Source organism: Sander lucioperca, chromosome 6, assembly GCF_008315115.2.
Source record: "Sander lucioperca isolate FBNREF2018 chromosome 6, SLUC_FBN_1.2, whole genome shotgun sequence".
Taxonomy (NCBI): domain Eukaryota; kingdom Metazoa; phylum Chordata; class Actinopteri; order Perciformes; family Percidae; genus Sander; species Sander lucioperca.
The window spans coordinates 3810880-3926931 of record NC_050178.1 but is presented as its reverse complement, the minus strand read 5'-3'; the positions used below and the strand labels follow the sequence as shown (position 1 = coordinate 3926931).

At 38.7% G+C, this 116052-nt stretch overlaps 7 protein-coding genes and 1 long non-coding RNA gene across 19 annotated transcripts in view; 2 read left to right on the top strand and 6 right to left on the bottom strand.

Moving 5' to 3' along the window:
- Window positions 1–10467, top strand: part of LOC116041646 (myosin heavy chain, fast skeletal muscle) — a 12226-nt gene extending 1759 nt beyond the window's left edge. The window contains exons 6-41 of the mRNA XM_031287641.2: window positions 67–94; window positions 320–428; window positions 557–649; window positions 725–788; window positions 881–979; window positions 1073–1176; window positions 1274–1412; window positions 1514–1632; window positions 1756–1905; window positions 1999–2169; window positions 2260–2566; window positions 2670–2740; window positions 2827–2914; window positions 3059–3176; window positions 3276–3399; window positions 3502–3638; window positions 3737–3992; window positions 4098–4340; window positions 4423–4599; window positions 5557–5702; window positions 5808–5898; window positions 5981–6370; window positions 6454–6580; window positions 6922–7040; window positions 7136–7332; window positions 7430–7613; window positions 7701–7866; window positions 8009–8133; window positions 8305–8613; window positions 8712–8915; window positions 9005–9130; window positions 9299–9469; window positions 9558–9662; window positions 9753–9848; window positions 10030–10161; window positions 10338–10467. Of these exons, the coding sequence (XP_031143501.1) occupies window positions 67–94; window positions 320–428; window positions 557–649; window positions 725–788; window positions 881–979; window positions 1073–1176; window positions 1274–1412; window positions 1514–1632; window positions 1756–1905; window positions 1999–2169; window positions 2260–2566; window positions 2670–2740; window positions 2827–2914; window positions 3059–3176; window positions 3276–3399; window positions 3502–3638; window positions 3737–3992; window positions 4098–4340; window positions 4423–4599; window positions 5557–5702; window positions 5808–5898; window positions 5981–6370; window positions 6454–6580; window positions 6922–7040; window positions 7136–7332; window positions 7430–7613; window positions 7701–7866; window positions 8009–8133; window positions 8305–8613; window positions 8712–8915; window positions 9005–9130; window positions 9299–9469; window positions 9558–9662; window positions 9753–9848; window positions 10030–10161; window positions 10338–10358 (5306 nt within the window). The 3' untranslated portion in view covers window positions 10359–10467. The remainder of the gene's footprint in view (window positions 1–66; window positions 95–319; window positions 429–556; window positions 650–724; window positions 789–880; window positions 980–1072; window positions 1177–1273; window positions 1413–1513; window positions 1633–1755; window positions 1906–1998; window positions 2170–2259; window positions 2567–2669; window positions 2741–2826; window positions 2915–3058; window positions 3177–3275; window positions 3400–3501; window positions 3639–3736; window positions 3993–4097; window positions 4341–4422; window positions 4600–5556; window positions 5703–5807; window positions 5899–5980; window positions 6371–6453; window positions 6581–6921; window positions 7041–7135; window positions 7333–7429; window positions 7614–7700; window positions 7867–8008; window positions 8134–8304; window positions 8614–8711; window positions 8916–9004; window positions 9131–9298; window positions 9470–9557; window positions 9663–9752; window positions 9849–10029; window positions 10162–10337) is intronic.
- Window positions 10468–15387: 4920 nt separating this feature from the next.
- On the bottom strand, window positions 15388–59858 carry LOC116041548 (voltage-dependent calcium channel subunit alpha-2/delta-2-like). The gene is made up of 38 exons (XM_031287485.2): window positions 59464–59858; window positions 46708–46789; window positions 42349–42465; window positions 41133–41192; window positions 38028–38072; window positions 37680–37815; window positions 37417–37548; window positions 37216–37273; window positions 37064–37114; window positions 34789–34888; window positions 34493–34654; window positions 34247–34357; window positions 34043–34121; window positions 31243–31292; window positions 30968–31057; window positions 30768–30833; window positions 30059–30133; window positions 29868–29942; window positions 29591–29662; window positions 29291–29362; window positions 27657–27718; window positions 27401–27477; window positions 27234–27294; window positions 27050–27147; window positions 26867–26957; window positions 26667–26729; window positions 26465–26568; window positions 25515–25613; window positions 25274–25365; window positions 25125–25172; window positions 24106–24177; window positions 23505–23657; window positions 23351–23403; window positions 23099–23154; window positions 22557–22680; window positions 22344–22453; window positions 22145–22227; window positions 15388–21096 (listed from the first exon to the last, which is right to left on the bottom strand). The coding sequence occupies exons 1-38, from the start codon at window positions 59577–59579 to the stop codon at window positions 21001–21003; spliced, it is 3291 nt and encodes a 1096-aa protein (XP_031143345.1). The 5' UTR covers window positions 59580–59858; the 3' UTR covers window positions 15388–21000.
- A 5692-nt stretch (window positions 59859–65550) lies between these two features.
- LOC116041589 (aminoacylase-1) lies at window positions 65551–81218 on the bottom strand. Of its 7 annotated transcripts, none has more exons than XM_031287554.2 (16): window positions 81177–81197; window positions 81109–81115; window positions 80192–80338; window positions 72874–72938; window positions 72642–72746; window positions 72454–72548; window positions 72185–72261; window positions 71515–71604; window positions 69867–69923; window positions 69681–69754; window positions 69517–69566; window positions 67535–67679; window positions 67371–67439; window positions 67206–67285; window positions 66282–66342; window positions 65551–66162 (listed from the first exon to the last, which is right to left on the bottom strand). In XM_031287554.2, the coding sequence occupies exons 3-16, from the start codon at window positions 80316–80318 to the stop codon at window positions 65998–66000; spliced, it is 1260 nt and encodes a 419-aa protein (XP_031143414.1). In that variant the 5' UTR covers window positions 80319–80338; window positions 81109–81115; window positions 81177–81197; the 3' UTR covers window positions 65551–65997. The 7 variants fall into 7 exon arrangements, 5 of the variants coding, with proteins under 5 accessions (XP_031143414.1, XP_035858151.1, XP_035858150.1 ...); XR_004102987.2 differs by adding an exon at window positions 66631–66712 and having other exon boundaries at window positions 66082–66162; window positions 81109–81218; XM_036002258.1 differs by lacking the exon at window positions 81109–81115 and having other exon boundaries at window positions 80192–80339; window positions 81175–81192.
- Window positions 81219–83441: 2223 nt separating this feature from the next.
- LOC116041656 lies at window positions 83442–84041 on the top strand. Its single transcript, XR_004103000.1, has 2 exons — window positions 83442–83582; window positions 83732–84041. It is a non-coding gene; the product is annotated as an uncharacterized LOC116041656 (long non-coding RNA).
- A 238-nt stretch (window positions 84042–84279) lies between these two features.
- abhd14a (abhydrolase domain containing 14A) lies at window positions 84280–89250 on the bottom strand. Of its 2 annotated transcripts, none has more exons than XM_036002350.1 (5): window positions 88885–89250; window positions 87787–88064; window positions 87327–87442; window positions 86399–86634; window positions 84280–85228 (listed from the first exon to the last, which is right to left on the bottom strand). In XM_036002350.1, exons 2-5 carry the CDS (start codon window positions 88047–88049, stop codon window positions 85046–85048), a joined length of 798 nt encoding a protein of 265 aa, XP_035858243.1. In that variant the 5' UTR covers window positions 88050–88064; window positions 88885–89250; the 3' UTR covers window positions 84280–85045. The 2 variants fall into 2 exon arrangements, with proteins under 2 accessions (XP_035858243.1, XP_031143455.1); XM_031287595.2 differs by having other exon boundaries at window positions 87787–88067; window positions 88884–89249.
- Window positions 89251–90672: 1422 nt separating this feature from the next.
- hyal2b (hyaluronidase 2b) lies at window positions 90673–97878 on the bottom strand. Of its 4 annotated transcripts, XR_004897656.1 has the most exons (5): window positions 96208–96546; window positions 94582–95561; window positions 93537–93626; window positions 92915–93444; window positions 90673–92114 (listed from the first exon to the last, which is right to left on the bottom strand). XR_004897656.1 is itself a non-coding variant. In XM_036002338.1 (4 exons), the coding sequence occupies exons 2-4, from the start codon at window positions 95530–95532 to the stop codon at window positions 93055–93057; spliced, it is 1431 nt and encodes a 476-aa protein (XP_035858231.1). In that variant the 5' UTR covers window positions 95533–95559; window positions 97721–97878; the 3' UTR covers window positions 90673–93054. The 4 variants fall into 4 exon arrangements, 3 of the variants coding, with proteins under 3 accessions (XP_035858231.1, XP_031143402.1, XP_035858232.1); XM_036002338.1 differs by lacking the exon at window positions 96208–96546 and adding an exon at window positions 97721–97878 and having other exon boundaries at window positions 90673–93444; window positions 94582–95559; XM_031287542.2 differs by having other exon boundaries at window positions 90673–93444; window positions 94582–95559; window positions 96208–96552.
- Window positions 97879–99118: 1240 nt separating this feature from the next.
- Window positions 99119–104601, bottom strand: tusc2b (tumor suppressor 2, mitochondrial calcium regulator b). 2 transcript variants are annotated; one of them, XM_031287638.2, is made up of 4 exons: window positions 104426–104601; window positions 103326–103571; window positions 101033–101153; window positions 99119–100930 (listed from the first exon to the last, which is right to left on the bottom strand). In XM_031287638.2, the coding sequence occupies exons 2-4, from the start codon at window positions 103472–103474 to the stop codon at window positions 100865–100867; spliced, it is 336 nt and encodes a 111-aa protein (XP_031143498.1). In that variant the 5' UTR covers window positions 103475–103571; window positions 104426–104601; the 3' UTR covers window positions 99119–100864. The 2 variants fall into 2 exon arrangements, with proteins under 2 accessions (XP_031143498.1, XP_035858204.1); XM_036002311.1 differs by having other exon boundaries at window positions 103326–103511; window positions 104426–104589.
- Window positions 104602–107294: 2693 nt separating this feature from the next.
- Window positions 107295–115794, bottom strand: rassf1 (Ras association domain family member 1). Its single transcript, XM_031287571.2, has 7 exons — window positions 115636–115794; window positions 113657–114195; window positions 110868–110989; window positions 109290–109394; window positions 108198–108486; window positions 107997–108112; window positions 107295–107873 (listed from the first exon to the last, which is right to left on the bottom strand). The coding sequence occupies exons 2-7, from the start codon at window positions 113946–113948 to the stop codon at window positions 107724–107726; spliced, it is 1074 nt and encodes a 357-aa protein (XP_031143431.1). The 5' UTR covers window positions 113949–114195; window positions 115636–115794; the 3' UTR covers window positions 107295–107723.
- Between the last annotated feature and the right edge of the window lie 258 nt (window positions 115795–116052).

The following is a 116052-nucleotide window of genomic DNA, read 5'->3' as shown; positions in this document are numbered from 1 at the left end:
CAAAACAGATTTGAAACTTTCCAATTATGTAAATAATCTGAAAATATGTTGTTGTTTTTTTAACAGACCGTGAGAATCAGTCTATCCTTATCACGTAAGTTTGCTAATTTTATAAATCATTGATCTGACAAACAGTGATCCTGAGATCAGACAAATCTCATTACATTATATTTTATAAAATTAACAACATACAGTAATATTGACTGGACAGTATGCTCTACACACCACATGTCTGAACAAAAGTTTGTTTAATGATGGTTCAGCTTACCTAAAAAAAAATATGTTTCTGGTGCTAAGTGACCTGTTTTTATTCTCAAAGTGGAGAATCCGGTGCAGGAAAGACTGTCAACACCAAACGTGTCATCCAGTACTTTGCGACAATCGCAGTATCTGGACCAAAGAAACAGGAGCAGACTGGAAAAATTCAGGTAAATGAACACATCTGTTTTCAGGGAAAAGTGTTATCAAAGCTGACATAGACATATTGAATGTGATCTTGGACCATCAGGTATGAAGCATGAATTTTTGTGTTCCCCTGACTCATTTCTGAATGAAGGGGTCGCTGGAAGATCAAATCATTGCAGCCAATCCCCTGCTGGAGGCTTATGGTAATGCCAAAACTGTGAGGAATGACAACTCATCCCGCTTTGTAAGTGTTTGTCTTTTTAAACAATATCAGAATGCAAGAAGTACCTATTCTAATTTACAGTCCTCTTTTGAATAGGGTAAATTCATCAGAATCCATTTTGGTACAACTGGGAAGCTGGCCTCAGCAGACATTGAAACATGTAAGGCAAAAATAATAAAGCAGATAGCTCAGTTTGTTTTTGTTCAGATCATTGAACAGAATTGACTGGTTTTCTAATTGTGTGATGGACAGATCTGCTGGAGAAGTCTCGAGTGACGTTCCAGCTGTCTGCTGAGAGGAGCTACCACATCTTCTATCAGCTCATGACAGGCCACAAACCTGAGGTGATAGGTGAGAGATTTTATTTTTATTTTTAAAGGCCATTCATTATCTGCTGTATAGTGTATATGCTTACATTTAACCACAAGTGCTTTATTTCTTCAGAGGCTCTCCTCATCACCACCAATCCGTACGACTATCCCATGATCAGTCAGGGTGAAATCACTGTCAAGAGTATCGATGATGTTGAGGAGTTCATAGCCACTGATGTAAGATAATTATTATATCCAGCTACACCCCCAAAAAAGCTGTATGCATTTAGAATTGTAAATGCAGAACTTATTACCTTTCTTTGAATGCTTACAGACTGCCATCGACATCCTGGGCTTCACTGCTGAAGAGAAGGCGAGCATTTACAAGCTGACTGGAGCTGTGATGCATCATGGAGCAATGAAGTTCAAGCAGAAGCAGCGTGAAGAGCAGGCTGAGCCCGATGGCAATGAGGGTCAGTTGCACTTTTGAAAACGAGTGAAAAATTATGAGTTAAAATCTTTTGTATTCTCTGTAAAAATGGCATCTTATCTCTCAGTTTTCTCTTCTTTTTAGTCGCAGATAAAATTGCCTACCTCATGGGCCTGAACTCAGCTGATGTACTGAAGGCACTGTGCTACCCGAGGGTGAAAGTTGGAAATGAGTTTGTGACTAAGGGCCAGACTGTGCCTCAGGTGAAATGTTCATATAAAGTCCTGCAATAGCCTCTTTAAGCCCTGAAAACTTTTAATAGTTTTATTGTTCATTCTTGCAACATCCTTATTTATGGTTTATCATTGTTGTATCTGTAAAATCAGGTCAACAATTCCGTCTCGGCTCTCTGCAAGTCTGTCTATGAGAAAATGTTCTTGTGGATGGTCGTCAGAATTAATGAGATGCTGGATACCAAGCAGGCAAGACAGTTCTTCATCGGTGTCCTGGATATTGCTGGATTTGAAATTTTTGATGTAAGTTTGGTGACGCAATTTCTTCTTTCTTTTTTTTGATGATGATGATTTTGTTGCACGGGAAGTAATTTTGGCTTGTTACAAATTAATCAGTTTAACAGCTTGGAGCAGCTGTGCATCAACTTCACCAACGAAAAACTGCAACAGTTTTTCAACCACCACATGTTTGTCCTGGAGCAAGAAGAGTACAAGAAAGAGGGAATTGAATGGGAGTTCATAGATTTTGGTATGGACCTGGCTGCCTGCATTGAGCTGATTGAGAAGGTGAGCGACATGCGGTATATTCATAAAAACAGAAAACTATCCGATGATGTTAAAAGCTTTTGTCTTAAAAAAATCTTTTCATCATGACAGCCAATGGGCATCTTCTCCATCCTTGAAGAGGAATGCATGTTCCCCAAGGCATCAGACATCACCTTCAAGAACAAACTGTATGACCAGCATCTTGGTAAAACCAAGGCTTTTGAAAAGCCAAAGCCTACCAAAGGGAAAGCTGAGGCTCACTTTGCTCTGGTGCACTATGCCGGCACTGTTGATTATAACATCAACGGGTGGCTCGACAAAAACAAAGACCCCCTGAACGACTCAGTGGTTCAGCTCTACCAGAAGTCTGCAGTCAAACTGTTGGCTCACCTCTATGCATCACATGCCTCAACAGAAGGTACATGCTGTTACCTGTCTCTACATTATGAGATATCAACAAATGCAAATGTTTTACTTGTGTTGAATTTAATCATTTAATGTAATTGTTCTTCTACTAACAGCTGAAGGTGCCTCAAAGAAAGGTGGCAAGAAGAAGGGTGGTTCCTTCCAGACTGTGTCTGCATTGTTCAGGGTAAGATATGAAAGAATGACTTACTATGTACTTCATGGCACTAATTAAGTGCATTTTGCCAATGTAATGTCCTTTTAATTCTTCAGGAGAATTTGGGCAAGCTGATGACAAATTTGAGGAGCACACATCCTCATTTTGTGCGCTGCCTGATTCCCAATGAATCAAAGACACCAGGTATGTGCTCTTTTGATTTAAGTCATAAAGTTAATAGGTTATAGGAATTTAAGAAAAAAGCAAGTCAAAGAAATTGTATCATGTGATTTGACCATTTATTGTACAGTAACTAATTAATAACAAATACTAAATGATATATCATAGGTCTCATGCAGAACTTCCTGGTCATCCACCAGCTGAGGTGTAACGGTGTGCTGGAAGGTATCAGGATCTGCAGGAAAGGTTTCCCCAGCAGAATCCTCTACGGTGACTTCAAGCAGAGGTAGCAGAAATATAACCTTAACAGTTATTGGAAAAGTGCTTATTATGGTTTATTATCTTCAAGCTAGTGTGTCTAACCGAATGAAATCTTTACTTTTAGATATAAAGTATTGAATGCCAGTGTCATCCCAGAAGGCCAATTCATTGACAACAAGAAGGCCTCAGAGAAACTGCTGGGATCCATCGACGTGGACCAGACTCAGTACAAGTTTGGCCACACCAAGGTAAAGTTTAAATGCTTCCCTGGACATGGCTGTTTAGAGGTATAAGATTAACTATCATCAATATTTAATTACTTAAAAATAATTATAATCATTGACTCTTAGGTGTTCTTCAAAGCCGGTCTGCTGGGAGTTCTGGAGGAGATGAGAGATGATAAACTTGCTACACTGGTCACAATGACTCAGGCTCTCTGCAGAGGTTTCCTCATGAGGACAGAGTTCGTCAAGATGATGGAGAGGAGGTAATGTGTCTGCCTGTTATTAATGTTGTTTAAATTTTAAAGCATGTTTTTAAAGTCTGCAACTTTTTCTAACTACATTCTTTCTTTGTCATTGTCAGAGAGGCCATTTACTCCATTCAGTACAACATCCGCTCATTCATGAATGTCAAAACCTGGCCATGGATGAAGCTGTACTTCAAGATTAAGCCTCTGCTGAAGAGTGCAGAGACTGAAAAAGAGATGGCCCAAATGAAAGAGGACTTTGGAAAGATGAAAGAAGATCTGACAAAGGCTCTGGCTAAGAAGAAAGAACTGGAGGAGAAGATGGTTTCTCTGCTGCAGGAGAAGAATGACCTGTTGTTGCAAGTGCAGTCTGTAAGTTGGATATCACATCGCATATGCATGTATGCCTATACTAAATATCCTACGTCAAATTACTGATTTGGCAATGACATGAACCTGTTTGCATTGACTTTTAAGGAAGGTGAAAACCTCAGTGATGCGGAGGAAAGGTGTGAGGGGCTAATTAAAGCAAAAATCCAGCTTGAGGCCAAACTCAAAGAGACGTCTGAGAGACTGGAGGATGAGGAGGAAATGAATGCTGAGCTGACTGCAAAGAAGAGGAAGCTGGAGGACGAGTGCTCTGAGTTGAAGAAAGACATTGATGACTTGGAGCTCACCCTGGCCAAAGTGGAAAAGGAGAAACATGCTACTGAGAACAAGGTCACAAGGAGACTTTTCAATCAAACATTTTAATGTAGATTAAAAACTTGTTGTTAATGAAAATTCATGTCAACTTTTACAGGTCAAAAACCTTACAGAGGAAATGTCATCTCAAGATGAGATCATTGCTAAGTTGACCAAAGAGAAGAAAGCCCTCCAAGAGGCCCATCAGCAGACCCTTGATGATCTGCAGGCAGAGGAAGACAAAGTCAACACTCTGACCAAGGCTAAAGTCAAGCTGGAGCAGCAAGTGGATGATGTGAGTAACATCTACATTTAAAAGCAAAAGCTGAACTTGCTTATAAAGCAGCAAAGATCTCTATTTTAAATTTGGTAATCCTATGATTTCAGTCCTGGTTAATTTGGTGACACCCGTGGTTACTGTGGTCATAGTCTCGCATTGCCAGACCCTCCTCCACAGCACTGTTGATGAGGGTCTGGCTAGTCCATACAGCATTCCAGGATGGGAGAGAAACGTGCTGTGGTTTATTGCCATTTCTTTAAACCAATCACAATCGTCATGGGCGGCGCTAAGCTCTGCACGGATCCGCTGCAAATTAGCCTCGGGAAGGAACTTGTTTTGGTGGAACGTGTACGTTCAAAAGTTGTTTTAGTCATGCTAGAGAAAACTCAGATTGGACAGATAGTCTAGCTACCTTTCTCAATTTAGCAGTTAACCATAGTCGTCATAAATCAACCTTTTGTTTATTCCAACACAAAGAAAGGGGAAGGAAACGGACATCGGCGAAAAGACATGCATCTGGCAGAATTTCCTGCAGCACCGGAGCAATCCCGGAAGTGGAACGTCGTGGATATAGACTACCGTGGTCATAGCACTGAAAAATTGATCGTCTTGAATTGTAGACACATTTTGATAATCGATCACAGTTAATGCTAACAGTTTTGACACTGTGTTAAAATAATGAATAGTAAACACTGAAGCTAGTTATCAACTAGATATAATTCTGCTGGATTACATGCACGCTCGCTTCCTGTGAATCCCTTGTGTGCATGAAGTCAACTTAAATCCAATGCGGGAATGGCCAACTCTGCCACTAACAATAAAAACAACTATGTAGAGGGTTAATTACTGGATGTAAATGGAATAAATGGCTATTGAAAAAACAACAGCATAAATATACCCAAAAATGGAGTTTGGTTTTCTGAAAATCTTAGGGATTATAACTTTAATTTTTTTTATAAAACATCTATTTAGCTTGAAGGTTCTTTGGAGCAAGAAAAGAAGCTCCGTATGGATCTTGAGCGAGCGAAAAGGAAGCTTGAAGGAGATTTGAAACTGGCTCAGGAATCCATAATGGATCTAGAGAATGACAAGCAGCAGTCGGATGAGAAAATAAAGAAGTAAGAATAAACAAAGGCCATCCGTCTACCTAGTTGCAATAAATGATTTCATGAGGCACTACTAGCATGTAACTCTAATATGCCTATTTCTACTGTCCCTTGCAGGAAGGACTTTGAGATAAGCCAGCTCCTGGGTAAGATTGAGGATGAGCAGTCTCTTGGAACCCAGCTACAGAAAAAGATAAAGGAACTGCAGGTACAATTTGAAGTACAAGTAAAGGATAATATGAACATACACATATCTTGAAGGATTTTAAGTTAAACCTTGTGTGTTTCAGGCTCGTATTGAGGAGCTGGAGGAAGAGATCGAGGCTGAGCGAGCTGCTCGGGCTAAGGTGGAGAAGCAGAGGTCTGATCTCTCCAGGGAACTTGAGGAGATTAGCGAGAGGCTCGAAGAAGCTGGCGGAGCAACGTCTGCTCAGATCGAGATGAACAAGAAGCGCGAGGCCGAGTTTCAGAAGCTGCGCCGTGACCTGGAAGAGTCCACCCTTCAGCATGAGGCCACCGCTGCAGCTCTGCGCAAGAAGCAGGCTGACAGTGTGGCAGAGCTGGGAGAACAGATTGACAACCTCCAGAGAGTCAAACAGAAGCTGGAGAAAGAGAAAAGCGAATACAAAATGGAGATCGATGACCTCAGCAGCAATATGGAGTCTGTTGCCAAATCAAAGGTGAGAGAGCTACATTTTCTTACAGGGAGCAAAAAAAAAACAATGGTAATATTTTTATACTAACACATGTTTACTTTTACTAGACAAACCTTGAGAAGCTGTGCAGGACATTAGAAGATCAATTGAGTGAGCTCAAATCCAAGAATGATGAAAATGTTCGTCAACTAAATGACCAGAGTGCACAGAAAGCAAGACTTCAAACTGAAAATGGTATGGATATCATGGTTTGGGGTGTTCAAAAACTGGGCTTCTGTTATATAAATTCTGTATATTAAATCATTGTCTTGTCAAAAACCTAAATCAAACTTTACCTCTTATGTTTCTCCGCTATTTTTTACAACCCGATTCCACCTTCATTCTCTTCTACCTGATTTAAGATTTAAGCAGTGACATACACTGTAGCTGTAAACTTGCAAAATGTATCTCTGTTCAACATGATGGCCCAAGAGGAAAACTTTCTTGCATGATAATGTACACACCGTATATACATTATTACGTTAGCTGTTGCAATGTTGTTTTGATGTACATTAACAACTAACATCTTTGATTAGGTGAATATACACGTCAGCTGGAAGAGAAAGAAGCTCTTGTTTCTCAACTGACAAGAGCCAAGCAGGCTTACACCCAGCAGATTGAGGAGCTGAAGAGGCACATAGAGGAGGAAGTTAAGGTAACAGATCTATGAAATCAGCAGGAAAATTACAGAGGAAAAGGCCAGCAGACGATTGGTATCAAATATTAATCAGTTGTTCATTTGGTTCATAGGCCAAGAACGCCCTGGCTCATGCTGTTCAGTCAGCTCGTCATGACTGCGACCTGCTCAGAGAGCAGTATGAGGAGGAGCTGGAGGCCAAATCTGAGCTGCAGCGTGCAATGTCCAAGGCCAACAGTGAGGTGGCTCAGTGGAGAGCCAAATACGAGACTGATGCCATTCAGCGCACTGAGGAGCTGGAGGAGGCTAAGTAATGAACAGTCCTGAAATCACATGTTTGCACATGCATTGATTCTGTAAATCAACATAAATCCTGTTAACTGTATGTTGTTGTTGTGTTTTTTTAGGAAAAAGCTTGCCCAGCGTCTTCAGGATGCAGAGGAATCTATTGAGGCTGTGAATGCAAAATGTGCCTCTCTGGAAAAGACAAAACAGAGACTGCAGGGTGAAGTGGAAGACCTGATGATCGATGTGGAGAGAGCTAATGCTCTGGCTGCTAACCTCGACAAGAAGCAAAGGAACTTTGACAAGGTTAGGTTTTTTTGTATTAACACACGTCTTAGACTGGTTAATGTAAGGTGACAAAAAACACTCAATTGTTTTTTTCTACATGTTCAGGTTCTTGCAGAGTGGAAACAGAAGTATGAGGAAAGCCAGGCAGAGCTTGAAGGAGCTCAGAAGGAGACTCGGTCATTAAGCACTGAGATGTTTAAAATGAAAAACTCCTATGAAGAAGCCCTGGACCACCTGGAGACCCTGAAGAGAGAGAACAAGAACCTGCAGCGTAAGACAATTTATTCTGTTGTCCCTAACAGATATGCACTCTAAACACCAAGTCAGTTTATCCAAAGTATCTTTGTTACCTCATTTATTTCTTATGGTGCTTAATATTCTAAAATGTATACTTTATACATCTGTTCCAACAGAGGAGATCTCAGACTTGAGTGAACAACTTGGTGACACCGGTAAGGCGATTCATGAGCTTGAGAAGGGAAAGAAGGCAGTGGAAAGTGAGAAGTCAGAGATCCAGACTGCTCTGGAGGAGGCAGAGGTAAATATTAGCAGAGCTTTAGAGCACACCTGTGTGAACCTCATCTTGTACAGGTGTGGGACTTGACACCTCTGTGCTATTTTTCTTCACTGTGACTCAGCCTCAGTTTCTTTATTTAAAATGAAGGAACTGTTCTGTGCTCTAGTTGATAAAGGTCACACTTGTTCACAGGCTACCCTGGAGCATGAGGAATCCAAGATTATGCGTGTTCAGCTCGAGCTCACCCAAGTAAAGAGTGAAATTGACAGAAAACTTGCAGAGAAGGACGAGGAGATCGAGCAGATCAAGAGGAACAGCCAGAGAGTGATTGAGACCATGCAGAGCACTTTGGATGCTGAGGTCAGGAGCAGGAATGATGCCCTGAGAATCAAGAAGAAGATGGAGGGAGACCTGAATGAGATGGAGATTCAGCTGAGCCACGCCAACCGCCAGTCAGCCGAAGCCCAGAAACAGCTGAGAAACGTGCAGGGACAGCTTAAGGTAAATCCACTGAAAGATTTGTGGCAGAGCATGAGAGCTTGCTTCAAATAAAAGCCGAAAGTGTTTGCTGATATATCTATCAATGTTTTACAATTTAGGATGCTCAACTTCATCTTGATGAAGCCATTAGAGGCCAGGAAGACATGAAGGAGCAGGTTGCCATGGTGGAGCGCAGGAACAACCTGATGCTGGCTGAGATCGAGGAGCTGAGATCTGCACTGGAGCAGACGGAGAGAGGCCGCAAAGTGGCTGAACAGGAGCTAGTAGATGCCAGCGAGCGTGTGGGACTGCTGCACTCTCAGGTATGCTCAAAGGTTGACAAACAGGAATGTTCACTTTGTTCTTCTATAGTTCAATACATGAACATTCATTGTTGCCTCTTTAATAATAGAATACCAGCCTCATCAACACCAAGAAGAAGTTGGAGACTGACCTTGTCCAGATCCAGGGTGAAGTGGAAGATGCTGTCCAGGAAGCGAGAAATGCTGAAGAAAAGGCCAAGAAGGCCATCACTGATGTGAGTCATCCTTATACATTTCTATGTAGTATAGCATGTAAGTATAGTACATCACATGTTAGTGCCTAATATTGTATGTTCGGCAATTTCTCTACCTTATCATAGCATATGAAACATTAGATTGCAATAGGCTTATATTCAATAATATAACATTTAACAACATTTCAGGCAGCCATGATGGCAGAAGAGCTGAAGAAGGAGCAGGACACCAGTGCTCATTTGGAGAGGATGAAGAAGAACCTGGAGGTGACAGTGAAGGACCTGCAGCACCGCCTGGATGAAGCTGAGAATCTGGCCATGAAGGGCGGCAAGAAGCAGCTTCAGAAACTGGAGGCTCGGGTAAAGACAAATTTGATCTGATATCAACTTTTGTTTTAACATTAAAATCTTGCCCTCCAAGTAACAGCATACCTCGTTCATATTTCAGGTGCGTGAGCTCGAGGCTGAAGTTGAAGCCGAACAGAGACGAGGAGGAGATGCTATCAAAGGTGTTCGTAAATATGAAAGAAGAGTGAAGGAGCTCAGCTATCAGGTAGGCAATTTTTTTCCCTATTGATTGGTACAGTCATCTGACAAAGGTGCAAATTAATACATTTTAATAATCAATTCATGTTAACTGCAGACGGAGGAGGACAAGAAGAATATCACCAGACTTCAGGATCTGGTGGACAAGCTGCAGCTGAAAGTGAAGGCCTACAAGAGACAGTCTGAGGAGGCTGTGAGTCAGAAACCTGTTACTGTATTGTCTCATCTAAAGTTGTACACTCAGACCTAGAGACAGAAAAATACAACCACACTCTTCTTTTGTGTAAAATGTAAAACCGTTATTACCAGAATCAGTAAATATATGTGTCCTCAGTCTTGATGGATGTTGAGTCCGGTGTTGAATTTCCTCATAGGAGGAGCAGGCCAACACTCACCTGTCCAGGTACAGGAAGGTGCAGCACGAGATGGAGGAAGCTCAGGAGAGAGCTGACATCGCCGAGTCTCAGGTCAACAAGCTGAGGGCAAAGAGTCGGGAAATTGGAAAAGTAAGTAATTCATAAAAACTAATTGGTTTCATCAGCCAATGTTGTTTTGCAGTTATATTATTATTATATAAAAAAAATAGTTACAATAATTGTCTGTATCAGTCCTGCAAAGGTTTCCTTATATGAGCCAATTGCCATTCATTATTTCTTCTTTCCATTTTCTATATCCATTTTAGGCAAAGGATGCTGAAGAATAACCTGCAACCTCTGTGAGAGACACAAATGAAAATCATAAAATATGCTTTATCATTGAACTGCTCTCACAAAATATTGTAGATCTATATTAAATAAATGATGTTGCCAGTATACTGTCTTTAAACCTTTCTTTGCACAACACAAACATATTTACTACCACACAAAAAGTGCAGCTTAAGATAAGATATACTTTATTGTCCTCAAAGGGAAATTTTGCTTGGGCAATACTGCTACACACAGCTGCAAACAGTGTGCCGGACATCATCATGTATGGGCTTTAAATAATAAAGATTTATTTTAAAGTATATCAGCGACATTAACGGTGCCCATAGCAACCAAATTGTGACAATTGGCAACCTAATCATCACCCCTGGTTGATGTGATTTGAGTGGTGAGTGGCTTTCCATCTCTGTCTGCACTATTTTCCCCCCTAAAAGGACACAGTGAATAGGTTGGTCAACAGAACTTCAAACCATACTGGACTAATAGAACTCTTACCTGATGTCATCTCTGGTCTCATCTCTACCTGATGTCATCACTGGTCTCATCTCTACGTGATGCCATCGCCGACCTCATGTCTGTCTCATTCACTCCTTGCCTGTGTTCTTCTCCACTAAGACATATTGTCAAACAAACATTATGTAATAGATTTTTCATTAGTTTTTCCATATTAATGATATTAAGAAATTAATCTGTTGGTATCAAGTGGCTCCCCCTACATTTCCACCTAATGTTAGACCTACCTGTTGCCTTCCCCTGTCTTTCCTGATCCACCATCCTCACACCTGAATGAAATGAACTCACTGTTAAATATAGCAGCCTAAATTCAATGCTTAAATCAGCCTAGTGATGGCATCAGATAAGACAATAAGTATGCAGTAAGGTTGTGCTGCTGTTGAAATTACATTCACATTTTGTATTTTAAAAAGTACAAATATGGAGAGCCACTTAGCACAGACCTTTAAAGAGATGTGACCCTGTAATTACAGCTTCCAACACCCAACTAGGCTATAGCCTGTATATATCTGACAGCACAGCTAACGTGAACAGCTAATGGTAAAAGAAAACCTATTAATGATTCCATGGTAAACCAGAGTTATTGCATAAGTTATGTTTTCCAGCTTCTTGTCATTTATTGTGTATGCTACCTTATATTTACCAGTTGTTATTTTTTTATTTTTAAAATTGACATATGTCATGCATGGGATTGGTACCATAGGGTTTAACCAAAATCTAAATGTAGCTATCAGCAACATTGGTTTGCATTAAGTTAGCAAACACGAGCCAGTCTGTTAACATGAATATTTGCAAGCCTCCAAGTTTGGTAGCAAATCTATCCACGATTCCATGGTAAACCAGAGTTATTGCATTAGTTATGTTTTCCAGATTGTTGCCCTTTATTGTACATGCTACCTTATATATACCAGTTTTCAGCTCAGCAACCTCGGTTTTGCATATTCTAAGCTAGCTGTAAACCCCCCCTTTGGCTGCTACATTCCCAGTGTTAGCAAACGCTAGCTAGTCTGTTAACATGAATATTTGCGAGCCTCCAAGCACAGACGTCAAACTTTAAATCCTACCTGTTGCCTTTCACCATCCACTTATTTAACTGCTGTCGTATCCCTTGACATGCCATCTCCTTTTCACTCTTTCTTTTTCTATTTTTAGCCCCTGACAGCTGTTTTGCTTTATCCATCTTTTTCCATTGACGACAACTCACTAGAGTTTAGATTCTCGGCCCGAGCCCGAGCCCGACCCGAGCCAGACCGGACCTCGGGTCGGGCTCGGGCCGTTATTTTCCGCCACATCCTCGGGCCGGGCCGGGCCTGGGCCGGACCCTTGATCAAGCAATTTTTTTATTTTTTTTATCCATTACCTTATTATCCTATTTGGGTGGGGAGAAAGCTATGCCATAATCAGAAATATTATAAATATATATATATATATATATATATATATATATATATATATATATATATATATATATATATATATATATATATATATATAGGCTATATAAAAGTAACAAATGTGCGCGGAGTCTACTCCTCTCGCACGCATCACACCGGGAGCTTGAAGATGTAAAGAAAAAAAGAAAAACAGGAGAATTAACTTTGAGCAAGTACAGCGCAGTTTACATGCTTCGTCCTTGTTGTATTATTCTAAACAGATTTCTGCAGTTCAAACAACTCTGAATTGTAGTTGAGAACGTCAGTTATAACGGCCCACGTATTCCTCTAAAATGTTATATAACGTTGAGGAAATGCAGAAATGATTTAGATGGTAGAACATTCCCTACAAACAAAACATCGCTTTGGCGCCCCATGGTGCTGCGCCCCTATGCGCCGCATATGCATACCCACTTTTGCACCACTGAGTAGAAGTTAAAAGTAATATGGAAATACTCAAGTATAAGTACCTCCAAATTGTAGTTAAGACCTACAGTAGGCCTACTTGAGTACAAGATTCCATCACCGTTAATACATTTAACTGTTTTTCCAACTTTATTCAATAAATGTTTAATGACAGCAAATACTTCTAATTACTATCAACTTCTTATATTTTTAACAGCACAATTAAGAATGAATCTGGAGTAGTGTACTTTAAATGTATAAGGTGCCAGAGTGCATACAAATGCATTAAAATAGAGCTTGTTCATAAAAATAAAATCCCGGGGATGGTCTCCCCAGACCTCCTAGGTCAGGGCTAAGCCCCCAATGTCAAATCCTAGAAACGCCCCTGGGTGTAGCCAGAACATACTCCATTGCTGACACAGTGCTGTGGAGCTAGGTCTGGCAATGTGAGACTATCTGTCTGTCTATCTATACTGTAACATAGCGAGTCATTAGATAGAACATTTTAAAGACAAACATGTATCCAAATTGTGACTCCAGTAGGAGTAAAGATGGAGTGTGCTTTACTTGTTGCATCAAGACTCTTCCTGACAGCAGAAAAGAAGAAAAATCAGGCAAATTTCAAACCTCTTTTGGGAGTAAAACAAACATACAGTACTGTGTGCTTCCTCTTTGGGAAGCCATTCATTAACATTGTGACAAATGACAGCTGCCTTTCTCCCACCACTAATCTTACTGCACCTGTTTGCTCCTGAATCTGTGGCACCAGACTCGACTTTGAACTAGCCTACTCTATTGTTACCAGAATTATCTCACTGTACAGGGGACATTTTATACATCTTGTATTTTGGTATGTTTTAGTTCCTATGCATAAATATCAACGCACAGCTAAGTATGGCATATTACAGTAGCATCTGTTTTTTTGAAAAAAATTTGAATAAAGGTTAATTTCTGCTTAGAGCCCTTTCAAATAACTGTCTCCATATTAGACAAGTATGAAATTCACAAAAAGAAACCTGCTTTAGTCCCGCTACGTAGCCACCATTTTACATCACTGTGCCTCAAATTGTTTTAAATCATAAAATTATCCTCATAAAAAGGTCCCAAGCTATTGATTGCCTCAAGTATTTTAGCAGTTAACTTGTAGTGAAACTCACTATCAATAAAGAAATATGCTTTCTCACATATAATGCAAAAACACTTATTATCTATATTATTATATCATTATTTATATATTTATAAGCTGCTCGACTATACACTTAACAATACAAATTAAAACATTTGGATACAACATCTAATGCTAAAACAGATCTCCTCTTTAATAAATTGTAATTAAAAACTGTTTTACCCAGAAGGAAGCCATGTTGTGCAGCAGACCTCATCTCTCCTGAAAGCGAACAGAACAGATCGGTGTCTCTGATGTTCAGCTTATGAGAGACAAGCCTCCAGTGCTGGTTATACACCATACAGTAGGCTATGATGCATTAAAATGATAAGATTCAAACTGCTTTGCCAAAACACTGATGGTCTGATATCATGGCTAAATCAGACAGTGTATTTTAAGCCACATAACAAGGCACAATGCCTGCTGGATAGGTATCACTAATCTAAACAATATCACTAAGAGCCGCTGGCACGCAGGACTGTTTATGGAACCAGAGGAGCCAAAACATCCCGCAACTCCCATCCAGAGCTTTTTGTGTCTATAGGCCTACAGTAGGAACAGCCAGCGACATATTGTCTTTCCCATGAAGACATCAGCTTAGCATTTGATATCTTTACTGACTGACATTATGAACAAATGCAAATGATAACCATAACAGCTGATTGACTCTAAGATTTATTTTCTGGTCCAAGTCGAGCCAACTAAAACTCATGTTTTAATCCCTGACAGCTGACACATAAAACACAGCCTCTCTCCATTACGTAGATAATAAGGAAGGGCAGTTCACTGCATTGTAAACCTATTGTTTAGTGCCAGGATAACTTTTCTTACTTGTCTGTCTTGTGGCCCAGGACTAAATACTACTATTCAATTTATAGCCTACAATTATGAGTTTTTTCTAATGACGTTTTAATGACTTTTCTAATGACATACTATACTATGACTTTTTTATGGTGTACTAAACTATTACTTTTTTACACATTTTTTAATGACATACTACTATAACTTATGATTTTTTATGACAAACTATACCATGATATTTTATGACATACTATACTATGAACCAAGGGTTCTCAAAGTTTTGATGACTGAGTGCCAATTCAGGGAGTCACCACATGATTGAGGGCTGCACAGGAAAAGTTCATAGGCCTAAATAAAACAAAACATCATTTCAGGGGGCAGTTTGACGCAGCAGCCGAGTAATGTATTAAATAAGCTATTAAAAGTGAAGGTATTGAAATACACGCTCGATGGTGTTTTAAGCGTCCAACGTATGTCGCCTTCCAGGCAGCTATCCCTAACCTTAACTCTAAACATAACCATTGCCGCGCTGCCTGGAAGGCGACGTTGGGGGCTTAAAACACCAAACACCGAAATACATCCCAGATGATTAAAATATAATGCATGCGTTTCATGTCACATTCAGGGGCCAAACAAAATGTTTCTGAGGGCCGCCATACTACAAACTAATAATGGGAAAACAATTGATCAAATAAGGAATGAGAGCTGAAGTGAAAAATATCAACAGCATTTAATCACCAAAGATATAAACATTTAAATATCCATTTTTGTAATGTGACTGACAAAATCTTTACAAAGTTAGCCTTCATCTTCTGCTGACTGCTTCACATCGACTGTACAAAAATGAGGTGGCATTGGAGACTGTCCCAGGTAAACATTGTCAGCAAAATGAAAAGCAAAGTTACAGCAAAAAACATTAACATTCTCATGTGTTGATACTCAGTAAATAAAAGTACATGGACATACAGTATATATATATTTTTTGTCTGTTTTGCAATTTTCTTTTAAACTGCTTAGTGTGCCCACTCAAGCTTCAAACACATTCAATTCCTTTCTGTCCAATACAAATATTATTCACAATACCCAAATAAATAAATAGACAAAATAATAATTAAATAAATTAAAAAAAGCAACACTTAAATCTATTTCATAAACAAAGTTCATTTATAAAGGAGTGTCCCCACACATGCCACTACCTTATTTGTTCGTTATACAGCCTTTAAATGCATAAAACATCTCCAGCGTTGTTTGTGTCACTTTTTTCCTAAATAAACGACAAAAGTTTAATCAGGCAGTATGTTGCTCATACCTCTAAACTTCTCTGTGCTTTAACTTGCTGCAAAATACCTAAATTAAACACTGACAGTTATTGTAGGCTTCACTGAAGTCAAACTTTCCACTTTGTTCGGTTACACACAGCAAAGAGCTCTGAGGCCTCCACATCACCCCAAATATCCACAGAGGGCGCCCTCACTTCTCCCCACAGTACTGGAGAGCCGGAAGTGGACAGGAATGTAAAATATTCATCAGACTATGTACACAAATCTGTAAACTGTTCAAAATATCATGCAAATAAATACTGAAACACTGACCTCAACAGTAATATATTGTAGGCTATAAAGAGTTCCACAAAATGTCTTTCCCTCAATGTACAACAGTGTTGTTGAGTAATGCAATACGACCTAAAGTTACTACTGCAGGTCTCAGAGTAAAAGCTTTTTTTGTTTTGTTTCTTTTTTTAAAGCAGTGTTTTTGGTGAGGTCTCCAAAACGTGATGAGCTTTAATCTGCTTCTCTGCGTCCCCACCATGCTCGGGTACAGCAGAGATGCACAACAGTAGGTATTACTGTACATAAACATTCACTCGTTTCAGTCAGTCCTAATGGAAAAGTACTTGTTTTCAACAGGCTTCAATATAGAATATCCAGTGTGCAGATGGGACAAAGTAAATCTATGTCAATGGACAGTGTCTGTGCTTTGATTCGAGGCTTAACCACAGTGTAGAGATAAACAACACGTAGCAGAAGGGCAGCAAGTTTGTTCTCGTCGCTTTGACAAACATCTGTTCACGAGAAGGCAGGAGGGGAGGCCAGCTGCTCGACACACTTCTGTTGAGCTCTTTCAAAACTGTGCTGTGCTCCTTTAAAATGCTTCATAAGTTCATGAAGAGCATCTTTTTTTTTTTTATTACCTGACCGAGAGATGTCCATTTTAAGCTAGACCATAGCAACCCTTGAAATTCAAGTGTGTCGTTCGCATGGCCCTGCAGGATGAACGTCCTCATCGCTAAGAGCCAAAAGTTCCTGCCATCCAAAATGAGTGCAACAAGGCACTGCTGGGTGGAACACCAGGCAGACAGAGAGAAACAGCATTTTACAAATATTTTGTCAAAAAAGCTTTTTAAAAATATCCCCCCATTAACTCTTTAACCAGATCAAATGATCAAAAACACAATAAAGACCTCAGGGGCTGACGAATCACTGTGGGAAAATGTTTTCAGGATTTTATCATGCAACTCCTCACGAATAAGACAGTGATACACTGTTACAAAGGCTCTCACTGTTCAGTCTTCTTCACTAGAATTCATTTTAATAATTGAAATTCCCCTGTCAACTCAAAAATGTGTTTAGCTTATTGTTACTTCACTTGGATGCTTCAGCTTCGCTTTGCAGAATGATGCATGTGCCAAGTGTTCATATTCATCTGCTGAAAGGGGGAAACATTTTCTCTGTGCTTCAATCTGAGTTTAACATGTATTTAACTGTATGTACAAGCAGGCTTTGTGACAGCACAAATAATAAATTCTGGTCCAATATGCAGTAGGAGACATCTTGTGTCCAACAGTTAAACCTTTTGTAGATGTAATTTTAAGCATTTTTAACAAGGTAATATAGCTTTTTCTGAATCAACATATACTTTTTATGTCTTGAAACATGATTCTAATATAGCACACACTAACACATTTATTTCCCTAATGTATGTTGTGTTGAAAACTGTATGTTGTATATGTTCTGTTGTGTGGTTATTAAACCTGAACAAAAAGAGTTTTAACCCTGACATAATTTAAATAAATTGTACAATCTAAAACATTTTTGTAGTGCTATACTTCTAACTCAAGTTGTAATGACCCCATACAGGACTGGGCAGACATTTCATTGTGACTAACTTACTAAGTCTTTACAGTACAGCTTTACAATTTAGTAAAAAGTGGAATCAGATATCACCGCCACGACGAGGTATGCATGATACAATTAAAATATTCTACCACAGCGAATCATCACTTTGAACGAGACATCAGGGGAATCTCAACAGAGGGCCAAAAAGCATCACATATTGATAACACTGAAAGCTGTTCAGAAGCTACATTCCCCATACAGAAGCATACATAAGTGCATAAATTCAGGTTTGACAAATATTGGCGATACAAGATACAAAAAAGTTACAGAGAGTTTCCCTTCGATCAAACAACTACTGTTTAAAAACATGTCAGCCACACACTGACGTTTGCGCATGTTTTGTCCTATAAGTCTACAGAGATAACACTGCATGTAAATTACTCAAAATCTAAACTTGATGATAAATAACGGTCACGGTAATTACTGCTAAAAGAAAGTATCAGATTATCACATCATTATTGCACTAAACCATGCTGTGGTTTGGAGGATTCACTTCTATATTTTTGCAACAAATCCCTGTTAACGTGTTCATTCTGGTCTGTTTGGGACCGATTTTACACCGTTCAACAATTCTTAACAACTGGAAGCACTTCAAGATCATACCAAGTATCGGTGGAAGCATTTCAGCAAAACAAACCTTGACTTTAACAATCCTTTTTTTCCCATCATACTGGCTTTTCTCATCTGTGGTCTCATTTGTCAAAGTGCTCTGAGAAAATATTTTTAGGGGAAATAAATACGTCCGGATATATTTAGATTTAAGAGACAGGGCATACTTGAGATGACAAAGGGAAATCATTCTGGGTCATGTCATGTACGATACAATTTATAGTACTGAAACTGTCTTGGCAAAGATCAGAGGTGGATTGAAAGACACTGAAGTGAATGTGAGGTTAAGGCCCGGATGTACTATCATATAAAAACTGTTGTAGGTGCAGGGAGCTCCTTTATGTGCAAATACATGTACTAGGATGGGACATGCAAATGAAAACTGGTGCAGATAATTAATTTTCAATTTCACAAAGCCAACAAAAGCAGAAGTTGCCAGAAGCAGCAGCATCTGAGCTTCTGTCTATTTACATTTCCATGCTGTAGTAGTTAGCTTTTTGTGTGGTGTGCAAAATGTTAAACTGACAGTTGTGTAAATGCCATTGATAGCTTACACCCAGCAGTTGTATGAACGTTGTGAATCCATATGAACAGATAACTATTAAGGTGGACTGCAGTTATAATTATCTAATAAGCCATCCCAAACACACAAATGCTGTTAAATATACAGCTGAAAAGTAATTTAAATATATTCAGAGCTGATCAACAAGGTGTCAGAAAGTGACAACGAAAGATCTAAAAACTCAGAATACTCTCTCCACAAAGTTGTTGTGTTAACAACTGTGTTCAGCCAATCACGGAGCTCCTCTGGATAAAACATGTGGTGGCGTGTGTAGCGTTGTATTTGAAGAAGTAATTAAAGGCCCCCTCCAGCCACTGTTGCTTGTTTAATGGTTAACGTTCTTTCTCAAACAGAGAATGGGTATGTGGATTATAGTCGGACGTAATCCATAAGCATGGCAAAAAGATTGCAGCTAACAATACAGCATCTTTGAAAACAGTGATATGGCACTTTATTTGATGGATTCACTGTTTATCAGACAAGGAGAGTGAGTGAGACAGTCGGTGTGTTGTACCATTTCTGCCGGTGGAATTTCTTGAATAACACTGCCTTGATTACATCCATTCACTGCACATAGAAATGCCATTATTAAAATAAAACAACACACTAAACTAAGGTACAACTAAAATATGAAATATCATAAAAATGTAAAAACACACAGGAGGGTGCCTTTAAGTACATTCACTCAAGTACTATAATTGGGTACAGTGTTGATGTTGCTTGTACTTTACTTGAGTAATTAAATTTTTTTGCTACTTTAATGTACTCTGTGGAGTTTTGACCACTAGTAGCGCTATGAAGATATATTTATGAGTACACGCTATACAGTACAGTCAATGGTTTCACACTATTCCACTGATCTACAGGTGGCAGTAACGTGTCGAGAAATGCTGCATTTACGCCAGAAAATGCAGGGAAGAAGATGACTGCAAGCAAGTAAACATGGATGTAAACAACGTGGTTTTAAGATTTTGGCAGAAAGAACATTCAATACGTTTGTTGGAGCTAAAGAATACACATATTTTGGTTTGGTGAAAAACATTGATTTTAAGCAGAACCTTTGTGTTTGCAAGAAAACTCCACAGAGCACCTTAATATTTTGACTCCACTATACCGTGGAAGGAAATTTTGTCCTTGTTATCCCACTACATTTATCTGACAGCTGTATTTTCTTTCATTTTAATAATTTACATGAGTTGCTGAGTTTTTAAAATGATTCTTATACATAAAACAACCCAAGTAGTAAATATTAGCTCAATTTTGATGAGCTACAACATTAAAATGCATGCTTAATACATTAACAATAATAATTATCTGATAATATAATGCATATTATGATGAGATAACACTGGCAGGACCCATTCTGCTGTCAAATGAGTATTTTTTTTACTTGAAGTTTATTTCGTTGCTAATACTTCTCAACTTTTAAAATCTTGAATGCATGACTTTGACTGGAATTGCTGGAGCAACTTTACTTAAGTAAAAGATCTGACTTATTTCCACCACTGTGTATTTACCACACAGCATATCAGTTCAACTGAGTTTTTAAACCTTTTATCATTTCACCACCACAACTCAACCTAAAATTGTTATTGACATCTGTTCCTGCTGGGTGATCATTTATTGGCCCGTTAAAAGTACATTTCAGCTGCCTCCCTGACTTTTTGGTGGTTGCTTACATGGCTGAGCCCGTGTGCAAAAATGTTAAACATGCTTGTCCTAGTTTAAGTAGCATGCACACTCAACACATTCTCTTCCTATATTTTGCACTCGAGCCCTGAAACACCAACAAATGCATAAGCAATAAGGCAAAAAGCACTAAGAGCTGATCCACTTTTTTTTTCAAGCACAAATGCACTGTGTGCCGTTTGTAGATCAAAAAAGAATAATTTTGCAGTTGTTGTTTGATCTGACCCTCAGTAGATCCGAGCCTAAACCCAATGAGATGAAAGATGTCAGTTAGAGTGTTTGCACGTGTCAGAGATGAAAAAAAGGCAGAATAAGCTGAATGAAGAGAAGGACTCCTATGGAGGACTGCAGTGCATGACCCCGCCCACACTCTGACGCGTTTTCCTGCAACGAGAGTTAACAATAAATCCTTTTTCCTTCCTTTCTAATGATTCATAAATGTGATTGGTTTTGCACTTCTAAGTGTGTGATGGGATTTGAACAGAGAAACAATGTTTGTAAGAATAAATAGAAGGTGGAGTGAAAAGCTGGTTGTCATAGAGAGGGGGCACGTGCTATCGTTGAAATATGTGGATAACGTTGTACATTTTAAAGACAGTCTCTCCTGGCACAAATTCATAGTGTTGCACTCCGTTGTTCACATGAATAGTGACAGCAGAAAGAGACAAGTTTAAACTCTGGCTCCTTTCCGCCAATCATGTTGTGAAGTTGTCAGATTGTCTGTTTTGGAAAGTTATCAGAAATTGTTCAACACGGGGAGTGGGTTCAACCATCTGACAAGCATTCAGATGAAGCATAATGGCAGCTTTGCTACTACAGAAGGGAATGAACCTTTATGAAATTCCAGTTGTAAGTTAGTCCGTGCTTTATTTACCTAGCTAGCTTGTTGGGTAGTTAGCTTACTTCTGCCAAATAAGCAGTAGCTACAGTAAGTAAGCTAGTTGGCTTGATAATTGCCAGCTACACGGCATTATGATCATGAATGTGATTCTAGCACAACTAATTACCGTTAACCACCTTATATTGTGCATTTAAAATCAGATGTAACACACACTGTTATAGTGGCACAGTTAAAGTTATTTTTTCAATGAACTACATTAATGATTATAATGCTTTGGCTGTGAGGTTATCCAACTATCCTAGTTAACTACTGTTTATCTGGTGAGATTAGCTAGCTACCAACCAAGTGAGCAAGGCAAAGGCTAATTTACAAGTAGAATTTCATAAAGATTTGTGAGTGCACGGAGCAGGGACACCGAGAGGGCACATTTTCTTTTGTTAAAAACTAATTATTCTTTGTGTAATAATAATTTCTCTACAAAATATAGTTTATGTGCTTACAAAAATGTTTTTCTGTGCTTAGAATGTCCCATCGCACGCTCAGGATTGAGACACAAATATAATTCCGTACTCATAGTGTATATCTACTTACTAAGGCACTGTAGTCAAAGCAGGATGTCGGGCCTTTACGATATCGCGCGTTGCTCAGTACTTCGCATGGATTCTCCTCCTGAACTGTTTGTTTTTAGTTAAGGGAGTTAGCAGTGAGCTTACCTGCCACACAAGATCGATGAGATTTCCACTGTCAGCACAAATGAAAGCACCGCAGTGTGTGAGCATGAAAAGGATACATTCCGTCCTGATCCGTGTCAATCTCTCGATCTCACATGAGCTGCAGGGGAGCGTCTCAGCGACCACAAAGAGGAGGTTGGTGTTTTCTATGCGCTTCGCGTGGAACAGCCTGTGGGAGACAGTGATGGATATTTAGCCAACTTCATACAGTATGTAGAGTGCAGGTATGGGAGCACAAACACATACTGCTGATGCTCTTGAGAAAAACCCACCGTGAGCAGTTTCCACAGTCCTGCAGCACGTTGTAGGAGTTGGTGGTGTTTGTAAAGTAGAACTGGCTTTGGATAGTCATACAGCTGCTTTCCCTCGTCTCAAAACCTTCAACCAAGAGATCATCTAGAACACAAACAACATTTTATACAATGTTTATTCTAAAAGCTCATTTGGATTGATTGATTTTTAACGGAGACTAAGATGTTCTAAAAGGAGCAAACTGGTTTGAATTGATTTTCATTCGGATTTTATGTACACATTAATCTAAATGTTGTTGTTTTCCGGATGCCTTAGTGCAGGAACGCACTTCATTGTTAACAAAACGGGGTCAGCTCATACGGTAACAGAAGTGTGAGGCGAAAAATAAGGAATGCAAATGAGCTGCTTGTTAGATGTTTGTACAGTGACTTTTTTTACATCTAATTTCTATCATTTTCAACATAAAAACAGAAAATTAGTCTTAAAAATTCCTGAATCCATTAATCCATGAGGAAATATTCATGTGTGCACACAAAGATTGTGTTAAGATGTACAAATCCACCTTGGTAGAGCCAGCTGTTGTAGGCCAGTCCATACAGTAGCTGCTGGGTCACAGACCTGAAAAAGTGTTCACATTGCACTTGATCAAAAAATGAAATACCATCTGTTAACATCAATAAATATAGTAAACACATGTCACAGCTACAGTAACAATGTGAGCTACCCCCCCCCCAGTGTCATGTGCAGAAGTCTGTACACAGTTAAGATTGTTTTAAAGGGCGCACATGTTCTTGGTGTCATCTGAAATTCTCACCATGCAACCGTGGAGCTCCACCAGGCCAAGCTGAGGATGTCAGCAATGGACGGCTGTAGAAACATAGAGTAGTTACAGATGAGAGCTTTCCACCGTATCAAAACGATGTATAATAAAATGTCCCAGAATCTAAAACCTGCAGGTGGTCTCTTACCACAAAGATGCCCCTCGGTGCTGCACCAGTATGGCTGCTGCTGACTGGTTCACATGCAGACTGGTAGTGGAAAGACTGACGGCGAGTGAAGATTGAGCTGTTGTAGAGTGCGTGCATCAGGTAAGGGTCCACATCACCAAAGAAAAGACCGATCTGTCATGGATAGAAAGGAAAGACAGCAACACAGAGGAAAAGAAAGTGTATAAGGGAAACATAAACTTTATTCATGTTTTCACTTCTTTCTTTCTTTTGTATTTTGTTTCGTTTTATTTGGCCCTGCAATGACAACTGAACTGAACTTGAGATTAATTTAGTTGAGTTAAATACTTAAATGTTCCTGTAAATAAAACTATTTTTGAAATCCACAAAAATACAAAATATGATATAAAACATACAATAAAAACAACACCATTAACAACTGCTAGGTTGATAAAAAACCACAGAAATTCACATCTACTTACAAAATATAATTAAGATTTGTATACCTTTATTTTGCATCACTTTTAAAACATAGTGAATAAGACATACTCAATATTCAATTTGAAAAGACAGTGCATGAGATACAATAAAAGAGTAAGCACATTACCACACAAAGACAAACCTTTTTCCAGTGATCTCTCTGATTGGACATTACCAGAAATCCACCATCATCGATGAGATAGCAGAGGAGGTCCTACAGACAACATGGCACAGTTGTGAGCAATTTTTAACTCTACTTTCACTGAACAACAGCAGGAAACGGAAAACCTCAAGATATAGGTTGACGTGATCTTATAAGGGGAGATAGCAGACTGTAAAAACCTGCAGGCAAGTGTGAAAAGCTGAAAATCAATACAAGAAAAATATAGTATGTCTTCATACAGGCAGAATGCATGAATCTTTTCAATATAAAATACATTAAACTGCAAAAAACCCTTTTTCTCATTTGGTTTTAAATTAACCATGCCAGACTCCATTATCAAAACAAGCCAATTTATATTATATAAAGTAATACTTTATATACACTTGGTCCAAGTTTTTTTTGTAATTTAATGTCAAAACAGAATAAAGCAAATCACTAAGTAGAAGATGTATAAGAAACTAATAAATAATCTCACCCCACGGCCGATTTTTCTTTTGCCTTTTTCAAGAAAATATGATTTTAGGGCTCAATATCTGACTAAATTAGTTGTTAAAAGAGAGATTTTTCACAGTGTAATATCCTACACCCCAATACACATAACTCCATGTCTGTCATATTGCACCTTTACTTGACTCTTGCTGCTGCTGTTTTGCACACTCGTTAGTTGTATTTAATCGTTATTAATAACCTGAAACACCCTCTTAATCTTAATCATGTGCACCGGCAGCACTGTGGTTTTGGTTAATTACACTGGAAACGTTCCTCTTATCTGTGAAGTTGACTGACTGAAAGAGAGACAACAGCTCTGTTCTGGTCTATAAACTGTACGCAAAGTTTCCTCTAAATGACAGACCAATACAAAAATATAAGAAACACATTTAACCTCTGAAGAACGCAATTGTGGTCACGAAGCTGAAGACAGTATCTGGCTGTAGTAGCAGGACTGCTACAGTCCTGTGGTTGTGTTAATGTGAGAATGAAACACAAAACATTCTTACGTCAGTGTTCACTTCACAGTCCATCTCGCAGCTTCTGGATGGTCCACACTGTTTTAACAAAATGAGACATTAATGTCACGTTTGTTACAGTAAATGCAATCTAATTAAGTAATGAGTGATTATTAGTAATTAGTGGCACCGTGCAGTACCTTGTGTGAGCCCTGTCGACTGTCTGACACATTGCTGGCCAGGATCTTAAACTTGTCCACCCACGCCTCCAAGTCCAGCTTCACTCCGACCACTGAGTGACAACATCCAGAGGACCAGAGCAAAGAAAGGAAGAAGAGGGTAAAACAGAGGCAGCTGAAATATCTGAGTGATAAAGAGCATTCATGGGAATCCCACACATGACACCACATTAAGTTTGCCACATAAAAGTATTTTTCTTACCTGAAGGTTTGAGCAGTTTTCCCCCTAAATTAACCTCTACAGCCGAACTAACCAGAATTCCAACGGTTCCGTTTTCTGCGCCTACAGGTTCGTCCAATGCTGTTCACAAACAAAACGTGATTTTAAAAAAACTGATGTGAGGTTACAGTCTAATGTCACGCACGTACAAATGCTGAATTTATCATTTCACAACACCGTGACCCCTGTCTCAGTTCAAAGACGTGATGACACCTGAGATAGTTTGCCGATTGAAACTGAGACTGTTTTGTCCCACATGCTCATCCCAAATCCAGCTTGCTTAAATCACTAAACATTTACAGTTAAGTCTCATACGATGAACTGAACTCATGTACATTAAACATGCATTATAGATTTGTTTTTTGTTTTTTGGCCACTTTGGGGGCAGCAGAGACAAGCTGTGAACACAACATTGACCAATCATTACAGTTGTGGTGAATTGTTCAAATCGTTGCTTATTCACATATTCAGCGGTTACAGAGCAACATTATCATTCATTTAAAGTCATGTTCCTGGTCATTCACTCCCTTTCAGCTGTTTTTGGTCTCCACCAACTGCAGAGAAGATATTTGGCTCTTTAGCTGCTAAATGCTCATCTATATTCATTAGCTAGCCTCTAACTTTGTTAGTTTGTCAGTTGGTGCTGAGCAAGTAGTGTACAGTGGGTTTTTAGAGCTTTTTGCGTGAAAACAGCTTCCTGCTGTGGCTGAAAACGATCACAGTTAACCAAAACAGTAAAGTACAAACAAAGTAGAACTAAAAGATCCTATAAAGCTCAGCAGTGCTTAAATAAACTGCAGAGATTGGTGATAATTCTCTGTGGGTTCATCACAACGAGTGACCGCATTCAGATACACACAGTCTTTTGATCAATTGTTATTGTAAAAATCTTGATTGTAGCCATTTTATGATGTGTTTGCACAGTTACTCACAGGATCTCGATGGAGCTCTGAACATGTAGCCTTTGTTGTCGAGGCTCCTTCTGTAATAATTTGAATTGAAAGGTTCAGGATCCTCATCCCAAAGCTCAGCAGCTCTGTACAAACACAACACAAATCATTAAATTAAAAATCATTAAATCTGTGAAATTACTATATATTTATCTGCTTTAGTAAGTGCATTAATATTACTCACATGTTGGGAAAAACACGTGTTATACCTCCATCAGTGGATGCAAACACAGCCAGGAAGCCGTACCTGTAACAATTAGTTTTTACTTAGCCAACTCTGTGTGTTTTAACTGTATTATCATTAAAGAAGATTGCTGTTTATTTGCACAACTTTTTTTTTTTTGGTGAATGCAAGTGAGAATTGTGTGTAAAGCAAGAACTCACGAATTCAAGTCCTTGTTCTTCCAAACACGAGAGGCCAGCTGCCCGATAATCCTAGAATCCAAAATCAGGTTGTGGATGAGGCCTTGGTCACCTGAGACAAAAAACAACAAGTATATTATCTCATCGGTGTATCTGCAGCAGTGGCAGAAATGACAAACTACTAAATGCTGTTAACACACTCACACTCATCAGATTCTGGGGAAATGTCCAGCATGAGCGTCAGGAAGTTCTGCAAAAACTGGGTGTTGTTGTCAGAAAGATGCAGACGTTTGCAGTATTCCCTGGAGAAACAGAGGACAGAATTAATAAGAACTTTCCCTTTACTAACAGACTGAGAAATCAAGAGAAAACGAGAAATGGTAGTCACCTTGGAGCCAGAAACACATGTCCTGAGGATTCAAAGGAGCTGGGCAGCAGGGACTGCATATCTGTAACAGAGGCAGAGGGGATGTTAGTTTTTTTCATCTCCTCTTTGTGTTACATCTTAATCTTAATACACACAGCCTCTTGAAAGCTCTGCCTCCCTGGACTCACACTGGAGCTGGAGCATCACATCACTCAGGTCTGCCTGGATGAAGTATTCATTGTAGGGGGGTAATACCAGACCAAGACTGCAGGTGGTGAGAGAGAGAGAGAGAGAGAGAGCGAGAGAGAGAGAGAGAGAGAGAGAGAGAGAGAGAGAGAGAGAGAGAGAGAGAGAGAGGAAGGTTGAGTGAATGCGTGCAGTCCTCATTAGGCCACAGCTGGTTAGTTTTTATCTGTAATTTATAACTTTATTTTAACTGCTCACCTGTAATCGGTGCCATTGATAGGAGTCCAGGTGTAACTTCTGTACACCTCATCAATGTATTGCTATGTAGAGGAGACATTTGAAAACACCCAAAGTTTACCCATTTTACTTTATGTAACGTGTGTGCAATATAGTTTTTGTGAGGTGTTTTGGATATGAGGATGCAGAAGCATACTACTTAGACCACAATCCTCAGAGAGCTCGATTTTAAAGTGCTCACATTATGCTCATTTTCAGGTTCATAATTGTATTTAGAGGTTATAGCAGAATAGGTTTACATGGTTTAATTTTCAAAAAATACTATATTTTTGTTGTACTGCACATTGCTGCAGCTCCTCTTTTCACCCTGTGTGTTGAGCTCTCTGTTTTAGCTACAGAGTGAGGCATCTCATTTCTGTTCCATCTTTGTTGGGAGTCGCACATACGCAGTACCTAGGTAAGAACAACTAGATAATCAGAAGCAGAGTATGAGGGCGTGCCACGCTAGCAGCTAGGCGAGCATTATAACGTGTGTTACAAAGAGTGTTTTCTGTTGGAGATGGTAAGTCCCTTTGGCGTGGACTTTGGGCTTTTTCACTTTGTAAACCTATTACATGCACAAAAAAGATATATAACACAATAAAGGAAAGGGAAAAAGCCAAAAAGCATAATATGAGCACGTTAAGGCCTAATCACCACTTGAATTCAACATAGGATTGGAAAATTGTATCACTCTTTTAATTGCGGGGCTAACACCAACTAAATTTAATAGCCTTAAGTTATTAACATTTTCTGACACTGACAGTTTTCTTACACCACTATTTTTGGTAAACACCAAAAAAAACAGGCCTATATTTTCAACTATAATCGGTAGAAAGAACTGCTACTGAATGGACCTCGTGATATGCAATTGTTTTTTTTAACAAGATGATACGTTTTTAGATTAACTTTACAAATAGAAAATGAAATGAATTCAAATTCAATGCATATGGTCAAATTGTCTGGATAAACAGAAGCACATTTCCAAGATAAAGCCACTTCCTTCGCTTTGGGAAACAACTACAAACTTCGAGCTGAAAATGGCAAGTTTTAAAGAAAATTTGGATCGTGCAATAAGGCAGGCCTGCTTGGTTCTTTCGGGTGAATGATTGTAAAGATTTATTAAGAACATGTTTACGGCATTTACTATCTAACTGGGACGTTTTGGGACCGATTGGTGGGAATTGCTGTGGACAACGTACACACAGCGATACACTGGTAAGAGCAAATTACATTTAACCTTGTATCCAGCTAATTTAAATAGCTCATGTTACTGTATTATGTAAACAGTTAATCAGCCAGACCTACGTATCACCATAGCGCTGTGGAGATAGGTCTGGCAATGTGAGACTAATGGTCAAAATAATTATATTGTAATAAAATAAGAATTGGGCCTTTAAAACAGTTATTTGGAAATAAATACATAGTGAAAGTTGAAAATAACTTTTAACCCACTACTGCCCAGCCAGAACCCTAACATCAGCTTATCAAAACCTTTTAGCTGTTCCACGGAACAGACTGAAAACAAGGGTGGCCGTGCGTTTCCGTGCTCTACATGACGGCTACAGTCAGACTAAAGAAATATTTGAAGCTATTCAGAAGGTGAATTTACTTGCCTCATCAATCGACTTGACAAGAGTTTTGACCTGCATTTCACCTGGTCTTCCATCAATCATTTGTCGCCGGATCTAGAAAATGAAAACACAAAGCGGGGTTTTTTTTTCAGTCACAAACATGTAATGAAAACATGTTACGTGGGGCCTTCAGTTACCTGGTAGGCAGATTGTCCTGAGACAGATAGTTGTTCACTGGCCCGGTAAGAACTTTGAACAACAGCAACAACAACAACAACAACAAGGAACAGAAAATGCTTGAAACCAGAAACCTTTCAGTTCCACTTTCCACTAAGTGCTCACCTCCTCTTTATTGCTGTCCTCCACCTCTGCATCCAGGAAGTCCAGCGTCACAGGCTCAGGGAGGTTTACCGGCTGAGAGGCGTTGAGTAAGAAAAATCCATTTACATTAACATCGAATGTAGAACAGGTATACCAGCATCATAATTATCTCAAGTATATATAAACAATCAGAATTTGAAACCCCAAAGGGCCTGTATTCTCAACACGCCTTCTCATTCCTGCAACCCGCAATAAAACTGAAATAAAATTTAAAAAAGGTGAGCTAAATATACCCCACCTTTGGCTGAAGATTAGGGTGAAGGAGAAGATATCCATTTGGATCAATGGCAAATATGTATCCATTGGCCCCAAGCTGTTTAGGAAATAATAAAAGCAAGGAATAGCAGTGATGTGTCAGTCTGTACTCTCCATCACAAGGATAAATAAAGAAAAATGTGACTAATAATGGTGTTAATGTGGTGCACATACATTGTACCGTGGTGTTAGTCGCTTTATCTCGTCTAGATGCACGTCGACTCCCATGACACCTAATATCAGCTGATTCTGCTCGGACAAAATACATACAGCTGGTTAAAGGAAAAGTTTGACATTTTGGGAAATATCCTTATTCCCTTTCTTGCTAAAAGTTAGATGAGACAATTGATACTTCATATCTATCTGGTAAATATGTAGCTGGAGCCAGCAGGAGGTTAGCTTAGCACCAAGAAGTGACTGCGCCTGGCCAAGAAATAGTCAAGATACACACATATCCCACCATAACACATATTTACACTTCAGTTTTTGTAAGGGCTTACCCAAAAAAAGATATAAAATGTTAAACGGTGAGCTAGAGAAGCTGGTAGGTGGAATTTGTTACCTAGGGACAGAGTGAGGCTAGCCGTTTCCCCCTGTTTCAAATCGTTATGCTAAGCTAAGATGACCCTCTCCAGCAGTAGCTTCATATTTACCGTACATGAAAGTTGTATCGATCTTCTAATCTAAGTCTTGGTAAGAAAGCAAATAAGCGTATCTCCTAAAAAGTATTCATTTGAAGGTGGTCATTTAGTATTCTATGATTTTATACAACACAGCTAAATTCTGCTTTTGAAAAAAAGAAAGTGACCATAACCTGCAACATGCAAACATAAACTATCACTTAACCTTTCTTATAATAACCATGTACCAATAGTCATGTTACCTGTGAGTTTCCATCCATTGTGAGATTAAATACAGGCAAAGTCCCAGTTACTACCATGCCAAGACCCTACAGAGTCCAAAGACAAAGTCCCAAATCATATAAATATGATCGTATTTATTCAGCATTTATAAACAGTATGGTTGATGCATTTACTATATTTGATCACATACAGTACAGCCAACAAGGTCATGCAGTCTCACCAAAGCATCCTGATACACATTGGTCCACTGAACCTGTTTGGCATCGCTGCCTGCCAGAACCATGGGGCGGCCCAGCACGTCGAGGTACTCCTGACAAAACAAAAGAGATATGTGACCGGCTGCAGCTTTAAAACAACCAACAACATCAGGCCACGGGGAGAATGGGTTCGCAAACAAATGGGTGTAGATGTTTTTACAGAGTGAGTGAGCACCACAAGGAGAATTCAAAACAGTGAACGGGGATCAGCTGTGTCAGAGGCACTAGACAAACCCACCTGGGTGTTAATCCTTATAGCACAGATGGAACGGATCTCAAAATAGTAACCTGGCAAGCAACAGAGAGAGAAAGAGCATGTGTGAGCAATGCTATCAGAGAAAAAAACACGAGTGGTGCTCATAAATATTCCAGATTTTACTAGATGTTACTTGACTAGTGACTCAGCCACTTAACTCCCACAGATAGGAAGAGAGGAATACCACTGAGCTTTAAAACTATTGTATCTTTATTTGCACAGAGTCCAAAGAAAAGCTCCTGTCGAACTTGAAATCTTATTTCTTAGAATCTGCTTCAAAGAAAATTATTTATTGTTTAAGCTTTTTTTTCTTAAATATAACATCTGGTTTCCCATCATGTTTCATTGCAATGTGGCTGTAACTAATTATTACATTTATTATCAATTACTCAGCTAATTATTTTCTTAATTACTCAGTTATCTATTTGATATAAATTATGCTAAACAATGTCAGAAATTACTGTAGTGTCTTTAAATGTCTTGTTTTGTCCAATTAACAGTCCAAAACCCAAATATATTCTGTTTACAATCATATATGACAAAGAAAAGCAGCCCAACAACTAATAAGCTGGAAGTTAATGTTTTGTATTGAATTGAATATTTGAAGCTATTCAGAAGGAGAATTTGCTTGCCTCATCAATCGACTTGACAAGAGTTTTGACCTGCATTTGACCTGGTCTTCCATCGAACATTTGTCATTTTGTAGTTTAAAAATGTATTTAATTTTTCAGTTATCAAAATAGCAGCAGATTAATTCTATGTTGACTGACTAATCAATTTATTGACTAATAACTTACTTACTTATAGCTCTACAATGCAATCCAATGACTTAATATACACAAGTATTCTGGGTGCCATTAAGTCATCATTCCGAGACCGAGACCTTCAAAAAGACAAGACAATAGTGTCTGATCTGCACAAGTAAAAGTGACCTCTGCGTGAGCAAACAGAGCCTTGTGACAACCAACACTGGTCTGCTCACATATTTGAAAGGCAACCCCATTAGTAAGGTAAGTGCACTTTACATTAGACTCAGCAATTTATTTATGTGTTCCTCTGTCTCAGCATTGATTAATAAATATACAGTAAACAACTCTTTTAAAGTATGGAGTGGGGCTTTTTTTAGCAATGAATTTAAAGAGTATCTCCTTAGCTAAAAATACTCATTTTACTGTTGATGCTTTACACAAAGTCCAACAACAATGATCCTGTTTTGGACACAGGACAAGAAGTAAGGACTCTAAAATTAGGGCCTGTTTTAACATCTGTCCTGAGTGATCTGATCACAAGTGGACAGCTCTAGGTGCATATGTTTTCACCTGTCTGTAGAATGTGTCTCCAAATGCGTTCTTATGATCTTATGATGACCACTTATGATCGAAACTCACTTTCCTGCTCTATATGCAAATGAACACGTAGCCTACATTATTTCTGTTTGCATTTAGGCTGGTTGTGTGTGTTTATAATGTCAGTTGTTACTTTCACATATATGAAGTGAAAAGTGAAAAATGAAAAAGCGCTGCCCACAGTCTGTCTGTGTGCCTACTATAGACTGTATATAAAAGGGTGCTAACATGGATGTCTATTGACGGGCGGCAGGACCAGTGCAGGAGAAAAAAAAGTTTTTAAAAGTCACAGTGTGTTCAGCTCTCCGTACGTTTGTAGCTTCTAACGTAATCTCTGTGGTTTGAAGTTTAGTTTATATTATAACTGCCTTATTTTACGTTTCATGTTCCCTTAGGAGTTGTGTTACATTACTGCTGATGAAGACCCAACATTTCCAGATTTTTCTGCTCATAATAAAAGCATTTAACTACCAAAATAACAGGGGGCTTTTTTTGTGAAAAATGTATAGGAATTTAAACCGTTTCACAGCAGCTGCACTGACCACTCAGTTCACTACTAGAATGTGGACACATGCAGACTAAACCACCTTTCAAATGTGTTTTTTGTGATCTGATCTCAATGCATCCTGAAAGAGTTTTCACCTGTACTGTACTTGGAGCTGTCCACTTGTGATCCGGTCCTACCTTTTGATTATTCTTATTCTTATTCTTCTATAACTTCTGAAAACCTGTAGTATTGTTATAGAATTATTTTTATAATATGGGGCAATTCCCTTTGTATTGTGTAATTCCATTGCTCTACTGCAGTGATTCCCAACCAGGGGGGTTCTTGGACCACAGGAGGTACTTCTGCAGTTGCAAGGGGGTATGTGGAAAGCTCAACTAATTAACCAAACTCAATAAAAACCAGCAATTGCGATATGATTAAAACATATATCCACATATTTCACTGAGAAAAATAAACAGCCATATAGTATTACAAATTGGTTTTATGCTGGTCTTTAGTAAATTCAATAACCAGTAAGATGCCCATTAACCTCAGTGTGTGAAAACTAGTTAGCAAACAGAGAAGTTGAAAAAGTTAGCTAAAAGTAACGAATGAACTGTTGAAACTGTTAAGTAATAAAACAATTGTTAAAACATCCAACCTCTTCCACTCCAAGTGGAACAAATACGAATGCAAACTTGACCAAAGCAACCTAAACATTGACAATTAAATTGTATGAAAAAATAGAGTAACAACATCCAGTTTTATATAATTATTAGTTTTAAATAACATCCAGATTAAAATCCGTTAATAAGAACATATTTGAAACATGACGGGTGGTACCAATGAAGGGCTGTCGGGACAAAAAAAGGCTGGGAACCACTGATCCACAGTATGTGATATGGGGAATAAAATTAAATGAGTGAATCCCACTAAAACTTCAGCTCACCTTTATTGGTGCATGCGATCCACTGTAAAGGTGTGACATCATAGTTGTGTTGACCCACAGAAAAGGTGAAAACTCGAACCTGAGGAGGAACAAATGGAGAAAATGAAACGCAAGTATTGAGAGGATGACCAAATACCACAGTGCAAAAATGCTGGATGTAACTGAAAGGTGTCAGCTCAGAAGAGATGATCAGAATAAACAAACCGTTTTGTTGGGCCAGTTGTACTGCATGAAAACATCCTGAGCTCTGTCCTCTCCTCCATCAGTGAACAGCATGATTATTTTATTGCAGTTGGCCCGAGGAACATTTGTCTTCTGAAAAATACATTTAAAAGGGGGATGAATGAGAGTAAACAGTAGGGTTGGTCAATACAGTAAAATAATAATGAGTGAGTGGAGGCATTAGTATTGACATAATCCCAAATTGATGTAAATAAACATGTGACTTACATTTAACAGCTGGTTGAAGGCAAAATGAAATCCAGACTTGTAGTCAGTGGTGCCTTTAGCCTGCATCTGCTGCACTGCGTCCTTGAAGATCTTTTTGTTGCGCACGTTAGCCTGGACGAGATGTTTGAAGCAGGGAACCACGGCCTCTGCCTTTTCGTTAAACTGAAACACAGCAGCAGACGGTTTGGGCTTAATATGTAAAGACTGAAGTGAAGGAAACAAGTAAACAAAGCTAGAGGGATGGGAAATGATAGCGTATCAGTGATGAAGAGTCAGAGAGTGTAGCAGAAACTAACCCTGGCCACGTTGACATAGTCATCATCAGACAAGGTGTCCAGCATTTCCATCACTGACGCTTTGATGAGTTTCAGGGTGAGTCCACTGACACTGCCGCTCCTAAGGGAACACACAAGTATCATCCCAACCACATGCTCAAATACATACACAGGGATAAAGGCACACACACAAGTACAAAAAACATTTTCCATCAATGTCTGCAAAATTATGCAGCTTGTTTTTTAGTTTAGCAGAGTATTTGCTCACACTGAAGAAGTGCAGGATATGATCCCAGCTGCAGTTGATATGAATAAAGTGCTACTAAATATTAGCTCAACAAAAAGATCAGTGGTTGAATTGTAAAATAATCTCATGATTACGGGAAAACAAAGAATTAATGTAAAATATCTTTTGGTGAACTTTTAAAGTCCTTTGATGTGGTTGCTAAAATAGATTTTTTTAAATCTGACGTGTCTATTTTAATAAGTACTTTATAATTACCTGCTTCAATTACAATGCACCCTCTCTCCCTCTAAATGCCCGACCAAAGTCTTCAGTAGTGCTGAGAACTTTACACATGCTTCCTTCAGATTTTCAATCACTGTCATGATTTCCCCTGCTGCAGTGATTAATCAGCATTAAAAAATACGGTTACACTTTACTTGAAGGTATCTACATAAGAGTGACATGACACTGTCATGAATGTGTCATAAACATTATAAACAAGTCATAAACGTTTATGACATAATGCTTCTTTTAGTAAGTGTCATTCTTTTTTTTGTCATGACATGTTAGGGTTAGGGTTATGGTTAGGGTTAGGGTTCATGTGTCATGACTGTGTCATGTGTTCATGACAGTGTCATGTCACTCTTATGTAGATACCTTCAAGTAAAGTGTTACCAAAAATCCTTTTCAGTGGCTATCTGTTTGTCTTTCTTTCTCCCGTGTCTTGCAGTCCACAGAGGAACACACTAACTTTTTCCTAAACACAATTTGTAGCAGCACTGCTAAAATTGCAAGCACAATAAAACGTAATACAACCCCAGTGAAAATATGGACAAACACTATTTAGTAAATATACCCTGATGTCCCTAAATACTGTCTCTATGACTAAATGTAGAACAAATGATTTTTTAAGGTTTTTGGCCTATATGTAGTTTATTCAGCAGTATTTCTTTACTATGGGTGAAAAATAATGCAATACAATTCTAATAATAAAAAAACAACACATGGGTTTAGAAAATGTTCACAGAAAATGGCTGCCTCAGTGACTACATTGATGTACATGTGATGAACCATGTTGATGAAAGGTCTTTCATGAGTTCATGAAGTATTTTTCATTCAACTCAATAATAGGATTAACCTTGAGTTCCAAGGAACGACCCATTACCGCCACAATGCATAGTAACCATGGAGACAGTACAGTGACAACAGGCTGCTGTACTCGACTATGAGTTGGACTACAAAGAGGAAAACACACTTTACTACCTGATCTACCATAGAAACCGGAAGCAAAACGTGGTCTGATTATGTTTGAGCTTAAAACAATAGTTTAATCTGTACAAAAACTGAACTTTAAAAACGACAACTTGTTGCTGTTTTACGGGGGGTTATGCGCCAGACTTTTTCTTAGCTGGGAGCAGTGACTTCCTGGAGACTCTGCAGGCTAGCTGATTCGCCCTGTTCCTAGCATGTTTCCCAAAATGTTGTACTATTCCCTTAAATAGTAAAGCTCATGTCTCATCAAATTGTTTTGTTTTGCCGTTTCTCCACTTATAGACTACAAAACAACATCTTGTACAAATCATTTAGATTTTGTTCTTGAGTCTGAATCATCTCCAACCTGACCTTTAGGCTGTTACACATGATAAGCAATATGATCTGCACTCTCAGCTGCTTTTAGTGCAGAGTCAGTGCCAGGTGCACTGTTTTTCCACTACAATTCAACTTCAGTCTGGCTTCTTTCTCTAATGTTGCTGGCCTATAGGACCAGAAGCACCAAGAAGCTGCTCACTTATGTGAAATAACACTTCAGATGGTCTCTTCACTTCAATTGTGAGTGAGAAAGAAGTGCAAGGAAGGCTGAGGAACACTTTACGGATGGATTTCAACACCAGTTAATTATTTAAAACTGCAAAGTAAGGGACAGTTGTTGTTTTTTAATTCACAGGTACATGAGCAATAGTAGAAGCAACACACATGTACTTTTTGCTAGTATACCTACAGTATGCTACATTCGCATGTAAGCCAATTACTAAACCAAAGAAACTTTTTTAAACGTTATTAATTACTTACACATCAACAAGAATGACCATATCTTTGGGGGACGAGGCTCCCTGAATGTACCTGTGACAAAGAAAAAGAGAGAATGCACTACGTCAAGCCTGTAAATCTACTGCACCTGTGTTAGTCTGGCATGAAAAGATGTTTTAGGCAGCATACTGTACCAGGGTCTCCTCCTGACGTCATACAAGTCGATTTTATCGGGGGCTTTCCAAGGTGAAGCTGAAAAAAATGAAAAGATGTTTCCCTCATACTGTTTATGTAAATATGAATTAGCCCTTGTTCAATCCGTTTAAAATGTCCCTTCACCCTTCATATTCAACATCATCAGGTTAGGAAGCACAGGGATGGTTGTTAAAAGCTACCTGGGTAGTAGCGAGTGACACCCGTCGCACTCCCAAACGCCTGCCACAGCAGTGACGGATCCTCCTGACTGTTCTCCATGAACACTTTCTCCAGCGCCTGCGTCCAGTTCAACTCATTCAGAATGACTGGAGCTGATGGGAAAAGAGTTAAACATCTTAGATATGCTCCTTAAAATATGTAAAATAAATCAAATGAAATCACAAGCATATGACATATTTCCATGCTGCTGAGTAATACATAATATAATCAGAACTTCACTTGCCTCCTTTATAAATATCTGTGGGAATCTGAACAGCTGTGTAGGAGTAGTTGACATTGTTTTTGAAGTTTGGATCATAAACAAACTCCAGCTTGATGTGTGAAGGATTTTCCACCTCGCCTTCTCCATCCATGGAGTACTATGAGAACATCAGAAAGCACGCATGTCACATTAACCTTCATCTTTTCATCAGCACTATTATAATGATTACTGTAACTATCTAATTGCATTTTGCCAATTTTTTAAAGTCTATTTATTTAAATTAGACACATCGAATCATCGTCCTTCTGTCAAATGGCCTCTGTAAATATAAACAAAGCAGACAAATCTGTTCATTTGTCCCATACTCACATAATCCAGCTCAGCCTTGGAGTCATAATAAGCCATGTCGAGCTCCTAGGAGAAAACAGACGCAGATATGAGGAGGCTGCAATGTTGGCAACCATGAAACAACATGAGGACTAGTAGTCATACAGTTTGTTCATACAGGTCAAGTCAACCTCCAGACACATGGAGGCTACTTAATTAGGGTTGCAAATAAAGATTGTTTTGTTGAATCAGCAGCACAAAACTGCATTGTTGTACTTGTACTTTAATGTATCTGCCTTTCTCTCATGTAATGCACATCTTCTTTTAGGATAAGCTGGGCTATTTACAAAGACTAAACAAAAGAATTTCATTTAAATAGTTGCAGTCAAATTCTATGACGGATTTAAGGAATGTAGAAGTGAGATTTTGCCTTGAAAAGTCCGGTTACAAAATGCATTTTATTATAATTATAAAAAGGTGTCAAATGTGATAGTTCATTACAGAATAGTTACACAACTACTCAGTGAAATCTGTAACTTTAAAAAAAAAAACTGAGACTATGAGCTTACAACAGCATCATAACCTATAAGTAACATACAGTAGGCTACTATTTACAATAATGATAATGAAATTGCTTGAATGACCATAGCAACACTCAAATAGGAGTTACAACCATGCATCATCGCTCATTGACAGTTCATGCATAAACCTCACATAAATGATAGGACTAACATGGTCAATTTTGAGGAATTAATGAATCGTTCCATCTGTAAAATGGCAACACTCATGACAAATGTCCATCAAAAGTTACCACAAAATAAGTTCCTTATTTAAAAATGTTTGGTTTACAATGCTATAAATCAGAGAAAAGCCTCAAATCCTTGCATTTGTGAAGCTGTAACCACCAAATGTTTGCTATTGTTTCCTGCTCATTACTGTTACATTATGTGTGGACAGGCTGTAAGGCTTGGATAGGACATTGCCATCTGTTAGTCTTAGCTTCTGAATAGACCTAACATACTTCAGAATAAGACTGAATAAGAATAAGCATGACATCTACTGACATGCTCCTATTTTTGGCCTGTTCTGATTACCAAATCTTATCTCTGAATAGTGCCTTAGCCTATATTACATTTCAACTAAATATGACAAGTCTCTCTCTGTCAGCTGTTTGTCTTCTTGCTGTTAGTAATACGAATCTCCCATCCTCAGAGGAGTACAGCGCTTAAAACATCTAGCCATTATCAGCCTGTGTTTTTATCAGTCAGTCCAGAGAAGTGACATTGCTCATCCTCCATGTTAAGTTCTCCTGAGAGCTCTGCTTCTTTAGACCTGACCCCGTTAGCAGTGTTTTAATCCTCTGGAAAATGTTTCACCTGTTGATAAAAATGTATTGATTTATTCTATAACAACAATTTAGGGGCAGGAATCTTTGGCAATCTCACAATGCTCAAATCCAAATGACTCTTGACGTAATGAAAAGAAAGGGGGACACTGGCTCTTACTGCAGTGCCAAACCACGGACTCCTGTCCATCCCCCACTGAGCTGCAATTAAAACATAATTGACAGTTGAGCTAACTATTCCTGATTAGAATCATTGTCTGACTTAAAGGAAAGAGCAGAAAAAGGTTTGTGAGTGTATGCAGTTTTTTAAAACTTATTTATTTAAGCTAACTGCATTAACTTGGAAGCACTTTACAGTCTTCTTCCTGAAATGAAAGTGTAATCTACTGACCAACATCACTGGTTAAATGTTTCATTTTTGTAAAACAACTAATGGTTAGTGTGTTCTGAGATAAGAATTGCAGGGAAATAACTTATAATATTTCTTAGATCCCTTTTGGAATCAACTTTACTCTGAAATATAACAGCTGAAAGTTAGATGAGAAGATCAATACAGCTCCAGCGATAAAAATGGTTAGCTAAGCTTAGCATAAGGACTGAAAGCAGCTATGCTGGCTCCGTCCAAAGGAAACAAAACAACAATGGTTTTATGGTGGGTTACATGCGGGACTACTTCTTGGTCATGTGCAGTGACTTTTCAGAGGTATAACATGTTAAGTGAGCTTTTAGAGATGCTATGAACAGAGCCAGGCTAGCTGTTTCCAGTCCTGATGCTAAGCTAACCGGTTGCTGTAGCTTCATATTTCACAGACAGGCATGAGAATGGTATCAATCTTCTTCAGCCAGAAAAACATTTACAAAAGATTTTAGGTTGATTTATATACCGTACCTACTGGACACTGATCATATCAAGTAGATACTGAACAAAACTGGAAGGTAGGAAATCAATCCTTTTTCTTTTCAGAGAATTTTTTTGGGCATATCTGCCTTTAATGGATAGGAAAGCAATTACAGGGGGATAGAGAGGGGGAAGACATGCAGGAATTCGTCCCAGTTCGGACTCGAACCCTGGACCTTCTGCGTCGAGGCATAAACCTCTGTATATGTGCTCCCGCTCTACCGACTGAGCTATCTTGGCCACGTAGGAAATCAATCATAAAGCTGATGGTGTGCTTTGGAAAATGGTTGACAGTGTTAAAAAGTCTCAACATTTTTAAGAAATGAGTTAAAATATGCAAAACCACGTGTCTTTTAAAATGACAGAAGGATTCAGCGCCTCAGAGAAGGATGTGAGAGGCCATGTGAGAGGATGGAGTTAACCCCATCTCATTATGTTGGCCAAATGAAGCAGACCGAGTGGAAAAGTGGAATGCCAATGTGTGTAGGGCTCAACAGAACCGCACGGCTGAGTGCACTCAGTCATCCGTTTCACCCAGCTGAGCGCTCAGGGATCTCCTCAGCTGACTGGTGTAAATGTTCTGTCTTTTTCAAGTCAGAGACATCAGACCCATCTGGTTTGAATTAACATCATTGGTTAAATTTGACTGCATAACATTTCCACTATGTGAGGAAATGATGATACAAATATCACAAAAAATATGGAATATGGAGGTTCTGGGGTTTGCATACATGAGAAAAAGCATTATCAAGGGGTGTCAATAATACTGATCAGGTACAGTATTGTGCTGTGTATCAAAGGCTCTCAATAATGCTGACTATAGTACATGATACTAAAACTGCCACTCAGATCCAAATTTACAAATGCATTATTTTAACGACAAATATGTTATTTAAGAGTTTACCTTGATTCCATCCCGCCATTGATGCTCTCGCTGGAGCCGCTCTGCTTCACTGGCTAACCTCTACATGTTGAAAACAGAGAAACACTCACATTAGAGGAGCAACGATGGCAAATCTGATTTATCTAATCAAAGAAGGAGGAACACTGTGAAACATGGTGCTGAGAGTGAGACAGAACTGGGTTTACTGGCTTCTGCAAATAAGGTAGCCCTACACGTTGTGCTACAGGAGAGCTGTTCAGACAATATCAAGGATGCTGTCAAAAAAATACTTTTCTATCAATGTTTTTTTTTCTAAATTTGCAAACCCTATAGCCAGTAGGTGATTTGTTCATTTTTAACAGGGTCGTTCACCCGCGACTAGTGAACCGCCCCATGAACGACCCTTTTGGTTCTGTATTTTTGAATACAATTAGCTATATAGCTTTATAGGTTAAAGAATATTATAGATCCAAGACCAAACTGACAGAAGGGAGGGACTCAGATAATCGCAAATACAAATCTGTTTGCTACTTCAGCACCACGGACAGTGCCAAGGTTTTATCAATACACAGTTAAGCCTGTTTTACAGTTCTGCGGAGGCTCCACGCAGAGTTTTCGCCGTGGCCTACGTAAGTGGCCTGATGTTTATACATGTGCGCTGGTGTGTGCGTCAAGCCGGCATGTGTGTGTGTGTGGGGAGTGGGTGATAGAGCGAGGGAGAAGTGAGAGAGTGACGGCGATTAGCTTTGGAGCGAGTACTGACTCTAGAGTCATAGTGAGACAAACAAAGTGTCTCCCCTGTGTTTTCTGACCAAGGTGGGAAATCTTTAGCAGGAAAAGTTAACCCTCTCCTTGATTTCATGTTGTTTATGGAGAAGGAGAACCAGGAAAAGAGTCAGGGGAAATGGAACGCTACCAAGCCACGGCCGAGCGACGTGTAGTTACATTTTTTGAGAGGTGCGCGTCAGGCTACGGCGTAGGGTCCGGCGTAGACGCAGAGGGGTCTGTGGGGGTACGCCGGTGATTCTACGCACAACCATAGCCATGGGCGGGGCCATAGATTCTAACTTGCACAAATCTCAGTCAAGGGGCATGGCATGTTCAATATAAACTTAGAAACTAAATTAGCAGAAAAAAAAACATTTACAGTTAAAAACATAAGAAATAATTAGCAGATACAATAGCAACAGTCAGTTGTATCAACAGTGTTTCTTATTTGTCAGAAACATGTACTTACATCGAGTGCTTTGCGCTTCTTAGCCAGGAGTTTCTCTATATCTGAGGCTGCCTTCTCCACAATCTTCCGAGGCTGATTCTTCACCAGACTAAACCGTCGTCTTTCTTCATTGTATATCTGTACATTTTTAATGAAATTAATTAAGGAGAAAGGGAAAAACTTAAGAGCAACAACAAAAACATAATTCTATTAAGTTTGTTTTCTGCTGACCTAATGTCCTGCTATTGACTATATGTAACCTTTGACAAATTGTCCAAGCTGACTTAACATAAATCTGTGTTACAAATTAGTGCAGTTGATTGTTATGGGCAGCATCAGTGCGGTGTTATTTTAAAATAATAATTAACAAGTCTGCATTTTGTAAAACTAAAGAAACACACTTAAGGAAACAGATGGTGAGAAGTTTGAAGCTCAACATCTTAATCTAATCTGATAATAACAATAATAATAATAATAATAATAATAATAATTCAAAGCTCATGAATTTGCAAAAGCAAATCCTTTTCATATTCAAATTGTATATTCAAATACTGGACACAGGGGAACAAGCACTTGTTGTGTTTGTGTGTTCAATCCAAATCTAAATATGGATCCTTTCATGTAATCTATTTACACACAATGTCTGTTGTCTTTGAACTAAGTTTTCACTGAAGAATCACATTACTGGAATTATATACCAAAAATACACAGACACCATGTGGCATTTATTCTCTTAGCCATGAAAAAAATCTACTAATAATATTCTTTTACATACAAGAACAGGATGGTTATTGACAGAACAATGACTGCAATTGCTCTTGAAAGCAGGGCATGGAGCATTTTGGAATAGAAAGAAACCTCAATGAAAAAACAACATATTTTGTGTGACTGCTACATGTTATTTAACTTGGTGTGAAAAAAATACACTCACTTAAAGCTGTTAACTGTGGCTTTTAACAACAAAAATAACAATGCAGAGACAAAGTGTGACTTTGTCCAATACAATTTATTTACAGGATAATTATGATGGTTTGAACCACATTAAAAAGCCTGCAGAGCTAGCCAGTTGATAGTGAGACATTCAGCATTGTTTCCTCTAGTAACAATGTTTTCCAGTGAAGTTGAAGATTGAGGTTTATTTTATTTTCTCATCTCTCATCTCACCTCAAAGATGACAAATATTGCTGGGACGCTTATAGTCTATTTAAACCATAATACTACAAAAATCTATTTTAATGTATGTAATGTAAATGACGGTTTGCTCTCTTCATTACATTCTGACTTGGGAGTAAAGTTTACAGATTCACCCAGATTCTGCTCTTTATGCTCTTCTCCAGAGGACCTGAAGTTAAATTAGACCACACATGGAAACACATCAAAGTTATCTTTTGAAATGTGGCCTTTCAACATCCTTGCAAAGTATTCCTTTTGAGTTCTTACGCCAGAGAACTTTATGGGTCATCAGCAGACATCTGGGAATGACACTGAGCTGCGTGAGCAAATATCTGAGTCTATATCTATTTTGTTTCAAACTAATTTCTACTTTGTTAGAGAAAGTTTGGTGAAGGGAAAGTTCCGCAACTTTTGGCATGAAATACTGCCTGTTTGCACATGCTCAGAACACATCTATTAACAAACAGGAGCACAAAGGGGAACTTTCATAGCTTTAGTTGGCAGCTGCCCACATTCAGACCTCTCCAAAAACAAATAACACCTTTTATTACATGCTTGGTTTTTCCTGCAATATCTAACTGCACAAATAGTGTCTTTAGCTGTATATTATCACGCACAGAAACCATGGTGACTAGTAGTTTATACTACAGTATCTTGCTATAAACTTCACTGTCTGGTTTTAGACCATCAGACTCACTACCTCATGAGGAAAGATGTCAGGAAGAAGACAAACAGTGATCTTAATGAATGTATTTGGCAAACCTGCTGTATATCAGCCCTCTCCTTATAAATGCACTTCACCAAATGAACTTCAAGACTTCCCTCAAACTAGATGCTTTATTGGCCCAAGCCACACAGATGGGAACATGCATTCATGTAATGAACGGGTGTTTCTGTGAACTGGAAGCTGTCTGGGAAGAACTAGGACACATGTAGAATATATTCAGAATCAAGCCGTACTACTGACGACGTAGATAAAACCTTTAGCAAACCAGCTAGAAGGCTGTTGGTTAGTCTGTCTCATGATCCTACAAACTTCAGTGATCTCCTGATTTTTTTTATCTGGCCCCACCAGCAGGTCAAAATGTGTATTATCCATTGACTGTAAAGAAAGTCTATGGTATTATCCAGTGAAATATCTCAACATCTACTGGATGGGTTGCCATGAAATTTTATACAGACATTCATGGTTACCAGAGGACAAAGCCTACTTCTTTGGGATTTCATCGAAAAACAGTCCTATCAAATTGCAGCCAAGCAGTCTAAGTGGTAAAAAAAACCTGATTTAGAGCAGAGCTGTATTAGGGAGGCCATCAATCTGCAAAAGAAAAATCAGGTATTTTTATTGGCTAAGGAACTGAAAATGACGTTTCATTTAAATTACAAACATTTCCTCGACAAGAGAAGATTGCACTAAGCTTTCCGGGCAAAGAGGAACGATTTCTTAAACAGATCCAGATTGTTTCAGGAGCATGGAGGGATTAATGAGGACTCAATGAACAAGTGAGTCTCACATCAAGGCATTACTGCAGGCTGCAGGCTGACCATCTGCTCTGCTGTGACACAAACAGAGAGGACACGTGCCGCTGCTCTCTGCTGAGGGAACGCCCCCACACATCTTCACCAAGCAGTCTCTCTTGCCCCCTACAGATGATCTTTGGTCCTGTTTTTGGCATTCGCTTTCTCAGGGACAACCCCTTATTCCCAGCCACCTGTTACAGCAAGGATGTGAAATAACCTTGATAACTTATTGGACACAACAGTAAATGGTGATATTTAAATGAATTTGAGTATGCAATGGATTACCAACATGACTATGTTTACATGCAAGCAAGAAACCAGATCACTGTGAGAAATCAGGAAAATAGGAACATTTACATGCAGTGCAATAGTCAGTGCATTAGATAAGTATTAGTCTGGATCAACAGAAGTATATTTCCAAGATAAAGCCTAACATCTGGCACGTGGCTCACACGCTGAATGTCACCTTCCACTCTCTGTGCGTTGCTGTTCTCAAAATCCCTTCGCTATGGGAATCAACAACAAACTTGGAACTAGCAAGCTACATGCTGAAAATGGCAAGTTTTGAAGAGAATTTGGATCGTGCAACAAGGCAGGCCTACTTAAAGCTTTAGTGCGTAACTTTTTTATAATAATGAACGTCCATTACATTCAAGCCATTGCCAAATGAGTTGATACAAAGCTAATTAAGACTACAGGCTCCACAAAACTCTCTCTGTATTTCTCAGCATGGCTATGTTTAAAAATTGGTGTCTACCGGCAACTTTCGCTCGCAGAAACTCGAATAAAGATAATAACCTCTTCTGAAGAGTTCATCATGTTTTTTAATCCTCTGTGTCCTCCTTGGCTACTAGCAACTGCATGGAAGAGGGATGGGGGTGAAACGCGGTCACAGAAGGCTTGTATCATGTGGATGCACCGACAGAATTGTTGTCATTACTTCGAATTTCTCATGGGGGAGACACAAACTACGCACTATAGCTTTAAACGATTAATTGATTATCAAAATAGTTCCTGGTTTATTTTCTGTCGATCGACTTATCTAATAATCAACAAATTGTTTCAGCTCTAATTTATTTTCTACACAACAATTCCAAAACCATTTAGAGTGTGTGAGTTTGATGAAAGATATCGGTGCATTTATACAAAGTAATAAAACCATTAAAGTAAGTGTGATTTATGAAAGCTTATGAAAGACTTGAATTAGTATGCATGAATGTAGGTGTTTTTAAGCTCATGACTTCATGAAACATTACACTAGAAATTCTATATCTAACCACTGTAGGCGTGTATTCAGGCATCTCTTTGGATTTGTAGGAATCGTGCAATGTGGGAAAGATTGATAATTATTGCAAGCAATGCACAATTCAGCTAAGACCTCTAAAAAAACTTACATTACATTTAGGAAACTGATGAATATAAAAGCTATTAGAGTTTTATGGAAAAGAAAAACATTGTGTTTTTGGCTGCTCATATCTCTGCAGGGAGTCATGAAAGAAACAAAGTGGTTTCTGAAAGGCAGACTGTAATTGTTTCCTTGTTTTATTCACCTACAGTATTTAGCTATAGCTCCTAAACTTAATGGATTTAAAACCACTTTGCCCGCTTGGTGCATTTCTTGTTGGGTTTATGCAGCACTATGATGAGATAGACCTGTGTACTATAAAAAGAAGGCTACACACTCACCCCTTTCAACTGCTGAGCTCCAGTGATGTGCTGAAAGACTCTGTCAATCTCCTGCTCGATACGCCTGGCCCAGTGCATTATCCTGTGGATAAACAACACAGGCCGACTGTCACAACACAAACTAATTAAACAGATATTGTGTGTGTGTGTGTGTGTGTGTGTGTGTGTGCATCTCACAGAGGTAAGCAGCATGAATATGAGTGGAAATTCTTTGGTACAAAGACTAACAGATTTGATGTAGATTTCTTTGATTAAAAGTCAAGTTTATTTTCAGTGTTGGCCTTGCAAAAATTGCAATTCTGCTTTAAATTTCACTACAGTGTAATTGCAGTAATTTCATTACTACCTTGTGTGTGTGTGTGTGTGTGTGTGTGTGTGTGTGTGTGTGTGTGTGTGTGTGTGTGTGTGTGTGTGTGTGTGTGTCTCACAGAGGTAAGCACTGATGTTGCAACAAAAAAAAAATCACCTGTGCATTGATTAAAACACAAATTATGAAAATGTGCATCATTTAACAAAAACACATTAATATCCCTACTAAATATTGTTTCAATATGTACTAAATGAATAAAAAAGGTGTCTCCACCCTGCAACCAACACAATTAATAAGGCACCAGGTCCATGCCTGAGAATTTCACACCTTGGGAAAGCAACTCAGATTTGTGCAACTCTTTGATAAAATATCTTTTAGGAAGAAAGAAGAAAAAAAAAAACACTGATTACACCAATTAACTAAACAACAGCAGGAAAAGAGTAGAATCTCAGGCTGTGGTCGAGAATAAGCTTTGAAATGTTAGCAACGCTACCTAATCAGCTTTGTTGACTCATCATAATTCTGTGAAAGGATATTTCAGGAGCAAAGAAAAATACAATTTGCTACATCATTATTATATAAAGTACGTAAACAGCTTTTAAAACCTGCTGCGACCGCCTAGAACACTTGATGCAACTGGAATTTCGTGCAAAGCCCCCAAAATAGAGCAACTAATGAGGCAGGATAAACAAAATATCCACAGTGTTAAAAGTGTTAAGTAATGATAACAGAGGCAAATTCAATGAAGGAGAGGTTGATGTGTGGCTCTAGAGGTGAGTAATGTAACAGGCTCTGAGCACTACAAATTACAGTTGAAAATGATTAACATAAATACGTAGTGCATCGATATTCATGAAGAGCAGCAACTGTCTCTCTCATTGGACAACCTTGGACAACATCAAGCCTGTTGCAAGGAATCTTGGCGTCTGGTTTGGCAGTAACTTGAGTTTTGAGCAGCATACCACACAACTGGTGCAATCATGTTTTTACCATCTTAAAAAATATATAAAAAATACGACCCATGTTAACTTTTAAAGACACAGAGACTATTTTACATGCTTTTATCTCAGCACGACTTCATTATTGCAACAGCCTTTTTACTGGTTTGAACCATAAATCTGTTAATTGACTCCAGACTGTGCAGAACTCAGCTGCCAGGCTTTAACCAGAACCAAGAGACGTGATCACATCACTTCTGTTTTAGCCTTTCTACACTGGCTCCCAGTATTTTTTAGAATAGATTTAAAGATTTTACTGATCACTTTTAGGGCTCTTCATGGCCTCGCACCCTCGTATATCTCTGACCTCCTGGTACCGTATACGCCGGTGCATACTTTGAGATCCTCGGGCAGAGGTCTTTTGTCTGTTCCAGAGGCCCGGCTGAAAAGTAAAAGGGGACAGAGCATTTGCAGTCAGGGCCCCGAGGCTCTGGAATGATCTGCCCGAGGACATCAGGTCAGCTGAGTCAGTGATCTCTTTTAAGTCACTCCCTTCTTAAAACATACTTTTCTACTTTACCTTTCCTGATTTTATTTGAGCTTGAACCTCCTTGAACTGTCTTTTATTCTTTTAAAATTGTTCTTTTATTTTCTTACCTACACTGTACAGGTTTTTTTATACACCAAATAGGTTTTATTTGTTGTTTTATAAAATCTGTTGTTTTTATGACTGGCTTGTTTTCATTTTTTGTGAAGCACTTTGTGACATGGAGTTTGAAAAGTGCTCTATAAATAACGATTATTATTATTATTATTATTATTATCAGAAACCTGGGGCTTGGAGCGGTGATGATCTTTAGACAATGAACTGCAGTAAAATGTAGGTTCTGTTGGAATTTGAGTGTTTGAGTCCATCTTATGATGTGGCTTAAATCCTCCCACAAGTTGTTTAGATTTTATTAAGTGTTGGTCATTCATAATTGGTTGCAGTGACATGGAGCCATTTAGCCAGAAACAGATTCTATACAATTCTGTCTTGTGGTTAGTTACCTTATTGGGTTGTCTTGTGGTTAGTTGGCCTTCAAAAGTGTATTTGAAATCTATTTTGTCTAAAAATATATATTCAAAATGCTTAAACCTGTAATAACTACAGTAGGTTGTCAACACACGCTGACATATCCTTTTAAATTGATGTGGCGAACATGTTGGCAAACAGTTGCTTATTTACACATCCAATGGTAACACTGAGCATCATTGTCATTAATTCCGAGTCGTGTTTCACTCTGTTTTAGCTCTGGTTTTGATCTCTACCAACACCTGAGGTAAATATGTGGCTTTTTAGCTACTAAATGCTCCACTATGTTCACCGGCTAGTCTCTGTCTGCTGTATGCTGCTGAGCAGGTAACGTACAGTGGGTTTTAAGAGCTTTTTTGCTTAAAACAGCTGCCTGCTGCACCTGGAAAAAAACACTATGAGAGCTTGAGAGTAAAAAAACAGCAAACTTGTGATCCGAACAGCTGAATAATTAGCTGAAGCTGACTAGAAAGCACCGTTAAGCCAAGCTGCAGCTTCAGGTGATAATTCTCTAGGTTCATCACTACATCATGCAACCCCTGTCACACTGTCATTTGATACATTGTTATTATAAAACTATAATTTATAGCCGCTATAACATATTGTTGTACTACTTTTTAACCCTAGTACCTAGAACTACACATATCACACAAATGCTGCTGTATTGAGCTTTAAAGGTATAATATGAAGGAGGTACAGCGTTCAAAGTTGGCCCCTCTCCCCGGCCTTAGGGAGAGAGCAGCAGTGGTCGAGCGAGCTAGAGACTGAATGAAGAGAGTAAGCGCAGAACAAGCTGTGAATAAGAGGAATACAATTTTATTTTCTGATTGTTTAACGGCAGATGATCTATTGCACAAATAAACACAGCCACACCTCCGCTGGAAGGTGCGGCATTACCGGATTTTGTGTAAATGCAGACCTTTATCCCGTCTGTTTCTGTGTGTGTTGTTGGTTAAACTTGTGCATCGGTATGAGACACTAAGAGGCGTGACAAAGCAGCGGTACCTGATAATGAGAACGGGCTGCACAACCTGAACGCTGTTATTGGCTGGGGGTTACACACCCACGTGGGGCCCAAAGAGCAGGGTCTCTGCAGATAAAGACACCACCATACACTTTTAGTGAGTCAGTGATGATTGAGAGGAATTATTTTTGTATTAGTCTTTACATTGTTTTTTTTAGTAAAATACTGCATATTATACCTTTAAATGAGCTGGAGGTTTAAATATGCACAGGCACATGTGTGTGCAGTAGAGAGGTCAATTCAAGGTCAAGTCATTTTTGTTCACATACAGTATTTAGTATGACAATAAAACAAATGATTCAATTCTGTAGTTTTCATTTAAACAAAAAATAGAAAGCAAAAGGTCTTCCCCCAGCTATACTGCGGACTGCTTACTACATATTAATCCTATCATCCTTGATTTTGTCTAGCCTATGTCTTAACAATATTATAGCATTTTCTAACATGAGCTTTATTTGTTAATTCTCCACACTGGGCTTGTAAATCTGTGCAGTTGTGTTGCAAATACATCAAAAACAGCAGCAGATACACCAGTGATATCAACAACAACCAATGCACCCGATGATGGTGGACTGCCAGCACCAACACAGATTTATTTTGTGAACTAATGTTAAAAAGAGAAAGCTTTACTGGCTGATAAAAGGTTGGGTATCTGGCTATTTAACAGCAGTATCACAGCACTCGACACTATCAGCATTCCTACCAATACCTCTGTTAAATGTCAACTCCAAGACAGAAATCACACCCAGCATTGAATGCACACCAGAACCACCAATGACCAGCACATGTGGTTCCAGACACTAATTCCCTCCCAGCCCATGCAAACTAATAGGGGTTCTATTACAAAAATAGGAGAAGAAGAAGAAGAAGAAGAAGAAGAAGAAGAAGAAGAAGAAGCAATTGAAGAGAATGTGTAATTTGCTTTGGGACACTTTTACATAGACCTGCAAAGAATCATGCCCAGAAAACTAAATTAGCCTTGTTTAATGTGCATGGACTTAGTATCTTCTTTAGAAACACACAATCTCTTTCCTCCATGACCAATTTCATTATGTTTAAGAGCACAGAGTGAAACATTAAGCAGAAAGGTGGCCTAAAACAAATTCAAGATGAATCTTCAGAAGCTAATTGGATCCTTGCAATGTCAGGAAGACATTTGCAGAGGCAGTTTTTCCTCTTGTTTTGATGAGACTGCACATATGATTTTACCAAGAGAGCCATGCTCTACTAGTGACCAGTGCCTGAGGTGATGGCTCTAAATGATCACTGGTTAAACACAAACTTAGGCCAGATCAAGCTGAGGTCAGATGGCAATGGGACAAAGCAAACAACAGACGGCTGTATTGTACTGAGGAAATGAGTAGAAAGCAACATGCACACCACTTGCTTTTTCTCCTTTGTGGTGCAGGGAATTAATTCCCCCAAAGATCCCGCACACTTGTCACCTGCATTGGTTTATTGGTCATCAACGTTTCGGTCACAAGGAACTTTCTCAAGACATGAATGCAGAGGTGTATTGTATTGAGGCTCATACAATTCGGTCCAGTTTTTAACGTTTCTCTGCACTTTAGAAAGCTCCCTCCAGAGCCACAGAGGACATTATATAACTGTTTTCATATGCAGGCTGAGTCGTACTGCTCATGAATAGAGCCAATTTTAAGTAAATGTTGTAAACAGCTGTTTTCTGCCTTCTTTAGGCAGAGTGCAGGGCATATTTGTTTGATAAATAGGCCAGCTCATTAATTAATAACTAACAGTATCAAACAACCAATCAGTAAGCAGCTCTGAGGTCACTGCCTTCATTTAAATGAACCCATATTTTAAATATTTCTTACACCTGGGTTAGGCAGTTTGTTTATGGCGTCATTGGGCAAAAATTGCATAATAATCATTCAGCAAATTGTAATTCAAGTGGTTTGAGAGAAAAATAGACTTTTGCATCTCATCCTTGGCTCGGTTTTCAGGCTTTAGAAAATCTAGCCCATGACGGGAGACTTTGGCCAATTACAGGTCATTTCAGAGAAAAAGAGCGTTCCTATTGGCTGTTCTACTAATGCAGATGCACGTTAGCCTTTAGCCTAAATTGGCTCGTTTTCCATGTTTAGGTTTCCTCTCACACCGCTTCAGGTGTCTTTTCGTTTGGATGGCAGCAGTAGGCGGTACCGTGGCTTCGGCCTCTGGTCCTCGTTGCCATCCAAACAAGAAGACACCGGAGGTGATGTGTAGTTTAGCCTTCTGCTAACCATAAACAGAGAGAGAGCTGCAGGAGAAAGAGGTCTCACTCTACTTTAAATTTACTTTATATGTTTTGCATTCTGCCTCCCACAGCTATAACTGATCATTTGACTGAGACATTTTTCACTCTAATGAGCCTTAAACTTCACTCTAATAGCTACATGACCAGAGTCGGTGGAATTTGTTTTCAGTACTGCATGGGGAAAAAACGGCCAGTACACACTGTCAGCAACACAACATACAGTATGCAGTAGCAGAGCGGGGGGATGGCTTCAGAGGCATAGTAAAACAAAAATAGGTTTCAAGATTATAAATGCTGTTGATGCCAAATTCCTACCCTACCTATGTTATGCAACTTAAAAATAGTAACATCAATTTTGCCTCTCTTTAGGTGAAAATAAGTCATCTTCAACATTTGTTGTGTTCTGGTTTCAGAATGATGAAGACAGTTCTAGAATTTTTTTATATAAAATAGGATGTAGGCTCTACAGGATTATTTTTTTCCTTGGCAACTATCATGTTTTTTTACTAAACTATGTACAGGTTTTTAAATAGTAATTGTATATAGTGCATATAGCTGCACTGTGAGCACTGGGTGGATGCCCCCTGGACCTCTCCTGGATGTTTACAACATCTGGCCCTGCTCCTGATTGTATGTGCTCTATATGTATTCTTCCTTGTGTTCTCAGTCATAAACAGCATATCATACAAAACTGCAATTTCAAAGCAGCACATTCTAGGGCTGCCACCTCTTAGTCGACTAGTCGACTAATCGGTCGTTTTGGTCTTAGTCGACTAAGATTTCTTTAGTTGATGAGTCATTTTTTATGCTTATTCATGCTTAATTACTCATTTCCAAGAAACTTATGAGCACATTTCTGGTAAGCACAAGATTTAAAGTGGTGCTTTTGCAGGATTAATTGTGGAGAAACTCAGTTTTACAGATGGTTCATTAACTACATTTATATTGTGCTTTTCTAGTCATAATCACCTCTCAAAGAGCACAGCTCTGTCGATTACATCAACTAATCGATTAATCGACAAAATCATATAAGTGTTAGTCGACTAAGAATTTCTTTAGTCGAGGACAGCCCTAGCACATTCCCAATCCTACACAATCAGAACAAAAGCAACATAATGCAGTGTAAGAAGAACTGGTGTCTTTCATACTCAGTGCATCAATGCCATGTTGAACCGTATGCTATTAGCCACAGGAAACATAATTGCTTAAGATGCAAAATATGCTTTAAAAGACTCCCTGTATGCCCAGAATTTGTCACCCTATCCTAAAGAGACCAGGAGGACCACTGAATGAAGGCAGTCTCAATATCTTAATAAAGATTCCCATCTCCCCATGTTCACCTGCTTTACTTCACTGGTTCAACCTTCATTCAACTGGATTCATTCACAACATGCAATCCTGTGGTTCAGCCTGGCCAAATGGATTAGGGAATATTTTGTGGAGAGGGAAACATTTATTTGAGCTTTCTAGCAAAATTAGTTTGAACCAGGAAATAAATCTCAATACCCAGAAAATGGCCCTGGATCCTGTAAGTGCCAGAGAGTCGATTTATTATCAGTCAGACAGCTTACAGCAGAGTTAACAAGAAAACATCGCAGATTAAAGTATTGTTGGGGTTGCTTCTAATGTTGGAGGAGCCACAAATCTCGGCTCAACTGTCCAGATCCACAGAAAGACAATCTTCACAATGAGGACCCTATATTTGACTATTGTGTGGAAAACTAAGATTTCAGTATTATTCTTTTTTTTAACACCAGCAACATTAGGACTATCACTCCAAAGGCCCATTGAAGATATGATTGAAGCGGCAGCAGCAACTACAGGCAGGACTTTATTTTATCTCTCTCCCTACTGACAACTGCAAAAGTATGAACAATATGTCATTTTTTCTGTAAAACACTTTTGAAAATACATTTTGGTTGTCATTAGGCTTCATTTTCTACCAATCTGTCATAGACCAATGTGTTAATGTGATTGTTGTAGCCCTAACACCAAGATCTAGCCTGATGTCGTCATACTCAGATTCTAGTCAGAATATGAGTCTGATACTGCTCCATTGAGCTGTGATTATGGGGCGTGTTTTAACCGAACCAGGAAAGAAAATGCCTCTGCACTCAACTGGATATACCTACAACCAATCAGAGCAACGGAGACAGACGTCACAGAAGCTGCAAGTCAAAGGCAGGCTTCGACAGAGCAAAGGCAGAGGTTTCCGTGTCGTGCGGACGGGTGTGGCAATGTGTATACATACGTGATCGTGGTTCTCTGTTCCTCTTTTAAAATGAATGCGCTGTCGATATCTTCTATAACAGACGTGATGGCGGAATCTACACATCTTAATTCTCCAGTGGCAGCCACCTTTGTTGTAAACAAATTCAACCCAAGCGCTCTTTGGTGACGTGGTTGATTACGTTACTGTTGATCATCTGTCCATCATCGTATAAAGCCCGCCCTGACAATTTGATTCAAACAGCTCTGGTTCGAGCATAGTTTCTCCACAACGGATCAAGTCCAGACCGAACTTCCCAACCTCAAATGTTGTAGGCATGGCATCCAGGCTAACCAAGACCACATCGGCTGATCAAATGAAAATGTTTATGAAAATGATAACTGCAGTTCTGTCTAGCTACAGAGACACATTTTCAAATATAAAACATTACGCAGGACAATGGTGAGTCAGCATCTTGTAATTCTCACACAATTCTTAAAAAATATCATAAAAACATCCTTGATAGAAAAAGGCAGACTTGCAGATGCAATCTTGGGATTATTCTCAATACTGACTTTATACGTTCTGTCTCTCTCTAATCCCATTATGCTTTCAGATGTATGTTTTGGGGATGCCACTAGTGATTCTTACAAATGAGCAACACCATAGGGTTAAACAGAAATGTACATAGAGCGCACATGTTTAATGAATGGCACAAAATTTAAAGATTAAAGTCAAATGTTTATTGTTCTTAACAGATGTATGTTGCTTTTGCTTCTTTAAAGTCCTGATACACTGTGCGATAACAGTGTTGCAGGTTTGTTGCATTTCACACTGTATGAGATGGTTCTCATAAAATATTTGTCACAATCTGTATCAAACTGTAAGAAACTAATTTTGAGGCATGTCAAATTAATGTCTGGTGAATCGTTGCGCTGATTTAATTTGTTTTAGAGAATATGCAAGCAGAGAAGCTGATCATCAATTCACATCATCTATCTGCACTGGTCATGTTCTAGTAAAAGTAAGTTTTATTTTACACAGAGTGCTTAGCTACATTGTTGCTCTGACCAGCCTATTCTACATCATTTTATGGCATATTTGAATTGCTCAGTTTGTAGATGTGGTTTATAGCAGCAAGTCACTTCATTAGGAAATTAGTCCTACATTTCTGACATTATCAGAATTTTGACACAAGCCATTTTCGGTTGCCAAATCTTAAAAAAAAAAAAGACCAAGACCGAGTCAAGAAACGTATTGAATCACAAATTAGTTTAAATGCCCTTGCAAAGTGTTGTAAAAATCCTACTGCATAAATAAATCAGGTTTGTTACATGACTATAGCCTACAGAACTGCAGCTTTCACCGTATGAGTCAGTGCAGCTGAAGCCCAATCCTAAGTTTCTTACTGTGTGCTCCATTTCCTCTCCTCTCGAGCCCTGTGGGACGTCAGAAAACTCTGTATCGCAGTGCTGCGAAGAAGCGGCTGAACAGCACAGCGCACTTGTATCTCTACTCTGTTACCTGCTTTAGTCACACACCCCTGGGATGAGAGAGAGAAGCACTATGTTATGTGACCCATATTCACTTACAGCAGAGAGAGCGAGAGGTTGAGAGGGTGGAGCAGCAGAGCAATAGGTGGAGTATAAGAAGCAGAGAAAGGAGACATTTACAGCTTTATGTACATATCTATCTACAGTATCTATCTATCTATCTATCTATCTATCTATCTATCTATCTATCTACAGTATATATCTATCTATCTATCTATCTATCTACAGTATCTATCTATCTATCTATATACAGTATCTATCTATCTATCTATCTACAGTATCTATCTATAGTATCAATCCATCTATCTAGCACTATAGTCTTCTAAATATTCTGTTTATATACAACTAATATGCAATAGCAAGTATGTGTTGTGGGACACATAATGCTGTCCATATCACGTTTTTAGCCATGCAAGCAGCCTGGCTCTAGGGATGGAAATGTTGGTCTCTCTACCACTTTGGTCCAGGTTGTCATATCTCAACAACTACTGGCTGGATTGACATGAAATGTTGTACAGACACTCATATCCCCCAGAGGAGGAATCCTACTGCCTTTGGTGATCCTCTGACTTTTCTTTAAGCCCCACTATGAGGTTCACATTTGTGGTTCTAAATGAAAAGTCTCAACAACTGTTGAATGGGTTGACATGAATTGTGTTTAGACATCCATGTCATTTCATTTATTTCCATACAACTAAAGTGTGATTAACATTTTTATAGTTATATATTTATGCAACTCAAAGCATTTAGCTAGTGGAAGGGAAAGACCATGTTTGGGTTAGTCTGGCTCAACAGATGTGCCTTGCTGGGATAAAGCCTGACATCCAGTGCATTTTTCACGTGCCGGATGTCCCTCCCCTTTCGCTATCTCCACTATCTATTTTGCAAGGGCACCGTTGCTGCAGCCCAGGACGTTTGTGATTGGTTAAAAGAAACAAACAACCCAGAAGGTCTTTGCCCCTATCCCTGAATAGATAAGTAGTGTAGCCAGACCATACTCCAGCGCTGACACAGCGCTGTGGAGACAGGTCAGGTAATGCAAGACTACATTTGGGTTAAATGTTTTAAAAAAGCCAACACTGGTTTAAACTGAAGACTTTTTGAATATTCAACCAAAAACAAGTAATGCTAAAACAATTAGTAGATTAATTGGTTAGTCGATCATGGGGAAACTAATCGACAGCAGCCAACAAAATTTTCAAAAAGTTAAAGCAAAAGTGGAAAAAAATGTGAGGATCTGCTTCTCCTCTCTGTTTTGGATCATTGTAAATTGATTAAATTTTGGTTTTGGTCTGTTGACCCCACAAAACAAGACATTTGAAGAGTTCCCATTGGGCTTTTCTTTGTTGTGCTGTTTTCTACTTTTTACTAAACTTCGCATAGCCAGACCTCCACAGCACTGTCAGCGCTGTCTATGGAGGTCTGGCTACACCACATATCTATTCTGGGATAGGGCTCTGGCTTGTTTGTATTTCTTTAAACCAATCACAACCGTTCTGGGCGACGCTAAGCCCCAATAGAGGAGATAGTGAGAGGGTTGGAGGCTAATCCATTGGTTCTCAAACGTTTTCTGTAACGCCTTCATTTCAAGCTAAAAGCAAGCGAACATTATCTTGATATAACATTGTCTAGAACATGAACTAAGTGTGGAAAACTCCAACCTCCGGTGTCATAGTCCTGCTCTGTGTCTGAATGTCACACATCCTAAATTAGAAAAAAAAAAAAAGCATTGCCAGCAAATCTAATCAAGGCAGCAATTACATTTTCTTCCACAACTTACTTGAAGAGCAATTAAGTAGTATATAAACATATTATGTAGGAGACAGGGTTGCTATCTATCTATCTATCTATCTATCTATCTATCTATCTATCTATATATCTGCAGAGACAGAATGCAACGGACAGAGTCAAGACTAAAGGGGCGGGAGTGAAAAGAGCGAAGTGAGAGAGGGCGAAGGGAATAAATCCTCACTGCTGCAGTATTAATTCTTAATTGGAAAGAGATGCTGTTCTACAGCGTAGAGATTCTGCTTCATTTAGCTTACATGAAGAGACCCAGGGCAGAGGGCTATGTAGCTGTTTCAAAGCACTCAGCAGAAAAATCAACGGGAAAGGAGGAGGAGGTGGAGAAAACAACGGCTATACCCTACTTGAAATAATCTAATTCATCATAAAACACTCACATTCACACACCTCCCTGATTCATAGACCCCTTTCCTAATTGGTAAATACACCTCGAATCTCCAGTTGTGATTGGCCAGAAATCCCTCACTGTGAGCCCTGAAGATGAGTGGACCATCTGGCCTGTTCCTCCCTCCAGAGCAGCCTGATTGCAGAGCCTGGAGGTGGGCCCAGATAACTGTAGTCTCAAGTTAAGTGCCAGCTGTACTTAACAGCAACGAGTTAAAGGTTAATAATTAAGAACTAAGCATGGGATTGATTAAAATAGAGAGAAAATGCTCATTTTAAAGCCACTCTCAGCTGAAATTCACAGTAAAACCACACCTTTCTTCTTCTATGCAACATGGTAGGCCTACTGCTACTGAACATGCTGTACTACTACTAGAAGATATTACTGCACTGTTGATTTTCTCAGGGGATTGCAAGAGAAGCAACTGTTTCACAAAATAAATAAACTTGAAAGCCTGCATGGAAAATTCTAGTACTGGCGCACAAGAACAGCTGGGGGAAAGCTTGGGGGGGGAGAAATCGCCTTTTCAGTTTCACAACAACTGCACACTTAATGTTGCCTGTCAAATACATGAGCCTCTGGCCGCTTTAACTAATAAAAGCAATGACCAGCCTCACCTATAACTTCACTGGCATTACAAGTGTCACAGGGAAAATATCTCTAGTATATCCTCGCCATTGTTTTTGTTGAAGAAAAAACGAGTAATGAGATTCATTTGGCATTAAATTAACAATCACATTACATTAACATTAATCTAATTTGAGGCAATGTGTCAATATATCTATAGCGTTGAGTGTTCAGACAATTTAGGCATAACTTAATTAATAATGGAGAGACTACATATTTATCTGATAAAAAGGCCAACTTGATTAAAAAAACAACATTGAGGTCTTCTGTTTAACTGAGACACTGATGTGATTGTTCACATATAAATATATCCCTGTAAATGATCTGAATAGCTTTCCCATAGATAAGAGCTTTCCTATGTATGCCCAGCCAGACAGTGAACTACACCTTACACAGCAATGAGCTTTAAGGTTTACATGGATGTAATCGCCAACACTGTCAAATTATATAACAGCAGAAAATAAAACAGGATGACTGAAGTATCTCTTGACACCAGAGCTGAGTGGACAAGCCCAAAGTTGTCTCCCATCAAAAGCCCCGGTATGTTTTCAATCAGGGTAAGCGTCACTTACGTGTATTGCTGGGGGAATGTGAGACCCGCTGCTCCAGGCCACGATGCGCTGGAAATCAAGATAATCTGGATAGATACCAAGCAGACGATGCTGCAAGACCCTTTGCCTATCGCCATTTTCCATTAACAATTCTCGTCACGGGGTTTCTGTGCTTGGATGAAGCGCTCCGGGACATATAGCTAGCGAGTGTGAAGTGTGAGTCCGGCTCAGTTTCCCGACGAGTTCATATCGGTTTCTGTTGTCAAGTGGACGCGGAGGAGGCAGGCATTGGCCGCGGACGCATCGCGGACGGTGGGAGATGCACTAATGCAGCTGCCAAGACACTGCAGAGTCTCTCCTCCTGCTCCTACATATACACCACCACCAACACACAGGCCGGCGCGTCCACGACAGCTCTCTCTCTCTCACTCATCAGCAGCGCGTGGAGACAGGCGCGTTCACGCTCACCAGGCAACAGAGGAGCAGAAGAAGAATCTAGTTTAGGCTTTATTTATCTCTGCAGAGCCACGTGGGATTTGTCATCGGCATAAATTTTGTCTTTATGCAAGACTGACCGCTGCTCTTCTGTGTGGTGTACTGTAAGACAGGAGGATGCAACAGTTTAAGTACTAAAGGGTCCCTGAATGCAACAAAATAAAGAAACTGTTATATATGCTTTCACTACCCCTCAAGGCTGCATTAGGCCTACACACCGTTTTGGTAATTTCATTGATATAGTTACTTTAAAACCTAAGATTTGGCATTAAAATCATATGATGAGCTTATAAAATACAATGCTTGGTTTATGACCCTACAAAAAAAAGCTTTGTCTAGTTGGGGCCCCTGTTGGATGTGTAACTGAACAAAATGCAGTAAAAGCTTACCAGACTAATCAAAAATATAACTGAATATAACAATAAATAATATTGATAAGTAAACAATTAGAGTGTAAAAATAAATGTAAAGCTTCATTCTTTTCCCTTAAACTTCTCAGATCAGTTGATACAATACATTAAAACGTTTTAATTCATTTAATTCTTCTATTTATCTTTCATTACCACATTTTATATTTCAGCTCCAGTCAACAAATATTATTTATTGATGTATTCAGTATTCAGTATTTTTGACTTGTCTGATAAACCTTTAGACCATTTTGCCAGTTTTGGGGTTACCACATCCCCAAGGGACCCAAAAGTCTTGGTCTCACCACCTAATTTGAATACTTATAATGTGTACTACTAAAGTAGCTACAACTGTCATAACAAATGATACTACACACAAATTCTAAGCAGGGTCTGAGTATAATGTGTTCACATTGGAATCGTGACAAAATAAAATATACTAAAGTATAATTTTATTGAAGTATGAAGTTGCACATACTGATAATTTCCTGTTTGTATAAAATAGTAAATGTATTATACCTGCTAAAATAGTAAACCATGACAATTAGTGGTACATACTGCATAAAATTAGTATGAAGTAGTGTGGATTTCAGACATATGCCTTTTTTCAGATTTTAACTTAAAACACAAGTGTGACTTATAACATTAATGATGTAGCTTCTCCATTTAAATGCCCAGAGAGCCAGTATAACACCAGGGCCATGAAACTGGGACACCTAAAACTGAAAGCAGTCATTGTTGTTGTTCCATTTGTGCTTCTCCTACAATGACATGTCAACATGTCTGCTGTAAAAAAAGACCTATTGAAACTGCTATGAATAGTCTGCTGTGGGCATTGTACAGTAAATGTGAACTTGGAGGCGACAGGTACGTATGTGGTAGGTAGGGTGTCAACAGGGGGCCCAACAGCAAATTATTCTCCTGGGGCTCCCTAACAGGTTATTCCACCATGTACTCCCCAGAGGTGAGCATGTAAAGCAGTAAATTATGGAGACCCAGATGTGAAAAATGTGGCAATATAGGGTAAAAAAAGTATTAGTGAATACATAAGTGCATATACCTGTACATTGCTTTTCAGTCCAGTATGGTTCTGGGAGTGTGTAGATGAATTGGTTCACCTGCATCTGGCCTAAATATATTATGAAAAGTGCACACACCTACCCTTTTGCATTATTACATATACATACATGATAGATTGTGTTAAATTATTTAAGGAGATTCAAATAAAAAAAAATAAATGTCAAGTTAATAGTCAATAGCCCCAAATCAAAGTGCTGAAAGAAAAAAATATTTAAATAAACGACGGCCTGCATAAAAAAATAGCACTAGATAAAAATATCAAATTGATTTCTTCATTTATTTTTCTATCATTTAAAAATAATTTACTTTTTCTCTCCTATTTACCTTTTACTGGGTCTTTTTATTTGTCCCCTCCTTACTATTCCTAGCATACATTTAATCAGTAGACATTTTGACTTGTTAAACACAGGTGTAACTAATAACATATAACATCCATTTAGCTGCGACAGTGCTTTGGCGCTGGTGTTGAGCAGGTTGGCTCTACACCTAAATGGAACAGAGGCATTGTGAATGTTATTCGTGTGAAATAAGTCTGTTATCTATTTCTCATTTTGCCTACATAGTATTATATTATAAAATATTTAACAATAAGGACATGTCTAAGTATGTCTCTCATGTCCAGCTTGTTATAGTCAAACATCAGTACAGAATACAGATTAGAGCAATTGCAAGGGTGATGAAAGTGGTAGACAACATTTGGTTGAATATTTATAATATCACTCACCTCTACGACTAATAATAATAGTGGCTCTGATCGTTGTACCCAGTGATCTCACTGCTGTGCAGGAACAACACGAAGTATAGAGATACGTCTGGCAATGGGAGATCTCAAAATAACCTAACACATACTGCATTTGTCAGACATTTTAGACATGCTATGCAAAAAAGAAATTGAGAAATGTTGCAGGGAAAATAAAAAATAAATACAATGTGTAGTAGGACAAAAAACATAGGAAACAGAGGAGTTGAAAATAAAAACAAGTGTGTGAACATGAGAATGCCATTTATTTAATCAACGGCTAGGAGGCAATAGAAAAATATAAATGTTTTTAATTCTTTCACAACTCATTTAATTATTTTAGTCAACTAATGTACTTAATTATTGACATATTTAGGCTATCTATGGCAATCTATTTATCTATCTTTATCTATTTTTCTGCTGTAAACTTTCAGATTATGTGAAAAAATTCTTAACTAAAACAATGATGAAAAATGGTGTAACAGGACAACATATTGACCACAATAGTGATGGTGGAACTGCAATCTCTGACAGACTACAATTAATTCCCCCTTCAGGGAGAATCTTTGGTTGTAATTACCTCCAGATGACAGCAGTTGCACAGCAGGAGAGCACAGTAGAGAAAAATGCCATTCAGCTGAAGATTTACAATATGCATGTTTCTTCCTTCATACACTGTAGCATCTGTGAAACATAAACAGCTCTCCCCAGAAGCAAGAAAACCAGGAAGCTGAGACTCAACACTGTAATGTTGAAGATGTAAAATATAGCTGCTGTAAGGACAGCGACAGGGAGATTGATTTTTGTGGATTCAGATTGTTTCTGAAACTTCTATGTATATGATCTGTTTTATTTCACATTAGATAAGAAAGTACCCCTTTTTCTCCCTTGTGCTTTCTTACCTTCTCATTTCATCCCTATAGTCACAGCCATTTTAGGCACAAGTCAGATCTTTGTTACCATATGTATTTGAGAGCTGTTTGTTTGTAAATTATAATATTGATGCTGATGAGACCACAGTAGGGTATATGTGGAGACTGCAGGAGTCGGGATAAATCTCTCCATGTGGGTAAGCCCCCTGCTCAGGCATCCTTGACCGAGACTTGAATCTCCACCTCCCCTTGCATCAGAGTTGCTGTTATTGAATGTGATCCTGACCCCTGACCGAGACCGAGAGTAAGAGGGAGCAACTGTCAAGGGAATTTTATTTCCAGAGAAATCACATGCATATTTAATCACTTTGGCCTAAAACCAGGACCTGGCGGCAATTTTTCAGTGGAGATGCTTGTACCAAATTCATGAAAAGCCCTCCTGAAACAGTGACTTTTTCTTTGATGAACTGTTTAACAGCACCTCTGTTTTCCGCAGCCAGGCATTGAGATGCTCGACAGCTCACCCGACAGGATGACTGCACCTATTCTTGCCTCCTCTGGGAGGAAGGATGTGGGTTCAGCTTTTAGTCGTCTCCCTGACGGCCCCATGTGCTAATACTGCTGTCATGTCCTGGGGAGAGAGAAGGCTAATTACTGACTGCACAGTCTTCCTGCCAGTCCCCCTTGGAGAGCCATACACTGTTAATTGGACGACAACTCCAAAGGGAGCTGAACTGTAGAGGAGTACGACCTTTTCCTCATGTAAACAGCATTACATATGATGAGATATTTTCAATTTCTCATTTCCCTTATTGCACCTCCATTACACAATATCCTTGTTTACAACAATTCTCAATTTTATCTACATAATTTAAGGCACGTTCTCTCAAATAAATGTAAATAACCTTTTATTTAGGGGATTTGATGTAGAAACTGTTTTAGCTATAAGCAGTGAGAGCAGTCCATTTTCTACTAAATATTGGATATTTGACTGCATTAATATTAGTATAGTCTTAGTCTGGCATTGCCAGACCTATCTCAATAGCGCTGTGGAGAATGACAGGACGAGTCTGAAACTGCAGGCACAGCAGTGCTTTTAGCTAAAAGCTAACATTAACATGCTAACATTCTCAAAATGGCAATGCTAGCATGCTGATTTTTAGCAGGTATAATGTTTTCCATGTTCAAAATCTTAGTTTAGCATGTTAGCATGCCAACATTTGCTAAATAGCACTAAAAGTACAACTTGGCGTGATCGGGATGTCGGTAGTTTTGCAGTTATTTGATTATAAACCAAAGAGAAATAAAAATTTGGCCCAGATGATGGTGCTAGATGAAAAGTTAAAAGATGTCACCAAAGTGATTAGAATTCATGATAAATGTCTGTGTCAAAGTTTGTGTTAATCCATCCGGTAGATGTAGAGAAATTTCACTAAAAGCCAAAAATGTCAACCTGCTGGCAGTAGAGAAAAAGTCAGTGGATCACCAGTTAGTAGGATTCATCCTCTGGGGAGCTGATCCATCCAATAGTTTAAATATTTCACTCTGGTGGTGGAGCAACCAACATTGTCATCCATGGAGCCATGTTGCTAGCATGGCTAAAAATGTATTTTATAATGTTGTATTCAGCCTCTCTGCTTCCGTTAGGACACTTTGTGTTTGGACATTTCGGTTGCCTGTATTATCATTTCTGTATGTTTCCTATGTTTGTATATCTATTCTGTATACTTCTGTTTAGTTATCTCCTTGGTTATTGTGTTTACCCTGTCCTTACCGTGTTCTGTGTATTTTTGGTTAATTCCTGTGTTCTCTGTTGTTGTGTCAAGTTTCTGTATGTAGCTGATTTCATGTTTTTGTCGGTTGTTCCTGTTTCCTGTTTTATTTTGGTAGTCTGGTTCTCTGTCTTGTCTCATCCAATTTACTTCCCTTGTTTTCCCGCCTGTGTGATTGTCTGATGTGCTCCACCTGTTCCCCAGCCCTGGTGTCACCTGTCTTGCGTCTTCTCGTTACCTAGTTTATTTAGCCCCTGTGTTTCCTTTGTCTCGTGTCAGATTGTTTTTGTGTCTTTGCCCAGTCAGTTTGTGTCCTTGTGCCGTCAGCTTGTCCCCGTTTTGTATCTTTACCCTTGTTTTCCAGTCGCTGTACTGCCGTTTTTTGTTAATTAAATCTTTGAGCACAACCTTCTCCTGCCTGCCTCATCTCTGCGTTTGGGTCCACTATTCCTCGCTCCTTGTAACACTTTGTGTAATACTTAGTAGCTAGCTTTAAAAGCATACTATGTAACTTTTCCCTCTTCGGTCCCCCTACAGGTTGTCTCATTGGAACTACAGCTTGCACGACTGTAGTTCCAATAACACTACCTGTAGGGGGCCCAAAGAGGGGAAAGTTACATAGTATGCCTTTCATTACGACTTGCTCTTTGTTAACAGCTGGTACATAATGCTGAAAGTCATTTTGGTGCGTAGGCTGAACTCTCCATGACAACACACAAACATGGAAGTAATGAACAAATAAAGTTATTCAATTCCAGTTTATTAAATAAAAATATCTGTGGAATGAGTTTCAAAATCAAGCTAAATTTAAAAAGCGGCAACTAAATGACGTTTGATCTAAGAGTTGATCAAAGTCATCTTCACATTTTAGTAAGATGATTTTTCCTTATGGAGAAAACATTGTTTACACAATAGGTGATATATTTTTAAGACTGCATAGACACAGGCAAACTAAATCAACAATGTTGACATGCAGTATGTTAAAATTCTGCTGCAATACTGAGTAATGCAAAGCTTACTGCGCCTATATCCTGAGATTCATCAAATAAAAGAAAAAAAAAAGCCAGGTGCTCAGTTTGGCCTAATGATATACATGTTATCATTCTTTGGTAATCTCTGCAAAATGTTCAAGTAAAATATTCAAATCATCATTGACATACATTTTAGAGAGGATTAAAATTAAAATCTGTCTAGGCCTCATCAGGAAAGGCAGGAACACTGGTGAGAGCTGAGATGAGTCTCTCGAACACGCTGATGCCTTTCAGGAAAACATGCTCGTTCAGATACTCGTTGTGATCGTGCAGCAGAATTGGCGTCCGGTTCATTGGGGAAAAGCCGATAGCAGGGATACCCACCTATATTCAACAAAGAAACCTATTACCGGGCACAGAACTGCAGGAGCGATATGTCATGATAAATCCTGAATAAAAAGTCAAATTGATTCCTTTCTGTCATATCCAGTTCTTATACTCACCGCTCGAATAAAACGGCTATCCGTGGCAGCTGGAAATATCTCCTTTTCCAGAGTAATGTTCCTACAGTGGATATATTGATGTAGTATTGATATTGAAGTTTTCATGATACAAGAACAGATTCAGCACAGTCCTTTGCTAGAATTATCTGGATAATCATTTCAAAAACATATCCTAAAAATGCTACAGCCTTTGTTAGACAGGCATGACCAAAATGTCCTATATACATTTACAGTAGAATACATATTAAATGAAAAAAGAAAATCAGCATTTCTTCAGATGCTAAGACAAGTCACTGTTGACAGGACAGACGGCGCAGTTCTTTCTAAACTAAAAGAATTACCGCCTCACAGTTGTATGCCTCAGCCCACCAGTCAAGTTGCAGTTTACATCCATGTCTGTCCAGACTCATATAATGTATGTAGTGAAGACTCTGAAGCAATTCAATAAAAAGTATTATTAACGTGGATGCTTCACACACATCTTTAACCAGCAACACAGAAGATCTATACAATCACCACAGTTTCAAGATTAGTGTCGCCAATTCAGTATCCAACCAAATGTCTCCCCTTCTGTTCCTGAATATGGTGCTGAATAATGGCCAGAAAAGTAGACAGAAGATTTTATTCTTAAGAAATCTGAGTGTTTGATTGCTTATCTACTGTAAAAAGATGTAAAATTACTCAGCAAGACTCAACAGAAAATGCATATACACACACTGATGAGGACTGTCGAATTAGTTACATTGGTAGGTGTAGATGGAGCCTTAATTAAGTTGTTACAATGTATTGTAGCTTTTACTAACTTTTATAGTCGATATTGTGAATAGAAAATTATATTTTAAGTTTTTTGCACAAGATCGAACATTTGCACTCTAACGTGCAAAAGAAAAGCTGAAATCACATTCAGATGTATGGTGTACTCACATTGCCTTGCAGGCTGCACTGAAGGCGCTCCACCAAGGATCATTCTCCTCTGTAGAAGTCAAGTTCTGGTTCATATGTTTCTGCAATGGATCGTGGCTAATTTAATCTCTTTGACAACAGGAACAAGGCAACAGCTATTTTATAATTGAGTGGGCGCTCACTGACCTGAGCAAATTCGTAAGTGACATCTTCTCCTGCTTCTTTACACCACTCTTTGATCTGTCTTTCAAACTCCTGGTAGGATTATAATAATTTAGAGTTAACATTGAGCTGTAGGTCATTTCACATGGACACATCTGCCTGAGATCAAATGTCTCACACACACACACCTGTAGGTTTACTGTAGGTGGTATTCTTAGGTCAAAGCTGACATCCATTTCAGCTGGGATGACGTTGTAGGCCACGCCTCCTTTGACCATGGTCATATTCACTGTGGTGACATCACCAAGAGTGAAACACTCACTGGTATTTAACCTGAAAAAACACACACACACACACACACACACACACACACACACACACACACACACACACACACACACACACACACACACACACACACACACACACACACACACACACACACATTAGTGCAATTAAAGCTAAAGCAGTATTGCATTTTTTGTAAGGCCAACACTAAAAAATGAACTTGACTTTAATCAAAGAAATCTACATCAAATCTGTTATTCTTTGTACCAAAGAATTCCCGCTCATATTCATAGAGGCAATGTTCTAAAACTGGTATTTTAGTTAGAGTTAAGTTAGTTGTCTGGAGTTCATAATTTCCTGGGAATAAAGCAATTACAGCCCTGTAAAATAAAGCATGAATAAGCATAATTACAACATAAGCCACAGTAAAACAATAACTATTTACACACACTAGCACACACACAACCTGCATAACATAATCACTATTTCATGAGTGTCACTTCATTTTTTGTGTCATTATTCTGTTAAATGGATTTTAGCACAGGAGGCAGATAAGTGTCTGTACAGGGGTCAGGACATCAGGACATCCTACATTCTTCAGCTATGAATGTGGCATTTTACTGTACACATTGTTCATTAAAACATCTCGGTAGCATTACTCTTGGGAGGAACCAGCCATAAACAGGCACAAAAGCCATTCAGAGCAACTCTTGCATAAATAGAACAGTTAAAAAGACAATATGTTTACAGCCATTAAGAGATGCTTTCAGCATATCATTTGTATCTACTATATGAAAAGCAGCATAGAGGACTTTTGACACTGGGACTTCATGTAGGTAATCAAACCTTAAAGCTCACATTTGGAGAATAACTGTACCATGCAGATCCAATGTTAGTAAATATGCTTATGATTGAAGAGAAAATACACTCACCTAAAGGATTATTAGGAACACCATACTAATACCGTGTTTGACCCCCTTTCACCTTCAGAACCGCCTTTATTCTTTGTGGCATTGATTCAACAAAGTGCTGGAAGCATTCTTTAGAAATGTTGGCCCATATTGATAGAATAGCATCCCCACACTATTACACCACCACCACCAGCAGCAGCAGCCTGCACAGTGGAAACAAGGCATGACGGATCCATGTTCTCATTCTGTTTACGCCAAATTCTGACTCTACCATCTGAATGTCTCAACATAAATCGAGACTCATCAGACCAGCCAACATTTTTCCAGTCTTCAACTGTTCAATTTTGGTGAGCATGTGCAAATTGTAGCCTCATTTTCCTATTTTTAGTGGAGATGAGTGGTACCTGGTGGGGTCTTCTGCTGGTGTAGCCCATCCGCCTCAAGGCTGTGCGTGTTGTGGCTTCACAAATGCTTTGCTGCATACCTCGGTTGTAACGAGTGGTTATTTGAGTCAAAGTTGATCTTCTATCAGCTTGAATCAGTCGGCTCAATCTCCTCTGACCTCTAGCATCAACAAGGCATTTTTCGCCCACAGGACTGCCACATGGATGTTTTTTTCTTTTTCAGACCATTCTTTGTAAACCCTAGAAATGGTTGTGGGTGAAAATCCCAGTAACTGAGCAGATTGTGAAATACTCAGACCAGCCCGTCTGGCACCAACAACCATGCCACGCTCAAAGTTGCTTAGATCACCTTTCGTTCCCATTCTGACATTCAGTTTGGAGTTCAGGAGATTGTCTTGACCAGGACCACACCCCTAAATGCATTGAAGCAGCTGCCATGTGATTGGTTGATTAGATAATTGCATTAAAGAGAAATTTAACAGGTGTTCCTAATAATCCTTTAGGTGAGTGTATGTCTCGCCATAAACATTATGTGATAAGTCGAGATGAAAAACAGTTCAATCTCACCTGTGTTTCTCCTTCTGTCTGAAGTCCAGGAAGGAGTTTATGACACAGCGCTGAGAAGTATAAGGCAGTATGGTCACTGATACTGTTCTACTTAGTCCTTGTAACAACAGGTTTTATGATTAAAACCTGTTTTTATTAACTGGTTGCATAACATTGACACTTACCAGCTTCTCAGCAGCTGTGTTCTCCACAAACCTCGACCCATGGCCTGGACTGCCTGGGCAGTGGATTGTAATCCCTGGAAAGAGTAAGTAATTCTGCTTGATTCATGTTCGATTTTATCAACCTTTTCAATCCTTAAATCTGATAAGATGGTGGAAGTTTTTTTACTGTATGTGTTTTATACTCACACCAGGGGTTCCTCTCTCCATAAAACACAGTGAAGGCATCGCCAGGGTTGGCCAGACCTACAGAACACATGCAGACAGATAAAACACTTAACATTTAACATTAGTCTAGTGCATAAAGATAACTACAAAAAGGAAAACTCTGGGGCAAAGGACAGAAGTTGATGATGTACAGATTAGCAACTAAACCACAGGAGGATTTACAAATCTCCACAAGCAGGGACTGAATTTCAGCACACATTTGCCGTTGGCTTCAAAATCAATAAGGGTCATTTGGCACAGTCTGTAACATAATAACATCTAAATATTTGGTTGTCAGACTTTGACCCCAACGACCATAGCACATCCAACATCTGACTTTGTGCACATCAGAACAAATTAAATACTGGCTCGGAATCAATACCAATATGTGGACAGCTTCATTTTGGACACGTCAAACATTCGCCTAGGGATGGACAATAAATACATTTATCAAATTACTGACATTATAGATTTCTCACAGACCTAAATGTATTCCTATTGCAATTTTTTAATAAATTGTCTCAAAGACATCCAACCAAAATTCTAACCATCCAATTACCTCCTCCTTTATCTGGTCATACTGTAATTCATTAGGATTAACATCACAAGTAAACTCTCACAAGGAAATAAAAGCAGTTCAAGTCCAGCTGGGGACCTGTGTTGCATCTCTCTCTACCTCATTTGCTATGCTCTCTCCACTGTCTTTAATAAATGCCCCCAAATACTTTAATTATTAATAATTATATTATTATGTTTCATTTATTTTATTAAGCAAATGTGACAAATTATGGTTTTATAGATTTAAAATCTTATCATCCAGCCCTAGTTTAGTCTGTATGAATAACCCATAAGAAAGTTATAATGCCTTTTTATCTCCTTTATTTATTTATATTTTATTTCTTCTTTCTTTTGTATATGTATCTGTATGTATACAGATGCACATATGTGCGTACATGTGTCATCTTATTGCATTATGTGTACAGACATATGTAGGAGTACAAATAATTCCCCTGTTATACTGGCAAAATGATATGTGGGACCTGGGTTTCAGGTTGAAAATGCAAGAATAAATGGCCTTTATGTTTATTGTAACATTTCCTGTGGAATCAATAAAAACATTAAAAAGGGAAGGAAACAAAAGTGATAATGCCTGACAAGATGTCTTGATATGGGAATATGATTGATGAACGTTAAGGATGCCACAACAATAAGTGAAGTAAAGTTTCCTTCTTTGAATCCTTCATTTTACCTTGGAGGGCAATAAACCAAATAGTCCTACCAAAGGAAAAAAAAAAAAGGAGGTTTAAATGTAGTCACTTAATTTCACCAGTGACTGGTAATATAGCATGAAGTAAATGTGTTGCTACTAATAACCTGCAGTTTAATAAACTATACCTTGCACAATGACCTAAAGTGATCATTCAATATTGGCAGGAATGTTTGAGGTGTCAAGATGTACAATTTTAAACAGACAACTGCCAACTAAACAGAAAACTGAATTTTCCATGGTCATAGTAGAAACTCAATAACTCCACCTGGTTTCAGCTTATTAAGTAACTAAGTGACCTGCAGAGTCCAGACCCTTATTCATCACATTTTGAAAAGATGTTGCAAACAGTTATTTATTTACCTTCGTCAAGCGCAAAGCCAATGTTTAATTTTTGGAACTCCGGATGCTTCACAAATGTTTCCATTCCCTTGTGACCTCCAACTTCTTCATCTAAAAAGAAAGAAAATATATTTTAGTTGTTAATGTCATAGTTTCATTTGCCAAAATGCTATAAAAGGATATATAGTAGCTTGACTTCTGCTTAACCTGTAGTAGTAGTAGTTTTGGAGAATAGATTATATTTTAATTAAAGGCTCTGAATACCTACACAGGTGTTTTCAATTATTCTGGCTGATTAGACCTCTCCTCAGGTTGGGAATTACATAAAGTCACCAAACTCCACATACCAATAGGTGCACTCTTAAACCCAACTCACACAGTGCTGGTTTGTGCCGGTTGTCTACTTCAATTGGGCAGGCAAAACAGCACATGTTGCTTATACACATGAATCAAAGGCTTTGTGCAGTAAATGGACAAAAAGATCACATGTACCAACAGCTTAAAAAGCAATATAGACTATTAAACACATATTTAACATGTCTGTAGTGGCTGAATCTAAATGGAAACGGTCCTGTACTGTATTTAACAATTCAATCAAATTGTAAAAAGATTAAAGTTCATATATCATCTCCACCCCCTGCTGCTGTTTGATTATCAGCTGATAGAGGAGGAATGCAATCAAATATCTTACCAGGAACAAACATTAAGTGCACAGTGCGCATCACTTTCCGTCCCTCTGCCTTCAGTCTTCTGACTGCCTGGATGTACCTGCAAAGAACAAAAGAAAACACGGCAGAGTTATGACAGAAATGAGAAATGTCTGAACTGACAGTATGCAGGTTGAGTGAGTGGGTTTTAAAAACCGGTGTTTCTCACAGAACATCATTTAAAGTGAAGATCACAACACTAGAGTACAAATCCTGTTTAATAGAACAAGTTATCAAGGCAGTTTATACCCACTGTATAGTTACACATTTCATGTCCTGTGATCCCCGGGCATAAATGTTGCCCTCTGCATCTTTGAAAGCACTGAAAGCATCGTATTTCCAATGTTCCTGGAGAAGAGATTGATAGCAAATCTATTTTTTTCATGTCTATTACAAATAATAACAGGATTGTAACGCCATAAACAGAGACAGACGCCATACCTGGTAAACGGGTACAACATCTGTGTGGGAATTCAGTAAGATGGATTTCAAGGTCGGGTTGGTCCCTTCCCATGTCATAATCGCCACAACTCTGCCTGGACAAATCTACAGGGAGAGGGAAGAGCAGATAAGGCCCGCTGTTTTAGTATTAGGCTACTAATGCATGTACTGTATTTACAGCATGTACACAAATGTTTGCTACATGAATTATATTATCATCACTGACACACACCTCAATCTTTCTCATGGGTAGCTCAAGCTCGTCTGCTATTCTGTCCAGGAACCGAAGAGCAGCATCTATAAATGAATAAACAGAGTAGAACAATCTGTTTAAATACTAATAATTGTATAAAACCTTCACAGGACAGTAGACAGTAAGAATTTCTGCTGCTGCTAGTTGTGGCGATACTGTTGGACTTCAGTAAGGTCACAGAAAACCAAGAATGAAAATCAAGCCCTAAATCACCTATCTATTTTCAGCAGGGCTCGACATAAGCAACGGCCCGATGGCCCCATAGACAGTATATAAGAATGGACCAACAGACCCCGTTGCTCTGGACGGAGACCAGTGAAGGATATTTCAAGCACTTTTCCGGTGATGGCTGAGCGTTACTGCGCAGCCTCCAACTGAGCTCGAAGACGTAGATGTGATGTGAGCAACCTGTCTGAAAGTTGGCAGTCTTCTGGTAGCTGTGCCAAGAGAAATCTCAATCATTCCCAATCTTGCAGAGACGGAGAGTGTAGGTATATGTAAGGAGATAACATAGGCACAGGCTAATTATTGCTAACTAAAATGCTAATTAACATTAGTAATTAAACTTAAACAGCGGGGCCAGTAAAAAAGTATGTCGGGCTAGTTGATTGGCCAGTCTCTGGCCAGTGACAGTGGCTCTGTCTGCTGCATCAGCAAACGTCATACAGAGTGGCGCGAAGCGTGTGAATGTTAGCTAACATTTCACATATTCACCTCAGGTAATTTATAACGTTAGTTAAAATGTCAAAGAACTATGAGGCTAATGTGAGAAAGAGGGCATTCCTAGTGTCATGGAAAACACAGTACACCTGGGTGGAGAAAGGCGATTATGGCATGTACTATTTTGTACTGCGGTCAAGCCAGCCGACACTCGGATCTCCGTGGTCAACTCAGCCGACGCTAAACTTGTAATGCGCTCTTATTCCGGCACGCGTGGTAAATGCATTCAAACGGCCGAGATCGAGTAGCGACGTTGGCGAGATGATACACATTGGACTACTTCCGGTTTTCAAAATAAGATGTTAATACAAAGTACATATAAAAACTAGTAATGGATTATATTCACCAGAAGTAAAATACATGTAACCTGTGTCTGTCCATTATACAAAACAAATGAGTGAATTGTGAAAGGAATGTATAGTTTGAGTTTACAAGAATACAACAATAATTCCAGACTGATTTATTTCAGGGGACACCTCTGACTACACCCATATTTAAAATCAGGCAATTAAACGGTATCAATTTGGGGATTTTTGGAAGCAAAGTCCCATACTTCTGCTGTAAAATGACTCAAAATATGAAACTGGAGGTGCTATAAAAAGACTTTGGTCCATAGTTCCAGGCAATGACTGACATATTTGAGTACAGGGCATCACTTAATACTGTCATACTGAAAATCAAACAATTTTACTGTATAATTTTGGAGATTTCTGGAAGCAAAGTCCCATACTTCTGCTGTAAAATGACTCAAAATATGAATTTGGAGGTGATATAAAAGGACTTTGGTCCATAGTTCCAGGCAATGACTGACATATATGAGTACAGGGCATCACTTAATACTGTCATACTGAAAATCAAACAATTTTACTGTATAATTTTGAAGATTTTTGGAAGCAAAGTCCCATACTTCTGCTGTAAAATTACTCAAAATATGAATTTGGAGGTGCTATAAAAAGACTTTGGTCCATAGTTCCAGGCAATGGCTGACATATTTGAGTACAGGGAATCACTTAATATTGTCGTACTGAAAATCAAACAATTTTACTGTATAATTTTGGAGATTTCTGGAAGCAAAGTCCCATACTTCTGCTGTAAAATGACTAAAAATATGAATTTGGAGGTGCTATAAAAAGACTTTGGTCCATAGTTCCAGGCAATGGCTGACATATTTGTGTACAGGGCATCACTTAATACTGTCATACTGAAAATCAAACAATTTTACTGTATAATTTTGAAGATTTCTGGAAGCAAAGTCCCATACTTCTGCTGTAAAATGACTCAAAATATGAAACTGGAGGTGCTATAAAAAGACTTTGGTCCATAGTTCCAGGGAATGACTGACATATTTGAGTACAGGGCATCACTTAATACTGTCATACTGTAAATCAAACATTTTTACTGTATAATTTTGGAGATTTCTGGAAGCAAAGTCCCATACTTCTGCTGTAAAATTACTCAAAATAAGAATTTGGAGGTGCTATAAAAAGACTTTGGTCCATAGTTCCAGGCAATGCCTGACATATTTGAGTAAAGGGAATCACTTAATATTGTCGTACTGAAAATCAAACAATTTTACTGTATAATTTTGGAGATTTCTGGAAGCAAAGTCCCATACTTCTGCTGTAAAATGACTAAAAATATGAATTTGGAGGTGCTATAAAATGACTTTGGTCCATAGTTCCAGGCAATGGCTGACATATTTGTGTACAGGGCATCACTTAATACTGTCATACTGAAAATCAAACAATTTTACTGTATAATTTTGAAGATTTCTGGAAGCAAAGTCCCATACTTCTGCTGTAAAATGACTCAAAATATGAAACTGGAGGTGCTATAAAAAGACTTTGGTCCATAGTTCCAGGCAATGCCTGACATATTTGAGTAAAGGGAATCACTTAATATTGTCGTACTGAAAATCAAACAATTTTACTGTATAATTTTGGAGATTTCTGGAAGCAAAGTCCCATACTTCTGCTGTAAAATGACTAAAAATATGAATTTGGAGGTGCTATAAAAAGACTTTGGTCCATAGTTCCAGGCAATGGCTGACATATTTGTGTACAGGGCATCACTTAATACTGTCATACTGAAAATCAAACAATTTTACTGTATAATTTTGAAGATTTCTGGAAGCAAAGTCCCATACTTCTGCTGTAAAATGACTCAAAATATGAAACTGGAGGTGCTATAAAAAGACTTTGGTCCATAGTTCCAGGGAATGACTGACATATTTGAGTACAGGGCATCACTTAATACTGTCATACTGTAAATCAAACATTTTTACTGTATAATTTTGGAGATTTCTGGAAGCAAAGTCCCATACTTCTGCTGTAAAATTGTTTGATTTTCACTATGACAATATTAAGTGATGCCCTGTACTCAAATATGTCAGTCATTGCCTGGAACTATGGACCAAAGTCCTTTTATAGCACCTCCAAATTCATATTTTGAGTCATTTTACAGCAGAAGTATGGGACTTTGCATCCAGAAATCTTCAAAATTATACAGTAAAATTGTTTGATTTTCAGTATGACAGTATTAAGTGATGCCCTGTACACAAATATGTCAGCCATTGCCTGGAACTATGGACCAAAGTCTTTTTATAGCATCTCCAAATTCATATTTTGAGTCATTTTACAGCAGAAGTATGGGACTTTGCTTCCAAAAATCTTCAAAATTATACAGTAAAATTGTTTGATTTACAGTATGACAGTATTAAGTGATGCCCTGTACTCAAATATGTCAGTCATTCCCTGGAACTATGGACCAAAGTCCTTTTATAGCACCTCCAAATTCATATTTTGAGTAATTTTACAGCAGAAGTATGGGACTTTGCTTCCAAAAAGCTTCAAAATTATACAGTAAAATTGTTTGATTTACAGTATGACAGTATTAAGTGATGCCCTGTACTCAAATATGTCAGTCATTGCCTGGAACTATGGACCAAAGTCTTTTTATAGCACCTCCAAATTCATATTTTTGAGTCATTTTACAGCAGAAGTATGGGACTTTGCTTCCAGAAATCTCCAAAATTATACAGTAAAATTGTTTGATTTTCAGTACGACAATATTAAGTGATGCCCTGTACTCAAATATGTCAGCCATTGCCTGGAACTATGGACCAAAGTCTTTTTATAGCACCTCCAGTTTCATATTTTGAGTCACTTTACAGCAGAAGTATGGGACTTTGCTTCCAGAAATCTCCAAAATTATACAGTAAATTTGTTTGATTTTCAGTACGACAATATTAAGTGATTCCCTGTACTCAAATATGTCAGCCATTCCCTGGAACTATGGACCAAAGTCTTTTTATAGCACCTCCAAATTCATATTTTTAGTCACTTTACAGCAGAAGTATGGGACTTTGCTTCCAGAAATCTCCAAAATTATACAGTAAAATTGTTTGATTTTCAGTACGACAATATTAAGTGATTCCCTGTACTCAAATATGTCAGCCATTGCCTGGAACTATGGACCAAAGTCTTTTTATAGCACCTCCAGTTTCATATTTTGAGTCACTTTACAGCAGAAGTATGGGACTTTGCTTCCAGAAATCTCCAAAATTATACAGTAAATTTGTTTGATTTTCAGTACGACAATATTAAGTGATTCCCTGTACTCAAATATGTCAGCCATTCCCTGGAACTATGGACCAAAGTCTTTTTATAGCACCTCCAAATTCATATTTTTAGTCACTTTACAGCAGAAGTATGGGACTTTGCTTCCAGAAATCTCCAAAATTATACAGTAAAATTGTTTGATTTTCAGTACGACAATATTAAGTGATTCCCTGTACTCAAATATGTCAGCCATTGCCTGGAACTATGGACCAAAGTCTTTTTATAGCACCTCCAAATTCATATTTTGAGTAATTTTACAGCAGAAGTATGGGACTTTGCTTCCAAAAATCTTCAAAATTATACAGTAAAATTGTTTGATTTTCAGTATGACAGTATTAAGTGATGCCTTGTACTCAAATATGTCAGTCATTCCCTGGAACTATGGACCAAAGTCCTTTTATAGCACCTCCAAATTCATATTTTGAGTCATTTTACAGCAGAAGTATGGGACTTTGCTTCCAGAAATCTCCAAAATTATACAGTAAAATTGTTTGATTTTCAGTATGACAGTATGAAGTGATGCCCTATACACAAATATGTCAGTCATTGCCTGGAACTATGGACCAAAGTCTTTTTATAGCACCTCCAGTTTCATATTTTGAGTAATTTTACAGCAGAAGTATGGGACTTTGCTTCCAAAAATCCCCAAATTGATACCGTTTAATTGCCTGATTTTAAATATGGGTGTAGTCAGAGGTGTCCCCTGAAATAATTCAGTCTGGAATTATTGTTGTATTCTTGTAAACTCAAACTATACATTCCTTTCACAATTCACTCATTTGTTTTGTATAATGGACAGACACAGGTTACATGTATTTTACTTCTGGTGAATATAATCCATTACTAGTTTTTATATGTACTTTGTATTAACATCTTATTTTGAAAACCGAAAGTAGTCCAATGTGTATCATCTCGCCAACTTCGCTACTCGATCTCGGCCGTTTGAATGCATTTACCACGCGTGCCGGAATAAGAGCGCATTACAAGTTTAGTGTCGGCTGAGTTGACCACGGAGATCCGAGTGTCGGCTGGCTTGACCGCAGTTATTTTGTTTGCCGGCAATTTCCAACAAAAGCCGACCAGCCAAACCAGCAAAATGCCATGCAGCTTCAAACACAAATCATTTGGATACAAACATTGCATTTTGGAAGATAGATGGGATTCTGTACAGCGGTGCCCGCGCTGCGCACACATGCACACACACAACACTTATCAAAACCCACCTACCTGTTCTACAGGCATAAACATGTAGAAACCGATATTTCAGTCTGCTCTGTCTACGCTGTCCACTCTTGTCCACTGCGCTGTGCAAACACAGCTCTACTCTGCAAATAGCGACTTTTTACAAACAAGCCAAAATGAAAGATGCCAGTTTGTTGTATAACTGTTTATCTTAGTTTGCAACGAATCTTGAACTTTGGACAAACTCTTGTAAACGTAGCTGCTGTCTTAACGAACCATCCTCTCCGCTGGAGCGGTAAACCTATGGATGTATTATAAGACCAAAACAGATGCATGTGGCTACTTAATATGCACGTGAATGACGCCATCAACATGTCCGCATTCTTCACTCTTGATGATGTTGCTGGTTGTATTCTTTTGCAACAGCATTGTCTTATTTCAAATGAGGCATACAGGACAAATGCTAGCCTGCTTTTCAGTCCATTCATCATTAAAGCTGCTGTTTTCCACAACTTCTCGCTTCAGGCTCTTTGACAGTGACATTTTTACCTGACAACCGGCCTTTCTTTCTGCAAGCATTTTCCACCAATCAGGATACTGCATACTACAACAACGTTTCAGTAATCACAGACTTTAACCATCACTCCTCAGTGAACTGCCCCCTAATCTGAGATCATTTTCTAGTTAAGTAGCCTATCTAGTTATCATTATGGATTTTCCATGTTTTTTAGGAGTTTGCTTACACTAATACGTGTAAAAAATATAGCATTAATTTAGTATGAAAGTAAAATATCAAACAAGAATATTAGGTATAAATACATTTTATTTTCTTTATTTGAAAGTCCTGCCCCCGGAGTGTCTGCTTAAAAGAATTCTGGCCCTTGGAAAAATGTAGGTGATGACCCCTGGTCTAGCTTTACTGCTAATGGCACAACACACAGTGACAGTGGCTAGCTGGGTTATAACCATTTTCTGAAGCTTCATGGTAGGTGTGATGTATATTTTCCTGCTTTTTTGTCCTTTGCCAATCACACCTATGATATTTCTTTCAGGGCCAGTAAAAATGTAGAAGGGGCCAGCAAAACTCTGATCTACTGGCCCCTGGGGCCAGGGGGATTTTTTTTAATGTTGAGCCCTGATTTTCAGCCACTTTCAGGTCAGTGTGAGGAAACAAACAGGTGAGAAACATAGCCTAAATGTCCTTTACCTAAATAGCTCTCACTACTCGGGGATCCCAGATGCTCCCTGGCCAGCTGGAAGATATACTCCCTCCACCATGCAAGGTCCTGAAAATGAACTTGAGCCAACACAAATGGCTAAGGGCTATCATGAAGAGTGAGGCCAAACTTTCTGCAGCCAAAACAATCTCAGCTGCCACTATGTGCAATCCCATGCTGTTGGTCAGGGCCACAGTTTGTTTTGGTTGACCAGCGAAGTGAGAGCCTTGCTCAGCAGCTCAGCTTTCTTTTCAAGACTACGTGTCTTATACATAACTGGAAGTATTTAATGTCTAACTGACCCAGATAAGAATTGGACTTTGATAAGTCATAGAACATAAGATGATACAAGTGATACAGGCAAATACAACTCACACTGGACTTAGAAGGTTTACTTTTAAACGCATCTACAAACATTTTTTTTTAAGTAAAATGACATAAAAATACGGTTAAATGGAGTGGAGCACTTTTTGGGCATTTTATTACAACAGCTGTTTTGACTCTGATCTCCAACAAACTGGGTTAAATAAACAGTGTCTTGTGATGGAGCTATCTCACCGTAGTCAGGGTCTGGGTGGACAGTTTTGAGACGGAGGTACTCTCTGAACAGACTCACAGAGAGATCCTCTCCCTCAGGAAAGCTCTTCCCGCCTCCAACAACTGGACCATCTTTGTCAGGCAGCATGGTGTGTTTTATTTACTCCTCTGAGGACACACAGATAACGCCATTACAAAAACAAGACATAACAATAGAACATAATAACCAACATGCCAGGATCAAATGAGAAATATATAGATTAAAAGATTCAAAATCCTTTTTCTTATTAACCGCACAAAGGGCAATATAACTTGTCACTTTAACTTATCACTTACCTTGTAACTTTAATACCATTGCTCTTATATAGTTCATATATTGTGTTTTTCTTCTACGGTTACCTCTTACTTTATTTATTCTTATTTTTTATTTTATTTTTACTTCTCTGTTTATCTATTTTTGTCTTTGTGTTGCTGCTGCGACATCTGAATTTAAATAAAGGCTTATCTTATATCTACTCATTGTGTATTTTCTCTGGCAGACTGTGACCGTTAACTAACGGTATCTCCAGTCCATCTGCTGTCTCAAAGACCAGGCCAGCTGCCTTACATCAACGTTAGCTGTCGTTAACTGCTTGTCGAAGCTGGGTGGACCAATTTTATGCTAAAATAGCTAACGTTAGCTTGGCTTGTAACGTTAACGTTAGCTAGTTCTGTTTTTAGTTGTAGAATAGGCTATGACTGCGTCTTAACCGCTGTGTCACTTAACGCTGTGGTAGGAAACAGATATTACACGACTGCGTACAACGTAGATTTATTTAATTTAATTTTGTTTAGCTAACGTTAGTTATTACCACAATACTCACCCTGTCCAGTCAGGTAAGCAGCATCAGCTTGTGTGGGTTTTTTTAGCTAACGTTAGTTATTAGCACAATACTCACCCTGTCCAGTCAGATAAGCAGCACCAGTTTGTGATTTCTTCAGCTAACGTTAGTTATTGCACAATACTGTCCAGTCAGGTAAGCAGCATCAGTTTGTGTCACAGTGTGTCAGCTGACCGCTGCTGAACGGGACTGTTCCTGCCCTTCAAAATAAAAGACCTGTCGTCTGTTTTGAGGCATTAACACATAGATATAGAACAATACATCAACTAAAATGATGTTTGCTGTTCATAAATGCTGTTAAGCTGTTCAAAGCTTTGCTAGCAATCACCAATAACTGACACCTCAGCCGGTCCGTTAACAGTTACTAGGTAACGTAACTAGCTACAACTTTTCTGTATTTGGCTATAGTTAAAAAAAAGAAGAGAAAAATACTCTATCTACTCATACTGACATGTGGAAAGTGATGCCAGCCTCCTGGGTCTCTCCGGCCTTCTGGTAAAGCAGTTAGGTGCTGCCAAGGGGGTAAGCGTCACCTCAGATCCTATGGTGCCATTTTGATGCTAATAAGCACTCACCCCCCGTTAGCATCCCATTGACTGCCATTCATTCACGCCACTTTGACAGCGAATAACTTTACATCTGAAGCGTTTAAATACTTTATTTGTCCATTGTTTATTTCTAAAGAAACACGACAATGTATAAAAGGCTCCATTACCTTGTACCTCACGTTATGGCTCCGTAGCAGACGTTTTTGTAAAAATAGGCTAACGATTGTGTCATAATCACGCGACTTACTGTCGCATAGTACAGGAATTACCGTATAGTACAGGAGAAGCTCGCAGGCAGTTTCGACTTACATTAGCTGTTTAAGTTTAATTACTAATGTTAACTAGCATTTTAGTTAGCAATAATTAGCCTGTGCCTATGTTATCTCCTTACATATACCTACGCTCTCCGTCTCTGCAAGATTGGGAATGATTGAGATTTCTCTTGGCACAGCTACCAGAAGACTTCCACCTTTCAGAGAGGTTGCTCACGTCACATTTACGTCGTCTCTCTCAGTTGGAGTCTGCGCAGTAACGCTCGGCGCTCACCGGAAAAGTGCTTCTAATATCCTTCACTGGTCTCCGTCTTATATACATATATATCCCATATATATTATTCTTATATACAGTCTATGGTCTCTGTCCAGAGACACGGAATCTGTTGGTCCACTCTTATATACTGTCTATGGGTGCTGCACAGCTGGCAACCATTGCTGCTTGGTGACAATTGTAAACAGTACCCTAGTAAGATGGTGGACAGTTATCCCATTAGTTATGACGTCATGTCATATCTATGCATTAACATAAATTAAAAAAAAAAAAATTGCAATGGAAATGGTTGGACACTGGTTGACTAAAGATTGAGCCTCTGTGGTACGAGGGATGTGTTCTCCCACAGCAATTGGCAGATATTATTGAATCTATGAGTGGCAGGGATGAGGAAGATGAATCGGATGACGATAGCGTAACAGATGAACAGTACTTACCTGATAATGACAACTCTGAGTCAGACCAGGAGTGAAAAACAGTTTGAGTGTCAAGTCTTTAAACGCTTCAGATGTAAAGTTATTCGCTGTCAAAGTGGCGCCAAAATGAATGGCAGTCAATGGGAGGCTAACGGCGGGTGAGTGCTTGTTAGCATCAAAATGGCGCCATAGGATCTACGGGTTGTTGACAGACGCTTACCATGGATGTATTGACGCTTACCCCCTTGCATAGAGCCATAGACATATATAAAATGGACCAACAGATCCCGTTGTTCTGGACAGAGACCAGTGAAGGATATTAGAAGCACTTTTCCGGTGAGCGCTGAGCGTTACTGCGCAGCCTCCAACTGAGAGAGACGACGTAAATGTGACGTGAGCAACCTGTCTGAAAGTTGTAAGTCTTCTGGTAGCTGTGCCAAGAGAAATCTCAATCATTCCGAATCTTGCAGGGACGGAGAGCGTAGGTATATGTAAGGAGATAACATAGGCACAGGCTAATTATTGCTAACTAAAATGCTAGTTAACATTAGTAATTAAACAGCGACTGTAAGTCGAAACTGCCTGCGAGCTTCTCCTGTACTGTACGGTAATTCCTCTACTATGCGACAGTAAGTCGCGTGGTTATGACACAATAGTTAGCCTATTTTTTTTTTAAAAACGCCTGCTACAGAGCCATAACGTGAGATACAAGGTAATGGAGCCCTTTATATATTGTCGTGTTTCTTTAGAAATAAACAATGGACAAATAGAGTCTTTAAACACTTCAGATGTAAAGTTATTCACTGTCAAAGTGGCGCCAAAATGAATGGCAGTCAATGGAATGCTAACGGGAGGTGATGGCTTGGTAGCATCAAAATGGCGCCATAGGAGCTACGCGTTCTGGGGAGAGGCTAATTAGGCTCTTCCTACAAAGTCGTGGATGTATTAAGAGACCGTACGAAGTGCTCTGCTGTGATTTTTCCCTGACGACGGTCTCCTAGCTCATGACAGGATATTTTAGGTAAGCAGAAAACTGTCCTCTCAGCAACTTGATTAGAGCAACAAACAGGCAAGTAAAATACACACAAAAGTAGCACCAGCTTTTTTTTGTTGTAATTTCTCTGTAATTTTATCATACAATTCTTGAAACTGTGCGTCCCTTCCTGCTAGTGTGCAACGTGGAGCAAGCATAGACTGTTAATGGGAGCAAGCCATTCTGCTTTGAGGAGCATGAAGAGCCATTGCCAATTTACCAACGTGACACTACTCCCCCTGCTGGGCACCTGCTTCAACGACTCTTGAATGTCAAGGTGTGCGAGTGCGACTGTTTTGCATGCAAATAATTGTGACTTGCTTTTTGTCATTACCTTCCCTCCTTTGTGTGCTCTGTCTCCTTTCTAAATATGTATTTTCTTCATAAATTGCCTTCTAAAGAGTAAAATATACAGTGGTCCTGAGAGTTCAATGCACTGTAACTTTAGAAAACATAAGCAGCAAATAGACAAAACACAAACAAATTAAGAAAACTACCAAAACATGACAGCATTTAGGGAAAATGCTGCAAAGTGAGAAAACACAACTACGTCTGTGCTGCAGTGTTTCTGTATTTGGTTGAGTTTTATCACTTAAGGCAAGGTGGGGACCAAGTGAAACCTAACTAACTAACCTTCTCCAAGGAAAAGCCAGTGGCAAAACATGGCACTTTATCAACTGAAAGATACAAAACGCACAATTTTAGTTTTTATTTTAAGCTATGCACATCTCTTATTCTTAAGTTTGTTTTTTGCACGATTGTCCAAACTAATTGCAAATATATTACATATAACTTTATCATAATTATTTACATACTGTAAATGTGAGCTACTTTTTATTTTTATTTCATATAGTCCATATTCTACATTTTATTTTATTACAGTGTGTATCAATTCTGTTTGCTTTTGTTGAGCAAATGTTTTCTTGGAAACTGGAATGGTTACCAGATCTTAATATACAAATCTGTTTGTCAAATGTGAAGTTAATAGAAGCTATTCTAACACAGGCACCTGCTACATTTGCATATTTACAGCAACCTACATGTCACCTACACAAATGGTAACAGTGAAGCAAACACATTCCATGTTTTTACAAGCAAAGAAAGACATGAAACAAAACTCACCACTATACAAATCTGAAGCTATTTTACAACATGCTGAGCTGAACTAGTATTTTTGGGTGACACTATTGAAAATGTATAAATAATGGAACCATATTGTAAATGTCACTACAAGGTTTTACATGCCATGTTCCATGTATTAAAACCTACTCCCATGCCAATGGTCTTTGCTTCAGGTGATTATGATAATATGAGAATAATGTAGATCTTAGAACATTTTAGCAAAATTGTCACCACACTAAACCATTGATGAGGGGACTAGTGTTCCTCTGACTATTTCCTCTTCTTTCTATTGTTTCCATCTTTCTTTTCCTCTTCCTCTGCCACAAATCTCACTTCAGTTTGCTGAGGAAGTCGATCAACCCTTGGTGAAATTCTCTGGGTTTGTCCATGTAGCAGGCATGGCGAGCTCCTTCTAACTTAAGTACAAAGTGATGTGGAAGTTGTATGAGGTTCTTGTGGGACTGGGCACCCAGATTTGTGTCGAGGGATCCAAACACAATTAGAGTGGGAATCTAAAAAAAAGCACGTAGGAGTGAGAAAACGATGAGACTACACAGAGTAAAACCTGTTTTCACAGTCATACATACTACATACACATACAATATCAGCACACAGCTGTGTAAAGATACACCAAGCCCACATACCTGTGGGTGGTAAATCTACTATAACTGGCTAAATTGTTGGTGGCTCTTGTATACTTATTGCATAACAAAGGTGTTGCTTTCTGGCTGTCTTATGTTAAGATAGTAAACTGAATATCCCTGTGTGTCAACGGGTTTCTTGCACCACTAAAGCATCGCATCAACTGGGATGATGAAAATCTGTCTCGTGGAGGGGCCTGTGTCAAATTTGGTTTAAGACCTTCATCCATGCAGTAATTATTGTGCTTGTATGGTACACATACCTTAATAAAAGTTGTGCTTCTTTAGAATAACAAACTGCAAACTTGTGGTCAGGTAGTATTACATCACTGTACTTTGCCAGTATTTAAAGAGACATGTTCCATACACAAGGCCCCCTAGTGGGTTATTGTGGTCAAGCATCAAGCCGCCTACACATGATCCATGGCAAAACCGCGAGGTAGCACAGAGAAAAGAGGCAAAGCGCAGCGCAGGAACGTTATGGAATTGGTTGCGCCTTGAAAGGTGAGTGGCAACGAGGTCAAAGTTGAAATAATTTGAACTTTGAGCGCAACGCACGGCAGCAATACCGAGGAATGCGCGACCCCAAGGGTAGTGCTGCGCCTAGTTGGGCGGCACTGCTCTCCCCATAGGCAAGGCAAGGCAGCTTTATTTGTATAGCACATTTCAGCAACAAGGCAATTCAAAGTGCTTTACATAAAAATGATTACAAAATAATTAAAAACAGATAAAATACGAGAATAAAAGTTACAGTGCAGTATAAAAAATTAAACATTAAAGAGCAGTTAAAAACAGTTAAACATTTTTTGTCATCATATCCACTATTGGTCCCTCATAGGAAAACATTGGAACTGCCAGCATAGAGCGGTTTTACCGCAGCTTCAGTGTTGTGTTCCCCATTTAAAGCACAGTTCACCCAAAAATTAAATGTTAACCATAATTGTCATGAGAAAAATCAGCAAATTTTGTTTACTTAACTAAACTCCATTGTATGTTTACTGTTGTTTCTGTTTGAATACACACAATCTTTACCTCCCTCACCTGAATATCTTGGTACTGCTGTGAAGTGTAACTCCGGGTACCGACTGGTGCTATGGAAATGAAGGCTTGTAGCTGAGCGCTGTTCTTCATGAGGAAGGGGATGGAGTAATGTCCACTCATGGAGGGGCTTAAGAGCACAGCTGCCCTGACACCCAAAGACTCCATGAACCTTGAAAGGAGGTCCACTCGATTCTGATCAGTCTTCAAAGACCCCGAGTCCGGTGATTTTCCATACCCTCCAAGAAGAAGAACAATTTGTGAAACACAATTGTAAACATAATTATAAAATGAGTGTGCTCAGATCAACATCCACTCACACAAGTTTGCTTTTAAATGTGTACACACAGTGTTTTGAGTTATTCTAATTAGACCTCTGTTTAGATTGATGTGAGGTGGAGCCGTGCTGGGAATTGCCTGAGGTCACCCAGCTCCATGGACTAATTTAAAGTAAACAAAAATGCATGTGTACCAACAGCAAGGCACACATTGCAACCCAGCAAATGAAAAGGTCTCAACACTGCAAACTCTGTAAAGACTAAAACATGTATACACCTCACACAATGATAACACATGTCAGTTTTCATATATTGCCAATTTTTAGGAATACTAAATTTGTTAGTTTTTTCATCTCAGCGTTGGGAAACTAGCATTCAATGTGCCCTGTTCAGACCTAATCTATGATCAATGTAAGAACAAGACTACATTCTGATAATGATAAAAAACATGTTCTGATTTTCGACCACAAGAGTGCACTATTAGCTCATGAAACACAAGCCAGAGTTCGAGCTCTCTAAAAGTAATCTAGTTCACTAGTGTATCAGACAATACATGTTTTTATAAAAAAGTTTGTGTATAATCCAGTTTTAGGTGATATCATCATTACAGTCACTAGCATGAGTGCTGATTATGTGCAAGACTCAAGTTCTACCTGGAAGGTCCATCGCTAAGGCCTGATATCCATTAGTTGCCAGCAGGGCCATCGTACCGAGCTCTTCCCAGGTTTTGGACGTGAAGGCCTGGCCATGCAGAAGGACCACTTGCAACCTGCACAGATAAACAATTTTGTTTCTCAGGATTTTATTACAGGCCAGGCAATTACCATATGTTAGAGCTGTAGGTTAGCATCACTACTGTTGAAAGTAAGAAAGAAATGTCTAACTAAACACTGTTAAGTCTACTTCCAGTGATCAGCACATCATGACATCTCTTGGTGTGTGTACTTTTCTACATTAGCATCACTACTGTACCTGTGTTTGTCTGCACAATTGCACTTCCTAAAAACATTTAATATTTCATCCTTGCTGTCTGGTTCGTTTACTCTGGTTATGGTTACAAGGCATGTTATATGCTCATATGTTTTAAATAGGTCACTCCACCTGTCAACTTACCTTGGCAATATCTGCCGTCCAGCTCCATCAATGGGTAAAGCTTCTCTGAAGAACAATGGAGGGTCCCCAGGTAGCTGTCCGGTGCGAATAGACACATTGATGGTTGGAAGTGGTAGAGGAGGGGTGGCCATCAGCCCCATTCTTTGAGCTTCTAGGGATGGCTCCATGCTGCCCTGGCGAATGGATGGCAGCAGCAGGTACAGCAGTACCGTGGCCAACAACACCAGGCCCAGAACAACAAGACGATTACGCAAAAAATTCATTTTGTCAAGATGAACGATCTAGGAAAAGAGGTAGACAGTGCATTGTCGGATAGCCCATCATACGGATCCTGATCATGCAGGTATTTCTAATTGTTTAACACTGGATATATAAATTGCCAACCATCAGGACCATTGTGGTTCAACCTATGGTTTTTTTCTTCACAATCTTTTGGTTTTTAAATGTATTTTATAGCTTTTAACCATCATTACTATCGACATAGTCACCATCTGCATTGTTACAATATGAGGAACAAGAACACAAGCTTTGTGTACACTAATGTTGCCACATCTCTAGACGTCAGCAATTGACCTGATGAGTTAAATTAAGAACAACACGTAGGAATGATGGCCAAAACTATGAAAACACTAAACAATTAAACTTTGTTTCCTTACTGCTGGGCAGTTCTACCTTGATTAGGTGAATTATGTGTCTGAAGCTTAGATATAGAAAGAAATATTTGCCTAAAAAGGTAAAAGCGTCACAGTTTGGTCCTTGGCAAATAAGGTGAATCCTTCAAATGTCCACACACCATCTACAATTATAGACTTTCAATCATTCCAGCTAACAATGTTAACCAGGTTAATATGTTTCAACAGTTAGAACTAGAGGTGGCACAAGAAGAAAACACAAGAAATGTAATTATGTAAGTGAACGTTAAGCCTCCAGGATGAAGGGCGGAAAATCTGTAGTATTGCAGAGCAAAAAACGTTAGCTGAATATGCAAATAGACATCAGCTCTATGTGTCGCTCTTTTACTACTAGCTAAATCTCTGTAACGTTACAGTGGGACGCTATAGGATACATTAAGGATGCAGCACCAGAGAAAAACATACCAACACAGAGGAGATAATTGTTGGACACGTTCACTGACAGGTGGACGAGGGTGTCTGCTTTATCGTCATGTCTTCTGCATTGCTGGTTGCCAGTGATGGGAAATGTTGCAGAGAGGCTTCGGGTCGATGCTGGTGGTAGCTAACGTTAGCTTTTCAAACTGAGAGGAGAAATAGCTTAACGCCAGCGAGACATCGTTTTACTGACAAGAAACTACCTTTACATTCAACGTTCCTTCGATAGAAAGTGCCTGACCAATAAGCAGGTAAAAACTGAATAGAAACTGTTACTCGAGAAATGCATAGGAATTTTGATGAATAAACTGTTTCAGTCAGTCGTCTGTTCCTCGTCGGAGCACATTACGAGCTGCACATAACAACACTAAGCACCATACGCACTTTCCTGCTGAAGCTATCAGAAAATACATCTGCCAAAGATAAACAGTTTCTTTTAAAATTGTGCCTATGTTATCCAGTGAAAATAAGTTGGATTTTCATACTTAGTGTGCTCTAAAGATAAAACTTAACACCTACAGTAAACTACTTTAAGAACTTTCCACAAAGAAAAACTTTCTTTCCTTCTTTGTTGATTTAAAAGACACTTGTGCTTTTAGGTGTAGTGATGGATATATCATCCTCTACATTATCCACCTGCTTTGGATTAGAAGTTTTTTTTGATTGATTTGATTCATCAAATCAAAAAAACTAATACGTATTTCATGCAACTTTTAGTATCTATCTGGATAGCCTTTAACTTTAGACTTGGCATTTGCAAGGCCAAATAAACTGTCTATTTGTGAAATTCAAATCCTCAGGCATCATGACATTCTTTGTTTTTTAACTTTCTTTAATATTTACTTGCTTTGGTATCAACTTTGAATAGCTTATATCTGGTTTTCTCTATCTTTGTTGTAAAGAAAACACAGATCAATTTAAGTCGTTAATATATTTGATACAGATACAGCACATCCACTGTTTTATTTCCATTTCTTTTAAATATATTTTCCAGAAAGAGTAAAAATGTTTTGTTAAATGGATGGAATCACAGTAGTATATAGTCCCCAAAAAATAATGAAAACATAAAAAAAATACATTCAAAGTAACATTTAAATAATTAAATGATCTGATGTAAAATGTAAATATGAATTGTTTTCAAAATACAAAACCCTTTGATGTTCTCAAACACTAAAGCTGCTTCTAAAACCTCATTTTACCCTCTAGGCACCAACTGCTTTTCACTTTTCAACTAGACTGGAATATTGCTTGAGTAAGATATTCATATAATGGTGTGAATTTAAGTTAGGTTATCTATTTATTGTAATGTGGGTATAAGAGTAGATAGTTCAGATCACTATCACATTGATATTCATACTGTTGTGCAATAAATGAAAGGCAACGGCTGCCTAAAAGATTATTATTATTATCATTATTATTATTATTATTATTATGGTATGCCTTTGAAAAGGGCTGGCAGTAAATGCCCTAATTTAATACATACTTATTTACCTTACTACTGAAACATAAACAGTCAATAGTTATAGTACTATGGGCAAAATTTGCATGATACATGTGTGACATCTTCCCTTTCTATACCATAAACTGTGTTTTAGTTTGTAGTCACTGTTTCAGACCTGGTTTTCTAAATCTGATTAATATGTTAAGGAGTCTTTGCTCCAATACAACATAATGTTTAAAGATAACGACAAATACAACCTAAAATTATTGTTATAATGCAACTAAGTAGAAAGCCACGGGAGGTATAACAAGCATAGAAGCACTTTCTTTTTTTTTTACAAGATTCACAGTAAAACAAATATCCAACATTAAATGCGTTAACACATTAACTGGGATAAAAAGAGAACAGGATTTCACCTCTTTAAGTATCAACATGAAATAAAGCCAGATCCACCTCAACAAAAAAAGTAGTTAAAGTGCAGTATTTTAAAATGGTTTGCAGCATACATAAAACGCTCTAATGGAATTCTATTTAGTCTGTTAAAAACAGCACAAACCACCACCTGCGCACTAGTATCATAACTCATTTTGGGGGATTAAATACTTTTCTGAGCAGTGCCATGGAGAATAAATACAGAACCTATTGTATAAATATGAAACTGCTTGGCTAGCTTCAGTATAGCAAATATATATTTACTTGGCAATAAACGAATATAAAGTTGTATGTACAGTAGTTGCTATCAACCCATGTCACTGGTAGGAACCCTGACACAAGCTGCTGTACAAGCAAGTCAAACTACACAAAAACAAATCTAAACTAAAATTATTTATAGAGCCAGAGCATTACTGAATTTCTGAGGCTGATATCAATATTTGAATTTAAAGAAAATCTGATAACAGCATTAGCCATTTTTTATTTTAACATAAACACAACCATGTTCAAAAGGATCCCTTACATATCAAATAATTGTAAACAAGACATGTGCTTAGAGTAACACATAATTGAAGAATTAACATATATTTGGCATTTATTTATCAGCATATATATATATATATATATATAGATTTTCCTTGAAAACTGGTCGGCATTTTGAGTTAATTTTAGTATAAAGCAGTAGCCCTGTGCCCAGCAAAGGGCTGAGATAAACACTGCTGTAAAAACCTCAACAGTCACAACTTGTAAACAAAGGCAACCATAAAAAGAGCACTTCACAGACCAGGTAAGGCACCATTTGGAACTGAAACAGGCAGGTTCAGCCATGTTGTTTCTATTAGCCAAAAAGATTTAAGACTCCATTTCTCATAATTTATCACTATCTGGCATAATTAACTATTTACATTTCATTCATAAAGCTAACATTTAACAGCTTAATCGACCAAAAGATACAAACTATAATGTTTGAAGTGGACAGCAGTATGGAACTGCAGAATATATATATAAAAAAACTTTTAGGTTAAGCAGTCTTTTTTTCATAATGCATTTTATCCTCTACTTACACTATAGTCCCATTCAATGTGGAGTGATGGTATACAGCATCTCCTCATCTGGAGGTCAGGGTCAGCATGGAGCATGACAGACACCTTTAACAGATCGGATTTTTGACATCATTTGCTACAAGTTAATGACCAGTTGCAATATTGATGGATGGACGTTAGTTCCACGAGGCGGTCATGAGGTTGGAGCTCTGCCAGTGAAGGAGCTCGTCAAACACAAATATTCCTGTTAGATAGGTCTGTGTGCTGGGATAAAAAGCTCCCATCATACTGGGAGATCTCTGACACTACATACTCTGTACTGCACACTTATTTTACCATACATGTTATATTGTGTGGAAGTTTGGGGAAATACCTACAAAAGCACCTTACAAAATATTTCACATTGCAAAAAAGAGCAATCAGGATAATAAATCACACCGGGTATTACGAGCACACTAATCATCTGTTTTTGAATTCACATTTGCTGAAATTTATGGACATTGTTACATTCAAAACTGCACAATTTATGTTTAAAGTTAAAGAAAATAATTGACCGTGTAACATACGGGCAATGTTATATGAAAGAGACGGGGGATATCATCTAAGAGGACAATGTATGTTCAAACAACCTCTTGTGCGAACTGCTGTTAAAAGCATGTGCGTTTCAGTTTGTGGGGCGAACTTATGGAATGGACTGAACAATGACATCAAACAGAGCCATAATATCATTCAGTTCAAAAATAGATTAAAGAAATCAATACTTGACCAATACAGAAAGGAATAGACTGAAACATAGGAATGGAACTGTAATGAAAAGGTATTGTTGTATTGTTCTAATTTATTGTAAGACCTGAAATATTGTATGCTGTATTTGCATATCTATTTGTTTTGTAATAATATTGTGAAGTAGGGGCAGGACCTAATAAGCTGTATGCTTCCGCCTGCTCATTCCCGAACTTATCCTTTTTTATTATTCATTTTGTTGGTCTTTGGTAAATTCTGATTGTTTGTGTTTTAATTTTGTGGTTTTAATTGTTTTGTTTTCTTTTGCAACATTGTTGACTGTTTGAGATAAATAATAAAAATAAAAAAATAAATAAAAATGACAGGAGTGACTGTCTGCTGTTGTCAATGCATCAGCATTACTAATGTGCAGTAACTTATCACCTTTATGTTGAAAAGTCTGAACTGTCCTTTTCAGGGCTGGCAGAAGCAGTGAATAGTTTGGGGCTTCTCAGTTTCCTCAGTGTAGCAGACTGAGGAGTCCTAGTGGGAGTAAAAGGCAAAGAGGCCAGGTCCCTAAGACAGAGGAGGCTCTATTCTGCCCTTTTTCTTTCTGAGCACAGGCCTCACCCCTGTACCCACTGTAGCATTGGCACTGGAAGTGTGTGCGGAAAAGAGCCAGCTCTGCTTGGCCAGGCAGGCCTGTAACCTTCAGCCGGCCACCCTGACTGGTGATGCTGTGCGTTAAAGGGCTGAGATGCAGGTACACATCATTGTCTGGTATTTTGCGCAGACAGCGGCCGTGTGATTTACACACCACCTGACTGCACTGTTCTGCTGCTGTAGACACATTGAGGAGGTACCGGCCCAGTTGTCCCTGAAGATACTCATTCAGGATGGAGCAGCTGGCCTGTAGACAAAAAAAGAAAATTATTTTAACCCCAAAACAAATAAGCACAAGGCTATTCAGCATCAAATGAGCAGAGAGGGTATGACACTTACACTGCTGCTTGCATAGGAGGTGTCCCCCCAGAAAATTACACCTGCAGCTCCAAGTGCAACACTCTCACCAATGGTGGAGACCAGATCTGTCTACAAAACATTTACACAAACAGTTCAGTGGTGTACCATACCGTGAGGGGAATATTATCACATATTAAACAAACATTCAACATTACAGTCAATATTTTAAATGGTCACTAAACTAATACACTTTTAACTAGGGGTGGGACAAAATATCGACACGGCAATATATCATTGTCCTTTTTCGTGCGATACGAGAATCGATATTCTCTATTTTAATTAATAAAATAAGGCGCTCTAAATAGATTTCCCTGCTACCAGCGTCGCTACTTCATGGCTCCTCGAGGTGGCGCTCAACACATTAATGAGGAAAACTTGAACAAAAGTTAACTAGCCGAAGAGGAAGAGGTTTTCAGCAGGATGGAAGACAGCAGTTTGGGGAAAATAACAGATGCCCCAGCCATGTTTAAGTCCAAAGTCTGGACCCATAGTTGCTCTGTAGTTCTGTAATTTTAACTTACAGACTGAAAAACTTGAAAAAAAGTTTTCTAACAGTTTGGACTTGTAGTGAATAAAGAGAGAAAACCTGCACTTAATCTTTTCACAGGCATTTTGTATTCATAGTTAGACCGATATTATGATGTATCATTATAGGATTGTCCAGCGCTATACTGATTATCGCAGAATTACTATATAGTGATATTATCGGTATTGTGAGCGGTGTATCGTATCATGAGGTACCCTGTGATTCCCACCCCTACTTTTAACAAAGTATAACGTTAACCTGTATTTTATCTCAAGGCAGTGATGTTATCATAGTGTCAAGCACAGCCCAAGCTGAAACAATAATGATGTTGTGTAACATCATGTAATGTTGATTTCACTGAGTGCTACCCATAGCAATGTGTGGTCTCCTGGCGACTGCATCCTCCCATCCAATGGTTAAATAATAACAGAACTTATAGATAACGTAATGAATGTATAAGCCTCCTGTACTTATAAATTGTTGCTCTAGCCAACTAACCTGAGTTAGGAGGGTCATCTGATTGATGTAAGTGGGGCGGGTATAAACAAAAACAGGCCGTGCTAATCCATCCCCAACAGATGCCAGGCGCATCGCCTCCTTTACCCTGTTTCGGACAAAGAGGCGTCCATCATTTGTAGAGCCTAGTACAGAACCTATGTATATAGATGGGAAGAACGCTGTACATTCCATCCATAACCAGTTCAGTTGATCATTGCGGGTCATCTCCACAGCAGGACAGCGGCCTGTGTAGTTCTTCAGACCACTCCTGTAGTCATGGTTGTAACAATCTGGAAACAGGTAGAAGCCCCACAGTTGATTGGGCCTCAAATTCTTGGCAAATTTCAGAGTCTCCAGCATAAATTTGCGAGCTGATAGCTCAAATTCCTGCTGTGCAACTTTTCCCACATGTTCTGGGGTCCACTGAGGGTTCTTTTTGACCACCATTTCACGAGATTTATTTCGATATATGTCTTTAATATCCCAATTTCGGATCCACAATGGTCGCCACTCCTCCCAGTCAATTACAGCCAAACCTTTTGCCTCTGGCTCACGTATATATTTTTGCAAACCTTCAGGCATCTTTTCATAGTGCTGAGTAAGGCTGGCAAGCTGTGGAAGACCTCCATTCACTGCAGTGCCACCACGCTCATAATAGGGATACAACCCAAGGCGCTCCTTATAGAAAATGGTGAGGTTCTGCCGGACAAAGCCCTCATTGGGGGATGCCACGATGTCAAACTGGTCCAAAGATAAAGTTACGCGATGTCGCGGGGCACACTCCTGTGTTGGGGCATTCCAGGCAAGAAGAACTGGCTTCTGGGAATATAATGGCCATCTTGTCTGCTTTATATCTGCTGAACACAAGACTGTCCATGATGTCAACAGAGTCAGAAGCAACCAAGGCAGCTGGCCAGCTGTGGTGAAGAGAGAGTGAAATCCAGCCTCCATGGTCACTGCTAGCCTTCTCTCCTCTTTCTCTTGAGAACAAAAATAAAGAAGTTTTGTTAAATTCGGCAAAAAACAATAATTAAACCAAAACAATTCTAAATATTATAAGGTGGTCCAGGGAATTGAACACTTTTCTAATGATGTCACCCATATTAAATCTGTGAAAATAGGAAATCTTTAGGTCGACTGCTGGATAATGATTTCTGGGTAATATTTTATAGTTTCAGGTGAGTTAGTAAAAGCAACATGATTTCATAGGTCGACTGAGTTTCAGTGAACAAACACAGTGATAGGATAACGTTAAAGCGTAAACGGTACCTATAACATGTATGACGTTACGTTCAATTATAAGAAACTGCTTATTACCAAGTATGGTTAATAGCAGTCACCTCCTGTTTGATAGACGATACCGTTAACGTTACATGAGTAATTTTCTTCGGGATCAGTTGGTGGCAAATAAGTTTCACGTTGGTTATAGCGAGATGTAAAGCAAAAAAACTAACGAAAACATCTACTTTTAACATTTGACAGCAGCACATTTAGGTTCTCTCCGACTACTTCTTCCGTACACGAACTCAGTAAACGCAGATGGCCAAATTAGCTCAAAGTTTCATTGAAACTGACGAACGTGCTAAGTTAGCTAACATCTTGTTTGTTCTCCCTGTCCAGTCTGACCTGTTGTGATGAAGCTGAGCACAGGAGCTTATTCCACTCATGTAACCGTCAGATAAGTTACTTTTCCACCGCGCTGCCATGTGAAAGATAACAGTCAGAGTTCGTTCAATCCATGTTGATGACTGGCTAGTCTCACATTGCAGACCTATCTCCACAGCGATGTAATGATTGACACATCTGCCAGCTAAGCTAAAGGAAGGAGCGATGATGACGGGTAAACCATTGAGCAACAACAGTTCAGTGCATTTAGTTCCTGAGTAGGGGGTTATATATTTATGAAATACATAATTATTCTTGTTTTGCAGTTTGTATTAAAATAGCACGAGGTTCTACTTGAAAAAGACTATTATGTAGCACTTAAGTATTATCATAACCCTGTCTGGTATTAATTTGACTGTAAAATTACATTCCAGTGCCGCTTACACCCCTTGAACAACGATCAAAGTAGTCTGTTCGCCAAGTTGTGCTCTGAATGGCTCTTAATTGACTGCTGCCATCCATGCTGCAGAGGCTAGTTTAATTGATAAGGCCAAATATGAAACAGATTCCTCACACGTTATGTTTGATGGTTGTTGTATTTTGTTCCTGAAGCCTATTTTAGCTAAGTTCAAGTTTTACAGTGTAAACGTTACAATCGAACCTGAATGAATGAATAATGAATGAATGGGGCATTAGACACTAGGCACTTTTCTTTTTTATAATGGCATTTAGCAAAAGCAGGTGGACAGTTTACAACATTTTTTATTTGTATTTTCTGTGTATATGTATTTCATAGAATGAATTGAACAAGCTTGACCATCATTTACAAAAAATCCAGGCTACTTGCATCTTGCTCAGAATAGGCATACTTTTAGTATTACAAAATTGGTTATCTGGATCAACGGAAGTACATCTCCAGGATACTTGACTGGGGCACGGTCAATCTCAAAACGTTGAAACAAAAATTTGAATCGTGCAATAAAGCAGGCCTGCTTGGTTTTTTCGGTGAATGAATGTAAGGATTTACTAAGAATATGTTTACGGCATTTACTATCTAACTGGGACGTTTTGGTACGAAGTAGCCTACACACGGCGATACACTGAGCAAATTACGGTTAACCATGTATCTACCAAATTTAAATAGCTCACGTTACTGTATTGTTACTGGTTTAAAGAAATGCAAACAACCCAGAGCGTTTTTTTCTCCTATCCTAGAATGTATGTGTGATGTAGCCAGACCTTACTCCACAGCGCTGTGGTGATAGGTCTGGCAATGCAAGACTACAAAACTGGTAATGGTGCTTTGGAATTGAATCAGATTTATATCTTGCATCTGCTCTGAGAAAAGTCACTTAAAAGCTCTCAGGTTATTCTTCTATACATTTTTAGCTTGAATATGAGCTAGCTCGGAATAGTAACAAATGCAGTCCAACTGTGAGAAAAAAAAAACATTTTTTATGTTGATGCAGCACAATTATCATTAATACGTTTTAAAATATGTAATTTCTGGCTGTGTCCAAACAATGTCTCTTACCAGCAACCTTTTCCTCTCTAATCTTCGGATGAAAGTAGTTCAGTCAAGCTGTTTGGATCAGGGTGCATATAGCTCAAGCTTCTTATTGTGCTTCATCATTAAAGTATGTGAGTTCCCCTCAACAGAGCAGACAAAGACAGTTGTAGGTTCTGGGTTAAAATCCACCACCAACTGGTATTTAAACCTCCAGCAGGCTCCACCTCTGTTGAGGAGTTTCTTTTTTGCCTGCTTCTCTGACATCATCCAGTTGAGACCATAGACTGTTATGGTTGAGACAGACTCAAATCTATAGGCCTACTGTTTAAAGCACATTGTTCGGATGTCATTGACAGGGCACACACAGATTTTCTATTAAGCTTTGTAACTTTTTTTACCAGTTTGAACACCAAAGCAGCAGATAGCACAGTAAATAGAGTTTACCATGACTCAGCTGAAAACATTTGAAACCAATTCACAGCTGAAACTGGATTTATTGCAGTTATGGCTTACTTATGATCCTCGTGAAGTTTGGGATATAGCAATAAAGGCTTTAGAATCCATTATAAAGATTTTAGCACACATTTCTGAGTTGATATGTTAAAACATGCAACAATTTGTTCATCATTATATGCAGCTAAAAAGTGATTTCAAATCAATGTTATGTTGAGTTTTACTTTCAAACACAAGGTTGTTTGTCTGTTTTGTTAAGTGTGTAAAGAAATAGCTTATACGAGGGCCATCAAATTGTCTCTAAAAGTTATTACCACAGGCTAGTTTCTCAAAAGGTTCCGAATACCGGGGAAAGTTCATGTGGTCGAAAAGCGGTTAAGATGCAAAGGTCAGCAAAAGCAAGAAGTGACTTCACCATATAGGGACTTGATGTAGATGCCAAGACTCATGCATCATAAAAATAGCAATTGATTTTTTTTTTTGTTGAACTAAATGTGGTCATTGTACCTCTGAGAGTTGAATTACTCTTTGTTTGCACCTAACTAATACACCTTAAGGTGCTTATATTGACAGTTTGTATTTTCACACAATTGACCTCATTGTCTCATTATTACCTTTTTCTAATACTCATTCAGACCTCATGACTAATAGACAGCTCCTCCAGAGTACATAGGTAAATCAGCTAAGCTATACTTGATTTCTCTGTTTCCAAAATAAAATAAAAATGAACATACAGCTTTGTAAGAAAGTAGAATTACTCACTTTTTTTTTTTTTTTTTAATGACAAGGTAAACAATAATATGGAGATAGATAATATATATAAAAGGTAATGGTTTATGTGGTTAATAGCTTACTTTCATTTCCTGTCCTAAAATGTGCTCAGACGTTTGTCAGCAAAGCCACAGTACGGGTGGTTTGCTGAGTCAAATCTGTTCTTTGAACCTCAATAATGCTATTCACCTCATGGTCTTGCATATTATTACAGCTTTATTAAGTAAACAACAAAAAGTAATTGTGCAGTCATGTCTCCCCTAGACACTGCTGGAAAAGATACTTATCCAGAGGTTAAAAAAATAAAAATACAAAAAGGCTTGTGTAGAGTAAAATCATTTCATGGAAGCAATAAAGTGGAGTGGGTTTTGGCACAGCCCTCTTTATCCTCTGAATAGAACAATATCACAGACAGCTTTGTAGAAATCCCTTTCCCATGGAGATTGTGTTGGTATACTTCACTCCTCTCTTACCTTCACCCAGGCTTCATTAGCAGACACACATGCACACACTTCACCTCCCAACTGTTTGCAATTACCCATGCAGGTGGCTAATTTCATCACAGGTGGAGGTCAGGAGCATTCATTCCACTACATGGGTGAACAGGTCCTGTCAGTTCATTTTAGTATTTACAACCTTTGCCAAAAAGCTGAATTCTCTGTCTGTAAGTTATTTGATTACTAGCTCTTATAAGCTTGCCAAATAATTGTTAGAAAAAGACTTGGTGTAGCAAGACATATTTGACGCTAATTAAAAGAGATTTCCTCCTGTAACTTCCTTCATCTTTTTCAACATTTTAGTTTTCCTCAGCAGAATGTGGTGTGTATCAGGAGTTTAGTCCATTTAAAGCCACAGATTTAGATTCTGTAAATATTTCCCACCATGCAGGTCTAACTTCCCAGACCTAAGTTTAGTTCTTAGGTCATGTCATTACAGGCAGTCATACAGTACATGGTGGGGGAGAATGTAACCATTGAAAAAACTCCTACGTAGTAAATGCATCTTGAGTTAAAAATATTTTCAGATTATTTTTTAATTTAGAATCAGCTAATTAAACACCCACCACGTAACTTTTCAGTTGTAGAATGTAAGCCTGCAGGAGTTATTAAGGCCATGATTATAAAACGTATCTTTCCCCTTTTGTCTTGACAGCTTGTGAGAAAGTATAGGCTCTTTAATAAGCTGTTCAGCTATAATGCATTAATATAAAAAACAGACCATGACACAGTTGAGTATTTGATATTGTAATTAAAAAAACAGTTATAATAAATTAAAAGTGAAACATAATATGCCAAAGCAGCAAACAAAACAACAGGATCTCTTACTAGACTCACTGCTGCTGTGTACATGTGTGGCTCTGAGGTCATTGAAGCCAGTCAATCCAACATTATAATATGACATTAATCCACTTCAGATTTTGTGGGCCACTGATTGTCAACTCCCTAGGCTATTATCAATAAACAAATCCTGTTCTTTGCATAATAAAGCAAGTCATGTTGGTGTCAAAAAACAAGTGTGCACTCAAAACTTTCCCACTCCAGATATGATCGTGACAGAGGGAAGAACTGGTTACATTCTCCTCTAACTCCTAAGGTTCTATGAATCATACCAGAAAACAATCCGCAGCAATAAAGTCAGGACTCTGTCTGCACACACATTCACACTTACATGCACACAAACCATGATCTGTAAACTGAGCAGGTTTTGCCACATAGGCACCCTTCTAGATCTCCATTGGTGACCTATTCTGTGTCTAACCGCACACAAGCCAAAACAGATCACATGCAGAGGCTCAGCACACATTGCATCAGCCTGTCCACAAAAGGGCATCACATATATCAAGAGATCATGTTATTTTAAAAGGTGGTTCAGGCTTCCAGCTGTAGGGGAAACCACAGGACGGAGTTGACACAGTGGCTAGTCTGAGACACTGCTCAGACATCATCAGGCTTCACAGAGGACAACTGGGAAATCTACATGGATGCAAGGGATGTCCAGCTTTATAATTCCCTGGAAGGACACAAGAGAGATTACAATTATTTGGACTGATAATACAGAGAACTACTGATGGTAAGTAAGGGATAATTCATTTAGGGATTATAATTTCCTCACCTGAGGTGTTAGGTTTTTTTGAATCCTCTTCAGCTTGGCTTTTTTACGTCCATTTTTTGTCACAATGGCCTCTTCATAGAACTCATGGGCCAGGTCGCCATCTTCATCAAAGTACATAGAGCTGCAGCAGAGAGACCAAATTAATTAGCCGTACAAACATAATATGTCTGTGTGTATCCAAACCTTCAGAAGATACTAAAACGACAATATTACAAGAGTCATTTTATCAGTAATTCTTTATCACACAACGTTTGATGACATGAATATCAAACATTGTTGTGGACCATTGTGATGCTCACCACCTTAATGTGAATGTAAAGGAAACTGGGGAGATGATAATCGATCCAAAGTCAATTGGTGACCATAGTCCAGCAATCATTCACATATCACATCATTCATGTCCCCATAAATCGAGTTTATAATATAAATATCTTGGCGTCCACACTCACATGGCATGTACATTTTGAAAAACTTTTGTTCTAGGTTGCAACAGAGGATGTTTTTTTTGTTTTTTGTTGAGAAGCCTTAGATCTATGATGTAAATAGTAAACTCATGATTTGATTTTATCAAACAATTTTGGAGAGTGTAAATCACAATGGCAAGTATGTTATGGTAACCTGTCAGCACAGTTAAAGTCTAAGCTTGCACGTCTTACTCAAACGGCCATGAAGATCATAAAGGGGAAAAGAAAAGCCTTGAAAAATCTGTGCTCAGGGAGGCACAAAAGATTCGGACTGACCCAACACACATTCTAAACCCAGAATTCAAGGTGTTGCCTTCAGGCCGACAGTTGTCAAAGTGCCAAATTGCAGGCTAAACTGATACAAAAATTCATTAATCACTCAAAATATTAAATCGCACCAAGTTGTAGTATTATATAATATGATTTTATTGGATGACTAAGATATTGCAACTTGATTATTTATTATCTGGTTTGATTATAACTGGTTTTATTATTTGAAACTTTTGTCTTTTGTTTTGACACTCAACATGTGAATTTAAGCACTTTTATGCATGAGTGTATGATATATGTTCTATGGGTGTATGTGTATTGTGACATTGTTGGCAAGTTTGTTGTGTGTTGCAGTGGCTTAGAGCCAAATTTACCTGCGGGACAATAAAGTATATCTTATCTAGTTTTTGCATACAGGCTACTATTTGGTGCTACACAAAGAGAGTTAGTCAAAAAAAGCCACTAAAGATACACAACCAAAACAAAAGCAAAATGGTTTTAGGGTGTTGAGTCCACAAATGTGTGAGCATTTAAAAACCTATAACGAGCTGCTTAGTTTGCTTATGCCTTGGCTTCATCAGTAAACCTCTTTGGAATTTTTTACCTTACAATAAGTAGTTTACATAAAAAATGTAAAAAAAAAAATCAAAACATTCAGTCAGCTGTCTTCCTGTGGGTAAAATGCCTGGTTTTGAAAACTCAGAAGAGTACAGTAACAGCTCAGTACAACAGCTGTGTGCAGCAGCCGAACACTATGCTTGTGTCCACTCCTGTCAAATAAAAACGAGGGAAATGAAGATAGAGTGGGCACATTATCCATCCATATTTTCCATATTAGGAACTTGGCTGAAGGAATAGACATCAACTGATCTGACAAGTCCTGGTTTACGGTATAATGCAACAGAGGATGGGTCAGAATTGTTGTGCAAACAACGTGAATTTATGTCAACAACACAGGCTAGAGGTGAATGTGTGGGAACATTTTCTGTGCAAACACAGGTGCGTCTCTCGATGGTCTTGACACCATGTCATAAAACATTCTTGAGTTCTGTCCAATAACTTTAACCACATTGGCTAACTCCAACAGCCTTCTTCATACCCACATTTCAGCTCAATAGTACACCTTTTTAGGCGAGGTTGGGCATGATGTTTAAAGCATGTAGTGGAGTGGTGGAGATGGCACAGCCTTGTACCGTCATTGTTCCGTTGACCCCATGTTAACCTACATACTGTATGACTAATAAAGTAAAACTAAAAATGAAACTATATGCATTGCCACATCGGCAGGAACTGAGAGATGTCATCACATCAATGTGGAGCTATTTTTCTTTGAAACATTCTGGGCGCAAAGGGACCAGGACCCCAAAAAAATAAACTAATAAAACTATAAACTCCAAATTAATACAGTAAACAAAACAAAAATCTGCTTTTACTGGGAACTAAGAGGAATATCAATATGGGTATTTGTGTTGTAAGCCGGCAATATGCTTATTGGAACAGATCTCTATGAATGTTCTGAAGAAAGCATGATGGAGGCTACATGCTGAGGCTATATTTACCTTCGTCTAGTTAACACAAAAGGTGTTGCACTTGGGAAACTTCGAACTCTCGCCATTGACTGCTCGTTTCCATCTTTGGTTGGATCGTCCGTACTACCTGAGCCAGAAAAAGGCCAAAATCCTTTGGATTTGGAGCCGCTACCACCCATCTTCAGCTGCAGCACATTATTTTCTTGGGTCACAGGACTGCCAGTGGTGTTACAGTGTTACTGTACCAGATGAAATGTGACCTTGAGAATATGAAACCTTCGAAAAGTGACACATGAAAGAGAGGAGTTAAGTTATTTGAGGCCACATATTATAACACAAGCAAAACAATCTACAATTAACATCCTTTTTTTCAGCATACGCTGGGAACCCAGTTTTCTGTGGACAAGAAAAGTGATACCAGAGAAAGATCATAACTCTACCTTAAATATGAAAAAGACAACAAATAGGCTATACTGCAACACCTGTGCATTTGCCCTTCTAGCCATTATTCTATAGCCAGTAATTATATATTGCTTATAGTTAACATAAGACACAAAATAGAGGACAAATAGAAGACAAAGACCAGACTGATGTCGAGTTAGGTTATAATTCGAGTCATTTGACCATATATGCCAGAATATAGCAGGCCATCTAAATGACATGGAATATATAACATATATTATAATGCAAAGCCTTCCAAGGTCGCAAACCTGACCACCCTTCTATGTCCTATCATTATCAAGTTAAAATGGTAACGTTATTTGAAAACAAGACAATCCTGAATAACGTTAGTTAGCTTTGCTTAGAGGGCTCGGGCATTAGCATAGGTTATCTGGACAGGACGGTGAACGAGGCTAGCTAGCTTTGACCGACAAGACCATTAAGAAATTGGTCCTGCTTGCGTTAGTTACAGTGGATTTTATGTCTCTTTATGTCCTGGCTGCTAGCATTACCACTAGCTAAAGACAGGTTGGTTAGCACTCTGTTAACGTTACTAGCATTAGCCAGGTCAACATGTTTATATCTGGTTTAACGTTACAACATAACGTTTACAGCCGCTGCCAAAGGCTAACGTTAGCTGTTTTGATAATTGGCGTTTGTCGCTTCCGCTTAGCTGGTTGAAAACATACCTAAAGTGGGGTTTGGTGTGTTCGCAGGTATGAAATGTTCTTTGATGAATTTGTCTTGGTGGGTTGCTAAATCTATACAAGATAACGCTAGCTGTTTATGCCAACTAACGTTGCATGTTCTTCTTCTCCGTGTTTTTCTCTGCCGGCTGGTAAAGAGATTGTGGTGAGCTACCGCCACCACATGGACAGAAGGTGCTAAACACAGGAGTCAAAACTTACTGTAAACCTCTGCCTGTTCTCTTAATACATCCATGTGCCCATAGACATATACCTATATTATGCATACTGTCTATGATATTATGTCTATGCATGTGCCTGTCCCATTCTTCTTCTTCTTCTTCTTCTTCTTCTTCTTCTTCTTCTTCTTCTTCTTCTTCTTCTTCTTCTTCTTCTTTTTTGGGGTTTTACGGCATCCGGCATCCAAAAAGTTGCATTGCTGCCATCTATGGAACTAGCACCTTAGTGCACTATATCCTGTTATACAGCCCAGTGTCTATTACAAATTTGAAAAAACAACGTTTTCCCCTCCCACTTGACCCTACTTCTAAAATACTTTTCAGAGATACTTCTTCCAAGCCAATTTCTCGCAATTCTCTGAGTTGATCTAGTCTTTGGCGGTCATAATTTTTACAAGAAATCAAAACATGTTGCACTGTCTCAAGTTCCTGACATGAACACAAGCCACTCTGGTGTTTTCCTAAAATAAATAAATGCTGTTCAAAAACGTGTGACCAATCCTCATTCTAGAAATAATAACCTCTTCCTTACGTCTAACTTCCCCTCTTTTACAAACATTAACTGAGTCAGTTACCTTACTAGATATTGAGAATAGGTGCTAGAGCTCCCTTTGTTTTCTTGTTCCCAGAGCTGTTGCCATTTAAAAATTGTTCCCTGCCACACAATACTTTTACCCTCCGCCTTGGATAGATTAATGTTGACATCTATGGTTTCCTTTTGAGCAGCTTCCTTGACCAATTATCAACCTTTTCATTTGTTGCAATACCTACATGAGCTGGGACCCATACGAATGATATTTCTACCCCTCTCCTTTTCACATCTCTAATTGCCAGAAGAATATCATATACAAGGTCTTGTCGACTCTTTGATGACCCTTACCCAATACTATTGATAGCTGACACAGAGTCACTATCAACACACTATGGTTCTGAATCTGCTCATATAACTCCACTGTGAATACACTTAGGAAATTTGAGGTTCTCTTACAAGCTTAGGCATTCCACCTCTGAACAACAAAAGCTGCTGCTGTAGCACCTGTTTCTTGATCATTTGAACCATCAGTAAAAATGAATATGTGTTCCTGATATCTTTCTATTATATAACACTGGAATTCATACACCAAATCTGATTCAGGATTTTCTGTAAAAAACATAGCCTTAGTCTTCTCAATAGAGAATCTAAACCCCCATTTCCATCCCCAATCCTCCACTAGCGTTAGCTTCCTGCACCTTCTTCAGGGTATACTTCACATTTTTCCCCCTTTTCCATAGGCTACCATCGTCTGCAAATAGTGACTTTCCAATTCCTGGCTGAACATTAGAAAAAACATAATTAATCAATAACACTACCCTGTGGTGTCCCATTTTCTACCAAACACCTTCTAGATGTTTCTGTCCGTATTTTCACCTGAATACTTCTATTATTTAAAAAAGTCAATTTGCCTGTCCCATTAACTATTAACCATAGACTTATACAGTCTATGCTATTAACTAGACATTAAAAGAGAACGCTGTGGTACACTACAGCCAAAAGTATATGGACACCTCATACACTACCACAAACGAGGAGTCTCCCCATTACAGACATGCCCACTTTATGTTAACCTCATGCAGTTTGGGGCAAATGTGTTATTTCCGCCTATTCTAAAATGATGTATTTGAATATTTCTGCACATTGGGGTCCCTAAACAATCTTGGAATTGCATAAATTAGGTATGACTGAGACTTGTGGATTTAGTGAGCCCAATTGTATTCATGTGTGATGATGATGTTCCCCAAAGTAGCCACTTCATTGTAGTGAGACCACTTTTTGAAACTTGACCTCGCTTTATAAAATGACCTATTATACGACCTCTAAGATATCACAGCCTCATGGAACTTTACAACCACAAACTAGACACCTAGGACATTCAGAGGAGGTATGGCTTTCCTAGGTATATTGACAATAAGGGGGTTCTTCTCAGCAGTTTCCAGAACAGAAGTGCTCGTCATCCAGTTGCCGAAAATGTGGTATTTTGGAGGGATTATTGACAATTTCTTTAGCCAATTCTTGAATGGTTAAAATTGTCAAATTTAGCATCAAATCTGGGAAACAAATGGTATCAACCCAAAAATTGCTGAAACAAAATTTGAGACATACATGAGCATGGGAATGGCCATCATATACTTCCATTATAATGTGCTAAGCCCTTATACACTTTCACAATTTATTTTAATTAATGAATACATTTTTATTTCAGATTTATGACTAGAACATCTTGACACACACTGCTGAGCTGCATCTGAAATGAATCTTCAGGTTCCTAGTTTTCAGATAATGTACAACACTTTTATGTGGCATCTACTGTTGTCCTTTTATCTACCCCTGAACAGCTCCCCCTCCCCCCCCCCCTGTAAAAAAGGTGGGCGGAATGCTAAGAGGTTAAAAGCAAATCCCTGGCTGTTACAACAACATATACATTACTATGGTTGTGAATCAATGTTCAGTTGTAACACATGGATGAAATGTATTAGGTGTCAACATACTTTTATATAGTGTAGCTTACTTCAGCTTTGGCACATTAGAATGTGGACTACTGGTCTATCAAACTTACTACTTCATATAGGCTATAATTTAAACAATAACACCAGAATGACCATTATCCTCAGTTTATTAAATAGTTAGAATGTAAACACATTGTTTCACATTTTAACTTGCCAAAAATCCAATTTACAGGTTCATTAAAGTGCCAACATTTTTCAAACAGCTTCACAGAATATAAATGAAACTAAATATGATAAATGCCCAGAAAGACTAAAAGTTATTACCACTATAAATAATCCAGTCAAGCAGCATCGTTTTTTAAAGAAAGAACTGCATCCAATTAAGTCCAAGATAAGCTATTACTTCTCCCAACAGTGACTCTGCTTGCACAAAATGAACAGGGCCTACAGTAAGCCTTGTCAATGTCATTGTCTGAGCTATTTCCTTCCCTTTTACATTGCTAATCAACAATAGTATTCAAAGTGGCAAAAGTTTCTTCATCATATTAAAATACGAAGATCAGTTGAATCGCTCAAAGTCAACCAGGAGTAGTAATCCTTGCCATGGCCTGCTTCATCGTGTCTCTAGCAAGAGCGTAGCGCTTCACAATCTGCCGCACATGCTCTTCTTCCTCACGCTTCAGGATTCGCAAAAAGTTGCACAACTCAGGAAAACTAAATGCGTCCCACTGTGGAGGAGAGCAATGTTTCACTTTAGAATCTGTTGTATATACAGTACATTTATTTGCTTTTCAGCATATATTGACATGTTTATCATATATATTAATTCTCAGAGCCAAATGGAAACTTACATTCACTTCCCCTGTCTCATTCTCTTTCAAAACCAGACTCAAGACTTTTTCACTGGGGCCAGCACACAAGCGCAGGTAGAGAGGGCACTCATCATCAGGCAGTTTACGCATGTACACTAAATAAAACAAAATTCAGCACTTTCAATTCAATACATGGTTCTGTATTGTTTTACAGTAACTGCACATTATTGAGGATTCTACCTTGACTTTGTCTCTCAGCACGTTCAAACAGGGCAAACTTGGCCGGGTTGTCCACCACGGTGAACTTGTTAAGCAATGCCTCGATGACTTCCCGCACACGTGTTTGGGAGCTTATATGCAGGTGCTTGGCAGCATCTTTGGGGAGGTAGAAAGATGTCCGCCGTTTCAGCCTTCTGCCCTGCTGATCTTCCTCCTGTGTTGAGCACAGGCTCTGAGGGGGAGGGAGGGAGATTGGACGGACTAACTGAAAGTGAACCTTGATGAAACCAGTGTAGGACCCGTCTTTATTCTGTAAGGTAGACAAATATATATTGTGAAAATGGGATTGAAGTGGTCCGCAAACTATTGACAGTCAGTCATCCAATCATGACAATCACATATTGGAGAGCTTTTTGAGTCGTCCAATCATGATTCACAGTTTGCACTGCTGCTGCTGCATAGCATGCTTGATGGTGCTAGACAGACACGTGACAACATTAAATTATATTATTTTATATATATCAGCTAACATTCAAACGTATGAATACATGCAAGTCATCCGAGTCATCCCGCCTCAAGTCAAGTCTCGAGTCATTTACTTACAAGTCCAAGTCGAGTCTCAGTCATTTATTTTTTGTCAAGTCAAGTTGCAAGTCATCAAAACAGTAGTCTTGCTTTGCCAGACAGTCCTCCACAGCGCAGCGAAAGAGGGTCTGGCTAGTCTACACAGCATTAAACATGTACGTTCAAAAGTTGTTTTAGTCGTGTAACAGAAAACTCAGATTGGACAGATAGTCTAGCTAGCTGTCTGGATTTACCCTGCAGAGATCTGAGGAGCAGTTAACCATAGTCCTCATAAATATATAAAAAAAAAATTCCAACACAAACAAAACGGAAGGTAACGGACATCCGGCTAAAAAGAGTTAAATTTGGAATTTCCGAAGTGGAACGTCATGGATGTAGACTATCAAAACAGTGAGTACAGTCGACCAGAGTCCAAGTCACCAAGTCTCAAGTACACATCTCTGAATGTTATTACAATTTAAATACAGTTCAAGTACACATTTGTGCATGGATGAATGTTCAGAGAAAAAAAGTTTATAAGTCACTCACAACCATCATGTAGAGATTGCTGTTGATCTGTGCATTATACTCCTTAACTTTCTGTTGAATCTCACTAACAGTCAATACCCGGTTACCCCAATCGATCTGTTCGTCCTAAAAAGAAAAGAGCAGCAAATAGGTCACATAATGTCAGCAGAAAGCTTGTCCTCACAAGTGAGCGTTGAGGATGGAGAGAAAGTGACAGAGAACAGGTGCATGGAAATTAAAGTAAAACCAATTCAAGCTTTTTGTCTGTGGTTAGAAAATAAATAAGTGATCTATATAGTTAACCAGAAAGTAAAACAGCTTTGTGCCTTTGAATCATGCCATAGTCTCACTGCTGATCTTCTTACCTTGTGAAAGAAAGACGTATATTTAGTAAAATACGGTTCCAGGGCTGAGCTGCTGTCCTCCTGACTGCAGAATGTGTCAGTACTTGCTGTGCTTCCCCAGGTCATCTCCGAGGTTCAGGTGAACTTTATTAGATTTTTGTCATTGCCAAAATCTTAAAATAATTTCTGGAGTTATATGTCAGAATTTACTTAGCTTTCCTCTGTCCTTTCTTCTGCCTCGAGAGATCTGATTCTGCTAACAGCTCTTTTGACCTCAGCATTTCCATTTGCTCCTCCCTGACAATAAAACCTCACAAAGCCCACCCCCAGAGGAGATCTGCTCAAATGATCCTATATGAAAAACGTTCACCCAATGTTATTGCTGATGTGCGTGTACATATTCACATTAAAATGTAGTTTCCATATATAACTCCACCAATACCTTTATTTCTTAAGAAATTCACTATTCTGCCACATCTTCATGCTGTGTTTTAAAGGGGACATATATGCACATCTGTCTGTCTGAATATAGTGTACCTATGTTCACTCTCTGTCTGAAATGCTCCATTTTAGCGCCTGTGTCTTTAAGCCATCCTCCTGAAAAAGCCCAGTCTGTTCTGATTGGCTTGTGAGAAAAATATGGTGCACCTTTGCAAAGGTAGTTCTAAGCCATGGGTGGAGATACTCAGATGGGGGCCAGTATATCCTAATGAGCCTGCATGAGACATAGGTATGTGCACAAGCACTGAAAAAGTGAGTTTTCCATAATATGTCCCATTTTACACAGTCTAGTTAAGCAATCTATTAGGGCTTTAAAAATCATGATAAATCAACTTTTCTGATTTTTGCTGAATGCCCCATTGGACATGATGGTAGACTTCCTATTAATATGGTCTGAGCAAGCTGAAAAACAGTGAACCAATCCTTTAACTATCTGATAACTTGTGTTGGTCCCAGATTTTTTTTTGTGTGGTTCTGAAATAAAGGCAGCTGTTTTATTGTAAAGTTGTCAAGTTATCGACCTCCCCTTAGCTCTCTCCTAAATTACGTTCTCTATAGATGCATTGACAATGAAGAGGTAATAAAACCAGCATCTTTGAGGACATATGGCACAGTGACACTCAGTGGACAGCAGCGGACAATCTGGTAGCCTCCATCTGCTTTGACCTATACTCACTTAAAACAATCCAATAAAGACAGCTTTCTATACAAATGTACTATTGATAAAATATGTGATTGTAGCTTTGTTTCTCACCACATTAGTGTCTGTCTCGAGGGAGTCGATAGAAGAATTTTCCTTGTTTGTTAACAAATTATCTGTGCTGCAGTCCAGCTGGATGAATGGTCGGCAGCGGTAGTGACAAGTGTAACTGCAGTCTGAGAGAGAGAGAGAGAGAGAGAGAGAGAGAGAGATAGAGAGAATAAATTCTCAATTATACTTTGGCTAGCGGTCAACGCTTGTTGTGGAGCCCTCTGTGAATTTTGTTCAGTAATCTGTCCCTGTGCTGAAAAACATCACCCAAAACACACTAACCTAGATGCATTATCTACATATATGTTATGTAAGCAACATGCCAAAATGTTTGTATCTACAAAATAAAAATTGCCCATGTTTGAGATTTAATGGGATGTTAATTATAAGCCGTTATCACTGTCAACTGTTTGTTTCTAAGTGTGACAGCAGTTCATTTCTTGGTTGAACTGGGACAGAAATGTTCCAACATGAAGCTTGCCAGAGCTTCCTACAGATTAGTACAAACTCTGTGATAAAGTTTCTCATGAATCGAAAAATAACATGAGCATCCTGCATTCTGGTGATACTGGAAAGTGAAGACTATGTCACAGCTCTGTGAGCTTTGGATGGACATCACTTAGTTATTATGGGGCTACAGAGCTGATTTGGGCTTTTATTTGAGGGCATTTTAAAGGGGTGATAGAATGCAAAACCGATTCTACCTTGTCATAGTTGAATAACGACAGTTTGGTGGGTAAATAGGACATACATAGAACCTCAAAATCCCACTGACACCTATTTCCTCTGCAAATCTCACAATTTGAAACTGCCGCTGAAAACGGGCAAATCTCAACGAAGCTAATAGTTGACGTCAACTCAGTGGCTCCTCCTTATTTGGCTCTAGTCTCTATCTTTGTCACGCCCCAACATTTACATAGGCTACACCACTGATCTGAGATCAGGTAGTCTTCTGAATAGGTCGCGCAGATCTCAGAAATTGTATACATTGTTCATCTGCTATTTTATCACTAAATTCACTTCTGAGACTTTTTATGCTTGAAATCAACTATGTAGAGGTCAAATATGGGCCGTTTTACGAAAATTGATGGCTAATTGCAAATTTTGTCCAACTGTGTGTTGGAGTTCAGCGACCGGTGCTGCCTGGGTTGTTGCCTCGCCGCCCGGCCTGACCTCCTTCACAGACCACAGCCTGCTGTCAGCTAGATGGAACTCCATACCCGCGCAAAGTCACCGTTTCTGGGTTACTGGACTACCAAACGCCGCTGCCCTGACATAACTCCAGGGCCTGCAGCTCCCCTCTTCCTGCTAAATGGCCGGGGTGTGTGAGTGAGAGCACGGTCAGCGAGCTTGTTACGCCTGCAATCTCTTACCACAGGTCCAGTTAATCTTATAATGGATATGTGTGTTGAGTTATTTAAACAAACGATCGGGGAAATAAACGCCTCTTATCCGCAAGTGAGCTGGATGGAGCTCTATCAATGAGAGCTAGCTTGCCTCCTCCTAACGAGACCTCTGAAATTCACAAAAATGCATTAAATTGAAATCGGACCAGTAACCCAGAAATGGTGACTTTGCCCTGGGTATGGAGCCCAGCAGGCTGCCGCTTTCTCGTCAGACTGTGTGGAGCTCCTGAAGTCCGACACGTCTTACCAAATTTGCAATTAGCCATCAATTTTCGTAACACGGCCCATACATATTTGAGCTTTATATCGTTGATTTCTCGCATAAAAAAGTCTCAGAAGTGAATTTAATAACGAATTAGCAGACAAACAATGTATAACGTTGCAGTGTCTGAAATATGAGACCCGCTGTCTCGTCTCCAATATATGTGTATGTGGTTTGCTCAACCAATCAGCGCACAGCTCATCTAAATATTCATGAGCATACCAAATTTGGAAGAAAAGCTCTTGTTTGAAATAGGGCCATATTCACAGGGTAGTTAAGGCCCCATAGAATAGCACCTGGTCCATTTTCAGCCCAACCAATGTTACATACCCTATTAGGAGACCTTAAGGAACAGTGTGAAATACCCTATATACTCATTCTATCACCCCTTTAAGCCATTTCTAATAAGGCTAAAGGATTTATCTTAATACCAGTGTTCTTTACGATCTTGAGTAAGCAACCACAATGGTTCACTATCTCTATTAATCACATATGCAGGAACATGACGATTCAAGGCATCCTTGTACTGTACGTCATTGATTGTGTTACCTGCAATAACGATGAAGTGGCTGGTTGCGTCTCTTTGCTTTTTAGATCAACGGTTGCAGAAAAATATTCTCATCATTTACACATCAAACATAAAGGACAAGGCTAGTGTTATTCTACATTTTTCTTATACCCAAAATCAAATATCCCACCGTGTCTCCATACTTCCCAACCTGTCTGTGGCTCTCAGCACCAAGCCCATTTGTTCCTACTAAAGACTTAAATCTTTAAAAAAAAAAAAGATTTTCTAATATTTACTTTCATTTTTAAATATGGCTAAATAATGTACTTGCAATGTATAGTTTTAACAAATGTTACAAACAGGAGTAAATAATGAGTTTGTTGGGGACTATTTTTAGCTGTGGATTAATACACATTTGGTGCTCTAGTGAGCATATCTGGCAGCAGGACGGTGAATGTGGGCCTGACTCAAAATAAACTACAGTGCACATGTTAATGGTATTAAAGGAACATGTCGCTCATTGATGTGCTTTTAATAACAACAAAGGTCTATGGCAAAAGGGGAAAATATTACCAGACTTATACTTTAAACAAATTCACATGCACAAGTTACTTACTGGCGCAGCGTAAACTTTGCTTATAAAGACCCCAGATGAATTCTCCACACAGGTCACACCAGGTGAGATGGGTGTGACTGTACGGCTGGAAGTCATGACCTACTCCAGCCTCTTCTATCTGGCACTGGGTAGCCTCGATGCTGACGCTGTCTCCGACCAGACGGACGACATGGAAGTGGCTTGGCTGACCCGGGTTTACAGGTGGTGGGGCTGCGCGGGCCGCAGGAGCAGCCAGCTCAATGGGATCATTTACACTGAGGTCCTTCAGCTCAATCAGCTCACATTTAGACATCCTGTTGCTGATACAGACTCTGACATGTCAAGTGAGCACTTGCTGCCCATGAGCTAGTAGGCTATGGGTATACATCCAGCCCAAAGAGGAAACAGCATTATGTGCACCCTTGCATCCTTAATAAGGATGTTGTGAATGTCGGGCTTTGATTAAATGTACAGTATTTGGAGCGAGGAAAGCACCAGATCAGTATTTTGACACCATCCACATTGGTGTGTTGTGCAGAGGAACAGGGGGCCACTAAGTCCTGCAAGACAGTTTAAAAGCATACACAAGTACAATACAATTAATACATGTATGGATCAGTTTCACATAAAATAATCTAAAACATTTTCAGTTCAGGCAATAACATTCATTAACAATCAACATCCATGCTTATAGATGGGCTTTACAAATGAAAAAACAAGAGATTAACCTTTATTATCTGATGTCAGGATTGCTATGATTATTATAAAATGTGGGACAAGATGACATGGTATAATCCTGTGCAATCCTGCACTCATACTGTTTTTCTGTGCGTGACACTGAAACAAAACTGCATAAAAGTGGGCCAGTACCATTTCAATAATTAATTCCAGAAAGCACAAAACAACCTTAAATCCATTGTTTCATAAATAACTGGCAACACAATGGAAATACAAAGCCTGCAGCCATGGTTTTAAGTTTTGAAACAAGTATAATGTCATGTATGCATGTACAACAGCAACAGGTGCTGAGTGTGTGACAAACAGTAGTGGAATGTTTACTCATATACTGTACAAATGTAAGGTACTTGTACTTTACTTGAGTATTTCTATTTTACACTACTTTATACTTCTTCCCCACTGTGTTTCTAGGAAAATGTCCTACATTTCCTCCACTGTTTATTATACAGCTATGGTAGTTTTGTAGGTTAAGATTATACATAGAAAACATATGATCATTTTATAAACATTATATATTAACATTGAAAATGCTGCTTATACGTTAATGAATCAGTGATATTAATCAATTAATATAATTAATAAAACCTATAACACTGACAGGGGTCATTCTGCTGCATAATAAGTATGCCTACTTTTAGTTGTGAATTTTTAAGTACATTTTACGATACTTGTCTTGTAGCCTACTTTTACCCGGGGAAGGTTTTGAGTTTTGGACCTTCACTTGCAATGGATCTACTTTTACTTAAGTAAAGCATCTGATTACTTATTCCAGCCCTTGTGACAGATAGTACAGACAAGGATTGATAAGCAAACACCACTTTTCTTTGCTGTAGAACTGAATACATTCCTCTATATCACCAGGAAGAATAATACACTCTTCACAGGTGCATTAGAAACTTTAAACGTTTCATTAGTTTCCCTGTGGAGCTGCATTGTGACTTGAATATGAACAACCCGGGGCTCTATCTGCCAAGTGGGTCACCACACGGCGCAATTATCCACACAGGGAAACACATTGTACCAGGGATCATTCATGCATATTCTGCTGGTTTTCTCTTAAATTACTTTCGTGTGAAACTGAGCAAACGTGGCTTAAACTATAAAGTTTAGACTCTACTTTATTTGTCATTTGTTGCAAACTGCAGCTCAGCCTGTAACGGGACAACCCGGTTCAATCCTGTCTGAAACGGGACGACAAACTCAGTTGACACACCAGAATAAATGTTCGGATTTGCTGACAGACAAACCGTTAAAAAAAAGACCTTACCTCGTATAATTCATCATCGCCACTTCTCGTACAGGAGATTTGGAGAGTGAACGCAGTTTGTTGTTTGTATTAACACCGAACCGTCCCTCGTCCGTCGCACGCACTTTAGTTTGCGCATGCACATTGTGAGTGTGGGATTACAGTCTAATCTGGTATGTGTATTAAACCATCGTGAGGAAGGCACCACAGGAGGAACATCCTCTGTCTCACTCTCACAGTACAAGTAGCCTATAGCCTGTACTGTATATGTGTACAATGATGGAGGGGTCAATAAAAGGTAGCACAGCCTATACGCTATAATAAACATGGAGTCCATACATTGTAGTTTTCTAACAAATCACACTTTATGAAGTATTTTTTAATGGTTAATAAATTATGTTCTAATGCTTTGAAGATCACTAATAAACTTAAC

Coding starts and splice junctions, on each gene's coding strand:
- LOC116041548 (XM_031287485.2), bottom strand. CDS start 59,579: ATGGCGATAGGCAAAGGGTCTTGCAGCATCGTCTGCTTGGTATCTATC. Junction 27,719..29,290: donor TTGTCAAGTCGATTGATGAG/GCAAGTAAATTC, acceptor TCCTCTACATAG/CAATACATTGATGAGGTGTA. Junction 27,478..27,656: donor ATCAATGGCACCGATTACAG/GTGAGCAGTTAA, acceptor CACCACCTGCAG/TCTTGGTCTGGTATTACCCC.
- LOC116041589 (XM_031287554.2), bottom strand. CDS start 80,318: ATGCTGCCTGACAAAGATGGTCCAGTTGTTGGAGGCGGGAAGAGCTTT. Junction 69,924..71,514: donor TGGCTTTGCGCTTGACGAAG/GTAAATAAATAA, acceptor TGTGTTCTGTAG/GTCTGGCCAACCCTGGCGAT. Junction 67,286..67,370: donor TCACTTACGAATTTGCTCAG/GTCAGTGAGCGC, acceptor GATCCATTGCAG/AAACATATGAACCAGAACTT.
- abhd14a (XM_036002350.1), bottom strand. CDS start 88,049: ATGAATTTTTTGCGTAATCGTCTTGTTGTTCTGGGCCTGGTGTTGTTG. Junction 87,443..87,786: donor GGACGGCAGATATTGCCAAG/GTAAGTTGACAG, acceptor TTATCTGTGCAG/GTTGCAAGTGGTCCTTCTGC. Junction 85,229..86,398: donor AGCAGTACCAAGATATTCAG/GTGAGGGAGGTA, acceptor GCTTTTTTTTAG/ATTCCCACTCTAATTGTGTT.
- hyal2b (XM_036002338.1), bottom strand. CDS start 95,532: ATGGAGGCTGGATTTCACTCTCTCTTCACCACAGCTGGCCAGCTGCCT. Junction 93,627..94,581: donor AGATGACCCTCCTAACTCAG/GTTAGTTGGCTA, acceptor AATGTTTTGTAG/ACAGATCTGGTCTCCACCAT. Junction 93,445..93,536: donor CCTCCTATGCAAGCAGCAGT/GTAAGTGTCATA, acceptor TTTTGTCTACAG/GCCAGCTGCTCCATCCTGAA.
- tusc2b (XM_031287638.2), bottom strand. CDS start 103,474: ATGGGTGGTAGCGGCTCCAAATCCAAAGGATTTTGGCCTTTTTCTGGC. Junction 101,154..103,325: donor TTTGTGTTAACTAGACGAAG/GTAAATATAGCC, acceptor TCTCTGCTGCAG/CTCTATGTACTTTGATGAAG. Junction 100,931..101,032: donor AAAAAAACCTAACACCTCAG/GTGAGGAAATTA, acceptor GTGTCCTTCCAG/GGAATTATAAAGCTGGACAT.
- rassf1 (XM_031287571.2), bottom strand. CDS start 113,948: ATGTCTAAATGTGAGCTGATTGAGCTGAAGGACCTCAGTGTAAATGAT. Junction 108,113..108,197: donor TGCTGAGAGACAAAGTCAAG/GTAGAATCCTCA, acceptor TGTTTTATTTAG/TGTACATGCGTAAACTGCCT. Junction 107,874..107,996: donor ATGAGACAGGGGAAGTGAAT/GTAAGTTTCCAT, acceptor TCTCCTCCACAG/TGGGACGCATTTAGTTTTCC.